This window comes from Macaca nemestrina, chromosome 9 (genome assembly GCF_043159975.1).
Source record: "Macaca nemestrina isolate mMacNem1 chromosome 9, mMacNem.hap1, whole genome shotgun sequence".
NCBI lineage: Eukaryota > Metazoa > Chordata > Mammalia > Primates > Cercopithecidae > Macaca > Macaca nemestrina.
Genome location: NC_092133.1, coordinates 129,003,453 through 129,107,420, shown reverse-complemented (window position 1 = coordinate 129,107,420; position 103,968 = coordinate 129,003,453). Strand labels below are relative to the sequence as shown.

Sequence of the window (103,968 nt, the reverse complement as noted above, 5' to 3'; positions counted from 1 at the left end):
GCCAAAAAGCTGCCTCTCTCTCTTCTGGTTGGGATGCAACTGAATATCCAGATTGGAAAACTCCTGACTGGGTATATCATGCACGATCATGCCACTGTGTCTAACATCTTTTGAAAGTAGAAACCTGGCATAAGAAATGATCAGGGCTTAAATGGAATGGAATGGGATTCTCACTAGGTCATTCAAATATCTTTCGTGTTTGAGAAGGGAGAGACAGTTAGCAATTTTGCTCAGGAGATTAAAAAGGAACTAGAAAATTAATGTTTGATTGCAATAATCTATTATTTACCATATATTTTAAAATGTTGATGTCAAATAATATGTTTAACAGAGACCTTCACTAATAAGGCATTTGTTTTGGTGGGTAGGCTAAAATTCTCTCATTTTCTGTTCAGGCCCATAGGGAAAGGTAGGGAAGGTTTCATTCTAAAGAAATGCAGGAAAAATGGTTTGTACCAGAAAATGGAAATATAGCCCAGCAAAGCTGTTCCCAGTAATGCTATGAGATAAGGGGGATGAAGAGTGCAGGTGTGATGAGGGGTGATGGGTGATTACCCATGAGTTTATAATAGGCTTCCAAGCAGCACTGACATCTACAGATGGTACCCCCAAGTCTTGGCTTCCAGACAACTTCAAGACATTGAAATAAAAATCAATATATTGAATATTAGTTACATATAGAAGTGAACAAGAATTCCAAGAGCTTTTCTGTTAATAGATATCTGAGGAGTCTCTCAAACACCCAATTTCAATTAAGATGGCTTCAGGGGAACATGGTTTGAATCTGCTTCTAACCAAGGAACTGAAACTGAATTAATGAAATGATCCTAGGTGTTAGAAAAGACTGTGCCAAGAAAAGAGGAAGGATGGGCGTGGAGCCTAGACAAGGAGAGCAAAGGAAAGGTTATTTAGTTATTTGCCGCATGAGTTCTGCACAGTCCACAGAAGTTGTGTCTGGCCTGTTGATCTGAATTTCCCATGCTGCTTGGAGGGTCATCATTAAAGTGGAAATGGATTAGATGCTTAGTAGCCTCACTGAGTTTCAGTTTCCCTATCAGGTAGAACAATAGAAGGTGAGTTCAGAGTGGTACTTTGTATTGGATTTGGGGCCACTGTAGGGATTTGATTTTTACTCTGAGGGAAATAGGGAGCCTTTGGAGGGTTTTGAGCAGAAGAGTGAGTGGGATTATCAGGAACTAATATTGTAAGAGGACTAGCAGAATCAAATGAGCTAGTACTCATTTGATGATCAACGAGTGGTACTTGTAATTGCAATAGCTCAGTGATGCTATCAAAGTAGCCCCTCTTCACCAAGGCTGATTCAGGAAGATGTAGAAAATCTGAATAGACCTATAACTGGTATGGAGATTGGATTCATAATCAAACGCTGTACGACAACAACAACAGAAAGACTTGGATCATGTGGTTTCACCAGTGAATTCTACCAAACATTTAAAGAATCTTTCTCAAACTCCTCCAAAGAACTGAAGAGGAGGGAACACTTCCTAATTCATTCTATAAAGCCAGCACTAACCTGATAGCAAAGTTAGACAAAGATACTACAAGAAAAGAAAACTGCAGAACAATATCCCTGATATATATATATATATATATATATATATATATATATATATATATCCCTGATTTCTATATATATATATAGAAAGAGAGAGAGAGAAAGAGAGAGAGACTCCCTCTATTGCCCAGGCTGGAGTACAGTGGCACAATCTCAGCTCACTGCAACCTCTGCCTCCCGGGTTCAAGTGATTGTCCTGCCTCAGCCTCCTGAGTAGCTGGGATTATAGCCCCTCTACCACACCCAGCTGATTTTTTTGTATTTTTAGTAAAGACAGGGTTTCACCACGCGGCCAGGCTGGTCTCGAATTCCTGACCTCATGTGATCCACCCACCTCAGCCTCCCAAAGTTCTGGGATTATAGGCATGAACCACTGCACCCAGCTCCTGATGAGCATCAGTAGAAAGATCCTCAACAAACTACTAGCAAACAGAAATCTGCAGCATATTAAAAAGATTACACCATGACTAAGTGGGATTTGTTCCTGGAATACAATGATGGTCAACATAGAAAAATCAATGTAACATTCCACATTGACAGAATGAAGGAAAGAAAACACATGATCATCTCAATTGATGCAAAAAAATTAACAAAATTCGACACCCTTTCATAATAAAAAAAAATACTCAAAAAGTTAGGAATAGAAGGAAACTACCTCAACACAATAAAGTTCATATAAGAAAAACCCACCACTAGCCTCGTATTTAATGGTGAAAGACTGGATGAAAGCTTTTACTCTGAAATCAGGAACAAAACAAGAATGCTTACTTTGCCACTTCCATTCAATGCAGTATTGTAAGTTTCCACCAGGGCAATTAAGCAAGAAAAAGAAATAAAAGGCATCCAAATTGGAAAAGAAGAAGTAAAATTATCTGTTTGTTGATGACATGATCTTATGTGTAGAAAACAAAAAATGTATAGAACTAATAAATAAATTCAGCAAAATTGTAAGATAAAGACCCCTGCACAAAAATCAGTTGCATTTCTATACACTAACAATGAACACTCTGAAAAGGAAATTAACAAACAATTTTATTTACAATAGCATCAAAAAGAATAAAATATGTAGGAATTAGCTTAACCTAGGAGGCAAAAGAAGTGTACATTGAAAACTACAAAATGTTGCTGAAAGAAATCAAAGAAGACATAAATATAATAAATGGAAAAATATCCCATGTTCATGGATTAGAAAATGTAAGATGTCAATACTGCTCAAAGATACCTATATATGTAATGCAACCCCTATCAAAATCCCAATAATGTTTTTTGCAGAAATAGAAAAATTCATCCTAAAATTTATATAGAATCTCAAGATACCCCAAATGATCAAAACAATCTTGAAATGGGAGAACAACATTGGAAGTCTCACACTTTGAGATTTCAAAGTTCACTACAAAACTATAGTAATCAAAACAGTGTGGTACTGGCACAGACATATAGACCAATGTAACAGAATGAAAGCTCAGAAATGAATCCTCACATATATGGTCAAATGATTTCAACACGGGTGCCAAGACCATTCAATGGGGAAAAGACAGTGTTTTCAACAAATGGTGTTGAGAAATTTGGATATCTACATGCAAAAGAATGATGGTTGCGCCACAATGTGAGTATGCTTAATGCCACAGAATTATATACTTTAAAACAGTTACAATGGTAAAATTTATATTATGTGTATTTTATCACAATAAAATGAATCACTCTCCTTCCTCTAAGTCCATGCTTTCCAACAAATTTTTGGTTATCATTTCTCTTCACTTGTGATTTTCCAATGGGGAGAATCATGGCTCAGTCAGCGCAACCTTGCCCATTAGTTCTCAAAGCTTACAACTAAATGAGCATTCTGACTTATGTATCAGATTCTTGTAAACTATGTCTCACCTCACCTTCCTGCTGTCCCTATTAGGTTTATTACCATGGCCTTGATGCTTCAACCTTCCTGACTCTAATCCATCCTACACCTACCCATGGATTTGCCCCTGCTAAGTGAGGAGTAACTACAGATGTTGTCCCCATTGTGTGTTATGGGTTCTATTTCTAATACACAGTGCTTGCCTTGAGCCCCTGTGTCCCATGTGTCACTAAAACAGGAAGATAAAATCAAATTAACCCTGCTGTATCCAGCGACATAGGGAGTCTCTATTCTCTTGGAGCAAGATGACTGACAAAGCTGTGTTTAGAGACAGCAGTGCTGAGGCTCAGACCCCAGAAATCAGCAACCACCAGAGCCTATGAATCTTCAGGCCACTGCTGGGGTGCTAGGATGGCTTGGTTACCACTTCTCTGCCCAGTTGCTAAACCAACCTGTTACAAATATCAATGCAGTTGTCAATTCCAAGATGGGCCCTGTTTCCCTTCACTTTTATACAATTAACGTTTTTGTTGTTGTTGGTTTTTTTTTTTCTTTCTTTCTTTCTTTCTTTTTAGATGGAGTCTCATTCTGTCACCCAGGCTGTATTGTAGTGCTGCAATCTTGGCTCACTGCAACCTCAGCCTCCCGGGTTCAAGTGATTCTTGTGCCTCAGTCTCCCGAGTAGCTGGGATTACAGGCGCCCGCCACCACAATCAGCTAATTTTTTGTATTTTTAGTAGAGACGGAGTTTCACTATGTTGGCCAGGCTGGTCTTGAACTCCTGATCTTGTGATTCACCCCCCCTCAGCCTCCCAAAGTGTTGGTATTACAGGCGTGAGCCACTGTGCCCGGTCGCAATTGACTCTTTAAAAACCCCGGAAATGATTTCCCAAACTACAATTACTATCTCTTCCTATGTGAGGCTGGCTACTCCCAGTTCAAGTACAAACTAGACAGAACTTACAACTGCTATAGGAGGACATTCTCAAACTACCAAACTATTCTGAAACTTTTAGTTGCTTAGTGTGTGAACATTCCCTTTCTCACACCGCATACATCACTGGGAGAGGAGTGAAACAGCACCATTCAACTGGGCTGGGTGCAGTGTCAAGTTGGATTCACAATTAGAACAGAATAAGATCGAAGACCCTATATTCCAATCTCCCCTGTCTTCTTCCCAAGGCTGAGCATGGAGCCCCTTGCTGTGTTTGTATTCCATCTGGTGCTGAGCTGTAAGCCCTCTCACACTGCATTGATTCTGCCTGTTTACCCTACGGAATTTCCCACTAGAACCTCAGCAACCTCAGAGATTGAGTCACAATCATCCGTGTTTCCCCAGGGCTAATGCTATCCTCACATTGAGGAAGAGCACAACAACTACTGGCTAAAGAAATAAACAGCAGGCCAGGCGTGGTGGCTTACATTTGTAATCCCAGCACTTTGGGAGGCCGAGGCCGGTGGATCACGAGATCAGGAGTTCGAGATCAGGCTGGCCAACACAGTGAAACCCCATCTCTACTAAAAATACAAAAATTAGCCAGGTGTGGTGGTGGGCGCCTGTAATCTCAGCTACTTGGGAGGCTGAGGCAGGAGAATTGCTTAAACCCGGGAGGCAGAGGTTGCAGTGAGCCAAGATCACACCACTGCACTCCAGTCTGGGTGACAGAGCAAGACTCTGTCTCAAAAAAATAAAAACAAAAATAAAATAAACAGCAGTACTGCTGAATTTCATTGAGTCTACAGTTCCACCAATGATAGGACACTTCAACTACAAGACTACTGAAAAAGGGAAAAGCTATCATTAAAAGGTACTAGCAATTATAAGACGCATTCCCATTTGAGGGTTGTTACCATTTTGGTTTCAGGTCTGGAACAGAAAAGAGATGAATACAAAAAGGTTGAAGACTAATCAATAGCATTTCTTCAATACAGACACGTGTACTGATCATTACACCAAACAAAAATGTTTCGTATTTGCTGAGTTTGTTTAGCTTTACTACCTCAAGCTTTTTCTCTTGAACCAGACATTGTTTCCAATATAAATGAGCCAGCCACCCTTCTGTGTGAACATCAGGTAACTAAAGATAGAGAGAGGGGCTTGTCCCCATTTCTTACCTATTGTGTCTGAGGCCGAACTGAAAAAAAAAAAAAGTATTATTTGTGGCCTCTACTGAGGCAGCTTAAATAATGAGGATCAGAACATCCAAAAGGGAAATATTTTTGCTGCCAGGCAAGATTGTAATAAAAGCATCTCATTCATCATCTGCTAAGGGAAAACATGCCATTGCAAAATCACTTGGTAATGAAAAATCTGGGCAGTTCTAAGCCACTTTAATCAGAAGATCTCAAAGCAATCCCCCACACTGTGAACAGCAAAGCTTTATCACAAGCAGGATGCAAAATGGACATCTTCTGTGGTGTTATACACCATGAAGCTACGGTAGAAAAGGGTAAAACAAATGAATAAATACAAATAATAATAATTATTGAATATCATTAAAAGGAGTTGGTTATTGGATACAAAAGTACAGTTAGAAGAAATAAATTCGAGTATTCGATAGTACAGTGGAGAAATTATAGTTAACAATAATTTCAAATATTTCAAAATAGCTAGAAGACAGGAATTGTAATGTTCCCAACACAGGGAAAAGGTAAGTGTTTGAGGTTGTAGATATCCCAGTTACCCTGATTTGATTACATATTTATACATGTATCAAAATATCACATGTACCCCCCAAAAAATACAACTGTGATATATCAACTAAAATAACAACAAATAAAAATAAATTAAAAACAAATAATAATTATATTGATATCTACATATAAATATATGGAATTAATTTATTTATTTTTGTAGAGATAAACCTTTGTTACGTTGCCCAGGCTTGTCTCAAACTTCTGGTCCCAAGTGATCTTCCCGCCTTGGTTTTCCAAAACCCTGGGTGATAGGCATGAGCCACTATGCCCAGCCATATGTACGATATTTAAATGTGATTGCATATCAAGTGAGATCACGTATGATATTTGATCTTAAATCCTCAAACATTACACATTTAATTAGTAGTAGAAACACATTACAATTCAGAGGATGGACTTTGGAGTGAAACAGAACTGGGTTCCAGTCCTGTCTCTGCCATGTCCTCTCTTTGTGGCTTTGGACAAATTTCTTCCCCTCACTAAGCATCAGTGCCCTCCTCTGTAAAATGCACCAGCCAGGTGTGGTGGCTCACACCTGTAATCCCAACACTTTGGGAGGCCGGGGATGGGGGGAATCACAAAGTCAGGAGATCGAGACCATCCTAGCTAACACAGTGACATCCTGTCTCTACTGAAACTATGAAAAATTAGCCAGGCGTCGTGGCATGTGCCTGTAGTCCCAGCTACTCAGGAGGCTGAGGCAGAAAAATCACTTGAACCTGGGTGGCGGAGGCTGCAGTGTGCCAAGGTCGTGTCACTACACTCCAGCCTGGGAGACAGAGCAAGACTCCGTCTCAAAAAAAAAAAAAAAAAAAAAATGTGTATATATATATATATATGCACCTCACTGTCACCAGGGTTAGCTGAGATACTCCAGGTAAAGCACTTAGAATAATGGCTAGTGAACTCCAAGTGCTCTGCACGGCTTAGCTCTTGGTGTTTGAACTAGAATAGGTGCCCATTTGCCCACAGCACACCCTCTTCCTGCACTTCCTGGCACTTGATTTTAGTGTTTGCATGCCATCACTACTCCCTGTCTGGTCTTACTCTCCTCCCCGCCTGGTTTGGACCCCACAGTTAACTGCTGTGTGTCTTGCCTCATGGAGCCTCTCCCACTTTATCTCCCTTTCGTTCCTGTCTGGATTGTTTTTTGTTTTGTTTTGTTTTGTTTTGTTTTTTTGAGACGGAGTCTCGCTCTGTTGCCCAGGCTGGAGTACAGTGGCGTGATCTCAGCTCACTGCAAGCTCCGCCTTTCGGGTTCATGCCATTCTCCTGCCTCAGCCTCCCGAGTAGCTGGGACTACAGGCGCCCGCCACCACACCCGGATAGTTTTTGTATTTTTTAGTAGAGACGGGGTTTCACCGGGTTAGCCAGGATGGTCTCGATCTCCTGGCCTTGTGATCCGCCCGTCTCGGCCTCCCAAAGTGCTGGGATTACAGGATTGAGCCAACGCACCCGGCCCCTGTCTGAATTGTTACAAGGTCCTCTCTGCTCCAGCCTTCCCAACTGTAATCCATCCTAGGCTGTAGACTACCCATGGCTTTGCTCCTGCAAAGTGGACACTAAATATGGATGTGGCCCCATTTTGTGTTATTGGTTCTATTTGAATTCACATGCTTATCTTGAGCCCCTGAGTGCCATATGAGACTAAAACAGAAAGAGAAAGTCAAAGTAACCCTTCATTCTTGCTGCTGTCTTCAGTAATATAGAGTGGTTCTGCATTGCTGGAATCTCTGCTCAACAGAAAGTCTTCCAGTTCATTAAAACTGTATGTCATTAGTTCCATAAACAGCCAACAAATATCAACTTGGCCTTGAATTCTAATCAGCTACCTACAACACTACCAAAAATACCTTAATCTGGCTGTGGTTATACACTGAACATTTTGGTTTTTGTTGGCTGGTTTTTGGGTTTTGGTTTAGTGGTGCTAGAAAAAACAATGTAGTCTTTGCCTTAACAGAGGATTTGGTAAAACTCTCTGTGCAGTTTCAGGATGCAGACGACAGGCCCAAGCTTCAGTCGTTTCATATAAACCTGCAGGGTGTCAAATGAAACTATTTTTTAAATGATGTTTTAACCCTATCTTTGCTGGTTGGCTGTGTTCAACCCTTTAGAGTGCACCCTTTAGAAAACCTTTCTTCTGCACTGCATCTCCAAACTGGGATTACCAGGAACTTTGAAATAATTGTGCAGCTCCATCTAATCAGAATACTCAACAATTAAAATTCACTGATGCCAAAAATGGAAAGAAAATAAGTAAATTACTCTTAAGAGCAGTGGCACCTTTTCTTTTTTCAAAAAACTTCCTCCTCCTGCCTTCAACTCTCAGAAGATTATCACAAAAACATCCACATTATGAATAGTTTTATAGGTCAGTTCCCTTCTGTACCACTAGGCATACACTGATGATCATTTCCAAATTTTCCCACACTGCTTTGCTATCATGTGATTTATTTTAAGTAGAGGCAGTTTTGTGAATTCCCTAGCCAAACTTTTTAGACTGTGGATTTTCATATAAATAAATTTACAGATCGGCTGGGGGGAAACAGAAAAAGCAAAAGAATGCTTTTGTAAACTATCTTACTCCTAATCTTTTATTGAGGGAGCCATCGTTGGCTCCAAGGCACCCTAGCCCCTTAATTCAAGGTCAATTTCAGTCATTGCCATGGCTCCAGTGCTTATTATCATCGCCTCATGCACATCTTTTGAGAATACTCTGAGAATTCACACGACTTTACCACACTTCTTCGCACTAGTGAGAACACCCGCAATGCCTTATTCAGCAAGAAGGTTAAATGAGTTTGTTTGCTGAAACGTTCGTCAAATGATCCCAACGCCCCTCCAGCTCCATCCCATCTATAACCGCACAGCGAACACTCACTCACCTTGGGTGTGTCAATAATTGATGGTCTGGGGATGGAAGCCTGAAACACCACTGCTTCACAGTCCGCCCCATCATCCAGGGACCCAGGCACATCCTCAGGCGTCTCCGCAGGCTGGACCGCAGTGCGGTGACTTGAATTCCGATTGGCATTGCCATTGCTCTCTGCACGGGTGCTCGAATCTTGCCTTTTCTCTGGAGCTCCCTCTTCTGCGCTTGCGTGACTTGGCTGTCTGCCTGGTTTGGCCACAGGCTGCACACGGATGGTGGAATGAGTATCAGCCACGCTGGACTGATTGAAGGAAGCACTCTCCCTGGTATTCCCAAAACAAGCGAACAGAGCTGAGCACGTAAACGGATGCATGCTCCTAGAGGGAGGCTTCAGTCTTTTGGTGAGTCTTGCTTTCCACGTGGACATGACTTGCAGTGAAACATTGCAAAGTTCAAACGGGGCCAGGAAATTTTCCAGGGGTCCACATCACCTCCACTTTCCTTATAGGAACGCTTTCCAATTGCCCGAAGAGAAGAACTTGCTAGGGGTTGCCCCTAAATAGAAGTTGAGATGGCAACGCCACCTTCCCTGAGAGTCACTTAGCAGCTGGGGCCCCTTTGAAATTGTCCATCCTGGGCAATTTCGCGCTCTTCCTTCTGTGATGTTGTCAGTGGCTAAAGAAAGCTGTTGGGGAGGCATGTGAGTGGCTCGGGTTACAGTTCCTAGGCAGGACAGACGCTTCAGGGTAGGGTAGTGCCAAGTCAATAGACAATTGCTTCAGGTTACCTAGGAGGCATAAAGATAATGTAGCCTGATAGCATCTGCCATAATAGCGTCAGCCTGTGTATCAATAACATCATAACAGCAGCAAAACCTTCTTTGGTTACCCCCCTTCAAATATTTATTCCCCCAAACAAAACAAAAACGACCCAGTTGTCCATCACAAATGAAGACCCCTAGAAGGGCCACGACTCTGGCAGCTGTTTCATTATTAAAACAGGAGGTAGACTCAGTCTTTCACCTGGAGAGATCCATGTTTGCGGTGTGATGTGTTTTCTGAATCTTTCTGGGCTTTTTGGGATCTTTCCGGAATCTTCTCCCCACCCCCAAAACAAGCTTCCTGGTTTCAGGATCCATATTGCCTTTTCTGATAACTATAAATGGGTCTTTGGTAATTTTTTTTTTTTTTTACTAGTTAGGCTAAGTTCTTGATTAATTTTCAACAACACCAAAAAGAAAAAAAGAGCCTCACATTAAGTTATCCTTATGTATTATGTTATTATGTGTGGAGGTATTAGGTACATGTGAAGTATTCTACCTATGTGGTATATATCACCTACTTTCAGAAAGTAACTCCCTTTTGAACTTAGATCTCCTATTTCTCGACATGTTAATATGTGAATGGTGAAAAAATAATAAATTATAAACATATTCTAAGACAATTCAGAATCAAGATTTTTCCCTAGCCACCCATCTGCTAGGAATGTTATAGAAATGTAATACTGTAATGCTTTTACCATTAATAGTGATTTTTGGGTCAAGATTTCAGGGCATGTTACCCACTCTTAATTACTTTGTTTGCTCTCTCTTTTAATTTAATGTCAAGATGTGCTCTTTGGCCCAGACAGGTGGCAGTTGTTATATTATGGCACTATTGTACAGAGGCAGAAACAAATTCTCTGAAATTTCAGGTGACTACGGCAAGTTTATGCCACTAAGAAGGCCTTGTTTGATGCCCAAGATCCCTGTTCTATCTGGCCTCTGAGTCTCATTCTATCTGACAATCATCTTATAGATGTAATAGTCATACTGGAAATACTGTTCTAAATGGACAGTCATATTCATAACTAAAAAGGCAGATATGGCTTAAGAAAGAGTGGATATGGCATCAAATGCACATTTTATTTTAGTCTCTACTGAAAGTTAGAAATAGAATATAGAAAGCTGCCGTTTATTTAGAGGTTACCATGTGGCAGGCCCCATGCTATCCAAGCTGTTCCAGGTTTCCCAGGGTTACAAGCTCATTCTTTTTTCATTGTGTCCCAAGTGCAAGCAGTCCAAATCCCCCACCCACAAGAAATCAGGGAGTCCAGGCTTCTACCAGTGTCCCCCTGACAAGTATTCCTGGAGACCCCTCAGATCTGCACTTTGTCTCCCATTTGCCTTGGTAGCTACTGTCCACTAGGGTGGGGTCATGCCATGCTGCGCCCCTCCAAGCACACACATAGTAAATCGGGGCTGTGATGGTGCACAAGACATTTTTGAAGGCTTGGAGTTAACAGGAAGGGATTTAAGAAAAGAAAAATCCACTCTTACACCTGGTTTCATTCACTCATTCATTTAGTCATTCAATTATGTGCCAAACCCCTTCTGGCACTGAGAGTCAGCAGTTCACAGTGCAGCTTGTGAGGGGCCATATTCAGGAGACCGCTAAGTAAGAAAGCTCAGAGCTCCTTTCTAGGTCTGCGGAGGCCCTGGGCTTGCATCCCTGCTCTGAGGACCACTTCTCCTCCTGCAATGGGTGTGCTCAGAGGCACGCGTGAACTCATCGGAGTTCCAGCACCAGCCCACTGAGAACAGTAGACTTTCGATTAGTGTGTTGCTAAGTCTGACCTAGAATAACACTCAGTAACAGGCCGTGCTTGTTGAGTGTTTGGTATCAGACATGAATCTCAGCAAATTAACTCATTTAATCCTCACAACCCTAGGAGAAAGGTGATATTATTATTCCCATTTTTACTCATTAGAAAACCAGGACACAGAAACTTAAGTAACTTGCCCAAGGTCACAGCACTGCTTAAGGAAATGAGAAAAGGTGATGAGTCCAGCAACCTGGCCCCAGAGCTCACACTTTTCTCAGTATGAAATCCTGCTTTCCAAATACACACATGCATGTGCACACACACAGACACACACTCCAAAGAGGAAATTTCCAGTGACCTTGATCCAACACTCTACCTCTAAGAATTTATTCTGTAATGACAATCATTATAAAATCAGGAAACAACAGATGCTGGTGAGGATGTGGAGAAATAGGAACACTTTTACACTGTTGGTGGGAGTGTAAATTAGTTCAACCATTGTGGAAGACAGTGTGGCGATTCCTCAAGGATCTAGAACTAGAAATACCATTTGACCCAGCCACCCCACTACTGGGTATATACCCAAAGGATTATAAATCATGCTACTATCAAGACACATGCACATGTATGTTTACTGTGGCACTATTCACAATAGCGAAGACTTGGAACCAACCCAAATGTGCACCAATAATAGACTGGATAAAGAAAATGTGGTACATATACATCATGGAATACTATGCCGCCAGAAAAAAGGATGAGTTCATGTGCTTTGCAGGGACGTGGATGAAGCTGGAAACCATCATTCTCAGCAAAATATCACAAGGACAGAAAATCAAACACTGCATGTTCTCACTCATAATTGGGAGTTGAACAATGAGAACACTTGGACACAGGGAGGGAACCATCACACACCAGGGCCTGTCAGGGATGGGAGGCTGGGGAAGGGATAGTATTAGGAGAAATACCTAATGTAAATGATGAATTGATGGGTGCAGCACACCAACATGGCACACGTATACCTATGTGACAAACCTGCACATTGTACACATGTACCCTAGGATTTAAAGTATAATAATTAAAAAAAAAATTTATTCCATAGATATACTTGTGCATAAAGGTATGTCCCAGAATGTTCACAGCACCAGAGTCTGTAATCACAAAATTAATTGTTAATCAATAGAAGACAAGTTCACATATAAAAAAAATCCAGCTGGGTGTGATGGCTCATGCCTGTAATCCCAATACTTTGGGAGGCCTAGGTGGGAGGGTCCTTTGAGGCCAGGAGTTCAAGGCCCATGTGGGCAACATAGTGAGCCACCGTCTCTACAAAAAAAAAAAAAAAGTTGTAAAAATCAGCTGGGCATGGTGGTGAGTGACTTAAGTCCTAGCTACTTGAGAGGCTGAAGTGGGAGGATCGCTTGAGCCCAGGAGGTGGAGGTTGCAGGGAACCGAGATTGCCCCACCGCACTCCAGAGCCTGGGTGGCAGAGTGAGACCCTGTCTTAAAAAGAAAAGATTTTAAAAATGCAAAGAGATCACAAAGCATCACAAGGCATTTGAGAAGAACTGTTACTGGAAAGGGGTCCTGATCCAGACCCCAAGGGAGGGTTCTTGGATCTTGCACGAGAGTTCAGGGTGAGTCCACAGAGAAAAGCGAAAGCAAGTTTATTAAAAACGCAGAGGGTTGAAAGAATGGCTGCTCCAAGGGCAGGGCAGAGTGTTCCTGAAAGCAAGAGGAGGAACCACCTTAGGTGCAATACTTGCTTATATTACATATAAACCCAAAATCATAAGGGAGATGTACTCTGCTACAAGGGCTTACGACAAAGAGCTGTTAATCTTGGTGTAATTACTGTCTTCTGCAAGAATCTGTATTATTATTTTTAAAGAAAAACTTATTCTTAAACCAAGAATGCTTTTATTCTTAAGATATCAGGACACTTCCTGGGTCTGTTATCTCCCAGCTCTGTTAAGTCCTGAATCTTTTCAGTGAACATTATTAACTTGTTCCCTTAACTGTAAATATCCTGTAGACTAAGAATGCCTCACCTCTTGGGAATGCAGCCCAGCAGGTCTCAGCCTCATTTTACCCCGTCGTTTTCCAACCAAAGTGACACCATCTTGAATAGGGGCTGAGTAAAATGAGGCTGAGACCTGCTGGGCTGCAGTCCCACTCCATCTTGAACAGTACTGCCTATGACATAACTGCAATATAAATGACAACACCCAAGGTAAACAAAAGAAAAGATCCTAGCCAGGAAGAAAGAGGGAATGGCAGTTGGACAGGCAATGGGGTCTGTCACTCAGAGGATGGTGCAGGTGCACAGTAAGTCACAGTGCAGATTGATTCTGAGCAGAGATCCTTGGGGAATGTTAAGAGGGAAAGAATCTTAGCCACTTGATACCAGGAACATTCTTGTTGAGTGCCACATGACAGGGATCCTAGAGAATTTTAAAACATTAACTCACTCTGCCCTAAAAAACTATTTACATAGCTGTAATCATATAAATGCTGTCCAATTTTCTCAACTTTCAGAAGGAATATACAGGCCAACAGTTGCATAAGATGGCTCTCAAAAACAATTCGGCCTCCAGACAGATAGTGTTTGGCTCATGACATTTTTTTAAAATGTCTGCACAGCTATGAGGCCACAGGAACCATTCTTCTCTGTGTCTCTTACCAGTTCAGTTCCCAAATTTCTGCAAACAGGACCCTGACAGCATTAGAGTTTAATGCCTTGGGTGGGTAATTTATTATTTTGGGGTACCCAGCATTCTCTCCCTTTTCTTTTGGTAACAGCATCCGGATTTCCTCTTTGGAAACCCCTTCGGTGCTTTAGGTGAGGCTTTAGGCCTGGTTCCAGGGGAGGAACCTGAGATCAGGGTCAGCTAATCAGTCTGCCCTTAGTCCCTGTTCCGGGACTGGAATGAGGACTCATGGTTCCAATCAGAATAAATCCCAAAACAGGCTGGGCACAGTGGCTCATACCTGTAATCCCAGCACGTTGGGAGGCCGAGGCTGGCAGATCATGAGGTCAGGAGTTTGAGACCAGCCTGACCAACATGGTGAAACCCCGTCTCTACTAAAAATACAAAAGTTAGCTGGGCATGGTGGCGCATGCCTGTAGTCCCAGCTACTCAAGAGGCTGAAGCAGGAGAATCATTTGAACCCTGGAGGTGGAGGTTGCAGTGAGCCGAGACCCGCCATTGCACTCCAGCCTGGGTGAGAGAGTGAGACTTGGTCTCAAAAAAATATAAAAATAAAAATAAATTTTAAAAAAAATCCCAAAACAGAACTACTTGGAAGAAACTCTCTCTTCTTCCCACTGGATTTACTGGACTTAAATCTGAGAAAGGGAAGGTAAAAGCAGCTGCCAATATCTTTCCTCCTTGGGGGACACTCACCCAGCCTGCGGCCAACACAAAGCAGAATGTAAGAGCTGGAGAAACAGAACCTGAGTCCTGATAACACTTTTGAATGAATCTTTACCTGAGGCTGAATCTATGCCTGCATATTGCTGCTTGTGTTGTAAAGCAAATGCATTTCTTTTCCTGCTTCATCGGCTTCAAGTTGAGTTTTCTGTCGCTTTCTGCTAAATGAGTGCTAATCAATATATCACTCAGGTGTACGAGAGAATCATGGAAACCTTCACCATGGTTGCAGAAGAGAATGAAAATTTTATCAACTTGACAGTGGCAAAATAAAGGGAAAGCTGAAAGATTTTGAAAGACAAGAAGGTTGTTGTGGAGGGGGTGATATGAGCAGAGGGAAGGTTGAGTTTGCTAATATTCTTGTATTTCAAAGTCAGACGATGCTTCCTATGGTTGACACAAAAAGCAATTGAGTTTTAAGGATGGTGTTTGAGGTTGCAGAGGTGACAAGGGAAGGAACTGGAAATAAAGATGGAACAGTATTGGGAGGAGATGGGGTGCAGTAAATAGCCAAAAGCTCATCTATCTTACTAGAAAATCAATAGATAATGTCTAAAGTTGACAGATAAATAAATAGAGGCATAAGCATATTAGTTAGTGGGAGAGATATCCATCTATCATAGCCAAATGTCAATAAATAATATTTTAAGTAATAAATTAAGAAACAGAAATACAAACATATTATTTATATTATGGTGCTATCTATCAAAGAAAAAAAAACTAAAGACAAACAGTTATAAGAGGTTGCCTTTAAGGAAGAAGAATGGAAATGAGGCAGAAGACGATTCCTTCTATTATAAACTCTTAGGTATGTTTTATATTTAAATCATATAGAAGCATTACTTAATATAATTTTTTTTAATTTAAAAGGAATAAAGTCAATTTATATGGGGCCATATGAAAAATTGCCAGGAAATGCTTTGAATGACAAAAGCAAATTGAAAAGTTAAGCACATGTGGATATCTAAAAATACATCCATATAAATATATACATGTATGTGCTTACCTTTGTATAGAAAACTTCAGAGGAATGCTCAAGAAGTCTTCTGCCTCTGGAGAGGGGACGCTAAAGGTCTGATTTGGGAGGAAGATACTTTTCATGGTATACCCTGTTGTACTGTTTGAATTTTTTTAACCATGTGCAAATACTAACTTTTCTATTGGAAAAAAATAGCATGGAAACATCCCAAGGTGACAAGGCACCAACATGCTCAGTTCTAGGTGAGGTCTCAGATGAAAATCAAGCATGTGGCACCAATGATCTCTCCAAAGGGGAGACCAGCAGAGCGGATCTCAGCCATTCAGTGTCACCATCAGGACGCCTTAAGATTTGTCATTTTCAGGCCAGGGGCGGTGGTTCAAGCCTGTAATCCCAGCACTTTGGGAGGCCGAGACGGGCTGATCACGAGGTCAGGAGATTGAGACCATCCTGGCTAACCTGGTGAAACCCCGTCTCTACCAAAAAATACAAAAAACTAGCCAGGTGAGGTGGCGGGCGCCTGTAGTCCCAGCTACTCAGGAGGCTGAGGCAGGAGAATAGTGTAAACCCGGGAGGTGGAGCTTGCAGTGAGCTGAGATCCGGCCACTGCACTCCAGCCTGGGCGACAAAGCGAGACTCCGTCTCAAAAAAAAAAAAAAAAATTGTCATTTTCCATAGAGAACGCATAGAGAAATCACTAACACTGGGGCCCATGTCTTCAAACATCATTGATTGAGAACTCACTGCAGAGCAGGCTCTGAGTCAGGGGCTACTTCGAGTGAAATAAACCAGGATCCTGCTCTCTCAGAGCCCAAAGGCCAGTAGAGCACGTGAGTGAGTGCGATGAGTGCAGTGAGGAAATCCGCTGGCTCCTGGAAATAAGATAGTGACCCAAGTCAAGAAGGCTGGCTGACCTTGCATCCCCTTGTTTCCTGAGTCTCACTTTCCCTGTAGGGATCCCACTGATCGCTCCCCTGCCACAGTGGCCTCGGGAGGCACTGCCCTCTGCGTTAAAAATCCAGCCCAAGAAAAGGGTCGCTTCTCCTGCACAGTTCAGCAGATAATCATCTTTGGTGCATGAAGAGACTTTGCTGATTACAAAAGGGAATTATGCCTCTCTGAAAAAAGTTTTCTTTTTGATTGTTTCCTGGGTCACATCATTGTCAGTGCCCCAAAGCCCCCAGGTTATCGTTGCAGGGTCTTCCGGGGCTCCCTGTCTGCCGAGTTCCTGTCTAGCATGTGGGTGGCATGGACCGTCTTACCCCTGTCAAGCCCATCTAGATAGACGGGGCACAGTGGCTCATGCCTGTAATCCCAGCACTTTGGGAGGCCGAGGCAGGTGGATCACAAGGTCGAGATCAATACCATCCTGGCTAACACAGTGAAACCCCGTCCCTACCAAAAATACAAAAAAAAAAAAAAAAAAAAAAATTAGCCGGGTGTGGTGGCATATGCCTGTAGTCCCAGCTACTCAGGAGGCTGAGGCAGGAGAATCACTTGAATCCAGGGGGCAGAGCTTGCAGTGAGCCAAGATCGCGCTATTGCACTCCAGCCTGGGCGACAGAGCAAGACTCTGTCTCAAAAAGAAAAAGAAAAAGAAAAAAAGCCCATCTAGATTCCTTAGAATCTAGGCTTAAGAGATAAGGCCCTGGGTTCCCTTGCTCTCCTAAGAGCCACCTTGCTAGTCATTTCCTGCCTCAAGATGATTAATGCTGAGAACATCCTCTGCCCTAAGGGAAGACCTCCCTTTGTTCCCAGGCCTTAGCCTTGGTACCAGCAGGACAGCATGCATAACGGAATGCAGGAGTCCCACATCAGTCCCTGAAAGTAACAGGAAGCATCATTTCTTTCTCACTGTAGAGGAAGGAAGGTCACCTAACCAAGACAGGAGCGGCAGAGGAAGGGGCAGGAAACAGATCTGGGGTATAAGACCCAGAAACACGGCAGTGGTTGTAGATAAGGCCAGGATCAGTGCCATTGTCTGATTTCACATCCTCCCACTTACCCCATATTTACATTCATGCACTGCATAACAATGTTTCGGTCAACAAGGGCCTGCATACACTGCAGTGGTCCCATAAGATAATAATACTGTATTTTTACTGTTGCTTTTCTAGATTTAGATACACAACTACTTACCTGTGCTAAAATTGCCTGCAGTATTCAGTATAGTCACATGCTGTCCAGGTTTGTAGCCTAGGAACGATAGGCTATACTGTCTACCCCATGTGTGCCATGGACTCTACCATCCAGGTGACACTTGTATAGTGAAATTGCCTAATTTTACATCTCTCAGAATGTATCCCTGTCGTTAATCAACACATGACTATTTTTAAATCAAAGTGAACTTAAAATGGGGATTCACTTCCATTTTTTTGGTAAGAATTTTTTTTTTTTTTTTTTTTTTTTTTTTTTAGATGGAATCTGGCTCTGTCACCCAGGCTGGAGTGCAGTGTCATGATCTTGATTCACTGCAACCTCCGCCTCCAGGGTTCAAGCGATTCCCCTGCCTCAGCCTCCCAAGTAGGTGGAATTACAGGCACCCGCCACCATGCCTGGCTAATTTTTGCATTTTTAGTAGAGACAGGGTTTCAACATGTTGACCAGACTGGTCTCGAACTCCTGACCTCAGGTGATCTACCCACCTCAGCCTCCCAAAGTGTTGGGATTACAGGCGTGAGTCACATTTCTGAGGTCAGCGAAAATGCCCTAATTTGTTGTAAAACTAGATTTGACTGTCATCAGACTTGCCTGGAAGCAAGATTGCCCTGCCTTCACAATCGGGAATTGTCTTTACTCCTCTTTTTAATCCTGACACTGAATTCCCAGCTTATTATAAAATTATCTTCCTTCAGGAAAAAGAAATCAAAAGCTTTTCTGCTTTCTACCCAAAAGTGCCGCTGAAATGAAAAGGGCTGGTAAATCAGGTCACCTGAGAAAAACACACCTTTCCTGTTTGATGCGCAGCAATACCCCAAGCTCCAGGACTCTATTGACATCATTATCACTTCTTTTTTTTTTTTTTTTTTTCTTTTTTTGAGGCAGAGTCTTGCTTTGTTGCCCAGGCTGGAATGCAATAGCGCAATTTTGGCTCACTGCAAACTCCATCTCCCAGGTTCAAGCAATTCTCCTGCCTCAGCCTCCTGAGTAGCTGGGATTACAGGTACCCACCACCAGGTCCAGCTAATTCTTGTATTTTTATTAGAGATGGGGTTTCACCATGTTGACTAGGCTGGTTTTGAACTCCTGACCTCAAATGGTCTGCCTGCCTCAGCCTCCCAAAGTGCTGGGATTACAGGTGTGAATCATCATGCCCGGCCATAGACATCATTATCATTTCTATTAATACTTCAGAGGAAATACTGATCAAGTTCCTATTTAGCTTCCTTCAATGGACCCTTGTCCTTTGGGTGGATTCAGAGACCCCCATATATGCCCACTCCCCATCTCCTGTCACTATTCTTCTTGGCCCACAACCTGCATTCGGGGGGTGTTCAGCCCCCTGGGGTGGCCAGAAGAACAGGCAGCCGAAGTCAAGGCCAGCCCCGGGGAGTTAATAAAGGCAGATAGAATTCTATCCTTGGGAAGGTGGGTAGGCCATCTCATTGCACAATCAGTGTGACGTCTTATCTGCAGATAGTGACCAGCTATCTACAAATTTTTGCCCCAGTCGTTTCAGAGTGAAAAAGCATCTGCCTTAAGCCACATGCCCTGTATCTTTTCTCAATAGCTGTCGCTTGGCAATGTATGTCCCATATTCACGTCCCACCTACCCTAGGACTTCCAGCCCATTGCACTCTTCATACTCCCAAGGCCAAGGGTGCTGACCATCCTTGCCTTCCTGTGTGACACGCTATGGGCAGGTGGTAATGAAGGAATGAAGAGAGCAGGTCCCATGGCAAGTTGGCCACATATGAAAAATCTTCATACTGTATTAATTTTTTAAAGTAGATTATAAAAGTATAAAAGTATTAATATATATATTAAAAGTATAAAAGTAGATTATAAAGCATTATATGTTATCTCATTTGTTAAAGAAAGAGCCATTAAATTTTAAAGAAAAGGTGAATGTGATTCCCAGTATGGTTCAAAGCACTAATCCAAGTTCTAAATGACTCAAGTGTAGTAAGATAATTCCACTAACATAACAGTGAAATCATTTAAAGGGTTTAAAATGATAATGACAATGAGGGCAGAAGAAGAGGCAATAGATGACAAGAGACATAAATGGAAACTGGAAAGGGAGCAATAACAAACTTAGCTGAATGTAACCTGTGCATCTGCAAAGAATCCTAGATGAGAAGCACATTGCTGAACCCCACACACTCTCCCACTCTTACTGTTTCCCAGAGCCTTAGAAATCGGAAGCACCAGGTGATCTGGAGGTCTGGGGGCATGGGGGATTATTTGAAAATTTGCCAAAATAACAGTTAGACACTGCTATGGTTGGAATGTTTGTGGATCTTGTTAAGTGCATATATGTTCACAATGATTATGTCTTCTTGCCCTTTCTATTCTTTTTGACAGTATATAAGATGAATGTTATGTTGTTGAGTATTAAAATGGCTTCCCAAGTTAAAAGCATGATGTCTTTGGTTACTCGCGTTACATACATTTGAGATGGTATGTACTTCTTTTTTGTTTTGTTTTGTTGTTGAAATAGGGTCTCACTTGGCCACCCAGCCTGGAGTGCAGTGGCGTAATGACAGCTCACTGCAGCCTCGGCCTCTTGGGCTCAGGTGGTCCTCTCACAGCCTCCCAAGTAGCTAGGACTACAGGCACATGCCACCATGCCTGGTTTTTTTTTTTGTTTTTTTTTTTTTTTTTGTAGAGATGGGGTTTCACCATATTGCCCAGGCTGAACTCCTGGGTTCAAGTTATCTGCCTGCCTTGGTCTCTCAAAGTACTGGGATTACAGGCATGGGTAAATACTATGGTTTCCAAATACCATTCTTCAGTAAAAGAAAACAGAGCACTTTGGAGAAGTAGTTGGGGCAAAGAAAACATAAGATGAGCCTGGAGGCATACTGTGGTGCCAGAAAGTAACGTGCCAGAAAGTAAGGAAGAGCTGAGAAAAAAAGAACAGAAATAGAACCATGTCAATATCCGACCCGAAAGAATTCCCAGCGACCAAAGCTGGAACAAATTAAACAACAAAACAAAATTTTTAAAGTACAATAATATAGAATTGGCCAGGTGCAGTGGCTCACACCTGCAATTCCAGCACTTTGGGAGGCCAGGGCGGGTGGATCACTTGAGGCCAGGAGTTTGAGACCAGCCTGGCCAACATGGTGAAACCCCATCGCTACTAAAAATACAAAAATTAGCCAGGCATGGTGGTGGGTGCCTGCAGTCTCAGCTACTTGGGAGGCTGAGACAGGGGAGATCACTTGAGCCCAGGAGGCAGAGGTTGCAGTGGGCCAAGATCACGCCACTGCATTCTAGCCTGGGCGACAGAGTGAGACCTTGTCTCAAAAAAATAATAATAACATAGAATTATAATCCAAAGAATGAAATCAATATTCATAAGACCATATTGACTTAAATAAATACATGGGGAGAAGGAGACAGCCCTTTATTATAGAAGAATATAAATTAATAAAGATAGAAATAAGGAAACTAGAAAATCACCATTAGAATACCACATGGACTAAGGAAAATTACTATGGAAGAAAGAATTATAATTCCCCAAAGGAAAGGACAGTCCACTATAACATTTATGTTTTCCCAAGGCAATATATTTTTGTTATTGTGTCAGTCAGGGTCTAAGTGTCAGGTGGGGTCTCAGCAGGCGGCAAATGGTACCTTCACAGTATTATATTAAGGAGAACTTAATAAGGGACTTTGTACAGAGAGGTGGGCAGGATTAAGGGAACCCACAAGGGAAGGCAAAACATCCCATCCCGTGGGTCTGAAAGGTCAAGGTGAGGGAACCTGGAACCCAGAAAGAGCTGGAGCTGTAGAAGCTGGAGCTCGTTGGCCTCTAACAGAAGCAGATGAGGTGCATTGAAGAGAAATGAACCCACTGCCAAAATGTCAGCAATACAAGCAGGGAATGGGAAAAATAAGTACCCCACCTCTCTCCCCCTGCCCCCTGATCTGTTGATACCTCTCATTGGTCAAACCCAAGAAAAAGAGACAGAGGAACCCACTGATACAGTCCACAGAGGTCAGCCTCTGGGATACAGAGCAGGGCGAGAAGCGTAGAGAATGATTTCAGAGGGACAAATGGAAAATATGTTCACATGAATTGGGGGAAACAACCATGAATTTTAATTTTATGTATAGTGCTTATGTAAATCAGAGAAAAAAATTAATTTTAATTCCTGTCACATAGGAAAAAAATTTGACTTGGTGAAACCCACAATTGTTCTGATGGTCTTTATATGTCACTTTTGGGACAGCAGCATTTGAAAAAAAATTATTGCAAGGATATGTTTTTAAACCATATTATTTCCTAGGTTTTTTCTTGTACATCAACCATACTGCACAATGAGAATTGATATTGGCATAGGCATGGATAATTACAGAATTATTTGCAGCTAAGAGCAAATTATGCTGCATCTACTTCATTCATGCAGGAAATGGACTAAAAACACATTAAACATTTTGACAATGAAGATCAGAATAGAACAGCTTTTTATATTTACTCACAGTAACCAAAAATAAATTAAAACTTAGAACAATTTTTTGAGCAGAATTTTTTTTGTTGTTTAGTTTTAGACACAGGGTCTTGCTCTATCACCCAGGCTGGAGTGCAGTGACTCAATCATAGCTCAGCGCACGCTTGAACCCCTGGACTGAAGCGATCCTCCTGCCACAACCTCTCAAAGTGCTAGGATTCCAGGTGTGGGTCAATGCACTCAGCTGAGCAGAAGTTTACTATCTTTATTGTATCAGGTTATCCTCACCCTTTATCTCATGATACTATCCTCATTTACTATCCCCAGCATCCTCTGATCCTGATACGGTAGCTGAAAAAGAAAGTCATTTGTAGAGGAAACTGAAGCAATGGCTGACTTCATACCCTATGGACAGTAGCAAGCTAAATCCAGAAGGGAATAAAAAATGTTTTTGAGATTCCTCAATAGATTGCCATCTGCTGGTTGATCACATTTCTGTAAAAGCTTGTTTCTCTGACTATGCCTCCGAATGATAAAACAAGTGTGTTTGGGGTCATGAGGATGCATTTTAAAGAGTAGCGGGCTCTAAGTCAGAAGTCTCATATTCTAGTCCCAACCCTGTCACCATGGAGCGGTGGGACCTTGGACAAATCATGGCTCTCTCTTGGCTTCCATTTCTTCCGATGGAAGATACAAGTCCAGGGCTACACTCCTGCTCTTGGGCCACTCTGGGAGGGTTTCTCTGTCAGATATCAGAGAGTTAACTTATATTATTAAATAACCTGTAATTAACAAAATGATATCCAAATATTTGGTCTGCACACACTGCCCTCAGTTGCTGTGATCCGTGAGAAACTTGAGGAATTTGGATGTGTGTGGATCATCAGATGCTTAAGAAAGGATTCAGAGTGACCAACAGACCATGCTATGCATGGAGGGCCACAGAAGGGTGCATTGTCAAGGATGGTTCTCAGTTTGTTCAGGAGCTTCCCCACTTGGAAGCTTTGCCTTCAGAGGTTCCTATTTCCCTTGCCTAGGAAGAGTCTGCCAACTGCTCTGTCGGCTTCCCTAAGACCAGTTCATTCCACCTTCAAGATTTGAGCCCAGAGTGCAGCAACAGAAACCCTCTTGCTTCTTTACCTCTCAATAGCCTTGGCTTTCTCTCCTTTCTCTTGAATTAATCATACTAACCAGAAGCATATTTAGGGGCCTTTAAGACTCAAGCAGCCTTGGGCCAGCTGACAGACACAGGCTGTCAGTGGATACAACCAGCACCTATTCGATTTTCTCCCAGTTCCCATTCCTGTGTTCAAACACCCTTGCATTCACTGCCTTCCCAAACGTGATTTTCTCTGCATATTGGAGGATGATTATATCAGTTTCCTAACCATCAGTTATGTTGGTTATGATAGCAAAAGAAAGAGAACTCAAAACAAGATGGTTTCAGCAAAATAAGGAATTTGTTGGCTCACCTGAGGGAGTGTAAAACCAACTTTGGGCAAGGTTATAGATGGGGCTGATGGATTTTCCAGATTTTAGAGGCATGAACACGGTCACCAAATCTCCTAAGAGAAATGTTTATTTAATATAGCTCTGAAGGGTTAAGCTTCTTGGAACAGGTGACATCCAGATGGAATCCTGAAAGATGAGTAGGATAAATTGTATGAGAAAAGAGGGAATTGGGGGGCAGAAGTGTATGAGTCTGTTCTCACACTGTGGATAATGACATGCCCGAGACTGGGTAATTTACAAAGAAAAGAAGTTTAATGAATTCATAGTTCCACGTGGTTGGGGAGGCCTCACAAATATGGCAGAAAGCAAAAGGCACGTCTTACATGGCAGCAGGCAAGAGAGAGAATGGGGACCAAACAAAAGGGGTTTCCCCTTATAGAACCATCAGATCTCATGAGACTTATGCACTGTCAAGAGAAGAGTATGAGGAAAATTGCCCCTATGATGCGATAATCTCCCACCGGGTCCTTCCCACAACACATGGGAATTATGGGAGCTATAATTCAAGATGAGATTTGGGTGGAGGCACAGCCAAACCATATCAAGAAGGAAACACATTCCAGATAGAAATGGAAGCACAAGATGAGGTCTCGAAGCAAGAGAAAGCAAAGTTCCCTTGAGACATGGCCAGCCCTTCATATGGCTGAAAGGTAGAAGAGCTGAGAAATGGCACTCACAGAAGTCAGCTGCAGGTAGATGAAGGAGGTTCTTCTTCACCATGCTGAAAATATAGGCTTCGTCCTGAGGGTTCTTAGGTGGCACTGGATGAATAAAGATAGCCCCTCAAATAGAAGGTGCTGTGAAAGCTGAACCCAACATTATATGAAGTGAAGAATGGCCAGCCCTATCATCTTCTCCGGATGGGTGCAGAGGTTTAGGGTTAGGTAGATGTATAGGTGGCTAGTCCTGAGGAACTGCTTTTCTCAGACACTTCCCAGTTGACTGCTGATATAAGATTTACCAAATCCTAGGCTGCAACAAGTAGAATATTTTTAAATTGCTATAATCGAAGGAATAGTAATAAACAAGAGGCTTCGGTCTGTGTCAAACAAGAATCTCCAGGCAATGAGTCGAAATCAATTATATGAGTTCAAACACAAAAAAAGAAGAGACTGATGAGTAACTGTATGCATCCAAACTGTGACTGGTTTTTAAAATATGATTTTATTAAGTTACAGTTCAGCTGGGCACAGCGGCTCACACCTGTAATCCCAGCACTTTGTGAGGCCGAGTTAGAAAGATTGCCCAGGAGTTTGAGACCAGGGAAAGATAGGAAAATCCTATCTTTACCAAAAGAAAAAAAAAAATTGCCAGGAGTGGTAGTGTGTGCCTGTAGTCCCAGCTACTCTAGGAGGCTGGGGCAGGAGGATTGCTTGAGCCCAGGAGGTCAAGGCTGCAGTGAGCCAAGATTGTGCCTGCACTCCATCGTAGGTGACAGAGTAAGACCCTGTCTGGAAAAAATTATAAATAAATACAATTTACATCCAACTAAAAATTTCCAATTTGAAGTGTTTGTTTTGAGTTGTGATAAATGATGGAAATCACATCACCACCACCCCAACGAGATACAAAATGTTATCATCACCATCAAAACTTCCTTCATGCCTCTTGTCAGCTAATCTCCTAATCCTATGCCTTGACTCTGACAACCACTGATCTTTCTGTAGCTATAGTCTTGACTTTTCTACAGTTCCATATCAATGGACTCATGTAATGTATAGTCTTTTGTGCCTAACTTTTCATTTAGCTTTTGAGATTCGTCATGTTGTTTAATTGATCAGTGGCTTTCTTTCTTTTTATTGGTCAGTAGGATTCCATTGTTGAGGTACACTACAATTTGCTTACCTGTTCACCAGATAATAGTATTTTAGTTGTTTTTCCTCATGGATATCTAATTCTTCTAACATCATTTGTTGGAAAGATTATTCTTTCTCCTTTGAATTCTGTTGGCATTTTTGTGAAAAATCAATTGACCACACGCGTTTAAGCCTCTTTCTGGACTCATCTCTGTTCCGTTGATCTGTATGTCTAAATTTATGCCAATACCACACTGTCTTGATAACTGTAGCTTTAAAATAAGTCTTGAAATGAGGTATCGATGACAGTCCTCCCACTTTGTTCTTTATTTTCAACATTATTTTGTCCATTGTAGGTCCTTTACAATTACATGTACATGTACAATCAGCTTGTCAATTTCTACCAAAAACATTCTCCCAGGATTTTGATTGGAATTTGTTTTGTAATTATTTTATGAGATGGTCAGTCACAAGAGGAGAGCCAGGCAAAGTTCAGCAAAACAATGTTTATTACGTTCGCAGGTCCTGGAGACAGGAGGCTATACGTGGCCACTTGGGAAAGACACCAGAGTGATCAGGCGCAAAAGACAGGAGCCAGGGGAAAGTTGAGGCCACTGCTGTTACTAGGGCTTCCCCAGGAAAGGCAAGACAGGGCAGGATGCACTGTTTAGGGTTGGCTAGTTTGAAGAATTTGAGCATCTTTGGGCTGTTCGAGTGGTCTCTAGCTGCCTGGTCCCTGGACCCAGGATGATCAAGGTAGAGGAATATTGTTTCCTAGGTATATGGTCTAAATAAAAGAAGTGTGGCTCTGGGTTAATTAGTTTGCATATCAAAAATGTGCTCCTGGCCAGGTGTGGTGGCTCACACCCATCATCCCAGCATTTTGGAAAGCCAAGGTGGGCGGATCACTTGAGGCCAGGAGTTTGAGACCAGCCTGGCCAACATGGTGAGACCCTGTCTGTACTAAAAATACAAAAATCAGCCTGCATGGTGGTGTACATCTCTAATCCCAGCTACTCGGGAGGCTGATGAGGCATAAGAATTGCTTGAACCCAGGAGGCAGAGGTTGCAGTGAGCCAAGATCATGCCACTGCACTCCAGCCTGGGTGACAGAGCAAGACTCTGTCTCAAAAAAAAAAAAAAAAAAAAGTGCTGCTAGCTGGGCCTTTTGATATTTTTTAAGAATTGGCTGGCCCTGAGGGAGGCAGTCTTTCCCTTGCCTGAACCTTTTGGTAAAGATGGTATGACATCATAATATACAGAAAATTTAAAAATATTTACGGTACAGAATTTCACTGAATCTATAGATGGACTTGGGGAGTTTAGTAGGCTAGCTAAATCATGGCCCCAAAATCGCATATCTTTATCCCTGGAATCTCTAAATGTGACCTTCTGTAGCAAATGCTTTGCAGATATGATTATGTTACAGATCCTGAGATAGGGAGATTATCCTGCATTATCCAAGTGGGCCCTAAAGGCAACTACACGTATTTTTGCAACAGGGAGGCAAAACTTTCACCAAAACTTTTCACCTGTACTGTCCTGTCTCCTCAAACATGTGACTCTCTCAGCTGGGCGCGATGGCTCACGTCTGTAATCCCAGCACTTTGGGAAGCTGAGGCGGGCGGATCACCTGAGGTCGGGAGTTCAAGGCCAGCCCAACCAACATGGAGAAACCCCATCTCTACTAAAAATAGAAAATTAGCTAGGCATGGTGGTGCATGCCTGTAATCCAAGCTACTCAGGAGGCTGAGGCAGGAGAAATCACTTGAACCTTGGAGGTAGAGATTGCGGTGAGCTGAGATCACGTCATCGCACTCCAGCCTAGGCAACAAGAGGGAAACTCCATCTCAAAAAAACAAACAAACAAAAAATATGACTCTGTAAATGATCTGCTCACTGCTGATACATCTCCTTCTCTTCACTTACTCTCTACGGCCATTTTCTATCACCATTTAAAACTGCTTGTCATACCCATGAATGAATAAACTCAAAATCTTACTCTTTTATTTTCTTAGTAGTAATGCACCTTTCTCTAAATTTGTCTCAGATATCCAGGACTTAAATATATCTTCGTGTTTGAAAATGATGAAGTGCTCCATTGGTTTAGCCTTTTGGATCTTGGTCCGCATCTCAGTCAGGTTACCTATTTACCTTTACTCACACATTAACAGACCTAGTTTCAGATGTTACCCATTGTGACCAAGGTCATAAGGAAGTCTATGCACTTGAAACTATCATCAAGAGAGGAAAGGAAAATATAATCAAAGGAAGGCTAGAAAATCCCAACTTTCATACTCCAAATCTGCAATAAACTCTTTAGCAAATAGTGTGAATAAAAATCAATAACTATTCACTCTATTTTCTGTTCCTAAAATATTAAAATTAACCTAATTTTAAATATATATTTTTAGAGATTGATTATGTGTTTATTTATTTTTATTTTTACATTCAATATGACCATCTTCCAAACCAGGAAGAGAGCCCTTACCAGACACCAGATCTGCCAGCACCATGATCTTGGACCACCAGCCTCCAGAACTATGAAAACTAAATGTTTGTCGTTAAGTCACCCAGTCAATAGTGTTCTGTTACAGCTGCCCGAACTAAGACAGGACATGAAGAGAAAGTTCTGAAATATCTGAAGCCAAGACATTTCAGACATAGAATAAGTTACCAAAGTTCCCTTAAATTGTGTCTATTCCTTTGTGATGTCATGTTGCTTAAGATGATAACAGGATGACAGCTCAAAATAAAACCATGAACAACCCCCACCCAACTGTAATAGTAACTTAATTTTCTTTTTTTTTCTTTTGAAATGGAGTCTCACTCCATCACTCACGCTGGAATGCAGTGGTAAAATTTCAGTTTACTGAAACCTCTGCCTTCTGGGTTCAAGTGATTCTCCTGCCTCAGCCTCCCAAGTAGCTGGGACTACGGGTGCATGCCACCACGCCTGGCTGATTTTTGCATTGTTGTTAGAGATGGGGTTTCACCACGTTGGCCAGGCTGGTGTCGAACTCCTGACCTCAGGTGATCCACCCACCTTGGCCTCCCAAAGTGCTGGGATTACAGGCTTGAACCACCACACCTGGCCCCACTTTCTTAAAGTATTAGATATTTCTAGTAAATTTAAAATTTATTTATTATATACTTAATCATACACAGTCTTGGAAAATGGATATAAAAATTTTAAAGGCCTAGCCCAGTGGCTCATGCCTGTAATCCCAACACTTTGGGAGGCCAAGGTGGGCAGATCACTTAAACCCAGGAGTTCAAGACCAATCTGGGTAACATGGCAAAACCCTGTCTCTACAAAAAAATACAAAAACTTAGCCAGGCATGGTGGCATGCACCTGTGGTCCCAGCTACTCAGGAGGCTGAGGTGGGAGGATCGCTTGAACCTGAGAGGTCAAGGCTGCAGAGAGCTGAGATCACACCACTGCACTCCAGCCTGGGCAACAGAGTGAGACCTTGTCTCAAAAAAACCTATAATTCCACCATCCTAGGACTAACATAATTTCTAGTCCATAACAGAGAGTACTATAGATACGATTCAGTAATCATATTTTCCTTGCATATTATAGTGTATTTTATGCTGCCACAAGGTCCTCAAATCACTGTGTTCAGTGGCTGCCTGGTGTGTGTTGTACGGCTACTCTCTGCTTTTCACTAGAATAGAGAAAGAATTTTCATGAATACAGCCTTTTCCCATACGAGAAAGAGAATCTTTATGATTCCCCTTTTCTCTGTATTTTAGATTATTGCATCAAGATATTAGCGCAAAGAAGATAAAACTTTTCAAGTTTCTTAAAATTGCCAAATCCTCTCCTGAAAGAGTAAATCTTATCTCACATCAACAGTAGTCACTGGACTTACCAGATAAGAAAGAAGCAGTAAGTAGAAGGTTGCAATACAAGAGTCCGTTAGCCAATAATGCTTTTTTTAAAATGTGACACAAATTCGAGGTTTCTGTGGATTGGAATTTTGTTAAAATATCCATATAACCCAAAGCAATCTACAGACTCAATACAATCCCCATCAAAATCCCACAGGCATTTTTTTAATAGAAAAACAAATCCTAAAATTTATCTGGAACCACAACATATCCCAATATTGCAGAATAAAACAAAGCTGGAAGCATCATCCTTTCTACAAAATGTAATACCAAGATGTGGTAATTGAAACACCATGATACTGGCATAAAGATAGACACATAGGCCAGGTGTGGTGGCTCACGCCTGTAATCCTAGCACTTTGGGAGGCTGAGGCGGGTGGATCACCTGAGATCAGGAGTTTGAGACCAGCCTGATCAACATAGTGAAACCCTGTCTCTACTAAAAATACAAAAATTAGCCGGGTATGGTGGCATGCACCTGTAGTCCCAGCTATTCAGGAGGCTGAGACAGGAGAATTGCTTGAACCCGGGAGGCAGAGGTTGCAGTGAGCCGAGATTGTGCCACTGTACTCCAGCCTGGACACCAGAGCAAGACTCTGTCTCAAAAAAAAAAAAAAAAAAAAAAAGAGAGAGAGAAAGATAGACACTAGACACGTAGACCAATAGAATAGAATAGAGAGCCTAGAAATAAGCCCACCCGTCTCTGGTCAACTGATCTTCAACAAGGGTGCCATGAATACACAATGGGAAATTGACAGTCTCTTCCACAAATGGTATTGGGAAAAACAAAATATCCAGAAGCAAAAGAATGAAAATGGACTCATGCCACACATGAAAATCAGCTCAAAATATTTTAAACATTTAAATGTAAGACTTGAAACTGTAAAACTCCTGGAAGAAAACATAGGAGGAAAGCTTCTTGACATTGATCTTAGCAATGATTTCTTGGATGTGATACCAAAATCGCAGGGAACAAAAGCAAAAATAGACATGTGGGATTACGTCAAACTAAAATGTTTCTGCACAGCAAAGAAAACAATCAACTAAATAAAAAGGCAACCCACAGAATGGGAAATATATTTGCAAACCATCTATGTGATAAGGGGTTAATATCTAAAAAATATAAAGAACTCCTACAACTCAATCTCAAAAAAAAAATTTTTTTAAATAAGAACAGGATTTAAATAGATACTTCCCCAAAGAAGACAGATGCATGGTCAACAGGTATATGACAACTTGTTCAACGTAACTAATCCTCAGGCAAATGCAAATCAAAACCACAATGAGATATCACTTCACATCTGTTAGGATGGCTGTCGTAAAAAAGACAAAAGACAAGTGTTGTCAAGGATGCAGAGAAAAGGGAACCCTCACACACTCTTGGGAATGTAAAATGGCGCAGCTACTATTTAAAAAGTTGGTGGTTCCTCAAAAATTAAAAATAGAACTACCATATGATCCTGTAATCCCATTTCTGGGTATATAAACAAAAGAACTGAAATCAGGATGTTGAAGAGATCTCCGCACTTCTGTGTTCACTGAAGCATTATTCACAAAAGCCAAGATATGGAAACAACATAAATGTCCATCACTGAATGAATGGGCAAAGCCGATGTGGTATATATATACAATGGGAAATTACTCAGCTTTTTGAAAGAAGGAAATCCTGCCAGATGTGACAACATGGGCGAACCTGGAGGACATTATGTTTAGTGAAATGAGCCAGTCAGAAGGACAAATACTCTGTGATTCCACTTACATAGGTATATTTAAAAGATTATCACAGAAGCAGAGAGTAGAAAAGTGGTTACTGGAGACTGGGGAGAGAGGGAAACGGAGAATCGTCGTTTAGTGGGTATAACATTTCAGTGATATATTTTATTTAAAACAAAACATTTATTAGGTTTTTAATTCAGAGAGATTAAAAAGGAAAAATAAACAAGCAAATTTGGCTCATCATTTACATGCTCAGATTACTGTTGTCAACGTGTTTTAATGAAAGCAATAGATGTACTCAGAAAATGCAACTGCATAGGAAACAAGGCCATAGAAAAGGTAAAAACCTCCATATTCTGCGATCGTTCTCCCTGAAGCTATTTACAGCTCAATTTTTAGTTCAAAATATAAAATCTATCATTCCTGTGAGGCAGAGGGGAGAATTTGAAGCTCACAGAAGAATATAAAGCAAAGGGCTTCTTGCCTACATTTTAGAAAATAATATGTCTTTAGATAAGACATTATTATCCCATAGAATAGAAAATTGTGGCCGGGCACAGCGGGTCATGCCTATAATCCTAGCACTTTTGGAGGCCTAGACAGGAAGATTGCTTCAGACCAGGAGTTCGAGACCAGCCTGGGCAATATAGTGAGACCCTGCCTCTACACCGCCCCCCAAAAAAAAAATAGCTGGAAGTGGTGTCTACTTGGGGAGGCTGAGGCGAGAGGATCCCTTGAGCCTGGGAGGTCAAGGCTATAGTGAGCTATGGTCAAGCCACTGCACTCCAGCCTCTCACAACGAAGCAAGACCCTATCTAAAAAAAAGAAGAAAAGAAAGAGAGAGAAATTGGAAGTAAAGAGCTAGAGATAATTCTTTCAAGATATGTTGCTATTAAGGAGAGCAGAGATACGGGGTAATAGTGGGGTTTTGGGGAGGTTTGGGATTTGGGTTTTTGTTTGTGGGAAATAATACAGCATATTTGGTGTTAATGGGAATGTCCACACGAAGGAAGGAAGTCAAGGATAGAGGAGAGAGAAGGAGGCAGGAATAATGTCCTAGAGGCAGTGAGAAGGAGTGAGCATAAGCTGATCATTATCTAACAGGAGACAGAGTCAAGTCTGAGGCACCAATGGCAAGGAGGTTGGTAGATTTTGTGGGGAAAGTGGGAGATGTTCTCTCATAATCAATTCTATTTTCTCAATTGGACTAAAGGTCATCAGCTGAGAGGGAGGACCAGGGGAAGGTGTCATCAGGAAAGGACACAAGATGTGAAGTGGTCTCCTCTGAGTACAGAAGAGTTGATTGACTAGATAAATGATGTAAGTCTACCAGAGGTATTGAGGGTTCCTGGAGGTTGATTGTTAAGATCAATGTCAAGACTGGTTAATATGGAACAGTCTTCGTGCTTTTCTCCAGACACGTTCAGCTGCTCAGGGGCAGGGACAGAGCAGGCCAGAGGTAGTTTTCATCAGAGTTTGCCAGAAGAATACCAGGCAGAAGCAAAGAATTTGAGATTTATGCAAAGCAGTGATTATAGCATTGCAAATCTTGGTGAGAAGGTAAGTAAGGAAATGGTGTGGGGTGGAGAGGGGTGACAGATTTAAATAAAAGAAATGAGCCACATCTGAAGGCTTGTCATAGGACAAAAATCAGAAAACTCTGCAAAGGTGCCGAGATGAAACTTGGTTTTAGTTCCGCCTTGGGCACTTTCCACATCTCCTTTGGTGGCCTCCACTCCATGTAGGCATTAACCCTGATCCAGTATCAACTAATACACAGCAAGACACTCACAGACAAAGCCCAAGGGACATTTGTGGGGTTTTTTGTCTCGTCTTAATTCTTTTAGAGACATGGTCTTACTGTGTCTCCCAGGCTGGCATGCAGTGATGGGACCATAGCCCACTGCAGCCTCTAACTTTCAGGCTCAAGTGACCCTCCCACTTCAGCATCCTGAGCAGCTGGGACCACAGGCATGCGTCACTACACCTGGGTCTCATCTGTGTTTTCATCAGACACTTTCTTTTTGATGAATAAAACCCTCTACACACAAAGATCTTAACTCTCTGAAAGTGAAATTTCAAATCATTAACCGGCACTAAAGGCCAAATTTTGGGCAAAACGCCTACCACATATTAACATGTATATTAAATGAATGAACCTATGAAGATGACGGTACCTGGACTAGTGAGTCCCAACGGACATGCGTGATAGGAACATCTGTGCATCCTCAGCAGAAATTTTCAGAGATGCAAAGTAAATTTGAAATTGGATGTGTATCCTTGCATTGGTTGTGGGGTGAAAATGCTAGAAAAAGCAGCTAACTTTTACATATCACCCCCGCCACCACCACCACCAAGCTTTTTCTCCTCAGGCACTCATACGTGTTTTGTAATCTTTGAGAATACTGAAAATATTTACAAAATGATCAAGCATGTGTAGTCAATGGACCAGGTGACAAGCTGGGTCAACAACAAAGAAAGGGCAGAGGGATGGGATGTCCATGAGTTAATGGGTGTACGTCTCCTAGAGCTGAGATCTCCCACCCAGAGGTCACACCTACATCCCCCCACATCCTCTGCATCTATTCTAGAGCCATGTTTGCCAGAGAAGCTTCAATGAGTAGCACTGGAATAGGAAAAGTTTGCGCTGCTGTTTCCCTTGGGGTCTGGGTCCCAGCTACCTTCCGTGGTAAACGACTAGTTATGATCAAAGACTGAGGAAATCTGCTCCCTGGCCTTCTGCACCTGGGAAGGAAGAAGGGCCTCCTGTGAGGGAGGAGTTGCAGACAGAAGTGCCCACCAGGAGGAGTGCATGGTGCATCATCCACACGGTGCACACATGGACCCAGCCTGCCTGCCAGCTGTGTTGTGGGGATGTTGTACGGCTGGAACCAGCCAGCGAGAGGCTCAGGAGAGGCAGGCAATGGCATCCAGAGGAAATCTGGTCCTCACTTTGCACGGAAACAGAAGAGAGTGGGAACTCAACAGGATTAAGGATTTATAGCTGATAGGCATAGTAACAAGACTGAAAGAATCTATTCCAAAATGTAAGCGACTCTTGTCTTTACATGGGGGGACAGCCAGTGATGCCTATTATCTTATTTTTGCTTACCTGGGTTTTCTTTTTTTTTTTTTTAAATTAAAAAACAATTTTTTTTAGAGACAGAGTCTTGCTCTATTGCACAGGCTGGGGTACAGTGGCATGATCATAGCTCACTGCAAGCTTGAACTCCTGGACTAAAACAATGCTCCTGGCACAAGCCACTCTGCCTGCCCAATTTTATTATTTTTTAATTTTTTGTAAAGACAGGTTACTGCTACGCTACCCAGGCTGGTCTCAAACTCCTGGCCTCAAATGATCCTCCCATCTGGGCCTGGCAAAGCGCTGGGATTACAAGCATGGATTACTAGTGGGCTTTCTACAGTGAATATGTATTATTTTTTTAAAGGGATTGTAGAGGGGAGTGGGAAGTATTATTTAAATATTTCCCACTTCATGCACTGAAGAACATTAGCTTTTGATCTTCACACAATTCTCTAAGGTAGGGAAGCCCATATGACCATTCTCAGTTTGCAAACAAAGCAAATGAGGCCCCAGATGTACATTACTCTGCAGTGTGTGAGAGTTATCCCAAGTGGATTGATGTCTAGGCAATCCCCTTTAATACTTTCCTCCCCAGCAGCTGGTGCAGCCACATACTGCCTGAAGCCTCTTCCATGCTCTCGCTGAAAGTTGCTGCTCATTGCAAATGGATATTTGACTGGAGAGGGCAGAATCCTTCATTCTGAGACTCAGGATCTATGCCCCAATCAGCAAGAAGCAGCAGGATGACCTGACCTCTCCCTGCTATGACCTCTCTTTGAAGAGAGGTATCTCAGTGACTAAAGGAGGTTACCTAGTTTGTCCAGGGTTGCACGGCTAGCAAGTGGCACAGCTATCATGTTAACTTGACATTCTGACTGCAGATACCTCACACTCCACCACATTGTTCTGAGTGAATCTTTGCTATTTTACTGACAGGGGTTTGTAAAGTGGCAGTGCCAGCTGCCACTTAACCACAAGTAAAACTCCCTTCAGTAAAAAAGTCAAGAAGCATTGGCTCTTGACCTACACTGGCCAAAAAGCATCAGAAGCTCTGGGGCTAAGACAACCACAATGAATGTGGGAGATTGGTCGCATCCCAAAGAATGAATCAAGTACATTGAGGATAATGGCAGCCAGGTTTCTCACTGTTGAAGGGAGGTACAAATATGGAGAAGGGAAGACTAGAATAAATTATGTGATGTTGGACTGTCATTGGAGGCAATGGTGTGAATGCAGCATTTCCAAAATATGTAGATATGGATAATATATGCATGGGTGTATATGTGTTTATATATACACATATACCCTCTGTGCCCGCCCAGAGGCTCTGGGATCAATGACACCCTTGTAGCACTGACCACCTTTAATGCCTAATATTGGTTTCTAAATACCATTCTCAACTAAAAGAAATGAGGACTCCTTGAGGGGATGGCTGACTCCACGGCTAGGGCAGGGAAAATACCAGATAAGCTTGGAATTTCTTGTGGCAGGAAATTGTTCAAGAATGATGAGGACCATGAAAAGTCACAGACGTCAGCTTGAAAGGCTGTCACTGGCCAAATCTGGGTCAGTTTGATCTTCAAAGTAAAGAATGCTAGTAATTATGCTGAACTGTAATTTATTCAATAAAATAGGCATCTATGACTTCCTACTGATTTAAATAAATAATAAGGGAATGCTGTGCCTTATAGTAGAATGCCAACTAATAATTGTAGAAGGAATGGCAGCATTATGTAATTAATCAACCATCTTAATAATTGGTTCTAGTAAGAAGCATCTGTGGGTGCCAAAATTAATGAATGGAGGTTTAATAAACAACCAGATATTTATACAGTCTGAAACTATCTCCCCACAAAACACTTATTAACATCTTAGTGGATACTTATCAACTCTTACCAATACTTAATACTTATTAAAATCCCTTCACAAAATACTTATTAACTTTCCTGTGGAAGAAACCTGACAGACATCATCTTAACCAAATGATAAAGGTTAACATTACCAGTAATAGGTTAAATGAACATCGTGTACTGCTTTTCTTTTGTTTTTTTGTTTTTGTTTTTTTTTTGAAATGGAGTTTTGCTCTTTCACCCAGGCTGGAGTTCAGTGGCCATGATCTCCACCTCCTGCAACCTCTGCCTTCCGGTTTCAAGCAATTCTCCTGCTTCAGCCTCCTGAGTAGCTGAGATTACAGGTGCACGCACCACCACGCCCAGCAAATTTTTGTATTTTTAGTAGAGAGAGGGTTTCACCACGTTGGCCAGGTTGGTCTCCAACTCCTGACCTTGTGATCCACCAGCCTTGGCCTCCCAAAGCGCTGGGGTTACAGGTGTGAGACACCGTGCCCAGCCCATCATGGGCCTTTTGATAATATGCGCTGGGAAGGACACACCATTGTTTCTGTGACAGTTCTGCAATACACCTGAATCTAATCATGACAAAATGTCAGACAACCTCAAATCAAGAACATTCTTCAGAGTAACTGACCTGTGCTTCAAAAATGTCGAAGCCACAAAAGACAGACTGAGTAACTTTTCCAGACTAACAATACCTAAAGACACATGCTAACTACATGCAATGCATGATCCTGCATTGGATCCTGAACCTCAAAGACCATTATTAGGATAATCATTTGAAATTTGGCTGGGGGTGGTGGCTCACACCTATAATCCTAGCACTTCGAGAGGCCGAGGTGGGAAGATCACTTGAGCCCAGGAGTTTAAGACCAGCCTGGGCAACATAGTGAGACTCCATCGCTGTGAAAATAAAAATAAAAATTTTAATTAAAATTGTTTTTTAAATTAGTGAAATTTGAGTAGGCATCTGTGGATTAGGAGATCGTATTGTATCAATGCTAATTTCCTGATTTTGATAGGTGTCTGGTGGCTTTGCAGGGAGTGTCCTTGTTTTAAGAAAATACACACTGAGATATTTAGAGTTAATGGAGCATCATGTTTTTTGAAACATTTTCTCAAACGGTTGAGAAAAGAAACTATATGCATAGAAAAAGAGCTTGGAAATTAAGAAGGACTGATAATGATTGGTGAATCTGGGGGAGGGCATACAGGACTTCTATGTACTGTTCTTGAAATTGTAAATATTGTATAAGTTTAAAATGATTTTAAATAAAAGTTACTTAAGGCTGGGTGTGGCGGCTCACACCTGTAATCCCAGCACTTTGCGAGGCCGAGGTGGGAGGACTGCTTGCATCCAGGAGTTCCAGACCAGACTGGGCAACATAACAAGACCCCATCGCTACCAAAAAATAAAAAATTAGCCAGGCATGGTGGCATGCCCCTGTAGTCCCAGCTACTTGGGAGTTTAAGATGTGAGGATCACTTGAGCCCAGGAGGTTGAGGCTGCAGTGAGCCATGATCATGACACTGCACTCAGCCTAGGTGACAGTGAGACCCTGTCTCCAAAAAAAAAAAAAAAAAAAAGTGTATGTGTGTATATATATACACATATAAATCATCATTTCTTGGCCTTTTGGATAAGGTCAAGCATAGCAAAAATATTAAATCATTAATTCATCATTCTTAGAGGTGTAAAAAAATCCATTAACTGCAATGATTAGTAAAAGCACTTAAGTGGCCTTTTGTTTTTTCAAGATGGTATTTACTCATGAAGGCCTATGTTTAATTAAGGCGTTAAATAGGCTTTTAACCAAAGCACATCCATAGATACCCATTGATTTTTCCAAGCAATGTACTGCACGTTTTCTCTCCCTCCAGAAGAGAGGTATATAACTTAGGGTGTGTATCAATAAGTATACATTAGAGGAAAATAAGTGATATTACTGTGCACACAGGAAAAGAAAATCAACGCTTACATTTTCTAACCATTTAAACAAGTGAAAAAGAACTCTTCAAAATAGAATAGATTATCACATTTAATGTATTATATTTGTGCCTAATAGAAAAAGGAAGATAGACGGGAAAATAACGAATAGTCAAACTAGTTTTTTTAAAAAAAAAAAAAGTACAACTTGGCCAGGCGCAGTGGCTCATGCCTGTAATCCCACTACTTTGCGAGGCCGAGGCGGGTTGGCTGGGTGTGGCAGCAGTTGCCTGTAATTCCAGCTACTCAGGAGGCTGAGACGGGCGAATCGCTTGAACCCAGGAGGCAGAAGTTGCAGTGAGTCAAGATCATGCCATTGCACTCCAGCCTGGGCGACAAGAGTGAAACTCTCTCTGGAAAAAAATAAAAGCATAAAAAAAGCACAACTCACAAAATGCTTTACTTTAGGTTACTGAGTTGCAAGCGTTTTAATAGGCAGTCTAGAGACATAGCCTGATGAGTCAATGTCTCAGGTGTTTCCAGAGAACTGATTTATGTGGTTGCAATAAAAAGGTCCATGAAGACATTCATTACTCTTTGTGTTGCTGGACAAAACAGTTGACCTAAATTGTCCTGGATCTCACATGATGTAATAACATCGTGGAGATGTGAAAAATTAAAGGATGCTCAGAAATGCTGAGTCACCCCAAATAAAAGAGATGCCCCTTCAGTGATCACAGCTGCCATTCCAGAACATATTATGTTCACTACTTAGTATTTTGGGGGGTACAAGTGGCTTTGTGTTACACGGGTGAATTGGATAGTGGTGAAGTCTGGCATTTTAGTGTACCCGTCATCTGAATAGCATACATTGTACCCAATAAGTGATTTTTTTCATCCCTCTCCCACCCTTTCCCATGAGTTTCCAGTGTCCACTATACCACTCTGTATGCCCCCGGATACCCACACCTTAGCTCCCATTTATAAGTGAGAACATGTGGTATTTGGTTTTTCCTTGCTGAGTTACTTCACTGAGACTATGGGCCTCTGGTTCCATCCAAGTTGCTGCAAAAGACATTATTTTCTTCTTTTTATGGCTACAGTCATATTCCAGTGTGTGTGTGTGTGTGTGTGTGTGTGTGTGTGTGTGTGTGTATCTCATTTTATTTTTTCACTCATTAGTTGTTGGACACTCATGCTGATCCAGTATCTTTGAGATTTTTTTTTTTTTTTTTTTTGAGATGGAGTCTGGCTCTGTCGCCCAGGCTGGAGTGCAGTGGCGCGATCTCGGCTCATTGCCAGCTCCACCTCCCGGGTTCACGCCATTCTCCTGCCTCAGCTTCCCGAGTAGCTGGGACTACAGGCACTTTCCACCACACCCGGCTAAGTTTTTTGTATTTTTAGTAGAGACGGGGTTTCACCGCGTTAGCCAGGATGGTCTCGATCTCCTGACCTGGTGATCCGCCCGCCTCGGCCTCCCAAAGTGCTGGGGTTACAGGCGTGAGCCACCGCGCCAGGTCTGCAATTGTTAATTGTTCTGTGATAAACATCCGAGTGCAGGTGTCTTTTTTACATAAAGACTTCTTTTCCTTTGGGTGTATACCCAGTAGTGGGATGCTGGATTAAATGGCAGAACTTCAAGTTCTTTGAGAAATCTCCATACTGTCTTCCATAGAGGTTCTGCTAATTTACATTCCTATCAACAGTGTGTAAGTGTTCCCTTTTCACCACATACATACCAACATATATTGTTTTTTGACTTTTTGATAATGACCGTTCTGGCTGGGGTAAGGTAGTAGTATTTCATTGTGGTTTTAACTTACTGTATTTTACTATTTATTTAATTCCAATCACCTTAGGTCATTTATATTTAACTGTTTCTTGCAATCCTTTTAAGAACTCAAAGGCGTGAAGTGTGATGGTGACTGCTTCCCAAAGATCACTTTAAAGTCCTAGCTCCAAATCACCCAAGTGTCATCCCTGAATTTCTCAGTCTAAAAGTTACAAAAATTCAAGTCAAGAGACTTGAATTCATTTCCTGGCCTCGGTGGGCATATGGCTAAAAACGTCACCTCTGTCTCACTTCATCAGCTATGAAATGTGCCAATGCTCATCTTTGCCTTCATGTAGAATGCCGTGAGAATCAATGGGGTCTTTAAAAGAAAAGTACCATTCAGATTCAACTCACATTACTGAGGTGTCTGCTGCAATCTAGGTACTCTGTTACATATGTTACTTACATTTTTCCATTTGATCCTCACAATAACCCTATTAGGTAGACGTCATTAACTACATTCTAAGATGAAACACCAAGGGCCAGAAAAGTTGAAGAACTCTTCACCACAGTTAGTACAACCACCCACAGGCAAACCTAGGATTCAAATTCCAATTCAGTGCTCTTTCCACCTCATTATTTCCACTTCCATCTTTGTATATTCAGGATACTATTGCAGTAATAAGATTTTCCAATAGAATGAACCTTCAGGGGCTGGGCGCGGTGGCTCACACCTGTAATCCCAGCACTTTGGGAGGCCGAGTCAGGCAGATCACTTGAGGTCAGGTGTTCAAGACCAGCCTGGCCAACATGGCCAAACTCTGTCTCTACTAAAAATACAAAAATTAGCCAGGCATAATGGTGCATGCCTGTAATCCCAGCTACTCAGGAGGTTGAGGCAGGAGAATCGCTTGAACCCGCAAGGCAGAGATTGCAGTGAGCCAAGATCACACCACTGTACTCCAGCCTGGGTGACACAGTGAGACCCTGTCCCAAAAAAAAAAAAGAAAAAAAGAATGAACCTTCAGGAAATTACCAACAAACTCTTAGAGAAAACAGACTACAGAGGTCATGAGGTCATGTTCAAAGTCTGGGTCTGAACCAGACTTTTGAGCTCTTACTGCCCAAGGTGAAGGTGCTGTGACACTATGATCTTTCAGGAGAGGCAAAAACATGTAAATATCTGGCAAGGATATAAGTCTGGATTCCTTTCTGTAAGCAACAAGCAACCTCCTATTCATTTAGGATTACAGAAGAATGGAGATTTATAAGTAAATATTTAGTTGACAGGGGAAGACTTTTAGAAGTGAGGGGAACATCTGAATTTCTGGGATACACACACACATTCTTAGATATTATCTAGCAGGTGAGCAAGTTTACTGCCTGCTAGAAATTGCCCAGCCCAAGGTCCCTCGGAATGTATTTATAGCCGCTTCATCGCAAAGGAGCCAACATTTGATCCGTTCTTTCCAAAATAGGTCTTAAAAGATTCAAAAGGAAAAAAGGCTAGAGCTCCGTCAACAACATCTTCTGCAGTCAATTGTAAACACTGCAGGTAGAGAGACTTATCAGACAGCTGGTTGCAAAGTCTGAAAAAGGTAGTCTTTCTGAGTCTTCCTGAGCAAGGAGTCCTGAGGGTGGGGGCTGCAGAAAAGAGAAGCAGCTGCTGATTTCAGCTTCTTGGCTCCCACCACCTGAAGAGGAAAACCACAGCTGACACACCTGTGTGGGGAAAGACGCCAACAGGATGAGCACACTTCCGGGTGAGTAGTTCATGCTTCATGCTTACCCCACTCCACGCTCCAGGAAGGGAAGTGGCCCAAAGAAAGAAGCGAGGCACCTTGAGTTCTGGTTTTTGAGGCCCCAGGTGCTTTCCAACTTTTTTTTTTTTTTTTTTCCAAGACAGAATCTCGCTCTGTCACCCAGGTTGGAGTGCAGTGGTATGATCTCGGGTCACTGCAACCTCCGCCTCCGGAATTCAAGCAATTTTCCTGCCTCAGCCTCCCGAGTAGCTACAGGCGCGCACCACCATACCTGGCTAATTTTTGTATCTTTAGTAGAGACGGGGTTTCACCATGTTGGCAGGCTGGTCTCAAACTCCTGACCTCATGATCCACTCGCCTCAGCCTCCCAAAGTGCTGGGATTACAGGCGTGAGCCACCTCGCCCGGCCTCCAGCTTGTACAAGTCTATGGAACGACGGGAGGTAGAGGTTTTGTAAAAGAGCCCAAAGTCTCAATTAGTGAGAACACCCAGATTGGTGTCACTACAACCTCTCATTCAAAATCCTGAAATCTAGAAAACTCTGAAAAATCAAAACTTCTTTTATGTAACTAAATGAGTGACCTGAATTCTTCTGGTGACAGAAGCTGATCTGGACTCATGGGAGGGTGTTGCAGGGTGCTGCCCCAACCTCACAGTGGCGGAGGGAGGGTGTGTGGTATGGGTATATGCCCCATATTCCCTTTCTAAAATATCAACAATTATGAAGTCCAAGAACATGTAGCTTCAAGGATTATGGTAATCGGATTGTGGGCCCATCTTCCGTCTTTATGTGCTCTTTTTCTTTCTTCTTTGGTTTTTCCCTCCAACCCCTCCCCCCGGCCCTCCGCCCTCACTCCACCCAGGCTGGAGTGCAGTGGTGCGATCACGGCTCACTACAACCTCTGCCGCCCGGGTTCAAGAGATTCTCCTGCCTCAGCCTCCTGAGTAGCTGTGATTACAGGTGCCCGCTACCATGCCTGGCTGATTTTTGTATTTTAGTAGACATGAGGTTTCACCATGTTGGCCAAGCTGGTCTCAAACTCCTGACTTCAGGTGATCTGCCCACCTCATCCTCCCAAAGTGCTGGGATCACAGGCGTGAGCCACGGCGGTGGCCATTCTTTGGTTCTAAATATGGTTAATCCATCCATTACTCAGCATAGACAGCCAATCCACAGTATCTTAATAAGCAGGTATATGTTCACAGAAAATGCACCACTTACCAGACCATGTATGTAAGCTTGCAAGGTCAACCATCAAACCTTAGGAGAGCAAAACCACAGAGTTTGAGCTTCATATACCAAGTCACGACCAGGACAGTGGTTCTCCAACTTGACTTCACACTGAATCACCTGGGAAGCCTTAACAAAACACTGAAACCTGGGACTCTCTCGCCCCTCCCGATCACCACACACAAATGGAAGTAATTGGTCTGGGGAGCAGCCTGGCCTGTGACACGTTTAAACATTCCCCAGGTGCCTCTGATACACAGCCCAGGTTGAGAGCCACTGGGACAGGAGGTAAAAAATCAACATTTAAAGTTGTGCTTTCAAACAGATCCATTTCACTCACCATGAACTCCCTGACCTCTGCCGATAACCACAACTAAAATTTTAGTTTGTTCATCTCACACAGCCCACTGGTGGGAGTTGGAAATTCAGCCCCAGGTCTGCCTGCTCAATCCCAATTCTCAGAACTTTTGCCAGTGAAAAACACACCCAAAACAAACCGTCAACACATAATACCTGCTACTTATTTCTTTTTCTGTTGATCTTTGTTTTGTGTTACCAGAAAATAATTATTATCACGGGAAGAATCACTTGATGCACTTCAATTGTAATTTTAATCTCTTGTTGATACTACGACCTTAAGATTTCCATATTAAAACAAAATGGGAAAAAAACTAAAATAAATGATAGAGACTAACAGAAAGTTTCTAAATTCATAATGATGGTGCACCCAAGAGGATTTCCCTTTTGCTGTTCTACTTTAAACACACAGTGGAAGAATGGTTACCTGACAATCATTTATTTTGGATGAGACTCAAAATCAAAATGCACATCCATCTGCTTAGAAATGACACTGATCAAGAGGTGTTCAAACTCATCGATATGGCCTTTGGATCATAAAATGCTCTTCTGTTTAGGGATCCACTCATTAAATACTTTCTTGTGCTATATGCCAAGCTCATTTGGTCTAAATTTAAAACTTTTTTATAGTGGAATGTGTATTACAGATTATCCACACCCAAATGAAAAACTACAACTTTTAGATTGTGCTCCAAATGTTATATCTGGTCTGCCATGTTTATTTAAGAGCTTAAGTAAAGGGTCTTCTGCTTGGAATTTTCAAAATTTAGACTAGAACTGGAATAATGCCTGTCCCAGACCGCTACTGTTGAGGCAGGAGAGTAAGGTCTGGAGGCAGGGAACCTAAGGTCGATTCATGCTGACTTCCTAGAACTAGATCAAAAGGAAAACCCCAACTTTCCACATCGCAGGAACAAAAGGACCAGAGGCTACTCTCTCTGCAACTCCCCCATCCGTTTCTGGGTGGCAGATGAAAAATTGAAAGTACCTCTGATTGGTTGCTCCCCACAACCAATCAGACATTTGCATAGGAGTGTAACTTTGTAACTTCATTTCAGCCTCTGATTGGTTACTTTCCACAACCAATCAGACTGATTTGCAGGACAAGACTTAATTTGCATAGGAGTGTAATTTTGTAACTTCACTTCAGCCTCTGATTAGTTGCTTTCTGCAACCAATCAGACTGATCATGGGCCACTACTTCATTTGCATGGGGTATACACCAACTGGCCAATGGAAAACCTCTGGAGGATATTTGGAGCCCAGAAGATCCTGTAACTGGGCCCCTTTAGCCACTTGCTGTAGCTGCTCCCACCCTGTGGAGCGTACTTTCATTTTCAATAAATCTCTGCTTTTGTTGCTTCATTCTTTCCTTGCTTTGTTGTGCATTTTGTCCAATTCTTTGTTCAAAACGCCAAGAACCTGGACAGTTTGCAGTCAAAAGACCCTCCACCGGTAACACTGTTTAGATGAAAGGTTTCTGTTCTTTGGTTTTGTTTTGTTTGAAATAGGGTCTCGCTCTGTCACCTAGGCTGGAGTGCAGTGGCGCGATCACAACTCACTGCAGCTTTGATTTCCTGGGCTCAAGTGATCCTCCCGCTTCAGCCTCCCTAGTAGCTAGGACCACAGGTGTGCACCACTCCCAGGTAATTTTTTATTTTTTGTAGAGATGGGGTCTCACTATGTCGCCCAGGCTGATCTCAAGCAATCCTCCCACCTCAACCTGCCAAAGTGCTGGGATTATAGGCGTGAGCTACCACACCTGGGCTGGGTGAAAGTTTTTAGCCTAGAGTTTTGATACTTTTGTTGGAATGTTCAACTTCTAAATATTGTATGCTTATGGATTTGGGGGAGAAAATACAGATAAAAAATGCATATACACACAAACACATGCACAGCACAGTGAGAGGAGTAGTGATTAAACATTAAAAAGGAAAAATAGTAGCTACTTATCATCAAATCAAAAAAGAGAGAAATGCGTAACTACCTACATTTATGGAAGATGCAAATAGCAAGGAGGAGCAAGAGTTATTGAGGGTATCATAACCAGGAATCATCACTAAGATGCAGAGTTAGGAAAAATTTATGCTGTGTGGCAAAGATGGTTTGTGGCCATAGACTATTTCCTTCTTCTTCCTCAGGAACCAAAAAAAAAAAAGTGTGTATATGTATATTCATATATATATACATATATATGAATATATATTATATTATATAATTAATATATTATAATCAATATATTATATTATTATATAATAATATATTGTTATATAATTTATATATTATTACATATCAACATAATATATAATTAATATATTATATATCAACATAATATATAATTAATATATTATTATATATTAATATAATATATAATATATATATCAACATAATATATAATTAATATATTATATATCAATATATATAATTAATATACAATTTATGTTAGTATAATATATAATTAATATATAATTTTATAGTATATTGTATATTCTATATATTATAAATATATAGAATATATAAATGCATATATTATATATACATATATACACACATATATTCATATATATATTCATCATATATAGATGATTTTATTTGGGTAGCAATGAAGCCTACCAAAAGATATTATTTCCTGAACTCCTTTGCAGACAAGTTGGACACGTGATTAAGTCCTGGTCAGTGATTTAACCTAGCAAACCCATTACTGGGTAGACCAAAGGAATATAAATCATTCTATCATAAAGATACATGCAGCCAGGCACAGTGGTTCACACCTGTAATCCCAGCTCTTTGAGAGGCTGAGGTAGGCGAATCACTTGAGGTCAGGAGTTCAAGACCCAGTCTGGTCAACATGGTGAAACCCCGTCTCTACTAAAAATACAAAAGTTAGCCAGGCTTGGTGGTGTGTGCCTGTAATTCCAGCTACTCGGGAGGCTGAGGCACGAGAATCACTTGAACCTGGGAGGCGGAGGTTGCAGTGAGCTGAGAGCATACCACTTCACTCCAGCCTGGGCGACAGAGTGAGACTGTCTCAAAAAAAAAAAAGATGCATGCATGTGTATGTTCGTTATAGCACTTTTCACAATAGCAAAGACATGGAATCAACCTAAATGCCTATCAGTGGTAGATTGGATAAAGAAAATATGGTACATATACATCATGGAATACTACACAGTCATCAAAAAGAACAAGATCTTGTCTTTTAAAGGAACATGAATGGAGCTAGCTGGAGGCCATTATCCTTAGCAAACTAATACAAGAACAGAAAACCAAATACTACATGTTCTTACTTATAAGTGAGAGCTACATAATGAGAACACGTGGACACATAGAAGGGAACAACAGACACGGGGTCCTATTGGAGGGTGGAGGTGGGAGGAGGGAAAGGATCAGGAAAAATAACTAATGAGTGCTAGGCTTAATACCTGAGTGATGAAAGACTCTGTACAACAAACCCTCATGACACAAGTTTACCTATATAACAAACCTGCACATGTACTCCCGAACCTAAAGTTAAAAAATAAAAAAAATTTTTTAACATTTTTAATAAAAAAGCTCTGGTCAATGGTATATAAGCAGAGTGTTATATGGGACGTGAGGGTGGGAGTGGAGGCAGGTAGAAGGAGGGAGGCTCCCTTAAAGAAGTGAGCTCAGGGCCGGGTGCAGTAGCTCACGCCTGTAATCCCAGCACTTTGGGAGGCCAAGGTGGGTGGATCAACTGAGGTCAGGAGTTCAAGACCAGCCTGGACAACATGGTGAAACCCCATCTCTACTAAAAATACAAAAAAATTTGCCTGGTGTGGTGGCAGGTGCCTGTAATCCCAGCTACTCAGTAGGCTGAGGCACGAGAATTGCTGAACCGGGGAGGCAGAGGTTGTAGTGAGCCAAGATCAGGCCAGCACTCTAGCCTGGGCAACAGAGTAAGACTCTGTCTCAAAAGAAAAAAAAAAAAAAGATGTAGCCAGGCGTGGTGGCTCACGCCTGTAATCCCAGCCCTTTGGGAGGCAGAGGCGGGAGGATCACGAGGTCAGGAGATCGAGACCATCCTGGCCAACATGGTGAAACCCCATCTCTAGTAAAAATACAAAAATTAGCTGGATGTGGTGATGCATGCTTATAATCCCAGCTACTCAGGAGACTGAGGCAGGAGGATCGCTTGAACCCGGGAGGTGGAGGTTGCAGTGAGCAGAGATTACGCCATTGCACTCCAGCCTGGGCCACAGAGCCAGACTCCATCTCAAAAAAAAAAAAAAAAAGAAAAGAGAAGAAAAAGGGGGCTCAGGTTAGAGGCAAGTTCTTTCATGCCTTCTCCCTTCTGAAATAGTAAATTGCAGCATCCAACTAGGCCCATGGGTTAGAAATGAAAACCACCACTAGGATGGGAAGCAAAAAGTTCAAGCTGAGTCCCTAATAACTTTGTGGAACTGCCACATTTACCCTGGACTGGCTACTTCTGGACTTCTTTTATATGAGAGAATAAACTCTTGTACACTTTTTTGTTTCATTTTGTTGTTGTTGCTGTTATTGTTACATTCAACTCTATCAAAAACATAACTGATCAAGACTGGTGTGAAAGTCATGAGAATCAGAATAGAGACACAAATGTTAAGAAAACCCTGAAAATAGAGCTGAGGGAGGCCATGAAAAGAGGGTTCTCAGGCTTGTAGGCCTAATAACATAAACGATCACAAAAGACTCCAAAAATCATAATCTTCCACAAAAGCCATCACAACTTCACACAAGAAAATTCTTCTGCAAGGGCATCAGCCCAGAGACTATCCATCCAAACTCAAACTAGCACCGCCTTTATGATTGATCTTTGTGGTCTAGAAAAGTTATTTCAAAACAATTATGTAATCCTCCTCCTCTTTTTTTTTTCTTTTTTTTTTTTTTTTTTTTGAGATAGATAGAGTCTCACTCCATCACCCAGGCTGGAGTGGAGTGGCATGATCTCGGCTCACTGGAACCTCCATCTCACAGGTTCAAGCGATTCTTCTGCCTCAGCCTCCCCCAGTAGCTGAGATTACCAACAGGCCCAGCTAATTTTTTTGTGTTTTTAGTAGATATGGGGTTTCACCATGCTAGCTGGGCTGGTCTTGAACCCTTGACCTCAGGTGATCCACCCGCCTCAGCCTCCCAAAGTGCTGGGATTACAGGTGTGAGCCACTGCACCCAGCCCCTCATTTTTACTTTTAAAAACCTTTGTCTTCCTTTACCTCCCTTGAGTACGCATAGTTTGCTAAGGCTTGCATATTCCCATTGCAATGCTCTATCCCCAGATAAACATCTTTTTTTAGAGAACCTTTCTCTGTTTACTATTTAGGTTGATACTGGCAAAGGGAAAAAGTATGTATCAATTGCAGGATCCTTGACCTAGGCCTTTGCTACTCAAAGCGTGGTCCTGGAAGGGTAGTGTCGACATCACTTGGTAGCTCACTAGAAATGCAGAATCTCAGGCCCACCCCAGACCCACTGAATCAGAACCCCACTTTACAAGACTGCCTCTATGCCCAGTTTTTGTTTGTTTGTACTCTTCAGCTATTTATTTTTTATTTCAATAGCTTTTGAGGCACAAGCGGTTTTTGATTACATAGATGAATTGTATGGTGGTGAAGTTTGAGATTTTGGCTCACCTGTCACCCAGGTAGCATACATTGTACCCAATATGTAGTTTTATATCCCTCACCTTCCTCCTACCTTCCCTGCTTCTGAATCACCAATGTCCATTACACCACTCTTTACATCTCTGCTTACCCTATAGCTTAGCTTCCACTTATAAGTGAAAACATACTGGTTTGTACATACAGGTTTAGTCTTCCATTCCTGAGTTACTTCACTTAGAATAATGGCCTCCAGTTCCCTCCAAGTTGCTGCAAAAGACATGATTTTGTTCTTTTTGATGGCTGAGTAGTATTCCATGCTGTATTATGTTTATGTGATGCCTGATAACATAAACACATTTTCTTTATCCACTTACCAGTTGATGGACACTTGGGTTGATTCCATCTCTCTGCAATTGTGAACTGTGCTGTGATAAACACCGTATGTGCAGTTTGAGAAGCACTGATGTAAATTCTCTTTAAAAAAAAAAAAAAAAAAACCAGGCTAGACCAGGCACAGTGGCTCATGCCTATAATCCCAGCACTTTGGGAGGACAAGGCAGGTGGATCGCTTGAGGTCAGGAGTTTGAGACCACCCTGGCCAACATAGTGAAACCCTATCTTTACTAAAAATGCAAAAATTAGCCAGGTGTGGTGGTGCACGCCTATAATCCTAGCTACTGGGGAGGCTAAGGAGGAGAATTACTTGCACCCGGAAGGCGAAGGCTGCAGTGAACTGAGAGTGCCACTGCATATCAGCCTGGGTGACAGAATGAGACTGTTCAAAAAAAAATGAAAAACAAAAAAATGCCAGACTAAACACCATGGATATAAATGACTGGCTGAACACTGTCTATTACCTCAATTTGTATCCTGAAAAAAAGACATAGAAATGCGACCCGATTTTGAGGTCAGACACCAAACATAATATTTTCAAACAACACATTTCTTGATAGGTTCAAAATGCAAAAATAAAAACAAATATAAAGGTTATAAGCAGTTTAAAAAAGAAAACTCTGCAGAGGCCAGGCATGGTGGCTTATGCCTATAATCCCAGCACTTTGGGAGGCTGAGGCGGGTGGATCACTTGAGGCCAGAAGTTCAAGACCAGCCTGGCCAACATGGCAAAACCCTGTCTCTACTAAAAATATTAAAAAATTAGCTGGGCATAGTGGTGGGCACCTGTAATCCCAGCTACTCGGGAGGGTGAGGCAGGACAATCACTTGAACCCAGGAGGCTGAGTTTGCAGTGAGCTAAGATTGTGCCACTGCACTCTAGCCTGGGCAACAGAGCAAGTCTCTGTCTCAAAGAAACAAAAACAACCAAAAACTAACTTTGGTTTTTTTGAAGATAGAATTCAAAATAAAGTAGACGCTTTACACATGATAATGAAGCTGCCAAAATTCAGAAACAGTAATTACTTTTACCATTCATTACACCACAGCTTTCTTATTCTCACTTTTCAGTTACATCATGTATATATTTCCTTAGGAACCACTAACTCTCTGACCTCTCAGCTGCCCAGCTGAAAATTCATTTACCTCTGCAGCATTTAGAATTAAAAATTATGCTTTCGATGTATATTTTCAGTCTGAAAATTTCTCCTCCACTCCCTGAAAACAACCCCGGCCAGTAAATGCAATTCTTTGAATGAACAAGGTGGGCTTTTTTGTTTGTTTTTTCATAATTTCTGGCAGGGTCTTGCTGTGTTGCCCAGGCTGAAGTGCAGTGGCAGGATCAAGCTCACTGCAGACTCCACCTCCTAGGCTCAAGCAGTCCTCCCACCTCAGCCTCCCGAGTAGCTGGGACTACAGGTACACACTATCATGCACAGCTAATTTTAAATTTGTTGGTGGAGACGGAGCCTCACTCTGTTGCTCAGGCTGATCTCTAATAACTCTTAGGCTCCAGCGATCCTCCCGCCTTGGCCTCCCAAAGTGCTGGGATTACAGGTGTGAGCCACTGTGCCTGGCAAACAAGGTGTGTTGAATTAATTAATTTTAGTTAATTTCCATATAAATTTTCTATAGCAGTTTTTAAAGACATTATATACATACAATAAAATGCCCCGATCTTATTTTTTCTACCAGATGACAATCTTATTTACCCATGTAATCCCCACGCCAATCAAGATATAGGACATTCCCATCACTCCAGAAAGTTCCAAGGAAATGTTTTTTCAGTATTCCCCAGCTCTGCCTGCCACACAGAGGCAGCCACTTCTACTGTGGTTTTCTTATTCTTATGTAGCCAGAAAATGAAACCAAAAACGATTTTACAACTACAAACTGATAAAATAGCATTAAGAATGGTAACGTTCCAAGTTGTCTATGAGTGTTTTTAATATGCTTTAATCTTCTATCAAAAACTTGTCTGATATGTGATACTAAGCAATGAAAAAGACCTTGAGCTTGGTTCAATTAATAATGTAAATGTTGATATAATTGCCAAACATTGGCTATACTTATAGGGGTTCTTGACCTCTCTATTTTCTTCAAGTAGGTTTAAGTGGGTTTTCTTCCAATGGGAAAAACCAGTACTCCTGCTTGACCATTTCTGATACCAAAGAGAGCTACAATGTAGAGTGAAAACAGAACATTTACTTTAGAAAAACTTTTGATTCTGTATTTGGGATTGAAGTTGTGCATTAAATAACCTGACTGTTGTGTCTTTCGTTGTAGTCCAATATATTTTAAAATTGCATCCAGAGAGGAGTCTCTGAACACCTTCTTCTTTCTTGGAATCAATTTACTCCATCAATTTGTCAGTAGGTCACTTTTAGGAGACAGGCAATGAAAACTGACATAGCCCTTCCAAGAAACTTATGAGAAAGGAACTTTTAGCTTTTGGTACATTGCAAATGTAAGTTATCAATAGTATTAGTTTTACTCATAAACCCAGGTAACAAAATTCTGCGGAATAATACCAACACAAAAAGCATGAGACCAAATATGATGTATTTCCCAGTTGTCCTTAATCAACATGTCCATATACTAGAGGGTCATTTTTCTCTCTAATTACAAGTCACAAATGTGCTGGCGTTGGAGATCAGAGCTCTGTTTTGGGGTGTGTCGCTGCATACTTGGGGGCCAGTTCTTGGATCAGATTCACGTAGTCAGTTTTTTCTGCACAGGCCCTGCACTCCTCCCCCCAGCTATGCAGGATCTGCTTCAGCTCTGCCACTCTCATCTTCCGCAGGTCAACTGATGCCAAGTCCAGTGTTTTTTCTAAATGACAAAAAAGAAAAAAGCCAATTACAAAACAAATGGAAAAAAAAAATCCCTATGAATCCCTTCAAAAGGCATATAGTTTGCTTATCCCATACTGACTACCCTATGATCCAAGGTGGGCAATGATTCCAGTTTCCACGGAAACCAAGACACACCCAAAGGAAAATGTGGTACAGCAGCCCTCTCTATCAGTGGGTTCTGCATCTGCAGACTCAACCAACCACAGATCAAAAATATTCTAAACAAATTAAAGATAACACTACAACAATTAAAAAATACAAACAGGGCTGGGCACGGTGGCTCACGCCTGTAATCCCAGCACTTTGGGAGGCCGAGGTGGGCGAATCACCTGAGGTCAGGAGTTCGAGACCAGCCTGGCCAACACGGTGAAACCCCATCTCTACTAAAAAAGAAATAAAAATAAATAAGTGAGCATGGTGGTGGCATGCCTGTAATCCCAGCTACTTGGGAGGCTGAGGCGGGAGAGTTTCTGGAACTTGGGAGATTGAGGTTGCAGTGAGCAGAGATCACACCACTGCACTCCAGCCTGGGAGACAGATTGAGACTCTGTCTCGGAAAAAAAAAAAAAAATACAAACAATACAGTAATACAGTATAACAACTATTTACAATGATATGGGTTGGATTTGTGTCCCCACCCAAATCTCATGTGGAATTGTAATCCCCACTGTTGGAGAAGGGGCTGTTGGCAGGTGACTGGATCATGGGGGTGGACTTCACCCTAGCTTTTCTCATGATAGTGAGTGAGTTCTCCCGGGATCTGGTTGTTTCAAAGTGTAGCACCTCCCACTTTGCGCTCTTCCTCCTGCTGCAGTCATGTAAGACATGCCTCTTCCTCTTTGCCTTCTGCCATGATTGTAAGTTTCCTGAGGCCTCCCCAGCCATGCTTCCTGTACAGCCTGTGGAGCCGTGAGCCAATTAAACCTCTTTTCTTTATAAATTGCCCAGTCTTAGATAGTTCTTTTTCTTTTTCTTTTAATTTTAATTTTTTTCTTTTTTTTGAGATGGAGTCTTGCTCAGCCACCCAGGCTGGAGTGCAGTGGCGCAATCTCTGCTCACCGCAACCACCATCTCCCAGGTACAAGCGATTCTCCTGTCTCAGCCTCCCAAGTAGCTGGGATTACAGGCACCCGCCATCATGCCTGGCTAATTTTTGTATTTTAGTAGAGACAGGGTTTCACCATGTTGGCCAAGCTGGTCTTGAACTCCTCACCTTAGCCGATCTGCCTGCCTCAGCCTCCCAAAGTGCTGGGATTACAGGTGTGAGCCACCGTGCCTGGCCGATAGTTCTTTACAGCAATGCGGGAACAGACTAATACAAATAGCATCTTCATTGTATTAAGTATTATAAGTAATCTAGAGATGATTTAGAGTATACAGGAGGGAAGATGTGCATAGGTTATATGCAAATACTTAAGCATCAGGATTTTAGTGTCCGAGTAGGGTCCCAGAACCCCTCCTGCACAGGTAGTGAAGGACAATGGTGTATACAAAGTTATTGGGATAATTTGTGTTTTTAATTTGACTTTCTTTCCAAGAGATTATATTTGCTTCAAAACTAAAGGCCTATGTAGTTCCACAATGTTTACTACCATTTGGAGCATTCTCAAGCTCAGTATTCCTAAAACAAATAGCACTGTATCCAAATTGCTACTGTTAAGGTAACAAGAAGGAAACTCATAAGAGCCAATCAGTTACTTTGGGATGGCCTTAGTTTGTGGCCAACTTGAAAGCCATAGATTGTAATTAACCGGCAAAAGTTATGGTTCACTTTTTCTAGGAAGATGTATCTTTGGCAAAGCAAATGAGCTTATACACATGACATAGCACTATTGGGTTTTAAATAAAAATGTAAAGAAATGCAAACACGTGAATAAAATCAGGAATATTCTCGCTGAATCTTAATTGTTTGGGATCTCTGTTTTGAAACTCACCTGATGTCCAGCCCCTACTGAGATTAGGTTGCTAAATTATCACAGCACGTAAAGCCCTTTGTGTTATTCCCACTTCTCCAATGCTAGTGCTTTGGTGCCAGTCAACCTGGTTTCTAAAATTCTTGCCAATGATACTTGTCACTAACATCTAACCTCCTCTAGCAAGACTACTATTTCCCTGTTTATAGATTGTGTGCAGAAAATATCAAGAACTCAGTTACTTCTCAATTGCTGAAAAGATTGAGAAAAAGTCCAAAATTGAAAAAAAAAAGCTCATCTGTAATATACCAATAATTATAATTTTCCTATCAGAAAGAGGTACTTTTCCTCTTTCAAAAGAAAGTCTAGATGGGCGTGGTGGCACACACCTGTAATCCCAGCAACTCAGGAGGCTGAGGCAGGACAATCTCTTGAACCCAGGAAGTTGAGGTTGCAGTAAGCAGAGATCACGCCACTGCACTCCAGCCTGGGCGACAGAGCAAGACTGTCAAAAAAAAAAAAAAAAGTGTTTTTTGCCCCTCCCCACTTGTCCGGTGTTCACTTTGACCATGAATACAACATTTAAGTTTATTTATTAAACAATTAGTGGCAGCCTAGAATTTTTTCGGCTTGACTTCTCTTGAAAGTTCTTTCTCTTTTTTACCTCTGCATAGTAGAACACAACATTTAAAAACATTAAAAACCTAATATTTGTCAAATTATTTGTCAAAACTTTCCAGTAACTCTGTTCTAATTTAAAACTTTGATGTTAAAAGACTTTTGTATTTGGAGGGTCAGCTATACACGGTGCTCCAGAGAACCCTTAAATTTTTATAGTGATTCCCTATCCTTTTTAAACACAAAGCAAGCAAATGAAAACATTCTTTCAGGTCAAAAACCAAATGGCACCTTCCTAATTGAAAACATACTACAACTCCACACTTATCTTGCTTGTTAATTTCATGTCTGATTTGATAGAATACTTTTTAAAGTAGAAACTTGTATAGCCCAAATTATTAATCTGCCACAGTACAAAGGTCCCTGTTTAATCTTATCTTTCCTGCTCACAATAGCTGGGGAGGATAATTAAGAACTATTAGTCTATTCAAGATAAGAGACTGAAGGAGAAAAATACTTTTTTTTTTGTAAATGTCAGTAGTTTCTTTGAGTTTTTCTATAGAACTTGGTATCTGGCATTAACTTTAAAAAGAGGAAAACCTCTGTAATGCCCCCAAACTCCAAAGTAAAGGTCCACACAAAGATTAAAACTAGTTCACAGCTCCCCAAGGGCCTCTAGTGGCCGGCATCGCCAAAACATTAGGTAGTCATTTCTTCTCAATAATATCTGATTTGTTTTTCCATTGTTTAAGGAGCCTGGTAAGATTCCTTGGATATAGGAGAAGTTATTCATAATAAAATTGTTGAATTAAAAAATCAGAAGAGGTTTGTGATATTGGCTTTTATTTGTTTTTATTTTACCTATTTATTTTTCAGACGGGGTTTCACTCTGTCACTCAGGCTGGAGTGCGATGAAAAAAATCACAGCTCACCAGAGCCTTGACTTCCCAGGCTCAGGTGATCCTCCCACTTCAACCTCCTAAGTAGTTAGGACTACAAGCACTCAACACCACACCTGGCTATTTTTTGTATTTTTGTAGAGATGGGGTTTCGCCATGTTGCCCAGGTTGGTCTTGAACTCCTGGGCTCTAAAGATCTGCCTGCCTCGGCCTCCCAAAGTGCTGAGGTTACAAGTGTGAGCCATCGCATCCGGCCAGGTTTGTGAATATTGTTTATACGGACTCAGTGATTTCTGCCCCTATTTCATGGCTTGGAAGCCAATAAAAAAGGGATGCCTACTCTAATAACTACCCTGGAAGTTAGGACTTGGGCTTTGCAAGTTGAGAAGTAGGTCGCCTTTGGTAACTTTCAACAGTAAACCTACTTACAGCTAGCTATGTGGCTATAGGTACATAGGACTATTACATGGCTGTGTTGGAAAATAAGACTAAAATAATTTAGAGGTGGATGTTAATTACTTAGGTAGTTGACAGTACTATACTGGGTATGTAATGTATGTAAAACAATGACTTAAAAGGAATGAAGTGGGATTTCAGGTGTCATGGATAGGCTGAGGAAGGAATTCCCCATCCTTTTATGACACCCACTCAATCTACCTAAATGTCTAGCCCAGATACAAATCATGGTAAAATAATAGATCTATCCATGTGAAATGTATGGGGCCAAGGATAACATTTTAAAATAGGACATCTCCTGGCTGGGCATGGTGGCTTACACCTGTAATCCCAGCACTTTGAGAGACCAACGCAGGTGGATCACCTGAGGTCAGGAGTTCAAGACCAGCCTGGCCAATATGGTGAAACCTCATCTCTAATAAAAATACAAAAATTAGCCAGGCATGATGGTACATGCCTGTAATCCCAGCTACTTGGGAGGCTGAGGCAGGAGAATTGCTTGAACCCGCGAGGCAGAGGTTGCAGTGAGCCAAGATCGCATCACTGCACTCCAGCCCAGGTGACAGAATGAGACTTCGTCTCGGAAAACAACAACAACAACAAAAACATAGGACATCTCCTTCCTTGCCTTGCTGTTTGTTTTGGGCACCCTCTGATAAACTATTTCACCAGGCAAAACCTGATTTGATGTGAATAACCAATTTCCTATCATTTAAAGCTGGCAGAATGGTAGCTCTGCCTAGGAAGGAAGTCATAGTCATCTTTACATCTTCAAAGTCCTTGTATCATCTTTGAATAGGTACCAATTTTGTTTTAATAGATTACCAAGATCTAAATCACCAGGAGGGAGTAGCTGCTCTCTTCATATGTTGAGATTTTCCTTGACATACATATCTGGCATTGTCTTGGTGTGTTGGGAGTTTAAACTCTGATTTTGGTGGCAATTTTTTTTTTTTTTTTTTTTTTTTTTGAGACGGAGTCTTGCTCTATCACCCAGGCTGGAGTGCAGTGGCAGGATCTCGGCTCACTACAACCTCCGCCTCCCGGGTTCAAGTGATTCTCCTCCTTCAGCCTTCCAAGTAGGTGGGCCTACAGGTGCCCGCCACCACGCCCAGCTAATATTTTTTTTATTTTTTTAGTAGAGACAAGATTTCACTATATTGACCAGGGTGGTCTTGAACTCCTGACCTTGCGATCCACCCATCTTGGCCTCCCAAAGTGCTGGGATTAAAGGCCTGAGCCACCACGCCCAGCCTTGTTGGCAATTTTAACCTAATGCTGATTATGCCTGTACTATTTATTTGTCTTCCCTCAACGAAACTCAAATGGCCATAGGTACCATTCATCAGCCCAGCAACTTATTGATGAGTGGTGAATTCCTTTCCTTTTAACACTGAATTTTTAGAAGACATGGCCCCAAGGTTAGAGGTTTGGGAATCCATTGGACCTACTGGGAAAAACAAAGGGCTATGTTATACCATATTTCAGCTCACAGATCTGGCTATCCAACTTCTTCAGCTTCTCACAAATCTTCATTGCAGGCATATGCACACTCATTGGGCGTGTGACTTCACTTAGGATCTTCGTGGCTGCGTCTTTTGTGGCTCCTAGATAATAGCACTGAAGGAAAATGAAGAGAATTGAGTGTTCCAGACAATGAAGACAGAAAGGAATACAGTATCAAGAAGTCAGAAAGAGGTAGGCTGGGCACGGTGGCTCACGCCCGTAATCCCAGCACTTTGGGGGGTTGAGGTGGGCAGATCATTTGAGGTCAGGAGTTCGAGACCAGCCTGGCCAACATGGTGAAACCCCATCTCTATTAAAACTACAAAAATTAGCCAGGCATGCTCGCTTGAACCAAGGAGGCAGAGGTTGCAGTGAGCCGAGATCGTGCCAGGGCACTCCAGCCTGGGCGACAGTGAGACTCCATCTCAAAAAAAAAAAAAAAAAGAAGAAGAAGAAAGAAGAAAAAAAGAGGAAGAAGAGGAAGAAGGAGGAGGAGGAGGAGGAGGAGGAGGAGGAGGAGGTTAACCTGGTTTTCCTGGCTCAGCTATTAAATTTTAACCCCTGCTGACTAAGCCACCAGGAAACAAGTGATTCCATTCTCGTGATCATCCAAATTAGACGTGCCCTACAATCACATGGTATTCAAAGACTAATGAGCTGACACTAAGTATTTTCTCTGTGCCAGTGCTGCTCTCAGTGTTTTAAAGGTATTAACTTATTTATGCCTCACAACAATCCTTTGAATTAAGTACTATTATTATCTGTATTTTATACCCAAGCCAACTGAAGTTCCCCCCATCTAGCAATAGAAGAGACAAAATTACAAAACCCAACACGTTGGCTCTAGAGTCCATGTCTTTTCCCATCAGGCAATTCTGACATTCAAGTTCCCTGACTTCAGAATTTTACATTTAAAAATATAAACGTTGGCTAGGCACAGTGGCTCACACCTGTAATCCAAGTACTTTGGGAGGCCAAGGCGAGTGGATTGCTCGAGCTCAGGAGTTTGAGATCAGCCTGGGCTACAAGGTCAAACCCCGTCTCTACAAAAAAAAAAAAAAAAAAAAAAATCCAAAAATTAACTGGACATGGTGGCATGTGCCTTAGTCCCAGATACTTGGGAGACTGAGGTGGAAGGATCACTTGAGCCTGGGAGGTTGAAGCTCCAGTGAGCAAAGATCACTGGGACTCCAGCCTGGGCGACAGAGGGAGACCCTGTCTCAAAAAAATATAGATAGATACAGATAAATGGCATGAGCTTTACAATATGTCCATGGTGAGCAGTCAACATGCAGATGTAACTGACAATCTGACAATTTTAGGCAAAAAGGAATTGGCCCCAAATTGTCTTTAGTGATATAAAACAGTATCTTGAAACAAGCCATATGTGTATACCCAGGAAGCACCATATTAATGCCATTAGAAGAAAATATAAATACTTCATTAATTACATACAAATAATAATGTAAAATATTTTGATAAGTTTGGCTAATTGTCTTGGTAAGAAACGGAAAGCCCACCCACTCTTACGATGGCAAATTCTTACTAGGAATTCAGTTTCATAATTTCATTTAAGAAAACATAGAATTGGGCTGGGCATGGTAGCTCACACTTGTAATCCCAGCACTTTGGGAGACTGAGGCGGGCGGATCATCTGAGGTCAGGAGTTCAAGACCACCCTGGCCAACATGGTGAAACCCTGTTTCTACCAAAAATAAATAATTAGCAGGGTGTGGTGGTGCACACCTGTAATCCTAGCTACTCAGGAGGCTGAGGCACAAGAATGCTTTCAACCCAGGAGGCAGAGGTTGCAGTGAGCTGAGATTGCGATACTGCACTCCAGCCTGGGCAACAGAGCAAGACTCTCTCTCAAAAAAAAGAAAAAAGAAAACATAGAATTGGTTGCCTGTGGTATACTCAGAAAGTGAAGTAACACTGGAAATATTCTGGATGAAAACACGCAGAACTACATGTCACTGGAAGATGGATTTCTGCTTGCTGCGTGCTCTACGATGGACATGCCTGAGGCAAACATAAGTAGGATGACATCATGTCTAAGAAATGAAACTATTAGCAGTTTTCTTCAAGCACATGGGGAAAATGAAAGGTGAAATTAACCATACCAGGCGGTTTTCTTTTCCTTTGGTATCCAAGCAAAAGCTGATCAATTCTTTCTCTATTGTGTCCAGTGAAAAGTTAACTCCTCTGTCTATCAATGACTTGTAGAATCGGTTCAAGAATTCTTTACATACTGGAAGGAACAAATAAATATGTCTGCATGCACAACTTAACCACTACCACACCTATGCATATGACCCACTAACCACATTAAAAAGAACATATGGGGCTGGGCATGGTGGCTCACGCCTGTAATCCCAGCACTTTGAGAGGCTGAGGTGGGCAGATCACAAGGTCAGGAGATCGAGACCATCCCAGCCAACATGGTGAAACCTCATCCCTACTAAAATACAAAAAAATTAGCCAGGAATGGTGGCACACGCCTGTAGTCCCAGCTACTCAGGAGGCTGAGGCAGGAGAATCACTTGAACCCAGGAGGCGGAGGTTGCAGTGAGCCGAGATCTTACCACTGCACTCCAGCCTGGCGACAGAGCAAGACTCCGTCTCACAGAAAAAAAAAAAAAAAAAAAAAAAAAAAGTCCATATGAGTCAATGCTTCATAACAGTGGATTCCAAGGCTAGGTAAGAATGATTTGGGGGCCAAGCATGGTGGCTCACACCTGTAATCCCAGCACTTTGGGAGGCAGAAGCAGAAAGATCACTTGAGCCCAGGAGTTTGAAGTCAGTCTGGACAACATAGTGAGACCCTGTCTCTACTACAAAAAAAAAAAAAATATATATATATATATTTATATATATATATATAAATATATATATATTTATATATATATAAATATATATATATATTTATATATATATTTATATATAAATATTTATATATATAAATATATATTTATATATATATTTATATATAAATATATATATTTATATATATATATATATATATTTATATATATATATAAATATATATATATATATATATATGCCAGGCATGGTGGTGCAGGCCTGTAGTCTGAGCTACTCAAGAGGCTGAGGTGGGAGGGTCACTTAAGCCTGGCAGATGGAGGCTGCAGTGAGCTATGATCAAGTCACTGCACTTGCGCCATTGCACTTCAGCCTGGGTGACAGAGTGAGACCCTGCCTCAAGAAAATAAAAAATATAAATAAAAAGAATGATTTCAGGCCTGTTGCTATTAGTTTAGTATTGGGCCGAAATGCAGTGGACACGTATCAGTTTATTAAATCAATCAATCATTGGAACCAAGTTCTACCTAAAATAATAACTTTTCCACAAAATTTGGCTAACCCTAAAAGAAAATATACCCATCTATAGGCTACCATTTTGGGACAGCGTAATTTTAAGTACAGAGAAAAATCTGAATAAGAATCTTGAATGGAGCCCCTTGGTGATCTGCGTAAGTCTTTATTTCCATCGTTATGAGCCTAAAGTGAAACCAGGCTGGGCACGGTGGATCACGCCTGTAATCCCAACACTTTGGGAGGCCAAGGTGAGAGGATCTCTTGAGGCCAGGAGTTTGAGACCAGCCTGGGCAACACAGTGAGAATCTGTCTCTGCACAGGCTGTGGTCCCAGCTACTGAGGAGGCTAAAATGGGAGGCTTGTTAGGTCATTTCTTCTAGTTCCTTATTTCTTGAAGATATTTTCAAGCTTGTTTTTTATATCTTTAAACACACTAAACATAATTATTTTATGATCTGTGTCTGAAAATTTCAGTATCTGAAGTCTTCAGAGTTTTTTTTTTTTAAGACGAAGTCTCACTCTGTCACCCAGGCTGAAGTGCAATGACGCAATCTCTACTCTGCAACCTCTGCCTCCCTGGCTCAAGTGATTCTCCTGCCTCAGCCCCTTGAGTAGCTGGGATTACAGGCACCTGCCACCATGACCGGCTAATTTTTATATTTTCAGTAGATACAAGGTTTCACCATGTTGGCCAGGTTGGTCTCAAACTCCTGACCTCAAGTGATCCGCCCGTCTCGGCCTCCCAAAGTCCTGGGATTATAGGTGTGAGCCACCGCATCAGGCCCAGAGTACGTTTCTATTTGTTGTTTCTATAGGTTCTTGTTCCTGGTGCCATGTTTCTTTGTGTGCTTGCTTATTTTGCACCACACGATACTCATACCCCTCAAATCTTATTTGTGAAGATTGTTTGAAGCCTGAGATGAATGAGCATTATTTCCAGTAAGGATTTGTGTTTGTATTTCTCAGGGCCTAAGGGCAACTAGCCAGGTGCTGCTTTAAACAAAATATATAGCTTGAAGTTTTGGGGCCCCTGATGTGAATTTTGGCTGCAAATACAAGTGAGGGATGTTTTGTTGTTATCATCTCTCAGAGATCTATATTTTTTCTTTTTTCTACTTTGCTCAGTGTCAAGGTAAATTTCTTTATAGTCTTCTATGGGTAGGGATGGGTTAGGTTTATGTTCTATGTTTCTTTAAACATAAAAAAACCTAACTTCTATGCCTGATTATTCCAATACCTGAAGTCATTGCAGGGGTGTGTTTCTTCTGTTTTTTGTCCTAGCTGGCTATCACTTATTGTGCCCTTCTTCCCTAGGGGTTCGAGCCTTTTCTAAGTGAGAGCTCTATTTCTTAGAACTTTAACTGTGTGAATTCTTTAAGGACTAGGTTGAATGTGGGTTCCTGTAAGTAAGACTCACATTTGCTGGCTGGGCGCGGTGGCTTATGCCTGTAATCCCAGCACTTTGGGAGGCTGAGGCAAGTGGATCACCTGAGGTCAGGAGTTTGAGACCAGCCTGGCCAACATGGTGAAACCTGTCTCTACTAAAAATACAAAAATTAGCCAGGAGTGGTGGCGGGCACCTGTAATTCCAGCTACCTAGAAGGCTGAGGCAGGAGAAATGCTTGAACCCAGGAGGCGGAGGTTGCAGTGAGCCGAGATCATACCATTGCACTCCAGTCTGGGCGACAAGAGTGAAACTCCGTCTCAAAAAATAAAAACAAAACCAAGACTCACATTTGCTGATGCCTGAGGGTATGATCTACTTAAAATCACTTTCAACTAAATAATCAGTTCAAGATGTTTCAGATCATCCTAGCAGTGTGAATGGGGCCTTCAGCCCCTACCTATGGGCACCAGCTTCTAATTATGAGTTACCAAGAAACAGTTTTGTTTTTCCTTTTACTCAGTAAAAAAGTTCAAGTTAAACTATTTCTTTTAGTCTCTAAAGATGGAAATAGGTTGTAGTTATTTTCAGTTCACCCTTTATAACGAAGGGCTAGTTCTTTGGGGCCCTGAATTCATTGGGAGAGGATCTGCTCTCACACTCCTAACTTGGAAATGCCTGGGACTTGTGTTCATTTAGCCAAAACCATGAAAACTTTTGTTCAGATCACGTGGCTAACAAATGATCCAAGGTAAAGCCAGCTTCAGTGCCCCCTTTAACCCACTGGACTCCCACTTCCACTCTGTAGTTGGCTTCTGGGTATGCCTTCCCAACTCATACTTTACAATATTTTCACATTTTTTATTTTCAGTTGTTTCTAGATGATTTGCCAATCATGTCATCTTTTACAGCTTAAAGTCATATGTGTGTATAGTGTGTGTGTATATATATATATATTTTTTTAATTTTATTATTTATTTATTATTATTATTTTTTTTTTTTCCAAGACGGAGTCTTGCTCTGTTGCCTAGGCTAGAGCGCAGTGGTGCGATCTCAGCTCACTCAGCTCACTGCAACCTCCACCTTCTGGGATTCAAGCAATTCTCCTGCCTCAGCCTCCTGAGTAGCTGGAACTACTGGCATGTGCCACCACACCTGGCTCATTTTTTGTATTTTTAGTAGAGACGGGGTTTCACCATGTTAGCCAGGATGGTCTCGATCTCCTCACCTCGTGCTCTGCCCACCTTGGCCTCCCCAAGTGCTGGGACTACAGGCATGAGCCACTGTGCCCAGCCCTTATATTTTTATTTCTAATGTTATCAACACGAACAGAATACTAAATATAATAGCCAGTCATTTATGTTTTTGACAAATATTAAGCGACTAGTAAGTGCAAAACAGTGTTCTAGGTTCCTGAGATTCAGTAATGAAGAAAACAAAGTCCTTGCCCTTGAGCGTTACATCTGATAGAAGAAATAAAGGTATAGGTAGCAAAGAAGAAACATAAACATGGTAAGGAGGATGGAGGGTGACAAAGTAATAGTATGATTCTTAATGGGTTGGTTAGGAAAGGTCTCTTAGGTAAAGTCATATTCAAGCAGACACCTGAAGGAAGGGGAAGAACAATTTCAGTGGATGACTTGAGAAAGAACTCCACAGGCAGAAGGGACAGCAAGTACCAAGGCTCAGATGCAGGAGTGTCCTTGGTGGCTTCAAGGAACAGCCAGAAGGCCAGTGTGGCTAAAGTAGAGGGAGGAAGAGGGAGGTGTGTAGCAAATGAGATCAAATAGGCAGCAGCATGCCGGGGCATCCAGGGTCTTTCAAGCATGGTAAGGTCTCTGGATGTCACTCTGAGAAGGGAAGCCGTTTAAGGTTGGAAGCCATTTAAGGTTTTGAGTAGAGAAGAGCTATGGTCTGACATGATTCATAAAGGATGTCTCTGAAGGCTGTCTGAAGAAAGGATTACAAGGAAGCAGAAAAGAAAGCAGGGAGACCAGCTGACCAGTTTACAGGTTCTCAAAATAGTTGCATCTCTTAGACCACGGTAATAGCTATAGCGGGCAGGAAAAGTGGTGACACTCTGGACCTATCTTGAAGGAAGAGCCAAAATAATTCACTAATGAACCAGATGTAACATGTCAGAGTTGGGGGGAGAGAGAGAGAGAGTAATCAAAGATAATCCCAATAATTTTGGCCAAGAAATTGGAACCATGGAGTTGCCATCCGCTGAAATGAGGAAGACTACAGGAGAAGCAAGTTTATGGTGCCAAGCAGGAATCTAATCTTTTTTTTTTTTTTTTTGAGACAGAATCTTGCTCTGTCGCCCAGGCTGCAGTGCAGTGGCGTGATCTTGGCTCACTGCAAGCTCCAACTCCCAGACTGAAGTGATTCTTGTGCCTCAGCCTCCTGAGTAGCTGGGATTACAGGTGCGTGTCACCACACCTAGCTAATTTTTGTATTTTTAGTAGAGATGGGGTTTCGTTATGTTGGCCAGGCTGGTCTCTAACTCCTAACCTTAGGTGATCTGCCTGCCTCAGCCTCCCAAAGTGCTGGATTACAGGTGTGAACCACCACGCCTGGCCAGAATCCAGTCTTGACATATGAAGTTCAAGATGCTTCTAGACATCTGTGATAGTTAATTTTATGTAGCAATGATGAAATTAACACTTAAATTGATGAACTTTGAGTAAGGCAGATTGCCCTCCATAATGCGGGTTGGCCTTACCCAACAAGTTGAGGGCGTGACTAGAACAAAATAGACCAGCCTCCCTGACAGAGAGGGAATTCTCCAGCACACTCCCTTTAGACTTCATTCATACCACAGGCTCTCCTGGGTCTCCAGCCTGCTTGCCCACACTGCAGATTTTGGACTTCTCAGCCTTCATAATCTTGTGAGTCAATTCCTTATAATAAATCCCTTTTTATATAGATAAATATTATAGATATTAAGAAGATACATAGATGTAGATTATGTGTTCTGTTTGGTCCTGTTGGTTTTATTTCTCTGGAGAACCTTGACTAATATAACATCCAACTGGAAACAGTGAGAAGGCAGCTAGATATAGAAATTTGAAGATCAGGTATAAGATCTAGGATGAATATATATATCTGGAAGCCATCAACATTTAAATGGCATTTTTAAGATAAGAACACAAAGTAAGGAGAGATGGAACAGAGACACAGTCCTGGGTCTCAGCCTCGTGAAATCCCAATGTTTAGCAATTGGGAAGATGGAAAACAACCAGAAAAAGACTGAAAGGAGCAGGCAGTGAAGTAGGCTAAGAACAAAGAGTGAGTGTTATTCCAAAAGGCAAGTGAGCACAGTGTTAAAAGGAATGTGTAATGGGTCTGCTGTGTTAAATGTGAAAAATGAGATCCCTCTCAACATGTATTTTGCTGAGTTTAATTAGCAAATATATCCAGTATGCAAAGAAGAAACCCGCTGTAATGATCAATGCTACAAGTCACCAGAAACTGTCACTAGGCCAGGCACGGGGGTTCACGCTTGTAATCCCAGCACTTTAGGAGGCCAAGGCTGGCGGATCACTTGAGCTCAGGGGTTCAAAACCAGCCTGGGCAATATAGTGAAACCTCATCTCTATTAAAAATATAAAAAATTAGCTGGGCGTAGTGGTAAGCACTTGTAGTCCAGCTACTCAGGAGGCTGAGGAGGGAGGATCACTTGAGCCCGGGAGACAGAGGTTGCAGTGAGCTGAGACTATGCCACTGTACTCCAACCCAGGCGACAGAGTTAGACTCTGTCTCAAAAAAAAAAAAAAAAAAAGAAAAAGAAAAAGAAAAAGAAACTATCATCAAAGTCTCCTAGTAACCTCTAATTCTTGTCTCATATAAAAGAAACCCCCAGTATTCCAGTGCCTCATCGCTCTTAAGTATTTCCCACAGTATACCTTCATATGATTTCTATACCTCAACTATCACTCTGCCAATGTATCATCTAGCTGATGAAAGTTAGGAATACTAACTTGTCCTTTTCAAGATGTACATTTGACTCAATAAAAGATACCCAAAATTTTATCACAGCATATATGCATACATTTCTTCAACAAACTGAGCGCCTACCATACGCCATGCAGTACGGTAGCTGCTAGAAATGAGGTGGTGAGAGACACTGCCTTGACTTTCAGAGACCAAAACAATATGAGAAGTGTGTTAGATACTGTGGGGAAACAAAAGAGCGGCACCTGGAGGAAACTGGGAAACTGCTGAGTACTAAATAAGGACTTATTTAGTATTAGTACTAAATAAGGAAGTAATATGATAGCCCTGCCAGGGGACTAGACGGGAGGGAGACAGGTAGCAGGAAGAATGCTGTTTTGACAATACGGAGGGGAAAACTGGTGAAGGTCTGCAAGGAAGTCCTGGACTTGGGTAAGGAGAAAGGAGCAGGACCAGTCAGGAGGTACAATCAACGATGCAGTGATTGGTTTGCTGTAAGGGATAAGGGAGAAAGAGAAGTCTAGAATCTAAGCTAGCTGACCAGGTCGTTGGCCCATGCTGTCACCATAAGCATGACAGTAACAGGTTTAGTGGAGTGAGAAGGGAAGGAGATGATGACTTTGTTTTTTTGACTGTGTGACTGTTGAGGTATACCATATCTAAGAGGGCATGTTCACTAGTCAATTGGATGCAAGGTCTGGGACTCTAGAAAGGTCAGTGGATATAAGCTGGATATAAATCTCTAGATTTATTAGACTGGAAGTAGGTTGATTTGGGTTGCCAAAAAGAGTGTGTAGACTGAGAAGAGAGAAGAGCAGAGGGCAGAACCCTGGAAAATTCTAAGCCATGGCTAGAGGATCAGAAGCCCACAAAGACACACTGGACAAGTGGGCATAGAGACACGAAGGAAAAAAGCAGTATCGTGACCACGAAGAGAAGACAGTTTCTGAAAGGGAAAGATGTCAATTGTGTCACACGCCACAAAGAAGTCAAGGTAAGAAAGGAAACTCATTTTCTGGACTTACATGAAGAGAATAACCTTGCCACAAATGCCCTAACAAATTAGTAACTTCTTAAGTTTTCTAGGATGTCTTTATTGCTAAAATAACCTCAGATAGCCATAATTCTTTTATTTACATTGTGGTTTTATGTTTATTAAAGATAGTTCTATAAGTGAATCTATAATTATTTTAAAATAAAAAGTTGTTTAAAATAGTCCCATAATATAATCCTTTAAAAGAGACTTGGAAATATTTACGTTTTTCCAGTAAACCTCACATTAGCTAACGTAGGATTCACAAACTTGAATATCTACAGGGGCCAGGCAAGGAAAAAGAAGAGTTAAGCCGGGCGCGGTGGCTCAAGCCTGTAATCCCAGCACTTTGGGAGGCTGAGACGGGCGGATCACAAGGTCAGGAGATCGAGACCATCCTGGCTAACACGGTGAAACCCCGTCTCTACTAAAAAATACAAAAAGCTAGCCGGGCGAGGTGGCGGGCGCCTGTAGTCCCAGCTACTCGGGAGGCTGAGGCAGGAGAATGGCGTGAACCCGGGAGGCGGAGCTTGCAGTGAGCTGAGATCCGGCCACTGCACTCCAGCCCGGGTGACAGAGTGAGACTCCGTCTCAAAAAAAAAAAAAAAAAAAAAAAAAAGAAGAGTTAAGCAATTTGAATCGGGGGCAGAGTGGGGGTGGCAAATAACTCAAAACCCACATCCTTTCTAAAAAGAGCAGCCAATAGCCAATTCTACTATATTGCCATAAGGGCCAGTCTTGCCAGGTCATCTGGTTTTTTGAGAAAAGCCAGAAAAATGAATTTTTACATAAAATTTCCCAATTTTAAAATGTACCCAGTGAATTTAATTTTTTTCAAAATATTTTGTAAATGTAACAAAATATATCAATAGGTCTGAGACGGCTCATGAACCATTTAGTTTTTTTACCTTCGCTCTAGAGTATATACAATATGGCATTTTAATCTTATACATTGAGAAGAAATTAAGTTGTAAATAAGAAAGGAGGCTGAGGAGGGAAGATCACTCATAAGCAGTAATACAGCTGGATGCAGAATCTAGTTCTTTTAGTCACCAAACTGTTATGTCTTTCCTCTGCGATTATACAGCTTCTTTACCTAACAAATGAAACATATACACAGGTTAGTCAGACATGCAAGTTAACAATCACAGCATGCTGTAATAAATTTAGGACAGACAGCATAAGCTTTCCACTTAATTAATCCAGATGCTGTCTCTATTGAAATGTCTGTAAGTGGGAGCTCCAGATGAGTCATCAAATCAACTGTCTTTGCCTCAAAAATTCTGCTTTAAAAGTATAGAACACAATTATAGCACGGTTTTGAGCAAAATTATAACTTAGCTAAATAAATATCTTTATATCAAATAACAACATCATGTAGATATTTTAAATTTCTGGAGAAAAGTTTAATTATTGCAGAGCTGATAGAAAGCTGGGCTCCAATTATTAAGACTTTAAGGACTGGCCGCTGTGGCTCACGCCTGTAATCCCAGCACTTTGGGAGGCTGAGACAGCCCAATCACCTGAGGCCAGGAGTTCAAGACCAGTCTGGCCAACATGGTGAAACTCCATCTCCACGAAAAATATAAGAATTAGTTGGGCGTGGTGGTGGTGCCTGTAGTACCAGCTACTCAGGAGGCTGAGGCAGGAGAATCGCTGGAACCTGATGGTGGAGGCTGCAGTGAGCCAAGATTGTGCCACTGTACTCCAGCCTGGGCGACACAGCGAGGCTCTGTCTCAAACAAAAACAAAAACAAAAAAACAAACAAAAACATAACTTTAGTACGACTATATCCATCCATTCACTCAACATATATGATGAACCTACAATTTCCTGTTCTCTAGGGATATTATTTTCCAGCTCAGGGCATATACATTTAAACTAATCATTTTCAGTAAAACATGGAGTGAGCGCTACAGGCGTACAGAAGGAAGGGGCTAGCATAGCCACTTAACTTCTTTGCCTTTGCTAACAGATCTCTAAAGTGAAGTATGCTGATTTTGCAAAAAGCAAAGTCTCAGAGCTAGGGGACTTGGTGGGACACAGACCCATGTATTGTGACTGCAAGTTCACAGCTGAGATACCGTGAACAAAAAGGAATCACTCTTTCGTATTCCTCTCTTTCCCAAGGAGTCAGTGTACTCCTTCGCAAAGCAACTTTCACCTATAGAGTCCTAACAAATATTAGCTGTGTTTTCTGATTTAAGCCACTCAACTCAATGCCATGTTTTGTTTTCCTTTTGGGAGTCACCAACTAGCTTGGACTTGAAAGACGTCTTCTGTGCAAGGGGAAGCAAATCTTGCTGGCTGGAAGCAGCAGAATCAATCTGGCGCCAGGATCATCTGAATCTAGCAGTCTTTGCACAAACTCTAATCGAAATACAAACCCAGCAGCTTTTACTGCTGAAGTTTAATATTCACAGCAAACCCGCAACGTGACCTCACGTTGCCACTGGGCCCGGCTTGAGCTTTTGCTCGAGCTGGGTTTGGGCGATCTAAAACGAGGGACTGGGTGAAATGTTATTTATAGCCAGGGCCAGGAGAAGCCAAAGCCGACAGCGATTGCACTCCAGCGCGGGGCCGCCGCCATGCAAGCAGGTCGCACACCGCTCACCTTCACAGTCGGCCCCCGGTCGCCCCCCCGCCTCCTGGCCCTGCGCCAGCACCGGGTGAGAGACCCAAAGCCCGGCGCAAAAGGCCACCACGGCAACTGGGCTCGCGCACCACATGCTGGGCCAGCAGCTTCAATCGCCTCCGCCACCCGCAACCACCGCCCACCGAGGTGCAGAAGCGAGCTGAGTAGAGTGCGAGGTTGGAAAGAATCTGCCGGTAGTTGCCAGGACAAATGACGCAACTGAACTGAGAGTTTCCATTGGCTCTCACGGAAGGGACAGGAAGGGGGCGGAGCGTAGAAGCCTTTTCCCGTCCCTCCCTGGTTGCGCGTGCGCACTATGCAGTTCCGCAGAGCGCAGAGACACGCGCTGAAGCTACTCGCGTACTGCGCGTGAAGAAAGGCAGAACCTTCACGCTGATTGGCGGCTACGCGGGAGGCTGTCGCGGCGGCCCGGACGCAGGGGGCGGGCGGGAACGTGAAGCTCCGCGGTGCCTGATGGGGCCGTTGGGCGGCTGGTAGCTGTTGCTGTTGGAGGACCCCTTCATTCCTACCGCCGCCGTCCCTGCTGCCTCATGGCGGCCATCGGAGTTCACCTGGGCTGCACCTCAGCCTGTGTGGCCGTCTATAAGGTGAGGGGCTGCGGAGCTGGGCTAGGGCTTCATGACGGCCACCCGGTTCTCTGGCGCGGGCTCATCCACAGGCTTGAGAGCGGCGTGTCGCCGGCCTAGGGATGTCGTGGAGTGGCGTTGCCGCGAGAACACTCCGGGGCGAAGGGCCGGGCGGGCCAGGCCTAGCCCCTGGCGACTCCTTCAGAAAGTTCTCTGCTCCGCGGCGGAAGCTCCCGGCGACTTAGACGCGCAGAGTTCCAGGGGCGTCATGGCGGCGGGATGCCCAGAGGGGTCCCGGGGACAACGGAGCTGCAGGGTGCCCGGGGGGTCTCGGAGAAGGCGGGGCCGCTGGGTGTCCGGGGATGGGTCCCGGGGACGTCCTGGCCTCTGAAGGCCGGAAGGGTCTCGCTGACGTCAGGGCCTCAGGATTCCCTTGGGTGGGAGGTTCTCGGAAAGTGGCCGCGAGGTGCTTGGAGGCGGTGGTCTTTGGGACAGCAGGGCCGCAGGACGTGCTGAGCTGGGCCCGAACGTCTAGGTCCCGGAGGGGCGGGGAGGCTGCTGTCGAGTTGGAGCTGATGGTCCTGCAACGCTGCCTGGCTGTGAAGCCAGTTGATTGTGCGTGCTCTACAGAGGTGGAAGTGAGAGCTTGACAGGACTTGTGGCCTTTCTCTCCTCAGTGGGGAGGCAGAAGGAACGATAATCATGAACTCCGTTGCCACTAGTTCCGCGTTTAAATGTCAAATGACTTGTTAGGAAAAGCCAAAGGGAATACTTCATTTTGTAGAAATAGTAAGAAAGGGGCCCAGCGCGGTGGCTTACGCCTGTAATTCCAGCGCTTTGGGAAGCCAAGGCAGGCGGATCATGTGAGGTCAGGAGTTCGAGACCAGCCTGGCCAACATGGTGAAACCCCGCCTCTACTAAAAATACAAAAAAATTATCCAGGCTCGCCTGTAATCCCCGCTGCTCAGGAGGCTAAGGCATGAGAATCGCTTGAACCCTGAAGGCGGAGATTGCAGTGAGCCGAGATCCGCCACTGTAGTGTGCACTCCAGCCTGGGCCACAGAGCAAGACTCCGTCTCCAAAAAAAAAAAAGAAAGAAAGAAAAAGAAATGGTCATGGTAAGAAAGAAATAGGAAAGGTAACGTAATAATAGGCTTCTTCGTTTTGTGTGTAGAAAGGTTGTTATTACTTTTGATTCAATTGTTGACTTTGCAGAGCAGACTGAAAACATGAGGCAGTTCTTCATGGAGTTATAGGCCTTCTATGAAAACGAGGAAATTAAATGGTAATGAAATTTGCGAGTTTAAAATATTGAGAAAGCAGTTTTTCTTTCCACACAGATGGCAAAGTAACACTGGTGCACACATGTCTGAATACGTCTAATGAGACTATTTCGTGTTTTTTTCTCTAGGATGGCCGGGCTGGTGTGGTTGCAAATGATGCTGGTGACCGAGTTACTCCAGCTGTTGTTGCTTACTCAGAAAATGAAGAGGTACTAGTCCCCTCATTTTTGTACTTGTGAAATAATTTAAAATTACATGCATTGTAATATATATATATTTTTTTCAGATTGTTGGATTGGCAGCAAAACAAAGTAGAATAAGAAATATTTCAAATACAGTAATGAAAGTAAAGCAGATCCTGGGCAGAAGGTATGGAATCAAATGATACTTTTAAATATAGTAATAGAAACATGTTCATAAATTCTAAGCATAATGTGAAACTAGAAACAGCATAGTTTGTTTCTTCATTTTATGACTGAGTCATTAGAGAGTACCCCCAGTAGGCTGTGTCTTTTGATTATTAGTGTTGGATCTTCTCCAGTATGGGATTCACTCAGATGTTAGTTTCTTGCTGACAGGTCTGTTAGTATTGATAAATGCTAACATTCATTTAATTTTGGTAATTTGTGTCAGAGGTGGTAATTTGGATTGTTCACATTTTTAGTTTTTTTTTAACTGAGAGGATTTCAAAGATTTTGTGGGAATTTGAAGACTTCTTGATAATGTGGTTGAATTTTGCTGAATCTATTACAATTGTTCATAATAGATGTAGACACTATTGGTTTTCTTCCTCATGATCTTTTGTGACACTTTCTGGGAACTAACTTTTCCATTGGACTTACAAATTTAATCATTAGAGTAACAGCTAAATTAACATCTTATGTAAGAATGAGATTAATCATCTGTTGTAACTTTAATTAGAAGATTAAAAGAGGCTTGCTTCCCCAGACTTCTGTCTCCTGAAATTATAGATTGCTGTAATAATTAGGGGTTTTCATTTTCACTACTGTAGTAATACTTGATAGAGTGTTTTTAAATTTTCAAAGTGCTTTCACATCTATTATTTTATTTAATCCTCTCAACATCCTTGTAAAATTGTCAAGGCAAATACTATCATTCCCCATTTATAGATGAGAAAATCAAGGTACAAAGAAATTTTTACCTTAGGTTAGGGGGTAAACTGGATAAGACTGCAGATCAGGTCTCCTCACCCTCTGCCCCAGGTTCTTTTCTTTCAACTTTGTTTAGTGAGAATGTAAGTAAAAATGTCCTTGTGTTGATTTAGAATTTGGATATTATAGATTAAATTTATACAGGTATCTCTTACCTGTTTATCTTATTTTGTATCTCTTACCTGTGTTCAATTAAATTGAACTTGATATTAATCTTTTTCCTTAGGATATTTATGCACTAAGCCAAAAACTATAGTTGTTTGGAGATAATTCAATATTTGGTGACAATAAACATATCCCCATATCCTTTTACCTGTTGACAAAGTACTGAGCATATTAAATATAAGTTGGTGTCAAATATTTTCAAATCATAAAATGTAGAAAAAAGAATTGTAGATGGGTCTTGAAGCCTGAATCACTGAGTAGCCAACAATATATTTGTTTGCTTTTTTAAATTAAACTTTTTATTTAGAGAGAATTGTAGTTTCCTATGCTGCTGTGTAAGAAATAATACAGAAATGTCAAGCACATGACTGGATTCACCACCTCTCCCCTTGGTTACATCTTGCAAAACTATAGTACAGTGTCACAACCAAGATGCTCACATTGATACAGTCCAGATACAGTATATTTCCATAGATCTCTCCCCTGGTAGCCAACAATATGTTACTGTTTGTTTTATGCTGCTGTTTGGGGGCAGATGGTTACGGTAATTATGTGGCTTTCTTCTGCCATATTGTACAAAAAAGCTTTGTATTAGCAGAGCAACTTAAACTCACTTTTCTGGCCCATAGTGACAGTCAGATGGGTAACACAGAGCCACAGTGTGCTATGATTAGTGAAGACTGAGCATCTTTCAGATTGCTATACCATGGTCATGCTTGGACTCCTTTAGAGTTAGCTGCCTCGTGGTCCAGGTGATTTTCCCTCCCAGCCCATCTGCTCACCAGACAAGGGTGATTTTTACAGATCCATTGTTGTACCAACTCTCAGCCATGAAAGCATTTGGCCCTTTTGTTACCAAGCCATTAGGTCCTTGGTGCAGTGTCTACCCTGGGTGAACTCCCGAAGTTGGGCTGTCTCAGTCTTAGCCTCATGCCTGTTTATGACCTACTAACAGGTAGCATCACTTAACTTGCTGCCAAAATTATCCTTACACCCTTCCTGTAACTCTCATTCCCCTGTGGCCTTCCAGCCAGAAATGCGGTCCTTGGACCTGGCTTCTCAGCAATTATCCCTGAGAGGGAAGATCCTGGAGATATCCTGAGAGCACACAGAGCTTCCCCACACCTTCAGACTTGCACCTTGCTGTCCAGAAGCTGCCCAGCCCTCCTTTCCAACCCACAATGGCCAGTGCCAATAGCAGTGCGGGCATCCGGTGGTCCAGACAGGAGACACGAACTCTTCTCTCCATACTAGGCGAGGCAGAGTATATTCAGCGCCTCCAGACTGTGCATCACAATGCAGATGTCTATCAGGCTGTGTCTAAGCGAATGCAGCAGGAGGGCTTCCGCCGCACCGAACGTCAGTGCCGTTCCAAGTTTAAAGTTCTGAAGGCATTATATTTAAAGGCCTATGTTGCCCATGCCACAAGTATGGGTGAGCCACCACACTGTCCATTTTATGATACGTTGGATCAGCTTCTCCGAAATCAGATAGTGACTGACCCAGACAACTTAATGGAGGATGCTGCTTGGGCCAAGCACTGTGATCAGAGTTTAGTGGCCTCTGACGCCCCAGGGGAAGAGGGAACCGGCATTCTAAAATCAAAAAGGACTCAGGCAGCTGATCATCAGCCTATGTTGAAAACAGTTAAGGAATCAGATGAGGATTGTCAGCTAAGAATCAGTGACCGGATACAAGAAACCAGTGACCTCGAGGACTCCTGGGATGAATCCTCGGGTGCAGGTAACTCCTAAGCATGTGAAGGATTCGGGTCCCAGAGTCACATGGCTCTAAACAGCCGTGTCTGTTTGGATAGTGTCCTCTTCAGCATAGTTCCTGTTTCTGCCTCATTCTGCCCCATGCACCTTTTTAAAAACCTAATAGTAAGCTAAAGGGTTCTAGGTTTTCAAAAGCTATGCCCATAGCAACATAAGGTATTAGAACTCTTTAAACCTAGAAGAAGTGCTCTCTAGAACCAAACTAGTTCTGGCATTATTAATAATGGGTAGTTAGGAATGTGTAGGTCTAGAGTGGGTTGGATAGCTATGTACAAAGGGGTTCAGGAAGGCAAGGGAGAAGTTTTAGAGGTGAAATTAAACAGGTCACAATGTCCAGATTAAGGAAATGGATTCTTCCCAGTCCCTGGTGGAAAGAGGCTTTCCAGGAACAACCATAGGTTTATAATTTGTCTCAGCTCTGCTGCTGGCTCCAAGCATTCCCTTAGCAGGAATGTTCTCTTTGCAACATTGTTGCTTTGTTTTTCAGGGTGCTCTCAAGGGACCCCCAGCTACAGCAGCTCCCACAGCCTTTTCAGAGGTGCAGTTGCTCCCTGTCAGAGCAGCCCCATGGCCAGACTGGGTGTGTCTGGGGAGCCTAGCCCCTGCACCAGCACCAGCCGCAGCACTCCTGGGGTAGCCTCCACACCGCAGACTCCAGTCTCCTCTTCGAGAGCTGGTTTTGTTTCTGGTGGGGATAGGCCCTTGACCAGTGAGCCCCCTCCAAGGTGGGCAAGGCGAAGAAGGCGGTCAGTGGCCAGGACTATTGCAGCCGAGTTGGCAGAAAACAGGCGATTGGCACGAGAACTCTCAAAGCGGGAGGAAGAAAAACTGGACAGGCTGATTGCTATTGGTGAGGAGGCCAGTGCTCAGCAAGACACTGCCAATGAGCTCCGCAGGGATGCTGTCATCGCAGTCAGACGTTTGGCAACAGCAGTGGAAGAGGCAACTGGTGCTTTTCAGCTAGGCCTTGAAAAATTGCTTCAGAGGTTGATTTCGAATACCAAAAGCTAGGAACCAATTACAAAAGGCTCTGTTTCCTAAACTGGTAGAAGTCTATTTTCCAAACCTGCCTTCTGAATCCCTGGCTCCTTTTCTATGTCCTCAGAAAAAAACATGGATGAACCATGTATATCCAGATAGTACAAATATAATTGCTAATTCATTTTCCCAAGATTCTCCACCAAATGGAAGACCTTTCAGAAATGCCAGGGGTGGCCTAATAGAAAACAATGGAGCCATGTTCTAGAGAGCTGGTTCATCGTAGCTTTGTCACAGATGTGAAGCAGTTTACTTTACCTCTCTCCAGCGGTTTCCTCATCTGTAAAATGGGGATCAATAATAACTCCTGCCCTGCCTACCTCACAGGGTTGTTGTGAGGATCACATGGTTCATAGATGTGAAAGAGTTTAAAAGTTTAAAAGCACTGTACACGTTTAAGTTATTAATGCATATGGCCTTCGCTGAGGTAAGGCACATTAGTTTACAAAATTCAGGAGTATGGATGTATACTGTGACTTCATTGCTTGAATCTTTCCTTTGCTGGTCTAACTTGACTGCTTCATGGAGTTTGAAATCTTAATTTTTAAAATACTTGTGTGGCTCATTAGACTAGTATAAGCACAACCTGTATTTGTACCTTAATCTCTTACGTTTCCACTACTGTGTCTCTGACATATCTACTAGTAAGCACTCTTGTCAAACTGTCTTTCTAGCCTTCATTTTACTGGTTCTTAGTCTCTTATCAATATAAGGAAATAAGAAGTGCCAGGGAGCCACCATAGTGTGTTATGGTTTATATCGATAATCTTCAATATAAAATATTGGCCATTTTATAAAATATTAAATGTATGTAAATTCTTTGCATTTCATATTATTTGGGTCCCTTGATATGCCTAAATTACATCTTGAAGTTTCGGTTGCCATTAGAACATTGTGGAAACAATTCAGATTATATCAGTTTCCAATCTGCTTTTTAGCTGATTTCATTCTTTTCTGTTATTTTTTTGTCTAGTATGTTATACAGGGTAAGCCCTAGAAAACTTTACTTTTGAGCTTTCCAAGATTCCTTTTTCTCAGATGTTGTAGACAGAAGTTTATGTAGTTAATGGCATCTGGTGGAAGAGAACAGCTTTGTTTCCCTTTTAACTTTGGGAACAGTAGAGGATGGTGTGGATAAAGATTGCCTGCAATAGATGACTCCTTTTAAGCACTAGCCCTGAATAGATGAGCCTCCTCCCAACCTCAGACATACACTTTGAGAGAGATGAAGGTGATAAGCCACACTTCCGATTTACTCTAGAAGGGAAGACATTAATCTCTGTCATTAAACTAACTTAAAGCTTTTAGTGGTTTACTTAGTACTTTTAGGAATACAAATAGGAATATTTGGGATTTAAAAAGTTTTCCCATAATCTAGAAGTTGGAAAAAAAGAAAAACAAAGAGTGGGCATGTTGGGGGAGGTTTTATTTTCTATTTTGCAGCCCCAAGTGCTTAGCTGAATGCTGGAAATGCACATGGGTGGAGAAATGGTCAGAGCAGCAGTGGGAACGTACCCAGAACCATGAGTAGACAGCAAGCAAGCCGCTCTGCCAAGCCAGGGGTGGAGGTGTGAGGCAGCTGGTGTGGTAGAATATGCTGGAATCTAGTTAGAATTCCTGGATTCGAATCCTGTCACAGTTTGTTTCATCAGACAAATCATTTGCCCTTTTCTATTATTACTATTTTTTATGTTTTTGAGACAGTCTCACTGTTTTGCCCAGGCTGGAGTGCAGTGGTGCAATCTTGGCTCACTGCAACCTCTGCCTCCCAGGTTCAAGCGATTCTCCTGCCTCAGCCTCCCAAGTAGCCGGGATTACAGGCGTGAGCCACCGTGCCCATCTAATTCATGCCTCAATTTCTTCATCTCCAGATTGAGGGATTTGTACTAGATTTTTTTTTTTCCTAGTACCTTTCAGCTCTAAAAAATTTTGAAATAGCATAATAAAAGGCAAAAAGAAAATGAAATTTTAATTGTAATATTTTCTGTCACAGCAGCATATGTATATTTGAAATACTGGTAACAATTGTAAGGTAGCATTCTCTGGTATTAATATTTATTAATATGCTCATGAACTTCTAAGCACCACACCAGACATACAGACTCTGCTTTAAAAGAGCATATACTTAAGGCATTGAAATGGATACAGCTATATTCATTGTCTCAATTGTCTTAGGCTATTATATGGAAAGATATATGTCAATTATAGGTAGGTAGGTAGATTTTCTGAAAAAACAGAAGTACTTGACGGAGAGTTAGGCCTGTATTCTATAAATCTATTAATGGTAGCTAAGTGCATAAGACAAGGATTTCTTTGAGATGAAAGGAGTGCTGAGGAAGAGAAGTGGAATTAATACTTGGATGTAGTATTGTGAAATTCAATGGGTAAAGTAACCCTAATGTGGGAATAAAAGTCAAGGGAAAGGTTTTGAATAAGTACACAGGAAAATAGGCTAAAATTATTAAGGGGAGGAAAACTGCAATACAGGGAGACAGTGTGCAAGAAAGCAAGCCAGGAATCTGCCTATGTGGTAGACCCAACCATTACTACCTGAACCCCCTTAGAAAAGCCTTTCCAGCATTCCATAACTCAGGTTCCTCATTTATAGAGTGGGAAACTCATAATTGTCCTACCTACCTCACAGGGGTGTTGTGAGGATCAAAGGAACAGATGAATGTAAGAGCACTTTCAGATGTGTAATGCACTGTCATGTAACAAGTGGGGGAAAGACTCGAGCACATTAGTGCTGGTGTGTGCCAAGCCTGTGGGCTGTTGACCATAAGGGATATTTAAGAAGGAGGAGGAAGAGAAGATGGCATTGCTAATAAAGGTTGTGAGACACAACCATAGGATTAACTGCCTCCTCAAGTCCATCGTGTAAATAAGGTGCTACGTATACCAACTTCCCACCACCTTTGTTTTTCTGTTCAGTAATCCTGGTGTGGACAAATAAAGTTTTCACTTGTATGTAGTTACGGATCAGTCCACTACTTTGTGATGATGTCTGTGGTTCTTTGTTGCCTCCATTCTTTGCTTTGCTTTCTCCTCTGCTAAGTGTCTTTGCCTGTCTGCGGCCCTTGGAGCTATATGTACTTTCTGTCTTCAGAGGACAGCGGCCCTCTTTATACGGCAGTTGAGAAATAATTTTCCATTTCTAAGAGTTCTACAAATTCTGTAAAATATCTTTCCTGGCAAATTATCTTGTCTGGGTGGTAGACAGCCTACACATAACAGTATAAATTTTTCTGGTTGACTTAAATTCTAAAGAAAACAGAACTAGAAAGTGTCATGCTGAAATTCTAATATTGGTGCAGAACCCACCATGAGCACACTTTATCTTTTTTTCCTACTCCTACAGTGTTTGGCATATAGTTAATATTAAATACTGAGTTTAGGAAAAGGAAGAAGCAAAGAGTTTAATGGAAAGAATACTAAACTTTGTATTGAAGGTCTGGGTGCCAGCCAGTTATGCCATTAATTAGCTGTGTGACTTTGGGCAAGCTAGTTAGTTATCTCCTGTCCTATTGATATTTTAGGTGATAGAGAAGGAAGTATGAGGAACCTGAAAGTATTCCAGAGTCCGAAGCCAAATTAGTCCATTTTAAACCCCTTTTGTCTGCCTCTTAACAAGTTAAGGTCTCCAGATGCTCTGTAACCCTTCAGCAATTAGCCACTATGAATTTTCAGTTTATCTTATTAAACAAATAGAAGTCACAGCTCCTTGGAAGAAGGGTTTAATGGAAGGATACTAGTCTATTTTATCTTAATTTCTAGATGACATTAAGCCAAGAATCAGATTTCTATCCCTGCTCAAGGGACAGAAGTACTGTGATCATTTACAAGATGAGTGGGAGGCAGCCTGGTAAAGTATGAATAATAGTAGTCTGATAGAGAAGACCTGGGCTCATGTACTGACTCTGCCCCTTGTTATCTTATAAGTTATTGCCCCTCTCTGAAGCTCTTTTTCTCTAAAATAATACCTGCCAAGCCCACCCAATTAGGTGTCGTGAGGATAAATTGAGATAATGTACATGAAAACATTTTGTAGTCTGCATAAGTTGCTTAAATCTGTTTATATATGCATATCTATAGTACTCTGCATCTTTCTATAAACAGCATTCATAGTTTGCTCAACCTTTTGGTTTCTGGAGTTGGTGTGTGTTCAGAAACCAAGCAACAAAAGATGGTCTTAGCTACTTTGGTTTGCCCTTAGTTTGCAACCTTCTCATCTCAGTGGTTAGGTCTTCAGAATCACAGGTGTGAAACTATGATATAAAATCATGGATATAAAAAGTCACCTCAAAATATATAGCATCTATTAATAGCAAGGCCAGAATACGAAAGCTATTTATTTTCAAATGCAAAGATCAGTACTTTAGTAGAATTACTATAACCCTTATAAATACTCCATTTCTATCTTCTGTAATATTTGAAGACTTAGTGTTAAGCAGCTTAATAACTTTGTTAATATTTTAATATTTGTTCAGTGATATTGAGAAATATAGTCTTCTTTAAACTTTATATATCTACAATACTGATTTTAATACTTAGCTATCTTTATCTTTCTTTATGGACAGCTCCAATGATCCGCAAGCTCAGAAATACATCACGGAAAGTAAATGTTTAGTGAGTATGGTTCTATTATTGCTTTCCTGTTACACAGAGTAATTACCAAGGTCATAACATGTAATGTTGATTTGAAACTTTGCATTTTTATTAAAATTTATTTAGCATAATTATACTTTATTTTATAGGTCATTGAAAAAAATGGGAAATTACGATATGAAATAGATACTGGAGAAGAAACAAGATTTGTTAACCCAGAAGATGTTGTCAGACTGATATTTAGTAAAATGAAAGGTATTTAGCAAAAGATATCTAATAGTTACCTTTAATGATCTTTTGAAAGTTGACCTTAAAAAAGAAAAGTTAGAGGTATTTTTAGATCCTGGGAGAAACAGAGTGATAGAACAGATAAGTAAGGACATATAAACTGTAGACCTGGTTGGGGCACTAATTGATATGTGCCCTTGATGACTTGCCTTCCCTGACTTTGATTTCCCTATAAGTCATATAAATGGATTAGGCCAAATAAGAGTTCAAAACCTATTTAGTGGCCAAGTAAGCTTGGTGAATAGTGGCACTTCAAGATTGACAGTATTCTGTGAACAATAATTTAGGCAGATTAAGTAGGTCTGCTTTTATTAGCAGTTCAGAGAAAGGCTCTGAGCCGAGTGGTATTCTGTCGAACAATTTGGGAAATTCTGGAATAGATTGTTTATAAGGCTCCCTTCAGCCCTGTAATGATGTTAAGAATTTGGGGGATGGAAGGCAGTCTTTAAATGTAGAGAACTAACATTATGACATTGTGTCTTCACACATATGCGTTAGGAGCTTATTCTCCATGGAGTCAGTCTAATTTAGAAGATGGTTGATACTAAAGCCTAAGAGCCAGGGTCTTTGGAAAGCTGATTCTGTGTCCAAAAGATATCACCAAAACCACCAGAAGTGCTGCATGATTTAAGAGCGCAGAGAAGAAAATTGACATGGGGGCAAGGAAGTGAATTGGGAAATATGTTTAGTGAGATCTTTGTCATAAATTAATAAACCTCAGAAAGTATCACTTGTCATTTTTTTCTGTCATCAGAATTTTATATTTTTTAATATGCAGAAACGGCACATTCTGTATTGGGCTCAGATGCAAATGATGTAGTTATTACTGTCCCATTTGATTTCGGAGAAAAGCAGAAAAATGCTCTTGGGTAAGTATATGGGGTTTATCTTACTGGCTTAAAGGAAATACAAAATCACTATATAGTAAAAGCTAACATTATATTTGAAAGTACCTTAGGCAATAAAATTGTATTTGTAAATAATTTAGTAAGGTAATGATCATTAATATGTATTTTTTTTTTAAATGAAATGCCAAGAGTCTGGGTGTGGTGGCTCACGCCTGTAATCCCAACATTTTGGGAGACTGAGCAGGGGCAGACCACCTGAGGTCAGGAGTTCGATACCCACCTAGCCAACATGGCAAAACCCTGTCTCTATTAAAATACGAAAATTAGCTGGGCATGGTGGTGCCGCCTATAATCCCAGCTATTCGGGAGGCTGAAGCATAAGAATCGCCTGAACCCAGGAAGTAGAGGTTGTATTGAGCCAAAGTCGCGCCACTCCACTCCAGATTGGGTGACAGCGAGACTTCGTCTCAAAAAACAAAAAAACATATGCCAAGAGAACATAAAATTAAATATGGTGTACCCTCAGCTGTTTTGATCAGAAACATTTTAAATTACCTGGTTAAATTGACATTTATGAATCTCTTTGACTAGTTTTCTGTAATTAAGGTTTATGTGGGAATTACATGTGCAGTTTTAGAAAACGTTTGTGATTATTTCTTCACCTTAGATCTTAATCTAAACAAAAAAGTTATAGTTTTTACAGGTCATTATGCAAATGTATTGGTATGCTTTTATGCCTTTGCTATGCAGGATAGAGTTTCATACAAGGTTCTGGGCGTTGAAGTTGCCTCTGAGGCAGAGAATTGCCTTATTTACTTTTAAAAACTGAACACTAGATTAAAGAAATTGGAAAATTTCAAGTGTTTTATAAATTTGTCTTTCTACAGTTTTTTCATAGGCATTTTTTCTTTCAATAAATATGTATTCATTACTGTTTAAGCCACACTGTATTGAAGGTTGAGTAAATAGAGATAAACAGGACATGGTTTCTGATGTCACAGAATTAACAAGATAATTATGATAAAGTGTGGCAAGTACTTTGAATGGGGAAGTTCTGGATAGCATGAAGACAGGACACCTGTCCTAGACTCTGAGAGCCCCAAAAGACTCTCGTCTTTTGAACTTTTTTTTTTTTACATTGACATTTTTGAGAGCTTTATTTCTCTTACTCAGTATATGTGCTTTTTGCTTGCTTTGTCAAGAATATGGGCTCTGAAGATTACAATTTTAAACAAAGTGATCTCTTATAGTCATTCATTTGTTTTCTATATTCTTGCTTCTAAAGATCATTATCCTTCATGTTCTACTTATGAAATCTTAGTAGCTTTTGTATAGAATCTTTAGCAGAGCATTTCTAAAAATGTAGAATTGAACATGTGATAAATTAAATTCATTGAAAGCAAATTGTTCACAGAGAAGCAGCTAGAGCTGCTGGATTTAATGTTTTGCGATTAATCCACGAACCGTCTGCAGCTCTTCTTGCTTATGGAATTGGACAAGACTCCCCTAATGGAAAAAGGTAAAGGTCATATTTGAAGTTTTAAGTTTTTTGAGTGCAGAAAACATTTTAGATTATAGCGATTATATCGGTAAAGATTATTATGTAATGCAGTGGTTCCCAACTTTTCTGGATGGAAAAACAGACTCTTTCCTAGAGTTTTTCAAGTAGTTGAGAAAGATGTCCTAGGAAAGCACAGGAAAAACATAATGGGAGAGAAGATTGAGCTTTTATGCCCTTGTCGTATTGCCCTCATTTTGTCCCTTTTTTGAGGGAAGATTTGAAAATTCTAGGCCTGGCCAGTTTCTTTTTTTTTTTTTTTTTTTTTTGAGACGGAGTCTCACTGTGTCACCCAGGCTGGAGTGCAGTGGCGCGATCTCAGCTCACTGCAAGCTCCGCCTCCCGGGTTTACGCCATTCTCCTGCCTGAGCCTCCGAGTAGCTGGGACTACAGGCGCCCGCCACCACGCCCGGCTAGTTTTTTGTATTTTTAGTAGAGACGGGGTTTCACCATGTTAGCCAGGATGGTCTCGATCTCCTGACTTCGTGATCCACCCGCCTCGGCCTCCCAAAGTACTGGGATTACAGGCTTGAGCCACCGCGCCTGGCCTGGCCTGGCCAGTTTCTAACTTAAGCTACCACACTGCTGATTTTTCTGCCAATTCCAGTTATTAGACATGTTTGCAAATAATAGATACTGTTATATACATTTGACAGGGCAGGAGATGGGAAATTTAACATGAGGTTTTGAGACTTCTTTTAATGGTGAAATACTAGAACATACTTATCCCTAATATAGCTGTCAATATGTCTTAATAGAATAGATAGTCGTTCAACTTTAGAGAAGTTAATTCAGATGCCGTGTTAATTTTATGTAATTGTTTCACCTCATTATTCGTATCTCCCAGTTAAGTAAATAAATATGTGTACACCATGAGGGAATTATTTTTAGATAAATGTGAGAATATCAAATTATGAGTTTTAATACATGGGGAATCAGGAATTAGCTCCTAATTTTGCATATGTAATATATCTACAGAACATGCAATTGCAGTAGTAACTTGCATAATATTAACACATAGAATTTCTGTGTTCAGTTCTCTTAAAATACACTATAATCACAAATCTCTTGATTTACTTTGAAAAGTTCGTGTTTTGAACTCCTTACTCAGAAGAATACAGTTGTATCTACATGACTAAGTAAAAAAGAACTTTGATTTGGATGCAGAACGTCTCGAATCTAGGCTTGATTTGTCAATAAGTGACTGTAGACAACTTAGTTATTCATCTGAGATTTTCCGTTTCCTCATTTGTAATTTAAAGGGATTAAACTAAGTGACTTCTGATATCCAACTTAGTTTTAAAATGTTATTCCCTGATAACTTTATCTTCTCTTGAAGCAATATTTTGGTGTTTAAGCTTGGAGGAACATCCTTATCTCTCAGCGTCATGGAAGTTAACAGTGGAATATATCGGGTTCTTTCAACAAACACTGATGATAACATCGGTGGTGCACATTTCACAGAAACCTTAGCACAGTATCTAGCTTCTGAGTTCCAGAGGTGAGTATTAATGGCCTGAATAATACCTTCTGATTGAGGTTTTCCTTCAGATATTTTATTTTTTTTCCTAATTTATTTTAAGTTATCCTGCTGCAAAGCAGGATGTAGTTTTTTTCATTGCTTAGAAACTGGATATTTTCATATCTAGAGTTATAATGTCCTGTCCAGGCAATTCAGAGGCCAGGCTGCCTAGTGCAGTGTGCTTGGATTTTTCACTTAGTGTAAAGAGACCATTAGATACTGAACTGCATGAACTTGGATTTTAATTCTTCACGTGGTGCTCTTCTGTCTGGATAAAGGAGTGTATAGGTACTGAGGCTTCATTGCCTTCTGAACAGTTTTTAAAAGTTTGGCTCTGGTGAAGATTCCATTACATTATCTTCATATTCCAGTAAGTTATTGTCTTACAGAGTATTTATCTTAATTACTCATCTGCTGCTAGGAATATTTCAGCCTTGTTACTGAGTATAATTACTCCAAAATTCTAACCCTTTTGGATGTTACAAAAGTCAAATATGTAAAGGTTATACTTTTTGGGTATTGCTGCTCTAAAAAAAAAAAAAAAGTAATTGAAATGGTATTTTAGCCAGTTTGACCTAATTGGTTGAAGAAGTCTTGAAAAAGTCATAATGTCTCACTTGTTTGATAAAGATCTATATTGCTTTTTGTTATAAAATAGATGTTGTTTAAACAAAGTCATTCATCACTATTTAGTAAGAAGTTTTAAAAATGAACTCATATTGGAGATGGTGGAATGTAATTTTACATATTTTGTTGTATGTGTCAAATTTATGTGAAGAAAGACTTGTAGGGTTTTTTTTTTCTTTTTAATGCTTGACAAATAATTTTATGCCATTAAACAGTGATTGTGCTGTGATTATAAAGGGTAAAATAGGAGACTTTGACGCAGTTACATAAATCTCCTTTAACCTCTGTGCCTCACCTGGGAAAGGGTGGTATCTACTCCACTTTCTTCAGAGTACAGCCTATTATTACAATTACATAATGCAGCAGTTCATGGTTATGTAATATAGCAATTCAGAGTATTAAGGAAATTGGTACTTCATTTTTCTTGAGGTGACCCCTTTAATTGCACAGAGTGTTTTAGGAAAGTTTAGAGGGATTCGAAGAGAAATACTGAAATCTGGAATAAAATATTGTTTCACTAATTTATTATTTATTTTATTTATTTATTTATTTAGAGACAGAGTTTTGCTCTTGTCGCCCAGGTTGGAGTACAGTGGTGCAATCTTGGCTCACTACAATCTCTACTTCCCAGGTTCAAGCGATTCTTCTGCCTCAGCCTCCCAAGTAGCTGGGATTACAGGCATGCACACCCAGCTAATTTTGTATTTTTAGTAGAGATGAGGTTTCGCCATGTTGACCCTGGTTGATCTTGAACTCCTGACCTCGGGTGATCTACCCGCCTCAGCCTCCCAAAGTTGGGATTACAGGCGTGAGCCACCGCACCTGGCCTGATTCACTAATTTATTATTGTTTAATAAGGATTATCCAAATTTTGGTTACAATATTGTAAATGGCCCAGTAATTTTAAACCTCAAAGGCTATGTTTTTAATTTAGATCCTTCAAACACGATGTGAAAGGAAATGCGCGAGCCATGATGAAATTGATGAACAGTGCTGAAGTAGCGAAACATTCTTTGTCAACCTTGGGAAGTGCCAACTGTTTTCTTGACTCATTATATGAAGGTCAAGATTTTGATTGCAATGTGTCCAGGTAAAACTGAAGTTCAAAAAACTTTTTAAAAAAATTCCAAGAACATGTTTGTTTAGGTATAATTTTCTTACTTTGGGTTTTTGTTTGTTTGAAATTTGTCAACCATCTATAATGTCTTTACTTTTGGGGTCCAGTTTTTGTCAGACTAAGTAGCTGTTACCCGAGTAATTACATCAGTTGTGATTGCTTGCCCTGTTATTTTATGGCTACAATTAGGAGTGTGTGAAGGCATCCTAGAACCTTCAACCTAGATCCTACAAGTGATAAAGTACAAAGGGAGGAAGTGCTGTAGTCTTTGTGTTGCATATTTGCTAATAATAATGATACAGCCTATTCAGACCCCTCAACAACATAATAGGTGACTTGGAAGCATAGTGAAAATTTCCACGTCTGTAGGATCTTATTTTTTTAGGATTCTACTGACTGTATTTGGTTAAATTCTCTTTTCATCTGTTTAGTTTAGCTTCTTCATTTTCCCCAGGCCTTCATGAAGGCTCTAGATCTGCACTGCCCAACAAGAGAGCCACTAGCCACCTGTGGCTGCTTAAATTTAACTTAATTAGGATAACATTAAAAATGCAGTTCCTCAGTAGCACTCACTGCAGTTCAAATGTTCAGTAGTCATGTGGCTAGTGATTGGCAGAAAGGTCTGTTGGACAGCTATGCTCCAGATCTTTGAAGAAAGAGTTCAGGCTACAACTCAAAAGATAGAAAAGGCATTGCATTGAATTAGAATCTCTTTTTGGATAGAGTATGTGTATTTTCCTAGTTCCAGAATTCCTTAGGATTAAGTTTGTCCATGTCCTCGGTATATATTTGCTTTGTTAATCAGTAATTAAGAAGGAAATGAAATTTATAATTTTTCATTAGGGAAATTTTTCCTTTGTCACAAAGATTTCAACCATAAAAGTATGCTTTACTATCTATAAGGATTATAGATATTAATAGAGAGATAACATTAATTTTTAAGCCATTCATCTGCATTTAAGAAGTTCTGTATGAAGATTAGGGAGTACATTTTTCATGACTACAAATTTTTCTTAAAACTTTGTTACCTGCCAGCATTCAAGTTTCTCAGGGAGTACAGAGGGACTAAACTTATGTACAACATAGTCTCAAACTGTCAAGGAAAATCATTAAAAATAATTTTTAAAGTTTTAACATATAAAAATGACAAACTTTCAAATGATGGTTTGATTAGGTTCAATAGGTTTATTGTTGGGAATGCTATATGCTGGGTATGTGTTTTTAGATTTTTTATTTTTTGGAAGCTTATAAGTAGACCATAAACAAGATGGGCTTTCACTTGAATTTGATTTTATCTTCATACATATGTAGGTGAATGACCTAGACCCTCCTCTCTCCATGATATTGCACCACTCTTACCTAATACCTTATTCTGATGGTAAACCTGTCATTCAGAGAACTATCATATTAAGTTTTGGCATTACTCTTCACAAGAAAAGGAAAAGTGATATTTGTTTGATTGTACTGAGCCCTGTTTTGTCTTTCTCTTGTTTCTGTGTCTGTGTGTTTCTCTGTGTGTGTGTGTATGTGTGTACAGAGCAAGATTTGAACTTCTTTGTTCTCCACTTTTTAATAAGTGTATAGAAGCAATCAGAGGACTCTTAGATCAAAGTGGATTTACAGCAGATGATATCAACAAGGTAATGCTTTTACATTTTTCTTAGTTATTTTAGGTATAGTTTAAGACTTGGAATTTAGGAAATAGCTCTTGGTACTGAAAGAATATGTTTATGCATTTAAGTATTAGATTGTGTTAATGAATAAGGAAAAATTGATGAAATTTTGATTAATGGCTCTGGTGAACTCATTTTTGTATATTCAGTTTCCTAGCAAAACAGAATAATTCCTTTCCAGTGTATTTTTTATATGTAAGCATAGATAGAGAGATATTTGAATACTTACTATGTGCCAGGCACTGTTTCCAAGAGTTCTACACATATTAACTTGTTGAATACTCGCAATAACTCTGAGGTAGGCATTATCATTTATCCCCAAGGTAAGCACTATTATTTATCCTAGTTTTGTAAGTGAAGGCACCAAGGTACAGAGATTAAGTGGCTTCCTGAAGATCACATGGTAAGTAGTAGAGCCAAGATGTAACCCAGTATCGTTCCTGTGTCTACTCATAACTAGTATACCAGGCTGCTTCCTGCTCCTTGCTTAGGAACATATTTTTAGACTTTCTAAAAAATTCAAATGTTTAGTATTTTCTTTTTTTCCCAAAATTATTTCTCTTCATTGAACATACTCTTTTTATCCATTTAAAACGAGCCAGGTGCAGTGGCTCAAGCCTGTAATGCCAACACTTTGGGAGGCCAAGGAGGGAGAACTGCTTAAGCCCAAGAGTTCAAGACTAGCCTTGGCTGTTTCATAGTGAGACCCTGTCTCTACAAAAAAAAAAAAAAATTAGCTGGGCATGGTGGTGGGCGTCTGTGGTCTCAGCTTCTTGGGAGGCTGAGGTGAGAAGATCACTTGGGCTCAGGGGTCAAGGCTGCAGTGAGCCGTGATTCCTACCACTGCACCCCAGCCTGGGGACAGAGCAAGACCCCATCTCAAAAATAAAATAAAAATAAAATGTATATGATTTTTAAAATTTTCATTATTAAAGAAGTATTCATGTAAGAAAATTCAGAAAATACCAAAAGGCAGCTGTATTTCTAACTCGTGTAACTTCTATGCATAGGTGTGTTTGCTAGCTATAGTTTTGTGAATTTTTTTAATAACAGTTCTAATTCTGTATGTACAGTTTTGAATTTTGCCTAATTTATATAATATAACCAATCCCCCCCCCCACATTACTATAGTCTTTATAAACACAATTTGGAATAGATTGCTAATGTCCGAAAAAAGGAAACGCACTGTAAATTTTTCACTGTGGTCCTGTTGTAGACACCTGGGTTTGGGTTTTTTCCTCCCTTGTAAGAGAATGATGCCTGTCTTTATACAGAGGCATTTATCATATTTAGGATTATTCCTTAGAGTAGATTCCCAAAGTAAAATACTAGGTCAAGAATAAAAATAGCTTAAGACTATTTTTACCTCAAGTTACTTTCCAAAAGAATTGAATTAACTAATATTCCCATCAGCAATATATAACAGTATACATTTTACTATAGCCTTGTCGACACTGAGTTATAGCATTTAAAGATAAATTTCCAATTGACTGTTGAAAAAAGATCTTTTCACTTTATATTTCATTGGCTACTAGAGTATTTTCTTTTTTCTTTTTCTTTTTTTTTTTTTTTTTTTGAAACGGAGTCTCACTCTGTCGCCCAGGCTGGAGTGCAGTGGTGTGATATCTGCTTACTGCAAGCTCCACCTCCTGGGTTCATGCCATTCTCCTGCCTCAGCCTCCCGAGTAGCTGGGATTGCAGGCGCCAGCCACCATGCCCGGCTAATTTTTTGTATTTTTAGTAGAGATGGGGTTTCACCGTGTTATCCAGGATGGTCTCGATCTCCTCACCTCGTGATCCACCCGCCTTGGCCTCCCAAAGTGCTGGGATTACAGGTGTGAGCCACTGCGCCTGGTCAGAGGATTTTTCTTAAATGTTTATTTAATTTTGTGTCTCCTTGGTGTAAATTTTTATCTCATATTATTTGCCTATTTGATCATTTAAATCTTTTTTTTTAAACTTGTGCAAATACTTTACATAATTGGAATATTAGCTATCATGTACAGCAATCTTTCTTTGAGGCATTTACTTCGCTGTTTAGTTTTGGTCCTGCTAGGGAGGAGTGTGTTTGACTTACTCTTGATCTTTGACTCTGTTTCCTGCAGCTGCTTTGCTTGGATGTATGGCAAATATGAAATATACTTTTCTTTTAACTTGTCTATAGTTTGACAGTTTTATGTTTTTAGTTTTTTTGATGTCTGCTATGTTGTGATAAATATTTTTTGTAGTGTAGTTCAATAAGTATATATATATGTGTGTGTGTGTATATATATATATATTTTAACACAATGTGGCAGGCATTTTGCCAGGTGTTTGAAGGCTGGGAGGCAAGTCATATGATGTTAGTAAAACAGTGGTGGAAGGTGCAGGGCTTGGAGACAGACTCATCTAAACATGAAGCCTCATGGTTCTAATAGTTCTAGACTGGGCAAAATTCTTCATTTCCTGAGCCTTACTTTCTCTTCTTATGAGAGTGATAATATTTACCTTACAAGTAAGTATTGTAAGTATAACTTACTCTATAGGGTTGCTACAAGGGTTAAATGAAATGTCTGTGGCACAGCCTGTTGCATATCGTGACAAGCATCAGTTCCCTTTCTTACTCAATTGGTCACGAAGCCCCATCATTTCATTATCACCTCATAGTCCAATTCTCAGTCGCTTGAATTGAGGCGGAATAGTTTTAGGTTTGAAAATGTTGTTAGAGATTCCCTCTCCAGATGTTTCTAAGACACAGGCTTTTGAGAACTTAATAATATGAAATTGTCTTGTTAGTGTGTTGACCTTGGTACAGTGAGAAAACAACCCTCAACGCTCAGCGGTTTTCTGCAACACTTAGGTTACAGGTGGGCAGCTGCAGGGGGCTGCAGGTCTACTGCTGGGGCTCTTTTCCACTTCCTATTCTAGGACCCAGACCACAGGAGCAGCTGCCTGGGCCTCAGATTAGATAGGTGCATGTCAGTGCGTACACATTCAGTGTCACAGTGGGTATGACAGTGGGGCAGAGAGATATACCCCACCTACCAAGTTGTGGGAGTGAGTCGGATGGGTAATCCTCTTACAGGGAATGGGGAGTGAATGATAGGGATTTACATGTATTAAAACATTTAATCCTCACACAAGCTCCAGGAGGTAGGTGCTTTTATCTCCATTTTCAGATGAGGAAACTAAGAGGTTTCCAGAGAGGTGAAGTAATATGCCCCGCAGTCATGAGGCTGGCACTTACATGGTGAGGCAAGGACCGGAACTCAGGCTGCCTGTCTCCATCACCCGTGCTCTTCATGCTTGTGACCATTGCCTTCTCATTTTAGTACCTGGGGGTCTAGTATGAGGAGAGTTTGGCTTTTTTTGGAAGAAATTCTCTTATCTTTTGCTTGAGGGGGACAGGTTTCTGGTCTGAGAGCAGAGAGCTTCAGGGTTCCTACTCTTGAATGTGCAGACTTTTCCCTTCTTCCCTCTTGTTTTCAGCACCATGCCCCACCCCGGTTTGTGCTGTATCTTTGTATCTTAAGTTCTATCACTGTGTGTTGACGACCTCCCTCCCTGATGTGGGAGAAGGTGCAGGTGGCCACCTATTTAGGTGAGGGGAGCAGCTGGCGGTGGAGGCGGGTGCAGCCACTCCACATGTGTGTTTTCCAGCCCTTGTGTTTTCACTTCTGTGCTTCACCCTCGCTTTCTGTGGAGTTTGGTACCTGGAATCCTATGCGTCATACTACCCTGCCTTTTTTCAGTTATCTCAAACTTCATCTGAGTTACCTCTTGCTAGCTTCCAAAATTTGTTGAAATCTCAAACTCAAGATTTCTCTTCCATTTATTTTGCCTTTCTGTCTTTATACCTTCTTAAATCCCGTTGTTGTCAGCGTAGTGGGCTTTTGTGAAAGGGAGCTTAGATAAATGAATGTGGTTAATCCCTGTGTTTTAACCAAGCTCCTGGGTTCTATAGCTGCAATTTTAATAGCTTCATAGTATTTCATTGCATTGATGTACCATCCTTCATAACACCCATTCTGTATGTTGGATGTGTATGTTATACAACAGTCTTTGTAACTCAGTGGATGTCCTCAATTTCTTGAGGATAAAATTCAGGAGTAAATCCTAGATTTTAAGACTTTTAGTATTTGTTATCAAATTGCTCACCAAAAAGCAATTTACTTTCTGAGTAGATGTAAACCTTAATTGTTAACATTGTAATTTTAAAGTTCTCTTTGTTTACAGTTCTTTTCTCAGAGAGCTTCAGAATTATTTTTTTCAACTTACATAAAGTCTCATTGTTATTTTGACATAGTTGCATTGTTTATAAAATAACTTGGGATGATGTAATAACTTAGAATATTTAGTTTCCTAGTCACAAAGTTGGTGTCTATTTAAATCTTCTTTAACACTTCCTTGTTTTCTTAATATTTACTATTAAATTATTGCTGAGTGTTATGGGATTATTGCTCTTGTGAATGACATTTTTTAATACTTTAGTTTTCTAATTTGTTTTTGCTGATAAACAAGGTACCTGGTGATTTTGCTTATTTACCTTACATTTTGTCACTTTGTAAACTCTTTTAATTATTGATTTAAAAAAAAAATTATTGATTTTTAATGGATTCTTCTGAATTTCCTAGGCATACATTCAAACTTATTTTACTGATTAACCCACAAATAATTATTGAGCACACCTATTCTACGCTAGGCAGATTCTAGACACCTGGGATACAGTAGTAACTATGGCAAAGTCTTTGCCTTCATAGAATGAACAATATAGTGAGGACATACAGGTAATATGAATCAGATAAAGTAATGCCCAATTGTGATAAATATTATGAAGAAAATTAAGCAGGATAAGGGCCTAGCTAGTGACAGAGGGTGATTTTTCAGGTCAGAGCCCCCTCTGAGGAGGTGGCTTTTGATCAGAGTCCTGAATGAAGTGAAGTCATAGAACAAGCCATGTGAATATCTACCAGTGTCCCAGGCAGAGGAACAGCAGGTATAAGTGTGAGTGATGCCTGAGGAGCAGCAGGGAGGGTAACACGGGCCAAATTGAGTGAGCCAGGGAGACGGTGGACAGAGGTGAACTTGGCAAGGAAGCTAGGGCCCATATTCCCAGAAGCAGCATTGTGGCCTCAGTGTGAAGAGTTCACTGTAGATCGATGTAGGGGTCTGGATTTGGGGAGAGGGGTCTGGGCTAGAGACACATTTGTTCACACATGTGCTCTTTAAAGCTGTGAAACTGGACAAGTGTACCCACGGGGGAAGCACAGCCACAATAGAGAAGAGATCCCAGGACGGGATCTTGGGACAATTGCAAGCCAGAAGGGCATCTGGCATAGGGGATTCCGGACCAGCCAGTGAGGAAGGAAGAGAACCAGGAAGACAGGCAAAAACATGTCCTTAAGGAAGGGAGAGAGCAACTGCCCTGTGATGCTGGAGGTCTAGCAGGTTGAGGCTTAACCTTCTTGAGGATTGACCCTTGGACTTGGCAATGTTGAATGGCTGGTCGGAGCAATTGTAGGGGAGCTGTGGAGAGAAATGCCTTACTGGAGCGGGTTTAGTATTGAATGAATGGTGAGGTGTTGGAAACAAGTGTAGACAACTCTCAAGTTGTGTTACAAGAGCAACAGGAAAATGGGGTGGCTGGGGGTGCTGGGAGAAGATATATCTGTAAGTGGGAAGACATTTCTCTAATATGTGTCCCTTTTGTTTGAGACTCTGTCCAAAAAAAAAAGTAAGTTCTGATTATAGCAATCAAATATAAAACAAACAGAAGCCCAGGCTGGAATGCTGTGGCTCAGTGTCACATCACTGCAACCCCCATCTCCCAGGCTCAAGCCACCCTCCTGCCTCAGCCTCCTGAGTAGCCGGGACTACAGATGTGTGCCTATTTGATATATTTTTTTAGAGACAGGGTCTCTGTATGTTGTCCAGGTTGGTCTCGAACTCCTGGGCTCAAGCAGTCCACCCATCTCAGCCTCCCGGAGTGCTAGGATTACAGGCATGAGCCACTATGCCTGGCCAGAACGTAAATATTTTTGTGAATGCTGGACTTCCTTCTTTTGTTGATTTTACTAGGGGAATACTATTAGACTGTTACCAACAAACATTGATTACTGGTAATTGGTTTGAAATAGATTTTATCGGCTGGGGTCCGTGGATCACGCCTGTAACCCCAGCGCATTGGGAGGCCAAGGCGGGTGGATCACGAGGTCAAGAGATCGAGACCATCCTGGCCAACATGGTGAAACCCCGTCTCTACTAAAAATACACAAATTAGCTGGGCGTGGTGGTGCATGCCTGTAGTCTCAACTACTTGGGAGGCTGAGCCAGGAGAATCGCTTGAACCCGGGAGGCGGAAGTTGCAGTGAGCAGAGGTTGCACCACTGCACTCCAGCCTGGCGACAGAGAAAAGAAAAAGAACTAGATTTTTTTTTTTTCTTTTTTGAGACAGAGTCTTGCTCTGTCACTCAGGTTTGAGTGCAGGGGGGCGATCTCGGCTCACTGCAAGCTCCACTTCCTGGGTTCATGCCATTCTTCTGCCTCAGCCTCCGCAGCAGCTGGGACTACAGGCACCCACCACCACGCCCAGCCAACTTTTTTGTATTTTTAGTAGAGACGGGGTTTCACCGTGTTAGCCAGGGTGGTTTCGATCTCCTGACCTCGTGATCCGCCTGCCTTGGCCTCCCAAAGTGCTGGGATTACAGGCATGAGCCACCGGATGTGGCCCTAATAAATATATTTTATCATATTGAGAAAGCTCTCTTTTTTTTTTGAGACGGAGTCTTGCTCTGTCGCCCAGGCTGGAGTGCAGTGGCGCCATCTTGGCTCACTGCAAGCTCCGCCTCCCGGGTTCACAACATTCTCCTGCCTCAGCCTCCCGAGTAGCTGGGACTACAGACGCCCATCACCACTCCTGGCTAATTTTTTTGTATTTTTAGTAGAGACGAGGTTTCACTGTGTTAGCCAGGATGGTCTCGATCTCCTGACCTCGTGATCCTCCCGCCTCGGCCTCCCAAAGTACTGGGATTACAGGCGTGAGCCACTGTGCCCAGCCTTCTTTCCTTTCTTTCTTTCCTTCCTTCCTTCCTTCCTTTCTTTCTTTCTTTCTTTCTTTCTTTCTTTCTTTCTTTCTTTCTTTCTTTCTTTCTTTCTTTCTTTCTCTCTCTCTCTCTCTCTCTCTCTCTCTCTCTCTCTCTCTCTCTCTCTCTCTTTCTTTCTTTCTTTCTTTCTTTCTTTCTTTTCTTTCTTTTCTTTCTTTTCTTTCTTTCTTTCGAGGTTCTCACTCTGTCATCTGTCATCCAGGCTGGAGTGTAGTGGCACAATCACGGCTCACTGCAGCCTCGAACTCCCAGGCTCAGGTGATCCTCCCACCTCAGCCTCCCAAGTAGCTGGGACCACAGGCGCATGCCACCACACCCACTTGGGTAATTTTTGTATTTTTTGTGGAGATGGAGTTTCACCATGTTGCCCAGGCTAGTCTTGAACTCCTAGGCTCAAGAGATCCGCCCACCTCGGCCTCCCAAAGTGCTGGGATTACAGGTATGAACCACTGCACTTGGCCTTTTCTATTTTTAAAGGAATTTTAATATGAAGTGGGTGTTGTATTTTTACATGTGTGTTGGACACCAGTGAGATGATCTTATGGGTTTTTTTAATATTTATCTTAAAGCTATATAATGAATAAATAATTTCCTAATATGGAACTATCATTGTATACTTGGGATATACCTTACTTGGTTATGAGGAGGTATTCTTTTTTTATTTTTCTGCAATAATTTATAATTTTTATATTATTTATGCTAACTGAGCATGAAAGGTTAGATGGACCATTTCAGGCTTCTCTACCTGACCTATATCGTCTGAACGAACTGACCCCTTTTAACATAAACACTGAAAAGGGGAGCAGTCCTAGTTTTTAGTGGCACTGGTTTAAAGGAGTGCCTTAGCTGCTTGGCTCCATCTCATCCTCTCATCTCTGGGTGAGAAGCTGTCAGTGGCCTCTTCAGGACCACTGATTATCAGTAGGTCCCAAGTCGTCTCTATGGGGAATCAGAGGCATATGATTCTCAGGCATCATCTGAACAAGGTGTCTATCATAAACTGAGTATAACAATCCTGCCCCCTAACCCTGGCTTAGTCCTTTTCTGATGTTTCTTCTTTCCACCTCCCTTCTTGTGTCCACAGAGCATGACTTGCTCTTAATAACCTCTTCTAAGGTTGTGACATTATAAGCAGAGGCAGCTGTGTCTGCTGCTTCTCCCCGCTCCTCTTCTTTTTTGCCTTTCTGCCTCTCTCACTCTTACCCTCTTTAACAACTCCTGAGATGCATTCAAAGAAATAGGGAGTTTAATCTATTTTGACTCAGGTGCTTGAACTTACTTAGAAGGCCTTAGAAATGAGACATCTCAGGAAGTAATGAAGGTTAATTGGAGTTACAGAGGTGGGCCCTGATCCGATAGAATTATTGTTGTCATGAGAAGAAAGCTGGCTCTGACCGCCCTCCCTCCCCCTCCCACCAAAGTGTACCAAAAAAGAGGTCGTGTGAGGACACGGTGGGATGGTGGCCACCTACAAGCCACGAAAAGAGACCTCAGAATGGTCTACATTGCTGGTACCTGTATCTTGGATTTCCCAAAAAAAGTTGGCTGGGTGTGGTGGCACATCCCTATAGTCCCAGCTACTCGGGAGACTGAAGCAGGAGGATCACTGGAGCATCGCTGGAGCCCAGGAATGTGAGGCTGCAGTGAGCTATGACTGTACCACTGCAACTCCAGCCCGGGTGACAAGGCAAGACTCTGTCTCCAAAAAAAAATAAATAAATAAAAAGTCAATATTTTCCAAGGTTGGTTGTTTTGTTTGTTTTCTTTGTTTTTTGCATAGCACCACTTACTATTTATTAATAAAGCTTTTTTGATGTTGAATATGAGATATTTGAAAAGGCATATTCTGCATTTTTGTTCTCCTGGTATTTACCTGGGATCATAAAATTTAGAGAAGATTGCTCTTTTTACTTACTCCAAACTGATCTTTTCAAGATCTTTGCCAAGGAAAACCTACTTTAAAAAAAAAAAAAATTCCTTCAGCTAATGTTCCTCATGCTCACACCTGGAGATGCATAGGGTATCCCTCATTACTTCATACTGAATGTGAAAGAGGCCTAGCTTTCATCAGTTGGTCCTCTGCCTCAGTGAGCAGTGAGATCATCCATAAAGACTGTGAAATAGGAAGTGGCTGTTGATTTCCCTTCTTAGGTTATATATTAATCCAATACTCTGAATGCCCGTGGAATCATAAGTGTTCAGTGGATGAATCAATGAGCAACTTAAGGGATTTACAATTTAAAGAAGCAATTTTATATGAAGTTCTTCAGGCAAAAGATTTAATCAATGGTATCAGCCATTTGAAATGCAGTTGTATAAAACAGCTCTTTTTCCTCAAGAAACTTAACATTCTTCTATGGTAAAGGCAAAGAAGTTTATGGCACAGTTTTCACTAAGAGAGAATAGCAATATTTGTCACAAAAATTCTTTAAGATTCAAACTTTAAAAAAAAAAAAACCTTAGTACAAAATATTGATATATTTTCTATTCAAGTGACTTTGTGGTTAAGCCTCTTTTGCACAGTATTATGAACCACATATGTAGCTCTACTGTATTTTGTAATGGTGAGATTTCCTCATTTTAAATTTTGTTGTGAGTAAAGAATATGTTAAATATCTATAATACGTTAAATATATATGTTTATGTATTTATAGGTTAAATATAACATGTTAATATATAGGCTTTTTTTGTATTTTATCTTGACACACGATGAAGATGACTCAGTCTATTACACTTAATTTTGAGACACTGCATTCTTCTAAAAGTAAACAACTGAAAATTATTTTTATTCTCTAGGTTGTCCTTTGCGGAGGGTCTTCTCGAATCCCAAAGCTACAGCAACTGATTAAAGATCTTTTCCCAGCTGTTGAGCTTCTCAATTCTATCCCTCCTGATGAAGTGATCCCTATTGGTGCAGCTATAGAAGCAGGAATTCTTATTGGGAAAGAAAACCTGTTGGTGGAAGACTCTCTTATGATAGAGTGTTCAGCCAGAGATATTTTAGTTAAGGTATGTTTAGCTTTTCAATACTAGTTGAAGTATGTTTAGCTTTTCTATACTTTCCTTAAAAATAGTAAATTAATTGCCGTAAGTTTTTATACATAGCATGATGTTACAATAAAACCCTGTATACTGGCAGAGGTTTTAAATTTAGGTTTATAATCCTACTTTTAAGGAATGTCTTATATTCTTTTAGTTAATATTTCTCTAACCTGCTAGTTTTTTAGAAAAATAAAAGTTAGGTATAATATTAATCATAAGTTAATATAGATAGAGGTATGTTTCAATATATTTTTAAATACAGTGGAGTGGGATTTAGGATTATTTCTATTTTCTTCTCTTTGCCTAGTGTCCTGATTATCAATAAGGAATATATATCTCATTTATAATGGGAAGATTTTTTTTCAATTGTAAAGATAAATACCAAAGAGTATGCACCTTGTTTCCTGCTAACTAGGGTGTGGACGAATCAGGAGCCAGTAGATTCACAGTGCTGTTTCCATCAGGGACTCCTTTGCCAGCTCGAAGACAACACACATTGCAAGCTCCTGGAAGCATATCTTCAGTGTGCCTTGAACTCTATGAGTCTGACGGGAAGAACTCTGCCAAAGAGGAAACCAAGTTTGCACAGGTAAATACATAAAGTTAGACACATTAAACTGTTCAACTTTGCTTTCTGGATTAGATTTCAGTTCAGTATCTTAATACAAAATGTATATATATAAAGGACACCAAATACATTTTTATGAAGGATTTTATGAAGGCTCATTTCTGAAAATGAACTTGTGTATACTCATTTTTGAAAGAGGGAAGAAATAGGCAATTTTAATTTGAAAGAGTTCTGGGTATTTAGACTGCTTCTTTGTTGTGCTCTTGGCCTCCCTTGGTAGTTAGGTAAGTGGAAGGGGAGAATTTTATTTTTTGGTTCATGCTAAATGCACATTATTGTATGCATTTTATAGATGATTAAGAAGTTGGCCTGTGATAGCAAATAACCTTTATTTTCTTGGTCAAGCTAGGGTTTCTCCTCAAGTTGGTTTCATTTCTGAGCCCATGACATGCTCTTCCGATTGTGCCATGCTGCCTCTGAGACAAGATAGGTTTGCTTTTTTAAAATACCATGTGCCTATCTCATACTATATGACCCTCTGTATGCTTTACGAAGAGTGAGGTAGAGCCATGTTATTTACTTAGAAACATGTCTGAGAAATGCAGTTGCATTAAAACACACACACACACACACACACACATAGACTGCAGCACAGTATTTGTATTACAATGCCATTTGTATCTAAATAAAAAGTCTGGGCCGGGCGCGGTGGCTCAAGCCTGTAATCCCAGCACTTTGGGAGGCTGAGGCGGGTGGATCACGAGGTCAGGAGATCGAGACTATCCTGGCTAACATGGTGAAACCCTGTCTCTACTAAAAATACAAAAAACTAGCCGGGCGTGGTGGCGGGCGCCTGTAGTCTCAGCTACTTGGGAGGCTGAGGCGGGAGAATGGCGTGAACCCGGGAGGCGGAGCTTGCAGTGAGCCGAGATCACGCCACTGCACTCCAGCCTGGGAGACACAGCGAGACTCCGTCTCAAAAAAAAAAAAAAAAAAGTCTGGGAGCATGAGTGTGTGTGAGGAGGTGGTGTTTGAGTAGGGGTGCATTTTCAGATATCCATGCATTTATACAGAAAATATATATAGGTACTTAAACCATATTCCAGAAACTTCACAGTAGGTAAATAAGTTTGTAGGTACCAAGAGGGTTTTTTTGACTTCTGACACTTTATACTGAATTTTTTACAAACAGCACAGGACATGAGCATGAATTACTTTTATAGTACAAATTAAATATAGGTAACAAAAAAGAATGTACTTTTTTTTTTTTTTTGAGACAGAATCTCGCTCTGTTGCCCAGGCTGGAGTGCAGTGGCACCATCTCGGCTCATTCTTATTGCAAGCTCCACCTCCCAGGTTCACACCATTCTCCTGCCTCAGCCTCCCGAGTCGCCGGGACTACAGGCACCCACCACCACGCCTGGCTAATTTTTTGTATTCTTAGTAGAGATGGGGTTTTACCGTGTTAGCCAGGATGGTCTCAATCTCCTGACCTCATGATTCGCCCGCCTCGGCCTCCCAAAGCAGTATTGTTTTTTAAAAAATATATGCACATTCAGAGAAGTCCAGAATGCCTAGCTTTTTTGAGAAGACAGGGTGTTTATTAGTGATGAGGTATCGTGTGTGTGTGTGTGTGTAAAGAGATACATATCTTTAGTTCACATATTTAATTTTTTTTTTTTGAGACGGCAGCTTGCTCTGTCACCCAGGCCAAAGTGCAGTGACATGATTTCAGCTCACTGCAACCTCCACCCCATGGGTTCAGCTGATTCTCCTGCCTCAGTCAGCCTTCTGAGTAGCTGGGACTACAGGCATGCACCACCACGCCTGGCTAATATTTGTGTTTTTAGTAGAGACACTTTCACTATGTTGACCAGGCTGGTTTCGAACTCCTGACCTAAGGTGATCTGCCTGCCTTAGCCTCCCAAACTGCTGGGATTACAGGCATGAGCCACTATGCCTGGCCACATATTTATTTTCTAATTCCAACAAAAGAGTAATGAAAACACACACATGCATAACATGCCTGGGCTGCACCTCAGACTTACCAACTTGGAATCTATTGGTAAAGTTTGAAAAGCACTTCCACATGAATTGGTTTGTGTGTGTCTAAGAACCTTCCCATGCACCAGGTTTTTGAACTCAGATGGCAGTCCTAGTATTTCCTTCGCTCTTCTCTCACACTTCCATTACCTTTTTCTTCACATCCTCTCTGAGACTCCACAGCTGCTGCTACTATATCCTAACTTAAAGATGCCAGGAGGAGAGTTAGCCACGTAACACTGAATTTGGAAGAGAATCTTTCAGAGTTCCCATCTGTTCTAACGTTATTTTACAAATGAGTAAAACAAGGTACTTAGTATAACTTAGGTTATTAAACTTGAGCTTGGCTAAGCCTAAAGTCACTGCAGAATTCCATATCTGGTTTCTTGATATACTATTCTTTAGGAAACTGAGGAATTTTATAGTAAATTCATTACCATCTCTTACTTACAGATATAATCTTAGTTGTACAAAAGAGTTTGCCATGTTTTTAAGTAGGTGGTTTTCCAAGTGTATTTAAAATGCTTGATTTTTTTTTTAAAGTATATATAGAAAGGTTGCCAAATTATAATTTGCATGTTACTGGGAATGGCTTACTTACCAAAAAAGAAAAGTAGCCTTTATTTTCTGAGACTAATAGTACATCTTAGAAAAAATCATTTTAATCTAGGACATGACATTTAGAAGGGACAAATGCATTAGTTATCTTATGGGCCCTCCTTCTGGGGGAGACATTTCAGCTTAACAAAAGCTTCACTCCTATTCTCTGAATTCTGATTCAGTGGTAGGAGAATTGAAAACTGCCCTATTTTAAAAAGGTTTGTTTCAGTGGTAAATAAGCTTTGGTCCATTGCAATAATTGATACATCAGTTCATTTATGTCAAAATGCTGAATTCTCTTCATATTGTTTTTGCATAAACAGGTTGTACTCCAGGATTTAGATAAAAAAGAGAATGGATTACGTGATATATTAGCTGTTCTTACTATGAAAAGGTAAAAAAATTAAACTTCTGTTGTTAAGAAAATTCAATTTGATACTTGACTATTTTTTGATTTTATTGATTTTTTCACTGTCATTCTAGAAAAAACATTAAAAACCTACAGAGGTTTTTATCAGTGAATTACATTTTTTGCCCCCAAAATTACTATATTTTACAAAGAAAAGTCATTTCCATCTTGAATATTTTAGGAATTCTTTATTTTGGCTATCATCAACCTAAGAAACTGATGTGTGCTCAGTTGAGATGTAATTTACCAATTTCTAGTATAATTTTCTAAAGTTTATATAACTGTTACTATTTGCCCTGTGAAAGGGTAAGTTTGTTTCTTTATTGCTAAATTTTCTAAGAAATTTAGAAAATTTAAATGCAAAATTTTTCTAAGAAAAATAATTTACGAATTAATTTCAGCTATTGCCATTTTCCTAACCACAAGCTATCCATACTACTATGTATTACAAGTAAATCCTTTCCAAATTAAACTTAAAAGACAACTTACTCCATAAACGATACATAGCAAGAATATAGAATTCATCAGGGTGAGTTTGCCTTGACCTAGTCTTGAAAATAGCATGCTGCATCTGGAGCTTATATAAAGTCTTAAACCTAAGGTGTTTGTCATCATGGGTTTTCAAGAAATATAACCATGATCTTAGTGGTCTGGAAGGAAGTTCCTAAGAATAACTAGCTAAATATAACATATGATACTTACTAAATTTACAGACACTGAGATTGTGTGTATTCTTTACATTAATACCCTTCTTTTGAAAATTAAAATTAACCCTTGTTTACTGAAAGCCCTCAAGTAACTTGTTACAGACTTTGTTTTTATAACATGAGCTTATGAAATGTTCTTTATTTTTTTGTCTGTTTAGGGATGGATCTTTACATGTGACATGCACAGATCAAGAAACTGGAAAATGTGAAGCAATCTCTATTGAGGTAGCATCTTAGTGTTCTAGAGAAATCAAGAATTTTTATAAACAAGAATATCTACATTTGGTTTTGCATATAAGTGGCGTTTGTATTAAAATACTTTTTCAATGAACTGTATAAACTATGTTTTATTAAACTACAATATATCAGTAAGTGTTGCAACCCTTCTTTGTTTTTGATGTACAATAACCTCTTATTACTGGGAAATATACGGAAGTTTTTTTTTATCATGAAGCTGCTTAGAATTAAACTGAGTTGGTTGAAAGAATTTTCTATGACATTTAATTTTAAAAGATCTTCTATTGGTTCTTGTTAGATAACCAAGAAAACAATTAAAAGTCATTGACATTAATTGAAAAAACTTGCAGGACCACATACAAAGTAAGATGCCTTTTTTTGTTTGTTTTTGTTTTTAGAGACAGGATTTTGCGCTGTCACCCAGGCTCAAGTGCAGTTGTGGGATCATATCTCACAGCAGCCTCGAACTGCTGGGCTCAAGCAGTCTTCTTGCCTTAGCCTCCCATGTGGCCAGGACTACAGATGTGCACCATCACACCTGGCAAATTTTTTTTTGTTCTGTTTTGTTTTTTTGGAGAGATGGGTCTTGCTATGTTGCCCAGGATGGTCTCAAACTGCTGGTCTCAAGTGATCCTCCCGCCTTAGCCCCCCAAAGTGCTGGGATTACAGGCATAAGCCACAGCCATTTTTTAAGTAAACTGATAAACTCAACAACTAGGAGAGGGGCTTTTACTTTTTACAGTTTTGTTTAGTTTATTTCTTTCCTCCAACAAACATGTTTTTCTTTTGAAATTAAAAGATCTCTTTAGGGCAGGGCACGGTGGCTCACACCTGTAATTCCAACACTTTGGGAGGCAGAGACAGGTGGATCACTTGAGGCCAGGAGTTCCAGACCAGCCTGGCCA

The 103,968-nt window shown here is 41.1% G+C and overlaps 3 protein-coding genes across 4 annotated transcripts; 2 read left to right on the top strand and 1 right to left on the bottom strand.

Moving 5' to 3' along the window:
* Positions 1 to 51,435: 51,435 nt before the first annotated feature.
* Positions 51,436 to 70,567, bottom strand: LOC105490646 (cerebral dopamine neurotrophic factor). 2 transcript variants are annotated; one of them, XM_011756489.2, is made up of 4 exons: positions 70,094 to 70,331; positions 59,889 to 60,016; positions 57,738 to 57,879; positions 51,436 to 52,350 (listed from the first exon to the last, which is right to left on the bottom strand). In XM_011756489.2, the coding sequence occupies exons 1-4, from the start codon at positions 70,206 to 70,208 to the stop codon at positions 52,172 to 52,174; spliced, it is 564 nt and encodes a 187-aa protein (XP_011754791.1). In that variant the 5' UTR covers positions 70,209 to 70,331; the 3' UTR covers positions 51,436 to 52,171. The 2 variants fall into 2 exon arrangements, with proteins under 2 accessions (XP_011754791.1, XP_070926560.1); XM_071070459.1 differs by lacking the exon at positions 59,889 to 60,016 and having other exon boundaries at positions 51,915 to 52,350; positions 70,094 to 70,567.
* Positions 70,502 to 103,157, top strand: LOC105490645 (heat shock protein family A (Hsp70) member 14). Its single transcript, XM_011756488.2, has 14 exons — positions 70,502 to 70,722; positions 72,113 to 72,193; positions 72,271 to 72,353; positions 80,715 to 80,763; positions 80,892 to 80,997; positions 81,809 to 81,899; positions 83,293 to 83,397; positions 84,776 to 84,937; positions 86,520 to 86,675; positions 88,240 to 88,342; positions 98,254 to 98,466; positions 98,915 to 99,088; positions 102,034 to 102,104; positions 102,985 to 103,157. The coding sequence occupies exons 1-14, from the start codon at positions 70,666 to 70,668 to the stop codon at positions 103,061 to 103,063; spliced, it is 1,530 nt and encodes a 509-aa protein (XP_011754790.1). The 5' UTR covers positions 70,502 to 70,665; the 3' UTR covers positions 103,064 to 103,157.
* LOC105490644 (Myb/SANT DNA binding domain containing 7) lies at positions 74,359 to 79,108 on the top strand. Its single transcript, XM_011756487.3, has 2 exons — positions 74,359 to 75,064; positions 75,587 to 79,108. The coding sequence occupies exons 1-2, from the start codon at positions 74,503 to 74,505 to the stop codon at positions 76,108 to 76,110; spliced, it is 1,086 nt and encodes a 361-aa protein (XP_011754789.2). The 5' UTR covers positions 74,359 to 74,502; the 3' UTR covers positions 76,111 to 79,108.
* Positions 103,158 to 103,968: the final 811 nt, after the last annotated feature.

Coding starts and splice junctions, on each gene's coding strand:
- LOC105490646 (XM_011756489.2), bottom strand. CDS start 70,208: ATGTGGTGCGCGAGCCCAGTTGCCGTGGTGGCCTTTTGCGCCGGGCTT. Junction 57,880..59,888: donor AAGGAAAAGAAAACCGCCTG/GTATGGTTAATT, acceptor ATTTTCCTTCAG/TGCTATTATCTAGGAGCCAC. Junction 52,351..57,737: donor GATCTGTGAGCTGAAATATG/GTATAACATAGC, acceptor TTTGTCATTTAG/AAAAAACACTGGACTTGGCA.
- LOC105490645 (XM_011756488.2), top strand. CDS start 70,666: ATGGCGGCCATCGGAGTTCACCTGGGCTGCACCTCAGCCTGTGTGGCC. Junction 86,676..88,239: donor TTTGATTGCAATGTGTCCAG/GTAAAACTGAAG, acceptor ATGTGTGTACAG/AGCAAGATTTGAACTTCTTT. Junction 99,089..102,033: donor AGGAAACCAAGTTTGCACAG/GTAAATACATAA, acceptor TTGCATAAACAG/GTTGTACTCCAGGATTTAGA.
- LOC105490644 (XM_011756487.3), top strand. CDS start 74,503: ATGGCCAGTGCCAATAGCAGTGCGGGCATCCGGTGGTCCAGACAGGAG. Junction 75,065..75,586: donor GGATGAATCCTCGGGTGCAG/GTAACTCCTAAG, acceptor TTTGTTTTTCAG/GGTGCTCTCAAGGGACCCCC.